Source organism: Eptesicus fuscus, chromosome 11, assembly GCF_027574615.1.
Source record: "Eptesicus fuscus isolate TK198812 chromosome 11, DD_ASM_mEF_20220401, whole genome shotgun sequence".
NCBI classification, from domain to species: Eukaryota; Metazoa; Chordata; class Mammalia; order Chiroptera; family Vespertilionidae; genus Eptesicus; species Eptesicus fuscus.
Genome location: NC_072483.1, coordinates 1,277,032 through 1,396,822, shown reverse-complemented (window position 1 = coordinate 1,396,822; position 119,791 = coordinate 1,277,032). Strand labels below are relative to the sequence as shown.

At 43.3% G+C, this 119,791-nt stretch overlaps 1 protein-coding gene and 2 non-coding genes across 3 annotated transcripts; 1 reads left to right on the top strand and 2 right to left on the bottom strand.

Moving 5' to 3' along the window:
• Positions 1 to 5,214: 5,214 nt before the first annotated feature.
• Positions 5,215 to 111,735, bottom strand: MAP3K2 (mitogen-activated protein kinase kinase kinase 2). Its single transcript, XM_054723174.1, has 18 exons — positions 111,263 to 111,735; positions 57,361 to 57,494; positions 51,951 to 52,018; positions 49,063 to 49,181; positions 47,912 to 47,952; positions 45,922 to 46,021; positions 32,587 to 32,700; positions 32,121 to 32,208; positions 22,696 to 22,826; positions 20,765 to 20,844; positions 19,508 to 19,575; positions 19,243 to 19,335; positions 18,287 to 18,493; positions 16,254 to 16,402; positions 15,760 to 15,891; positions 11,015 to 11,144; positions 7,029 to 7,206; positions 5,215 to 5,742 (listed from the first exon to the last, which is right to left on the bottom strand). The coding sequence occupies exons 3-18, from the start codon at positions 51,955 to 51,957 to the stop codon at positions 5,517 to 5,519; spliced, it is 1,863 nt and encodes a 620-aa protein (XP_054579149.1). The 5' UTR covers positions 51,958 to 52,018; positions 57,361 to 57,494; positions 111,263 to 111,735; the 3' UTR covers positions 5,215 to 5,516.
• Positions 21,395 to 21,499, bottom strand: LOC114228523 (U6 spliceosomal RNA). Its single transcript, XR_003614671.2, has one exon. It is a non-coding gene; the product is annotated as a U6 spliceosomal RNA (small nuclear RNA).
• On the top strand, positions 81,546 to 81,652 carry MIR9338-4 (microRNA mir-9338-4). Its single transcript, NR_130585.1, has one exon. It is a non-coding gene; the product is annotated as a microRNA mir-9338-4 (primary transcript).
• Positions 111,736 to 119,791: the final 8,056 nt, after the last annotated feature.

Sequence of the window (119,791 nt, the reverse complement as noted above, 5' to 3'; positions counted from 1 at the left end):
TGACACCTTCCCTTGCCTGCTACGGCATCCCGCTCAGATGGGCAAGGTCAAGCACAGCTGACGACCCCTGTGAAGCAGGACCGGTGGCTCCACAGCATGCGCTCCCTAGCCAATCAGGAAGAGTTGTAAGAAAATTTCCTTCTGAACGTTTCATAAACTAAGGAAGCTGGTTTTGATAATGTCTGGCAGAATTTCTATCCCAAAGAGTTCATGAAGAACTATGCAAAATCAATTACTTTCTATTTAAGGGTTATATATAAGCTATTATACACACATACAAATTTAATTTTAATCTACTTTTAGCAACCAAGAGCTTGGCAATTCACAATAAATACCTTTATTAAACAATCATTTGTACTAGTTACTGGTGGAGAATGCTGGTATTCCTACCCAAGGATGATTACTCATCCATCATCAGTAGGTCATACACATTTGAGTTGTTCCTCCAAGAACAGAAACTAATCTAACTGAACATTCATACCTTTCCTCTCTTCCCATCCCTGCTCCACTCCACACACACACACACACACACACACACACACTTCACAGAAATGTAAGTTAGAGTTTTCATTACAATATTAGATTAGAAATTTGCTATCCCTGGGTTTCTTGCTCATTGCCCTAAGTCTCATTGCCTGCACATTTGTAAACCATTTAAACACCTCTTTAGGGCAAAAACAACCATTCTACCTCTGCGATGATAATCAGAACTGAACCATGATATACAGAGAATTGGGACAGTGTCAATCTGATTGAAAATCAAGTAACCCACCCGGAAGACACTTTACCGTCTGTCTTTAGAATTAGAATACTCTCTCCTATCTGAGCAGTCCACGTCCAGTGGAGATGGGGTGTCTGTGGCAGATTAATGCTGATATTTGTCTTCTAACATTAAAAAAAGAGGTAGGAAAGGGTAGGAGGACGAAGCAGGCAGTAAGAAATATTGAAGGGCTAATACACAGTCTAAGGCCAAATCAATTCTTGAAACTCCTGATTTTGGGGGAAAAAAACCTTCATTTTGGTGGGTAACATGAATTATTCATATAAAATAAAATTAAGGCATAGAGAGAAAAAGGCACTACCAAAAATTAACAATTAAATTGCTTTTCATTAACATTTAACCGATCTTAAAATTCAAATAAATATCAACATTACATTCGTAACAAAGGGCAAACCTAATATAAAACAGGAAGGTTTCAAGAAATTGCCCGGATCTTAGTATAAATAACACTGTTGACAGAATTCAATTTCTATAACATTTTTAAAGGTATTTTGACAACTTAGACCAAAAGAAAGGTGTTTTTTTTTCTTTAAAAGAAACAGAATGAAAAAGTACTATTTATGGAATAAATGCCCTTCATCACCGGAACTGTTTGAGCAGAGGCTGGGTTTGTGGGAGGGAGTCCTGAGAGAGAGGCTGCCTGAACAATGGAGGTGCCTCTAATTTGGGGCTACTTTTAATTCATGTTGTTAATGACATTTTAGTTTATAACAGCCAATAATTACCCCAAATTGCTATTTCCTTACATCACAAAAAACCGTAAGATTTAACACATCATTGCTGAGCTTTCATGTTTCCGCCCATACTGTGATCGCCTGAAGTTAATTCAGTACTGACACAATAAGCCACAGTTACTGAATAAGCAAATAAAAAAGATTCATCTTATTTAAAAAAAACAAACTGATAGATTACTATACTCGACTGACACCAGATGATCTTATATCCAAGCTATTGGTCCCTAGACCCCAAATGAAACCCCTGGCTCGGAACTCTGCCATGGGCCAAGGCATTGGCATATGGCAAACATCTTGGCTTTTGAGCCCCTATAAACTATTTTGAGCCCTGGCTGGTGTGGCTCAGTGGATAGAGCGTCCGCCTGCGGACTGAAGGGTCCCAGGTTCGATTCCAGTCAGGGGCATGTACCTTGGTTGTGGACACATCCCCAGTAGGGGGTGTGCACGAGGCAGCTCATCGATGTTTCTCTCTCATCGATGTTTCTAGCTCTCTATCCCTCTCCCTTCCTCTGTAAAAAAATCAATAAAATATATTTAAAAAAAAAAACTATTTTGAGTCCCTATAAACTACTCAGATGTGATTTTCCTAATGACTTCACACATCCTTCCCAACTCCATCTCAGAAATCCTAGAGATCAGACCTGACACATGTAAGAGGTAAAGTAGCAGAAAGCTGCTCTAAGCAAACAATTTTTCTTTTTAACGTAGTTTCTAGAGAATAAGATAGACTCTCAAGTGAAAGCCAATTCAATTTACTCTAAAATAAGCTTTAATTTTTTTGTAGTTCATTCAACCTGTGCGTTTCAATCTCAGATAAATATGGAAGGTTGACGATGCCTCTGAAAACTGTCTAAGGCAACAGTCTTTAGCCATTTTTTCAAGTTAGACACATGTTTGTAAATGAGGAAAATGAAAAAATTTAAAGATACTCATACAGAAAATTTCAAATGCATTTGAAAGAATTACTAACCATTACTAAATTTCCATTAGTCATTCATTTTTCAACCCTTTTATTCAATGCATTTTGTTTGCAATGTAAAATCTACTTGGCCAAAACCTAGGGCCTGCCATTTTGATTCCTGCAGGGCCAAGTAGAGACACTTCCTGAAAAGCACGTCAGACTGCCGGGACCTCTCCAGCACCAAAGTCCGCCACAGTCAGAGCGCGGCATCGTCAAGGCACAAGTCAGCAGTCTGACCCCTTTCCAGCCTCAGCAAAGCACTACCGTACAGGAGAATGAGCTGTGCATCTAAAAAACGAAACACATTTAGAGTCATCTTAAAAAGTTCAAATTTCATTTGTTGATCCATACCATTATTAGAAGAAAAAAAAAGGGTGGAGTGTTATATCTAATTGCCCCTGATAAAGGTGTTTTATCTCAAAAATTTATTTTTAAAATTTACTTTTGGTCTTCCATATGTCATCCTACTTCAAGCTTTTTTGTTCTAGTAGCTTTTATATATATTAACTTTTCTTGTGGTTTTGGTACCTTTACAACTTATTTAAAATAAATTCACATCACATTTTATATAATAACTCTGTAAACTATTAGTCTATTTTTAAGTCTTTACATAAAGAACAGTACTTTCCCATAGCTAATAATACTTTTCCTATAAAACGAAGGTCTTCTGCAGCAGTGTTAAAGTAGCGATTTCTTTTCAATGCATTTAAAAGTCAAAGGGAGACCAAAAAAAGCAAACTATTTTGCTTTGGGTGTCACAGTCTCCCAAGATCTCTCTAAAGAGATCATTTGTCTCCGATTCTGCACCACCGGTGACCCCGACAGACCACCGGGTCAGCAGGAGCCACAGACAGAGAACAAAGGAAAAGCCCTCGGCCCAGACACTGGCTCGCTCCAGCAGAAGCGATGCCTTCCCTCATGAGAAGATGAGAAACGGGACAGCTCCTTGTCCTCGGGACTGTGCTCACGGCACAGGGGTGCCGCTGACTTCCCAGGGGAGACCACTGAGTCATATTCTTCCTGTGAACTGCTTCCGTTGATTAAGGGTATGAGAATCTTTGTGTTTTGACTTCTCCTCAGACTAGCTAGTAGAACTTCAAATTTCCTACAGGGAATGACAGATAGGGCCTGATACAGTAAATCTAACGAACTTCAGAAACAGCAAAGTCCCCAAAGACATACTTTTTAGCAGAAAATAAAATATCTGCATTCCCTATGAATCCCCTAAAAGGCCTCCAGGAAGACTACTGTTTTCTAGATCTTTAAACATAAAGAACTTTGCACTTGCTTTAATAAACTGGGAAATATTGCAAGTGGCCACATCACTGATATCATTCATATTTTTCAGTAGCTCCAGTCCGTCAGGGATCATGGCTTCTCCTAGCTGTCTCCTTCCATTCAAAGTCCCTGCTCTTAGTGGATACACACTAGAAATGCCTGGCAGCTTTAACTTTCCTATGAAGTAGTTAATACTTGTTTTGATATGCTTTGCTTTTCCCACGACTACAAGCTGAGTTGAGGAAAGAACATACGCAGACAGCAGAGTTAATGAGCCGTGTGGAAAGCCATTCTGTCTCCAGCACGGGAGTCCTGCGTTGGGTGCGACGAGCAGCTGGAAGGCATGGCTGCTACTCCTGGTGCTGATTACCCGACTGGAAGTAGTGGTATTTGCTCTTGTAACACACTCACTGTTTGCAAAGAGCCTGCTTTGAGAATGGCTGTCGCAGCCGGTAACTGGAGCTGGTCTTTACCACAGGCTCCTGAGCTTTGGCACTCGGACATGCTGAGCAGGATGGTTCTGTTGGGAGCAGGTGCGGTCCTTCACACTGTGGTCTGTTTAGCAGCGTCCCTGCCTCGACTCACTAGATGCCGTTGGCAGCCTCCTAAGCCGTGAAGCCCAAACTGTCTCCAGGCCTTGCAGGTTGGAGGGAAGCAGCCCGCCCGCCCCGAGGGCCGCGGTTGCACTATTTCTGAGTGGCCTAGTATTCTGTGATCCCAAGAACAAGGGTTTCTCTCATGACACTAGCTTCATGGAAACTCCAGGTTAAACTCTTAGTTCCTAAGAAATGTTACCCTGTGGGGAATCAGGAGCTAGAAACAGGAAGATATAATATACATTATGTTGATTATTTCTCCTTTCTCTTAATTTTGGGACTTTCTCTTTCAGGTAAAGATCACACTTTAAAATACACTAAACAACACATACTTCTGCTTCTCATTATTTCTCTTGATTGGCAAACGTGGACGCTTCTACTGTGCACACATTAATTAAAGCAACCTCCTTCTGTCTTTTAATTGGGATTTAATCATTGACTTTCATATCTGTTTTCAAATAAAATAGTATCTTTTTTTTTTTAAAAAAAAAACAGAAAGCTATCCCACAAGGTTTATAGATCCCAGTAGCATGGATCTTCTATAGTGTATTTGCTTATTGTACTGGTTAGGATTAACAAATAAACATAGCTCTTAGAGATTCATATTTTCTATCATGATTCCTACTGAGCAAGAAGCTTGGTATACAGAGGTTAGGATCTAAAGAATACAGATATAAGGAGGAACCTATATTCTTTAAGTTGAGTACCCACCCTAGACTCAAGTTTAGGGCTCAAACCCCCAAATGAGGATCTATTTTAAGTACTATCATTAAAAACTACAAAGTAGATATCATTTTCTTCTTGTTTTCCATGTCTCTCCATCACCACCGATTTGCCAGTAGCACAGAGAAAGATGCTCCAACCTTTAGGTGTTCCAAATGATTTGTTTGTACTAGAAAGAGTGACCATGTACTAAAGTGCTTTATATGTCTGAACCACATCAGTACACTATAAAAAATTTAAAAAAAGTTTCAAGTTCTTGTAAAGGAAAAAACGATTAAATATAAAAAATTTAGGTTACTATTATTAAACAAATTTAACCAAGAATCAAGAGAAACACTTTCCCTCTTGTCTTTTTTCTCCCCATCTCTCTTTTTTATAAAAAGAAAAGTGCCGTCAGAGAGAAGGTGCAGGGCCAGATGGGAGCCGGGGGCAGGGAGGGGCTGCTAGTGGCAGTGCACGAACATGTGCCTCAGCAGCTCCTCCGCCGACGGCCTCAGCTTGGCCTCTGTGAAGATGCGCTGGAGGAAATCTCGGGTGTAGTCTGAGACGTGAGGGGGCAGCTTGGGGTTTGTTGGCTGAGTGGCGATTTTAAAGATGGCAGCCATTGCTTCATATTCTGCCCACGGAGGCTTTTCAGTTAGCATTTCTACCACAGTACAGCCCACACTCCTGAAAAGGAATTTAAAAATTACATTACACAAACAATATCATCATAAAGAAAGTTACTACAAAATGAGAAACAGGAGTGAAGTGAATATACATTAAGTGTGACTTGATTTCAAGTTTAATTTCATTAAAAGGTTGTAACTATATATAACATCCTATGTAATAGAGGTAATATGCATCACTCCAACACACAAGATGGCCTCCCCATGTGGTCAGATAGCTGCCCCCATGTGGACACAAGATGGCTGCCACAAGATGGCCAGCAGGGGAGGGCAGTTGTGGGCAATCAGGCCTGCAGGGGAGGGCAGTTAGGGGTGACTGGGCCAGCAGGGGAGGACAGCTAGGGGCCACCAGGCCTGCAGGGGAGGGCAGTTAGGAGCAATCAGGCCTGCAGGGGAGGGCCGTTGGGGGTGACCAGGCTGGCAGGGGAGGGCAGTTAGGGGCAACCAGGCTGGCAAGGGAGGGGTTAGGGATGACTGAGCCAGCAGGGAAGGACAGTTGGGAGGGACCCAGGCCTGCAGGGGAGGGCAGTTGGGGGCGACCAGGCCGGTAGGGGAGGGCAGTTAGGGCTGACCAGGCCAGCAGGGGAAGGCAGTTAGGGGCAATCGGGCTGGCAGGGGAGCAGTTAGGTGTCAATCGGGCTGGCAGGGGAGCAGTTAGGTGTCAATCAGGCTGGCAGGGGAGTGGTTAGGGGGTGATCAGGCTGGCAGGCAGAAGCGGTTAGGGGCAATCAGGCAGGCAGGCAGGTGAGGGGTTGGGAGCCAGCAGTCCTGGATTGTGAGAGGGACCAGACCAGATCGGACCTAAACGGGCAGTCAGACATCCCTCGAAGAGTCCCATATTGAAGAGGGTGCAGGCTGAGCTGAGGGACAAGCCACCCCCCACCCCCGCACGAATTTCGTGCACTGGGCCTCTAGTAGTTTAAAGATAAAAATCAATAAAAATAAACCACAATTTAAGGACTGACTCAAATGGTTAAGCACAAAGAATTACTTTAAGAATAGCTGAATTATAAGAGACTAACAGTAAAAATTAATTACTTCTAAAGTTCTTAGGGAAATGAAAAGTAGTTTTCTAGTGCTGAAGTTGCTTAAAATAAAACCCTGCGTAAAGAATGGAAGACAGGCCCAGGAGCTCTCTGTATTTAGTCAATGATTAAGCTTCAATGAGGCAAATTAAAATATTCACCCTGTAACCCTGACATCCTATTTCAAAAGTGCGAAGGTTTCAGACTTGGCGCAGACACGGCCGCCCCGCGGAGAAGGCCGGCAGCCCCGCAGCAGACCTACCAGATGTCCGCCTTCCGGCCGTAGCCTTCCCCGCCGATCACCTCGGGGCTCATCCAGTAGGGCGTGCCCGTCACAGACTTCATTCCTGTCCCCGAAAGGCAGATCGTCTGAAGCCGCTTGCTGGCCCCAAAATCTCCCAGCTTAACGTTGCCTGTTGAATCTCGCAGAATATTTGCGCCTAAAAATACAAAACATCCTCATTTCATTCTTTCTATTGGCAGTTTGTAATGTATAAAAGGACAACAGCAGAGAATTAAATGCAGCAGACTCTTCAATCTGTCTCCAAACTGCCGCTCGCACTGCCAGTCACAGGCAGTGCCCAGAAGGGTTCACTCACACACTGAAGATTTAGCAGCAGGGTGGGCGTGACGGCCCAGAGGGTCTCCCACCGGAAAGGCAAAGCGGGTGCGGGGGGGGGGGGGGAGCAAAGGGAAGGGGAGGGCAGAGAGGGAGGGGCAGCACAGCAGCCTCTGGGCCAGTGTCTCTGTCCTAAAGCAAGAGGCTGCGGCTAAAGCTCATTTCCCCGAGGAGGAATGCCCATCATCAAAACTTCCAGCACTTTCCTCTCCTGCTATAACTTAATATTAGTTATCTTATATAGTTTCTCTAAATATTGGGTTTTGCTTTATATTAATGTTACTTCTCAATTTCTACATGTTAAATCTCTTCTAAGCAAGCTTCCAGCCTTCTGTTTTTAGGTTTCCTTTATTTTTATAATAAACTTATTATAAACTGGCTTGAGGTTGTGGAATTCTCTACGGTGAAGTGCCCCTTTCCCTCGCCACAGTGTCCCTGCGAGGGCGCGCACAGCCCACGAAGGAGTCGGCTGTGCGGCTGCAGGCGAGCGGAGACGGGAGTTACTGGGAATCATTCTGCACAGGAGCTTGCCTCCTCCCCCACTGGCTTCTTTGCCCATTTGTTCATATCAGTGTGAACACAAGGATATTTCTTTTCCTTTGGGTTATAAACTAATGTGACGTTTTCGTTGCTCACATTGTTCCAGCTTTGGCCAGTGGGAACTCTTTCTATTGGCTCCTGTGTCCCTTGGTCATAACCCATCGCAGCGTTCCTGTTTTTGGTTTGGGGTTGGTTTTTAGTATCTTCTTACTTTTGGGCACTGTTAGATGCTCAAGTCCTAGAATCAGCCCTCTCTCCAAAGAGCCCTAGTTACTTTCATTTTTTAAAATATATTTTTATTGATTTCAGAGAGGAAGGGAGAGGGAGAAAGAGAAACATTAATGAGAGAGAATCATCGATCAGATGCCTCCTGCACACCCCATACACTGGGGATCGAGCTCACAACCTGGGCATGTACCCTGACCAGGAATCAAACTGTGACTTCCTGGTTCATAGGTCGATGCTCAACCATTAAGCCACACCGGCTGGGCCCTAGTTACTTTTAATGGTATCAGATGTTTTTATTCTCTATTTCCCCCTTTATTTATCATTTTAAAACTCAATCTTTTCTTCTGGAATTACAAGTCTTGTTTCTGTCATATGTAAATTATTTCTATTCTCATTTTTAACTTTTCCTATAAACTACCAGTTTTTAAATAAGCAATTTATTTTAACCTATCTAATTTTGAAACTTTGTTATTTTTTAAAAATATTTTTATTGATTTTGAATGAGGAAGGGAGAGGGAGAAAGAGAAACATTGATATGAGAGCAGAACACGGATTGGCTGCCTCCTGCTTGCCCCCAGAACCTGCAACCCGGGCATGTGCCCTGATCAGGAATTGAACCAGCAACCCTTTGGTGCACTGGACAACAACCAACAGAGCCACAGTGGCCAGGGTGACTTTGTTATTTTAAGTCTCCTTTAACCATAACCACATATTTTTTTAAGTGGAGGGGAAATGATGAAAGGTCTTTTAAATATTTTCTTTTTATTGATTTGAGAGAGAGAAGAGAGAGGGAGAGAGAAACATCAATCAGTTGTCTCCTGTATATACCCCAACTGGTGATCAAACCCACAACTGGGTGTGTGCCCCAACTGGGAATCAAACTGGCAATCTTTTGGTGCATGGGACAACCGATGCTCACTGAACTGAACCACACTGGCCAAGGCTTAACCATCTATCTCTCTCTATAAAAGCCTAAGTGATCAGGAGACCAGCCGGTAGCTATGACACGCACTGACCACCAGGGGGCAGATGCTCACCACAGGAGCTGCCACCGGTGGTCAGTGTGCTCCCATAGCAGGAGCACCACTCAGCTGACAGATGGGCACCAGATGCCAGGCTCACAACTGGCAAGCGCAGCTGTGGCCGTGAGCCTCTCCTGCGGACACTCTCCCTGTACGACCGAGGGGCAGTGGCACAGGTACAGCAGGGCCAGGATGAGCAGGAGTGGTGCGGTGCCCAGCCCGCGCTCGGGCTCCTCCCCGACCCCCTGCTGCTTCCCGCACTACTTCGTGCTGTGTGAGACCTGCATGGACAGCAGGCTGGAGCCCAATGAGCTGGCAGGTAAGGCTGGGCTGCAGCAGTGTGGAGGCCCACTGATCCCCGCAGGCCAGGCCAAGGGACCCCACCAGTGCACCAATCCGTGCACCAGGCCTCTAGTATTTTATATTTTTAAAAATCCTTTTCTTCTTCTTCCTTTTTTTTTTTTTAATGGCCTCTAAGGAGAGTGAGTAGTGGAGAAAAGCTACACTATAGACGGGAGAGAATGCATACTGTCCATTCCCACTGTGAGCTTCCGTACTTGTCTCTGTTCTCCCAGAAACCCCCAGCCTGGTGGGGGTGGCTCTCCGCAGCTCTGCCGGTACCGGATGCCCTCCCAGCGAGCCGCAGGTCTGAGGGAGGCACACACCAGTTGTCCTGCGGAACAGCACTGTCCACCCTGTTCAACATCTCCCTGCTCACCATGCAGAGAGGACTCTGTCAAAAAAAGCCACTATCTCTAAAATATTTAACCAGGGAAGGACAACAAACAAGTCAGATTTTACTGGCTACAAGCAGGGAAGGAACAGTCCCAGGCAGATCACAGACAGGCAGAGCTAACTCTGGGGAGTAATCACCCATGTTGAATCAATGCCCATCCATACAAAGGGCTGAGTGAAAAATGTGTAAGCAGGTTCCCAATATAGACTCCTAAGTTTTCAAACTTATTTTGGACACCTTAAAAGAAAACTATGCAGGAGATTTTCACACACATACAAAAGCAGGCAGAATAGTGTATCTATCCACGCCCAGCCCCACCCATACCCCAGCCTCTCCCCGTCCCCCTTGAATATCATTTGAAACAAATGCAGACTTCCTGATCGACAGTTCATTAGCTTTCAAAGATAATGGCTCTTAGTACACTGAACAGGATGGACAGTAACTCCTTAACAATGTTAAATATATATTCAGTGGTTTTTACATTTTAAAAAAAATCAGAATCCAAATCAGGCCCATACATTGAGACTCAATGCCTCATATTTTAAGCCTCCCCTGATCTGAAAGTCCCTGTGATATTTTCCCTGCACGTTAGGAGGAACCTGAGTTGTCTGCCCGTGGCTTTTCTAGTTTCCAGACTCATCTGACTAGTGTGGTTCATCACTCCTGGCAAGCCCGTCTGGGGTAGCTCCCCTGTCCCTGTACCTCGTCTCATTATGAGTACTAAAGAGAAACGGGCTTGAATAGAGATCATTCCTAAAAGAATAACCCCCAGTGTGGCTCTTTAAGTTGTCAGCTGTCCTTGACACCTGAGGCCTGCCTACGCGGGCAGATCTTGAAATGAAAGCAAGCTCCTGTCTCTTCGGGTCATGAGCCACTTCCTTCTCTCGTACGCTTCCTTCTGGTGCGATGGTCTGGCTCAGCGTTCTGTAGCAGAGTCCACTCTACCACTAGACACTGGACATCAGAACTTCCGCAATATGACTGAGTCCTACATTATTTTAAAGGCAGATGTATTGGTTTAGATGTTGAATTTCTTAAGCACATTACTCTTTTCATTCACACACACAAACTGTGTATTCCAATGAGAAGGCCTCACTCCTTACCTTTGATGTCTCTATGAACGATCATATTGCTATGCAAATAGTGGATGCCTTCTAGAATCTGACGGGTGTACTTCCTGGTGACATTCTCAGTAAGAGCTCCGTATGCTTTTAGTTGGTCCTTAATTGAACCCTACGTGAAAACAGAAGAAGACTATGGTACGGTTTGAAATGAACCACTATATTACATCTGTATCTTTTAAAGGATCCTAGCTGAGTGGGAAAGCACGGGGATGCTCAGGAAGAGCGCATATGCCACCGCATTTACATACAACTCAATGACATGTCCCCTGACAAGAGCTGTGGAAGAGCATGAAAGGGAGCCTTTACGGCGGCTCTTGACCCTTGTCTGTATCACTATCTTGGTTCTAACTATCTCATATTCCTTGCAACTGTGTTTCTAAAAATTCTCTTGTACTTTCATATCGTTTTGCCCAGAATATATTTTTGCTTTTCCTACTTGTTCTTCTATATAGGTCCCACTTAATTATGTATTTCTTTCTTTCTGTTTTTAGAAGCATTTTATTATTATTATTATTTTATTTAGAAGCGTTTTATTGATATTTGCCAATTTATTTCTCAGGAGAAAGAATGGGTATGATCAGAAAATCAGAACACTTGAAATTTTTAAGTTTTTCCTTTATATACTCAACATGCTAATTCAAAACATGAGAAAATATACTAAAGAGGAATTTCAAATTTTCCTACGTGTTTTTAAGGCAGGACGAGGTGCCACCTCTGAGAATGCTCAGTGTGAGGTGAGACAGACACTGAAGTTGACCAAAGCTGCCTACTGGTTCCCATGTGCAAATCCGATGAATAACAAACACTTCAAAAGGTGGAAAGAAATGCTTCCTGAGGGGCAGATCTTCTCTCTTAAGATTTATCAGTGCCTACAGCACTAACGATCCATTGGGGTAGCTGTTTTACCTTCGCGCACCATAAAATGTCACTTTCTTCAGTAGGAACAATTGGAATGGGTTGGGAAGCACTGTGCTAGCTAAAAATTGCATGTGTGTATGTAAAATTAACAGAGATAAAAACGACTGCTAGTTCAGGTACTGAAAATAAAGGAAGTTATGGTTCTAGTCTGAAAGTAGTTCTAGATACACTAAGGAATGGGGTGCCGTGCTGACAATTTTGGCAAATCTTGAATCCAGCACACTTAATTTACTGAGAGAAATTATACAGCATCATTCACAAACTTGGAGATTCAGGAAAGTCTAGGAACATGGACCGTATGTCCAATCCACTGATGCCATGGGCTTATCATATTTACAATTCATTCAGATTGTCAATTAACTATAACTAATTTGGTAATGAGCTTTTCAAATTCAAGGAATTGAAATCTATACTTTGACGAGATAGCTGCTTTTACAAAACCAAGTGTAGGTAATAAGAAACGTGATCTAACACCTCTTCCTGAAGAGTCCTGGTTTATCCAAAGATTGCTAACTATATAAAGATTATCCATCTCCATTTGGAATATAAATCAGTTTTAACCAATTAATCATTTTAATTAATCTTATCTTCAACAATCTGAGTCTCTATTCACTGTTACTCATAATTATTTTCTAACTTAATTTAAATATTTATTGCACAAACAGTAATGAAAATAAAAGGACAAATCACAATCCCAATATAACAAATTTTTCATTTTTCTAAGTTTCTCTGTCCTTGTCCAAATACAGATACTTTTAAAATATCATAATCATTATTTAAAAGCACTTTATATTCTTTTTTCTTTCTTATGTAAGTACTTCCTTCAACTTTGCCACAATTTTAATTTTTAACATTATTTTCTTGGACAATGCCATCATAATTTACTTCCACCATGGGCAATGAATTTCCATTTTCCCCATCACAGATAATACTATATAATAAAATAAATATATGCAGCTTTTTCCTTCTTTTGGATTATTTCTGTAGAATAAATTTCTGTGAGATTACCAGGTCAAAAGGCTTCAACATTTTTATGGCCTTTAATACATCCCACCAATTTGTTTTCCAAATGGGTTTTTTAAAAACTAATTTACATTGCCAACAGAATATCTGAAAATTAAAAGTAGCAATAATGAGTAAAAGCAGAATCACTATAAACAACCCATAATGCAGGATAACAGAAACAAAGTAAGGTTTGCTGTTGCCCTGGTGAGACTGAGGATGGTGAGGACCATTACTATCAGATGCTGGTCCTTTTATGACCCATAACCTTACCCTGCAACCTTGTACATTCTACATATAATTCTAACAAACTATTCCCTTCAAGATCCATAAACCAATCCTTTTCTTCTATCACCTACGGCTTATTAAATTATAAGAATGCATGTATTTTTAAAATATAGATATATTTTTATTTCAGAGAGGAAGGGAGAGGGAGAGAGACAGAAACATCAATGAAGAGAATCATTGATTGGCTGCCTCTTGCATGCCCCCTACTGGGGATTGAGTCCCCAACCCAGGCATGTGCCCTGGCCAGGAATCAAACCATGACCTGCTAGTTGATAGGCTGATTGATGCTCAACCAATCACTGAGCGACACTGGCCAGATTGCATTTATTTTTAAAGATGGAATGTTAACATATCATCTTTAAAATCATTAGTATTAGAATGTATTCTATTAGTACATATTATAAACATAACACAGAGGGATGACAGAGTTTTGCAAATCACATTTTGCAGCTCCTAATGAAATTATTTACTGAGACGATTAATATCAAACTGTGTTATAAACATTAGGTGATGGCCGAAACCGGTTTGGCTCAGTGGATAGAGCATTGGCATGCGGACTCAAGGGTCCCAGGTTCGATTCCGGTCAAGGGCATGTACCTTGGTTGCGGGCACATCCCCAGTAGGCGGTGTGCAAGAGGCAGCTGATCGATGTTTCTCTCTCATCGATGTTTCTAACTCTCTATCCCTCTCTCTTCCTCTTTGTAAAAAAATCAATAAAATATATTTAAAAAAAAAACCACAAAACATTAGGTGATGGCTGAAAAGGAATTGTGTGTCACTGCTCTAGCTCATTACTTTCTGGTCTTCAGGAAAAAAACAAAACTTGACAATGGAAGAATCAGGGTATCAAGCACCCTAATCTAGCCATCAATCTTAGCATCACTAACGATGAAACAACCAAAAACTGTATCTCCTAATGGGATGCAACATAAAGTACACAGCATGATCTATGGCACATTCTAATAAAAAATGTTAAATTTGAATCTAACTTAGACTTTATTATTTTTTTAAAAATATATTTTATTGATTTTTTACAGAGAGGAATAGAGAGCTAGAAACATCGATGAGAGAGAAACATCGATCAGCTGCCTCCTGCACACCCCCTAATGGGGATGTGCCCGCAACCAAGGTACATGCCCTTGACCAGAATCGAACCTGGGACCTTTCAGTCCGCAGACCGACGCTCTATCCACTGAGCCAAACCGGTTTTGGCCTAACTTAGACTTTAGATCTAACCTGGAGTTTATAGAAAATAAGGGGGTAAAGGAACAAATTATACAATGCCATATGAGATGAGACTGTCAACAGAAAAACAGCCTATCAAATCTGTCACATAAAGACTGCTCTAGAGTAAAAGAGGAGGGCCCGGCGGCTGTGGCTCAGGGGCTGAGTGTCGACCTATGAACCAGGAGGTCTCGGTTTGATTCCTGGTCAGGGCACTTGCCCAGGTTGCAGGCTTGATCCCAGTGTGGGGTGTGCAGGAGGCAGCCAATCAATGATTCTCTCTCATCACTGATGTTTCTATCTCTCTCTCCCTCTCCCTTCCTCTCTGAAATCAATAATAACATATTAAAAAATAAAAATAAAAGAGGAGTAAGGCATATAGCAGCTAAATGTACTGTGTGGTCCTGAACTGGATCCTGGTTTGGACAAACCAGCTATTATGAATATTTTTAAGGTTCTTAGAGAAATCTCAGTATGGACTATGATGCTTGTAACCTACTTTAGTATATATCAGAATTTTAAAAAATGAGTTAAAAAATAAAAAGATAGATGAAGATATAAAATAAAATTGGAGAGCATTATGCTAAGCGAAATAAGCCAGTTGGAGAAAGATAAATACCACATGATCTCACTCATTTGTGGAATATAATGAACAATATAAAATGATGAACAAAAACAGTCATAGAAGCATCAAACAGACTGTCAAACCTCAGAGGGAAGGCAGGGGTGGTGGTGGGGGTAAGAGATCAACCAAAGGACGTGTATGCATGCATATGAGCATGACCAATGGGCACAGACAGTGGGGGGTTTAGGGCATGTGCGGGGGGGTGGGGGGGGTGGGAGCGGCTGGGGAGAGGTCAATGGAGGAAAAAGGAGACATATGTAATACTTTAAACAATAAAGAATTTAATTTAAAAAAATAAAGAAAAGAAAATTATATTACTAATTTAAAGTAATTCCAAAATTTCATTAACTAGGTATAACATTTTATAAATCAAAGTTTTATTATTTTTCGTTCCTCAACTAAATCTTTAAATAAAATGTCTATTTTTTTCATATGTTTTTATTGATTTCAAAAAGAGGAAGAGAGAGGGAGAGATAAAAACATCAATGATGAGAGAGAACCATTGATTAGCTGCCTCCTGCACGCCCCCTACTGGGGATCAAGCCCACAACCTGGACACATGCCCTGACCAGGAATCCAACCATGACATCCTGGTTCTGGGTCAATGCTCAGCCACTGAGCCATGCTGGCCGAAAGCATGTTACTTTTCAATGCTATGCTAACTTACCCCTGGCATATATTCCATAAATATGGAAAGTTTTTTTTCCTGGAGATCCCGCAAACAGCCATAGTATTGAACGACTCGTTCATGCAGTAAATTTTTCAACAACTGAATTTCACACTCAAGTGCATTTACTTCCTGAAAGACAGAACTCACTGTTAAATCTTTACAGCATTGTTAGTAAAAGCAAAAAATTAGAATTTCATTGATCATAAAGGTGATTTAATTCTGAAATTTTTACATCCTAAGGAATAAATATTTTAAAGTCTGTAAATAATAACTGTTATAACAGTCCTTGAAGGTATGCAAAAGCAACACTAAATCAGAACTGAGCATTAAAAGAGAAAAATCCACAGAACAATGTAGATAAACATATCTAATAATTGATTTATTTTGCAAATAATTTGTGTTAGGAAAAAATAAACATTCTATCATGTGTTATATTTATTTTATTAAAAACACTTGTTTTCTGTGTGCAGCGACTGTGCAGCGACTCTTACCTTGCTGGTCTCAGGTCTATCAGGGTCAAACTGAACTTGCTTAACAGCCAACTCTCTTCCTGTATCGACATCATAACAGAGGTAGACCCTGCCAAAGGCTCCCTGGCCAAGCAGTTTGCCCAATCTCCAGTTTATTGGAGCACGAGGTGCTAAAAAAGAACACTTTCTTAAAATGAAATATCTAGATTGCACAAAAATGGTTAAGGACTAAATGAGCATGTTGCATTTAGTAACATTCTTTTTTTTTTTTTAATTTTTTTCCCTTTTTATTTAATTTATTTGGGTGACACTGGTTAACAAAATTGTATAAGTTTTAGGTGTCCAGTTCTATAACACATCATCTGTATATTGTATTGTGTGGTCACCACCCCAAGTCAAGTCTCTGTCCATCACCATTGATCTCCCCTTTATCCTCCTCCACTTCCCTCCTAGTAACATTCTTAATTGAATATGCTTCGGTGTGAGGGAAAATCATGGTCATCCAAGTTCATAATGATCATCATGTTTTGGGTTTTTTAAACATTTTCTTTATTGATTTTTAGAGAGAGAGGATGGGAGAGAGAGAGAGAAATGTCGATCGGCCACCTCCTGCACACCGCTACCTGGGCATGTGTCTTGACTGGGAATTGAATCAACAACCTTTCAGTGCACAGAACAACACTCAACCACTGAGCCACACAGGCCAGTGCATGATCACCATCTTTGAAAAATTGCCTCTTCAGTCAATTTTCTAAGAATTCTAAACCCAAACAAGGTTCGTCATCCCATACTCATTTTTTTCCAATGCAATGGGATTATTTTCTTTCTTGGTTATAAATGTAATAGTATCTTTCACTCAATCTAAGATGTCACTGCTTATAAGACAGACTATCATCTTTGCTGCAGCAATATTTATAGTCAGTTTTCCATCTGCCTATGATGTAGAAAGATGGAAAAAGCACCACTCTAATTCTAACAAAAGAAAACCTTGAAAACAGCCAGAGGGGGGAAAAAGCAAACTACAGGCAAAGGAACAAAGACAAAAACTACAGAACACTTCTCCTCAGAAAGTATAAAAGCCAAAAAACTATGGAGAAATATCTTTAAAGTGCTGAAAGGAAAAAAACAAAACTGCCCAGAATTCCACATCCAGAAAATAAAATCTTTCAAAAAGAAAGGAGAAACAAAGACCTTTTTCAAAAAAACAAAACCTGAAAGAACTTATTACCAGCAGACTTGTATTAGAAGAAAGGTTAAAGTAGTTATTCAAGCAGAAGAAATTTAATACCTGACAGAATCTTAGATCTACATAAAGATCTACAGCAATAAACCGAAGGTATATATAAAAGGCTTTTTTTTCTCTTATTTTTTACTCCTTTAAAAGACAGCTGTCTAAGGCAAATGTAGTGCGAGGGCATAGATGTAAAAGTAAAATATGATGATGCTAGCACAAAAGGGAGGAATTCAGAGAATGCAAATATTGCTGCAATATTTGAGCGTGCATCTTTGTATGCTCAGATTACATGATAAAGTTCAAATACTTCATAATCTGACCTGAGTTACCATTCTAGTCCTATTTCTACTCTTCTAAGTAAGATAGCCTCCCCTTCAGCCAAAAATAAACTATTCCCCATCTTCAGAATATGCCATGGCCTCTGCACATGTCACCTCCTTACTGGTGAATTCTTATTCACATGTAAGATCTAGACTGAATGTTACACTATAATTACTGCTCCAGATATCATTCTGGAGACTGTATCTTCTTAGAGAGTGTATTTGAAACCTCAGTGCAGGGACTCAACACAGAAATGTAAAATGAATAAACGGATGACTAATTGATAACACTTCTCCCAATGAAAGAGGAAAGAATCATCTAAAGTAATTCAGCAGCATAGCATGCTTATACCTGCCATTCCAATCACCTTTAGAAATGCAACTTTGTTGAGAAGTTGGTCTCACTCTTGAGGAATGGCTTGATATTTATTCTTTTTAATACTATACAATTCTGCACAGGTTCTATTATACATTTCATGATGCCAATGGCTCTTACTTACAGCGGCTAGGTGGGCTGATGTCCATTACAGTCAAAGTAGGGTTATCTATGTCACTTCCCCTTCTTCTTATTCGACTATCATCATACTCTGGGGTAAAGATACTGCTTCCGCTACTAGTGCTTAAGGAGTGGTCAGTAGGACTGAAACTCACAGGAGAGCGGAAGCTGGTCCCCTGCGTCCTTCTAGCTCTTGGAAAAGTTTTACGACCTACAAAACAAAAATAGAATCACCTTAAAACTTTTATTAATATGCTGCAATTGAATGTTTTTAAAATTTGTAATGTAAGGAACAGAAATTTGTCCCATGACGAGGCTAAGAAATAAAACAGCAATGATTATTTAATTATATGTTTTAAACCTAAAATTAGTATTTTTTAAAGAGTTCAAGGAAAAATCCTTGTTAACAATAAATCATAAAGTCAATAACAAAAATACAAGGAAAAAAGGTGAACGCAGAAATGAAAAGTAGGAGAAAAACCAACATGATCTGAATACAAATTCAAATAATTCTTATGTTAACACATAGATACACACATTCATAAAAATCATAGACCTCTCACTTTGGGATAAAAAGTAGAAAAAATATAATTTAGTCTCATTTCTAATCACGATTTAAAATATTAAAAAAAAATTGGAAAGTTAAAGATAGCAATATTTTTTTCCCTTAAAAGGGCCATGCAAGTATGAATTTTATGAAGGAGTAACTTTCTGAATAATATTTTTAACTACTCCTTTCCTTCTAAGGGAAAGATAAATACTATGAGGTAAGTTGGCCATAAAGCTAAGATGTTATTATAATTTTAGTTATGACCCAATTTAAAAAATGTTAGGCAGGAAACTAAATGATTAAGAAACAAGTTTATTTCTAATAGTATTACTTAAATATGAAAATTTTATTTTTTATTATTTTTGAGAATTTTCACAAACTGTTCTGTGGTCTGAATGCCAGCAACTTACCATCATTATAGTCTTGATGGTGATATGAAACATGATACCTCCTTGGGTAGGTTCCTCCTTTTCCAAATTTCTCAAAGATAGGGTTGTCATAGTCTATTAAGACACATAAGAAACTTATGTTATTAAAAAAGCCAAGTACCTCTTTCAAATAATGAAAAACATATTTATGTTTTATTTGATTTTTAAAACAATTCCCCTCACCCTTCCCGCTAAACCATTATTTAATAGCATAAACATTAAACATTTAGAATGTGGATAATCTAACCTGAAAATTCCTGATGATTATCTGGGTAGCTCTGTGCCCTAGGCATTCGTGATTTTGGATAGCTGTCTCTAAAAGTAGAAAATGTCACATTAAATTGAGAGAATGTAAATAAAACATTAAAAAACTGTATGCAATATCAATATCTGTATCTATGTGTGGAGACCATATATACATATAAAGGAGCTCATTCTGAAATGTTAACATAACTCAAAAAAGAGGAACTTCTCCTTAAACTCTTGTTTGGTACATGCAGACACGAAGCGTGGCTTTAAAGATGAGCCCACGGAGTTCAGTGGTCAGATGATGTGCTTAGGAACACGTGCTCGGGAATGCCTGTGTTTGATCCTAGCTGTCACTGCACTAGCTGCTGTAACCTTGAAAGCACCTTTCTGAGACTGTTTCCACATCTATAAAAAGGAGGCAATTTCTGACTCATCAAGTATATATATTTTACATTACTATTTCCCTGAATTTCTTAAATGTTTTAAATGACTGTCTTGATGTAGATGCAGGCAAAGACAAAAGCTTCATGTACACAGGTAACAGAAAATTAAATGTCTATTCCCTTACAATATTAGTTATATTTTTATAATTTGCTTTCACAAAGCAATCCCAAAGGAGATTAAATAGATAAAGATTTTAATAAAGACACTGACTGTATGTCCTAATTAAGACCAGGAGAGAGGGAGCACTTATAACAAAAAATTCACTTGATCCGCCTTATATTTTTGAACAGCTATTTCACAAAACAATAGTATTTCCATTTTAAATCACAACCAACATACTGGGCCACAACTACCAAGACTGTTAAGTTATTTATAATTTGGTGCCAGAACAATCATAATTCTGAAAAGGTGAAACAACTCACAAAATCTCCAAAATAAAAAATCTGATAGCAGTTTTGCCAACACAGTTTTAAAAGTAAATGTACATAAATTCTAAGCTTGCATTTAACTTCAAAACACTATTATGGCAAGCAGGAATACTCAAAATATTAAAATAAAGTGTCAGTTTTAATTAATAATGATACTGAGTCCCATGAGGTTAAGGGATTTGTCTCCACTATACAAAAATTAATTTGCCATAAGTATGTATAAATAGTATCAATTATATTCCTCTGAATGTAGAACAAAAAGCACTGGTAACTCAACATACTGCATATGTATATGTATATGTATATGTATATGTATATGTATATGTATATGTATGCATATTTACCCACATATGTTAAAAAACAAAAAATACAATCAACATTACCCATCCAAAGGACTATCAAGTGATGGACAACTTCCTGAGCCAGAATTTTCAGGGCTGCTTAAAAATAACGGGTCCAGCATCTAGAAAAATAGAGAGTTCCACCATTTGATGTGATGTAACCAGAAGTTACTATTTTTTAAGAAAGAGCTTTATTGAGATATAGATCATTTAACATAAAATTCATTCATTTCAAGTGTACAATTTAATTGTTTTTAGCAAATATATTGAGAGCTGTGCGACCTCTTGACAATCTCAGAACACGGTCAGTACCTAAAAGAGAAACCCCAGACCCAATAGCAGTCACCCTCAGAGCTACTCATTTTTAAATGTTTAAAATGGACGTGTTCCTTATAGGCAGGCTACAAATTCAAAATATCCTGAGAGAAAAAGGTTGTTTCTCTATGGACTAAATCATGAAAAGCTAAAAGATTTCACATAATTTTTCTTACTGTAAACTGAACAAAGGCCCCACTCAAATGAGACTAAAGACGCGACGGCTACATTAGAAAATGAAAACTGCAATAGAAACAGCCAGTACAACGTTACGGAAACTGAAGTAACTCCGTGGAAATATTCCAATACTGCAAAACTTTTCATAACATTTTTTCTATTTTGTTCATTAGATTCCACAAAACTATGGAGCGCCCCATGAGTTCGTTGTCACCCTCGAGCAGGGGACATGCTCATCTTCTCTGTCTGGGTCACTTATCGGTACATACTGCCAGAGTGAGCACTTAGTAACTTTTTTACATGTGCCTTTTTAAACAATATATTTTTATTGATTTCAGAGAATAAGGGAAGGGAGAAAAACATCGATGATGAGAGAGAATCAGCAATTGGCTGCCTCCTACACACCCCTTTCCAGGGATCGAGACAGAAACCCAGGCTTGTACCCTGACCAGGAATCAAACTGACTTCCTGGTTCATAGGTTGATGCTCAGCTGAACTACAGCAGCCTGGCAGCATTTAGAAACATTTAAAAATGTTTTAGAAAGTTGATAAACCTCATCTTCACAAAGTTAAATGTTTGTTGTTTTGACTATATGTTTCAAATATTAATTTAAAAATCTGAATATTAACCCCAGGATTACAAATACATGCAGTCATTTATTTATGGACTAGAGGCCCGGTGCATGAAATTCATGCACAGGGGTGTGGGTCCCTCAGCCCAGCCTGTACCCTTTCCAATCTGGGACCCCTCGAGGGATGTCCGACTGCCCGTTTAGGCCCGATCCCACTGGTGGGATTGGGCCTAAACGGGCAGTCGGACCTCCCTCTCACAATCCAGGACTGCTGGCTCCCAACTGATTGCCTGCCTGCCTTCCTGACTGCCACTAACCACTTCTGCCTGCCAGCCTGATCATCCCCTAACCACTCCCCTGACAGCCTGATTGATGCCTAACTGCTCCCCTGCCAGCCTTTTTGCCCCTAACTGCCCTCCCCTGCTGGCCTGGTCACCCCTAACTGCCCTTCCCTGCAGGCCCGGTCGCCCCCAACTTCCCTCCTCTGCCGACCTGGTCACCCCTAACTGCCCTCCCCTGCAGGCTTGATAGCCCCCAACTGCCCTCCCTTGCAGGCCTGGTCCCTCCCAACTTACCCTCCCCTGCTGGCCATCTTGTGGTGACCATCTTGTGTCCACATGGGGGCAGCCATCTTGTGTGTTGGAATGATGGTCAATTTGCATATTACTCTTTTATTAGATAGGCTGGGCAATATAAAATAATCCACCTTACCCTAACTTCCTTTATGCACAAATGCACACAGGCAAACATAAATTAGTGTAGGAAATTAGGCATTTTCCTACACTTTTTATTATTTTGTTCACTTAAGGAAGATATGGGATTGAAGAAGAGGTGTAATACACACACACACACACTGACCTAGGCACATCCCTTTAATAAAATGAAAAACCACACCCAACTCCTGCTTACTTGGTCCATGCTCTCTGGAATGAACTCCCCTTCACTGTGGATGCTGGTGAAGGACCCGTTCCTGGCGACCTGATGTAATTCATCCGGAATGTATCCTGGGGGAGGGGAGCTTTGATCTCTACTAGTGGAACCTCAAAGAAGAAAATTATATGATTTTATAAAGATCAGCATGGAATCAATGTTTGTTTTAATTAAATATACATAGAACTTCTGGACTATATTACCAATAATATTAGCAACTGAAACCCAGTTTTTATTAAAGCGTATCAAAACTTTCATGTCTGTAAAACTTCAAATATTTTTATACCTTCGTAACTCCCACCTACTGTAATTATTGCCTTCTTCTGGCTGCTGACACGCACTGGGGGCTGACAATAAAAGGAAGCTCTCCAGATGAGTGCCACTGCTCTGAGCTCCCGGAGGCCACTGTGCCCAGTGCGACCTGTGTCATGCACGGAAGGCATCCCGATGTAGTGGAGAGAACATGGCTTCAGAGTCAGACCTAGTGTAAATCCCAGTTCTAGCTATTTGTCAGCTCTATGTCTTTGGGAAAGTGACCCAATCCCCAGAAACCTGTTTCCTCACCGGTAAACATGGGACTAAATCCCTTCTCTGCAAGAGTACTGTGACTATAAAATTATTTGTAATGAGCATATGCTGTGCACATCTGGCTCCACGATTTTCCTTCCATTCCCTCTTTTTAATCTTTTTTAAAAATATATATTTTATTGATTTTTTTATAGAAAGGAAGGGAGAGGGATAGAGAGTTAGAAACATCGATGAGAGAGAAACATCGCCCAGCTGCCTCCTGCACTCCCCCTACTGGGGATGTGTCCGCAACCAAGGTACATGCCCTTGACCGGAATCGAACCTGGGACCCTTCAGTCCGCAGGCCGACGCTCTATCCACTGAGCCAAACCGGTTAGGGCCCTCTCTTTAATCTGAAATGACTTTAAAGTGAGATGACTTCTCTCTTTAAAGTGAGATGACTTCTTAACCATTTAGGTTGTATTAGAGTGCTTTCAATTTGAAGTCCTGACTTTTATTATTGGATACTTAAAATTAGGCTGTTGTTTTTTGTGGCAAGCCATGTTCCTGAAATGTACATTTCATAATGTAGAAAATTGGAGAATCTAATATAGTTGGTCTAATTCATCACTTAATTTCTTATTAGACAATAATCCACTTTATTTTTACCTGGATGTACAGAAATAATGTCATGTTTATTAACACAGTTTCTCTCTGCTCCTAATTTTTTTAACTTAAACTTTAAAAAACATATGGGGAAGTTACATGAGCATTAAAAGCTCTGGTCAGATTGAAAAGAAAAGAGGTTTAACCTTATGTAAAGGGGTCATTGTGAATACACGCCAGTATCTGTTAGCGATGAGACCGGGAAGAGTATGAAATGAGTACCAAGAGATGTGCACAAAGAGATTCTTTTCCACACTGGACTCGGAAGTGAGTAGGGACTCAACTCTAAGCCAGAGGCTGACTCAGGCTTTGTCACAACTATGACCACATTGCCCGGATGTTTTTATGTCTTCCATATGCCCTTGATTATAGAAGAAGACCAATATACTCGTTACTAAAACGAGACAGGGAAGAAAAAAAGACTATAAAAGTGTCTTCATCTCCTTACTTAATAACCCATTTTTCTTAACTTTTGTTAGTAATGGGTGTGCCAATGCACTCGTGGTCAAGACCTCCGCACCAGTATAGAATCCCACCCCAAAAGAAGTTTTCCTCTTGCTAGCTTTTATGAAATAATTAAAGGGAATAACTGTTAGTAAATAAGGAAAGAAGATAATGATCGTATCTATCAAAGCCATTCCAAGTTTAAAGAAGTAGCAAATGGAAGACCAGTAATTTTTTAATTTGCAATTTACAATTTCTTATCTAGCAGTGACATCAAACAAGAATGTTTATAACAAGAATAAGAGTGAGCCATTCGGTATAATTGTAATTAAAAATGAATTGAAAATGTCAATTTAACTAATACATTTAGCTTGTTCTGTCTAATTCGACTAAAATAAATGGGCCATGTCTGCCCTGGCTGGATCAGCTCAGGTGGCTGGAACTTAGTCCTGTGCATCAGAAGACGGCAGGTTCAATCCTGGTCAGGGCCCAGGCCCAGGCTCTGGGTTTGATCCCGGTCAGGGCGCGTACGGGAGGCAATCGATCAATGCTTCTCCACATCGATATTTCTCTCTCCCCCTAAAATCAATTAAAAAATAATTATAAATAAAAATAAATTGAGAATATTTTACTTTAAAATGATAGGTACTAAAATGTGACAAGAAAAGGGAAGAAAGAAAGAAATGTATAATTACTAGTAGCCATGCTTCCTAGTTTGAAAAGCAAAATGTACTTTAAAGGTGCTCTCTCAATTTATTGCTACAACAATCCCATAATTTAAAGTGGACAAAGTTACAGATCTCAATCAGAGAGATGGAACTGAAATTCAGGTAACCCTAATGTTCTTTCTTTTTTTATATATATATTTTTTTATTGACGTATTATATGTATACATATCTTACCATTACCCCCCCACCCCACACCCACACATGCCCTCCCCCCCCCCAGAGTTTTGCGTCCATTGTTTATGCTTATATGCATGCATACAAGTCCTTCGTTTGATTTCATAACTCCCCCCCCCCTCCCTAACTTTCCCCCTGTAATTTGAAAGTCTGTTTGATGCTTTACTGTCTCTGTATCTATCTTTTTGTTCACCACTTTATAATGTTCTTTACTATCCCTAAATGAGTGAGATCATGTGGTATTTTTCTTTCATTGACTGGCTTATTTCACTTAGCATAATGTTCTCCAATTCCATCCAGGTTGCTGCAAATGATGAGAATCCCTTCTTTTTTATGGCAGCATAGTATTCCATTGTGTAGATGTACCACAGTTTTCCGATCCAGTCATCTGCTGATGGGCCCCTAGGCTGTTTCCAAATCTTAGCTATTGTAAATTGTGCTACTATGAACATAGTGGTACATATATCCTTTCTGATTGGTGTTTCTAGTTTCTTCGGATATATTCCCAGGAGTGGGATTACTGGGTCAAATGGGAGTTCCATTTTCAGTTTTTTGAGGAAACTCCATACTGTTCTCCACAGTGGCTGCACCAGTCTGCATTCCCACCAGCAGTGCACGAGGGTTCCTTTTTCTCCGCATCCTCGCCAACACTTGTCGTTTGTTGATTTGTTGATGACAGCCATTCTGACAGGTGTGAGATGGTACCTCATTGTTGTTTTGATTTGCATCTCTCGGATAATAAGTGACTTTGAACATGTTTTCATGTGTCTCTTGGCCTTCCTTCTGTCTTCTTTTGAAAATATTCTGTTTAGGTCTGTTGCCCATTTTTTTATTGGATCATTTATCTTCCTCTTATTAAGTTGCATAAGCTGCCTGTAGATGTTGGAGATTAAACCTTTATCAGTGATAGCATTTGCAAATATGTTTTCCCATGCAGTGGGCTTTCTTGTTGTTTTGTTGATGGTTTCTTTTGCTGTAAAAAAGCTTTTTATTTTGATGTAGTCCCATTTGTTAATTTTCTCTTTAGCTTCCATTGCCCCAGGGGCAGTGTCAGTGAAGAAGTTCTTTTGGCATATGTCTGAGATTTTGTTGCCTGTGGATTCCTCTAGTATTTTTATGGTTTCCCGTCTTATGTTTAAGTCCTGTATCCATTTTGAGTTTATTTTTGTGTATGGTGTAAGTTGGTAACCTAGTTTCATTTTTTTGCATGTATCTGTCCAGTTTTCCCAACACCATTTATTGAAGAGACTGTCTTGACTCCATTGTATGTTCTTGCCTCCTTTGTCAAATATTAATTGAACATAGTGGTTTGGGTCGATTTCTGGATTCTCTGTTCTATTCCATTGGTTTATATGTCTGTTCTTGTGCCAGTACCAGGCTGTTTTGAGAACAGTGGCTTTGTAATACAGCTTGAAATCTGGTATTGAGATCCCACCTACTTTATTCTTCTTTCTCAGGATTGCTGTGGCTATTCGGAGTCTTTTTTTATTCCAGATGAATTTTTGGAGAGTTCTTTCTAGGTCTGTGAAATATGCTGTTGGTATTTTGATGGGGAGTGCATTGAATCTGTAGATTGCTTTGGGTAGTATGGACATTTTAATGATGTTGATTCTACCAATCCATGAACATGGTATGTTCTTCCATCTGTTTACGTCTTCCTCTATCTCTTTTTTCAGTGTCCTGTAGTTTTCTGCGTATAGGTCTTTTACCTCCTTAGTTAAGTTTATTCCTAGGTATCTTAATTTTTTTGGTGCGATGGTAAATGGGATTGCTTTTTTAGTCTCTCTTTCTGTAAGTTCATTATTGGTGTATAGAAAAGCCATAGATTTCTTGGCGTTAATTTTGTATCCCGCTACATTGCCGAATTCATTTATTAAGTCTATTAGTTTTTTTATGGAATCTTTTGGGTTTTTTATGTACAATATCATGTCATCTGCAAATAAGGACAGCTTCACTTCTTCTTTTCCAATTTGGATGCCTCTTATTTCTTCTTCTTGCCTAATTGCGATAGCTAATACTTCCAGTACTATGTCAAATAGGAGTGGTGAGAGTGGGCATCCCTGTCTTGTTCCTGTTCTTAGGGGAAATGGTTTTAGTTTTTGCCCATTGAGTATGATGTTTGCTGTGGGTTTATCATATGTAGCTTTTATTATGTTGAGGTATGAGCCTTCTATTCCCACCTTGTTGAGAGTTTTTATCAAGAAAGGGTGTTGGATTTTGTCAAATGCTTTTTTCTGCATCAATTGATATGACTATGTGATTTTTATCTCTCAGTTTGTTTATGTGATGTATCACTTTTATTGATTTGCGGATATTGTACCATCCTTGCATTCCTGGGATAAATCCTACTTGGTCATGGTGTATGATCTTTCTGATGTACTGCTGGAGCCGATTTGCTAGAATTTTGTTGAGGATTTTGGCATCTATGTTTATGAGGGATATTGGCCTGTAATTCTCTTCCATTGAGTTGTCTTTATCTGGTTTTGGTATTAGGGTGATGCTGGCTTCATAGAAGGAGCCTGGAAGTGTTCCTTCCTCTTGAATTTTTTGGAATAGTCTGAGGAGGATAGGTTTTAGTTCTTCCTTGAAAGTTTGGTAAAACTCTCCTGTGAAGCCGTCTGGCCCCAGGCTTTTGTTTGCCGGAAGCTTTTTGATGACTGCTTCAATTTCTTCCATAGTTACTGGCATGTTGAGCTGTTCAGATTCTTCCTGATTGAGTTTTGGAAGGTTGTATTTTTCTAGGAATATGTCGATTTCCTCTAGGTTATCCAGTTTGTTGGAATAGAGTTGTTCATAGTATTTTGTAACAATCCTTTGTATTTCGTCGGGATCTGTTGTTATTTCACCTCTTTCATTTCTGATTTTGTTTATTTGGGTCCTCTCTCTTTGCTTCTTGGTGAGCCTGGCTAGAGGTTCATCAATCTTGTTTATCCTTTCAAAGAACCAGCTCTTGGTTTTGTTGATCTTTTGTATTGTTTCTTTGGTCTCTATGTCGTTTATCTCCGCTCTGATCTTTATTATTTCTTTCCTTCTGCTTACACTGGGCTTATCTTGTTGCTCTCTCTCTAACTCTTTGAGTTGTTGGGTTAGGTAATTTATTACCATTGTTTCTTGTTTTTTGCAGTAGGCTTGTAGAGCTATGAACTTCCCTCTCAGGACTGCTTTCGCTGTGTCCCATAGATTTTGGATTGTTGTGTTTTCATTGTCATTTGTTGCCATGATGTTTTTTATTTCTTCCTTGATGTCTTTGGTAACCCAGTCATGGTTTAATAGCATGCTGTTTAGTCTCCAAGTGTTTGATTTCTTTGGGTTGTTTTTACTGTAGTTGATTTCCAGTTTTATGCCACTGTGATCTGAGAAGATACTTGATATGATTTCTATCTTCTTGAATTTGGAGAGACTTTGCCTATGTCCTAACATATGGTCTATCTTTGAAAATGACCCATGTGCACTTGAGTAGAATGTATATTCTGTGGCTTTGGGGTGAAATGTTCTGAAGATGTCGATGAATTCCATCTGTTCTAGTGAGTCATTTAGGATTGATGTTTCTTTGCTGATTTTTTGTTTAGAGGATTTGTCCAATGGTGATAGTGGGGTATTGAAGTCTCCTACTATGATTGTATTGCTGTCAATCTCTCCTTTGATATCTTCCAGGAGTTTTTTAATGTATCTTGGTGCTCCTGTATTGGGTGCATATATGTTTACCAGAGTTATTTCTTCTTGTTGGATTTCTCCCTTTAGTATTATGAAGTGGCCTTCATTATCTCTTGTTATGTCCTTCACTTTGAGATCTAATTTGTCAGATATAAGTATTGCTACCCCAGCTTTTTTTTCATTTCCATTCGCCTGGAAAACCTTTTTCCATCCCTTTACTCTCAGTCTGTATGCATCCTTTTTTTTGAGGTGGGTTTCCTGTAGACAGCAGATATCTAGGTTTTGTTTTCTTATCCAGTCTGTTACCCTGTGTCTTTTGATTGGGGCATTCAATCCATTTACATTTAAAGTTATTATTGATAGGAACTTATTTGACGCCATTTTTATTCTATACCCCTGTGTTCCTTCTTTGCTTCCTATTTCTTTCTTTTTTTTTTTTTTTACAGCAGACCCTTTAGCATTTCTTTCATTGCTGGTTTGGTGGTGATAAACTCCCTTTGTCCTTTTTTGTCTGTGAAGCTCCTGATTTCACCTTCAATTTTGATTGATAGCCTTGCTGGGTACAGTATTCTTGGATTTAGACCCTTCCTTTGCATGATTTTGTATATTTCATTCCATTCCCTTCTGGCCTGATGAATTTCTGTTGAGAAATCAGTTGCTAGTCTGATGGGGGTTCCTTTGTATGTAACTGTCTGTCTCTCTCTAGCCGCTTTTAAGATCCTTATTTTGTCGTTGGTGTTTGCTAATTTAATTATAATGTGACTTGGCGTCAGTCTTTTGGGGTTCATTTTGCTTGGAACTCTGTGAGCTTCTTGGATTTGTGTGGGTTTTTTCTTCCCTATATCAGGGAAGTTTTCTGTTATTATTTCTTCAAACAGGTTTTCTATTCCTTGCTCAGTTTCCTTTCCTTCTGGCACCCCTATTATCCTGATGTTGTTTTGTTTTGTATTGTCCCGAAGTTCCCTTAGGCTCTCCTCAATCTTTCTAATTTTTGTTTCTAGAAGCTGTTGTAATTGGGTATTTTTTTCCATCTTGTCTTCTAGCTCACTTATGCGGTCCTCTGCTTCATCTAGTCTACTCTTGATGCTTTCTATTGAGTTCTTTACAGCAGCGATGTCATTTTTCATTTCTTCTTGGTTCTTCTTCATTTCTTCTTGGTTCTTACTCATATTGTCGAATTTGTCTTCCATCCTTTTCAGCCACTTTATGACCATTTCTCTGAATTCTTTCTCTGATAGGTTGTTTGCCTCTAAATCGTTTACTTCCTTTTCTGGTGATGCCTGCTTCTCTTTCCTGTGGGGGCTGTTTCTTTGTCTCCTCATGGTCTCTCTTCTCCGGATGTCTGGTTATATAGATTTCTCTCTCTTTCCGTGGTGCAGTGAAGAGTTCCTTTGAATCCGAATGTTTGCGCTGATAGGGGACCGATGGTCTGGTGATCGCAGCAGTTCAGTGTTTGCAGTTGTCGCAGAAAGTCAGGTTTCCAATAAAATCCTCCTTTCCTTGCAAGATGGCGAGGCGCCCGGTGAGCGCGCAGCTCCAGGAGGGGACCCAGCCCCTGTGGGTGCTGCACAGTCAGGGGAACACTGCCCAGCACTCCCCCGCCTTCTCCTGGAGTCCAGCTGTCCCTTGGCTTGCCCACATACACTCCCTCTGTGAGCCTCTGCCTCTCCTACACTCCGCCCCAGGAACAGACTCCAAACCCGACTCTATTCCGTCGCCATTTTTTTTCCTTCTCCCTAATGTTCTTTCAACAGACTTTTAAATTATATAAAAATATAGTCAAATGAAGACAAACAATTTTTATTTTACTTGTATATTTTCTTTGTTGCTCACATTTTCAGCATTTCTGAACAGTAGAATTTATGTAAGGACCAAACAGAAGATAAATAACCGATATTTTTTGGTGATTCACATGCTAATTTAATCTTTTCTCTCGTAATTAACAAATCTCTTCTGTTACCAGTCTTAGATTCCCAATCACATCTCTTATTTTGTCATACTTTCCTGCTTCCTCCCTATCCATCTGTTTGCCTCTTCTACTTCTTCCACTTTAAACCCTTCGCTCAAATATGTTTTCGTTCTATCTTTAATGACCATAATCACTGCCCAATCTGCTAAACACATTTACACCAGTGGTTTCTGAGCAATGTAATGCTCCTGCAATATAAAAACATGGCTTATCAGTGTTCCATACAAAGAGAAGACTGGGGAGCTCCGAGCACCTCGGCCCAACCCATGCCCCTCTAACAGGCCTCCTGTAAAACACGGCACACAACATCCATTTCTCTTTGCACCATAGCTTAACTGTAACAGTATATCATTACTGAGAAATAAAAACTGAATACTAATCCTATATAACAAAGAGCTAATATGCTAATTAGACAGAACAGCAGAAGGACCCTCCGGACGGAGCTGGGGCTGTGAGGGCCAAGCCCCTTGCACTAATTTCATGCATTGGGTCTCCAGTAAAGTAATAATGAAGCATAATCTGGAAACTCTATTTTGATAACATTCTTGACATTAACTAAAACACAGCGAAAGGCTTATGAACATAGTCCATCCATTAATTTTATTTTTTAATCCTCACACAAGGTCATGCTTTTAGAGAAGAAGGAGGGAGGGAGGGAAATAGAGAGGGAGGGAAGGAGGAAGAGAAAGAGAAAGAGGGGAGGGGAGGGGAGAGAGGGAGGGGAGGGGAGGGGAGGGGAGGAGGAGAAGAGAGGAGAGGAGAGGAAAGATCAATGTGAGAGAGAAACATTGATCAGCTGCCTCCGCATGCTGCCCAACTGGAGATCAAACCCGAAACCCAGGAATGTGCCCTGACGGGGAATTGAATGGCAACCTTTCAGTGCAGGGACGATCCTCAACCAAGCGAGCCCCTCTGGACAGGCCATCTATTAATTTTAATATATTAAAATACTTCTTTTAATTTTTTCCCTCCAGTTCATTTGTATAGTTAAAATTTCTATGAGTAATTTGAATTTGTTCAACATTAAAATACCCTGGGGGTATATAAAGAAAGAGAATGTGTAAATTGGAGATTGCTAATCCTGTAATACTTGACATAATTTTTCAAGAAATATCAGATACTAGAACATAGTTAACTTAGATAAATTATAGAGAGTTAGAGATAGCCTGCTATTTATCAGGGTTATGTTTAGGATGTATAAAAGGTTAGAGAAAAAAACTGAGAAATGATCCTTTTCACGATTCAGATACTAGCTCTCTTACCTATTACAGAATGCCGTTTTTTCCTCTCTGCTTCAAATACTGTGTTATCCAGATCATCTAGTGATGGCGATGGTTCTAAATTAGTAGCCTACAGAGGAAAAAGGATGATTAATGCGATTCTTCTCCTTTAAGGTTTTAAACAAAATCCTCTCCCCTACTATAAACATCCTAGATATTCTATATTGTTTGTGAGTGTTATCAAATCTACTCTTTAAAATTTTAACATTACTTCTTCCCAAGTTCTCAGTTTCTGCTAGTTTCATATGCACAATATATTACACTTGTAATATTGGCTATAGAGTTTTGAGGAGTAAGGATATTAAATGATAGCAGTTACAATGTGTAAGTTTTCATTTAATTATATTGAAAGTATATTAATAATTATAGACTGTAACTAGGTTTCATATATTAATTTTCACAGGCACAAACCCTATAGTCCTTGCTGACAAACAATCCTGATTCATACCTGTGTACTTCCATTTACTACAAGTAATATCTTGAGGCTCTTCATATGAACACTGCGATCCAGCAGCTCCACAGCTTTGTCCAAATCATCTTGAGTAGTTAATGGGATCACCAGCTACACAAAAAGGAACGTCAGGAATCATGCAGCCGTCAGGTCCTTCCAGGACCATCTCATTCCTATGGGATTATAACTTAGAGCCCTCAGAATACCTGCCTCTTTGATTTGTCAATATAATGGAATTCCGAAAGAATATATGTATCCAGACTGCTTTGCTCTTCCGATCCTACCACCACTAAAATCACAGAATAAATATAAACACCTTTTTTGCTTCATGAATCATTAAATTATTCCAGAAACACATTTAAAATTAATTATCTAGGATATTTCCATAATATTGCTAAACTTAAGTTATAGTACCTTCACTCCAAAACAGCATTAAAGAGTACACACAAAACTAGCCTAACCTATATAATAAAACCCTAATATGCAAATCAACCGAACAGTGGGGCACTGGCCGCTATGGCATGCACTGCCCCCCAAGAGGGAAGTGACTGGTGGCGGCGATCGGGGGCGGGGCTGGCCAGCGAGCGCCCTGCCGGTTGCCTCCCACAGAGGAAGGGGAGCGGGGCCGGCCAGTGGGGGGCCTCCCTGATCGCCCTGCCTGCAGGTCGCCACATAGATTGGCCCTGATCGCCGGCCAGGTGTAGGGACCATACCCTATATATTGGGAACAGTCTCTTAGATTTAAAAATTAAAACCTGGCAAGGCTACTGTAACACTGAAAAAACAGGATGATGCAGCGATGACATGCATGGACTCTGGCTTACACATTTTGTGGTCAGCCCTGATTCTGACACTTATAACTGTGTGGCAAAGCCAATTACTTAACTTCTCTCTGCTTCAGTTTTTCCACCCATAAGATGGGGGAAATGGTACTACTGCCTCAAAAGGATCATGTTATGTACTACTTTTTATAATCAGGGCAAAAAAATGTAACTGCCCATACAACAGCAAAATGCCTTTCACCTGTATGAAAAGTATGGTTGCTCTAACCAGTTTGGCTCAGTGGATAGAGCGTCGGCCTGCAGACTGAAGGGTCCCAGGTTTGATTCCGGTCAAGGGCATGTACTTTGGTTGCGGGCACATACCCAGTAGGGAGTGTGCAGGAGGCAGCTGATCGATGTTTCTCTCTCATCGATGTTTCTAACTCTCTATCCCTCTCCCTTGCTATCTATAAAAAAATTTAATAAAATATATATATAAAAAAAAAGTATGGTCACTGGTGCATGCAGCGTCCCGGATTGCGAGAGAGATGTCCAACTGCCAGTTTAGGCCCAACATCCCCCGAGAGATCCCGGATTGCGAGAGGATGCAGGCCGGGCTGAGGGACACCTCCTCTGTGCACGAATTTCATGCACCAGGCCTCTAGTCTACACTAATAAAAGAGAAACATGCAAACTGACCATCCATCTGCTACGCCCACCAGCCAATCAGGAGCGAGTATGCAAATTAACCCAACAAAGATAGTGGTGGCCATGGAGCTGGAGCGAGCAGGAGGAAAAAAAAAAAGGGGGGGCTGGGAGCCTGGGTCGCCGGGGAGCATGGCCAGCCTGAAAACGGCCCTCAGCCCCTTAACCAGGCTGGCCACGCCCCCACTGAGTAAGAGTCCTCGCTGGGGGCGTGGCCAGCCTGCAAACAGCCATTAGCCCCTCGCCCAGGCTGCCCCACACCCCAAGGGAAGCCCTAACCTGATCCGGGACACCATTCAGGGCAAATCAGCCAGCCACTACCCATCCATCAGGCCTCTATCTATACTAATAAAAGGGTAATATGCTAATTAAACTGGGAGACCTTCCGGACGTTCTTCTGGACAAAGCCATGGTGGCATGGCTGAGGTAGAGGCAGTTAGAGGCCAACAGGGGAGGGCAGTTGTGGGTGATCAGGCCAGGATGGGACAGCAGTTGTGGGTGATCAGGAAAACGGGGGGGGGGGGCGCGTTGGGGGTGATCAGGCCGGCGTGAGGGGGCAGTTAGGAGTGAGAAGATCAGCAGGGGAGCCAGTTGGGGGCGAGCAGGCCGACAGTGGGGGTCAGTTGGGGGAGATCAGGACAGCAGGGGGGGCAGTTTGGGGTAAGCAGGCCAGCAGGGGGACAGTTGGGGGCGAGCAGGCCAGTGGAGAGGGAAGATGGGGGTGAGCAGGCCAGCAGGGGGGCAGCTGGGGGCGAGCAGGACAGCAGGGGGGGCAGTTGGGGGCAAGCACACTGGCACGGGGGGTAGTTGGGGGTGATCAGGCTGGCGGGGGGGCATTTGGGGGTGAGCAGGCCAGCAGTGGGGGGCAGTTGAGGGCAAGCAGGCCAGCAGGCAGAGTGGTTAGGGGCAATCAGGCAGGCAGGAAGGTGAGTGGTTAGGAGCCAGCAGTCCCAGATTGCGAGAGGGATGTCCAACTGCTGGTTTAGGCCCGATCCCTGTAAAACGGCAGTAGGACATCCTTTGAGGAGTCCCAGATTGGAGAGGGTGCAGGCCGGGCTGAGGGACACCCCCTTCCGTGAACGAATTTCGTGCATCAGGCCACTAGTCCTATATAATAAAGAGCTAATATACTAATTAGACCAAACAGCCAAACGACCTTCCAGACAAAGCCGGACCTGCAAGGGACTGCGAGGGCCAGCCAAGGCTGTGAGGGCTGAAGCCCTTGCACGAATTTTGTGCATCGGGCCTCTAGTATAAAATAAAAGGTACTGTTATGTTTCACTGATGAAACTTTTAGTTGTTTTTTTAATAGGAATGATGAATTTGCATTCTCACTGGTTGTGCTTATCTACATCCCAACACAAAGAGTATCTGTGACAGCTGCAATGGAGGGGCTCATCTTCCTAAACCTGGTGACTTGACCACTACACTCTAAACAAATATAAGCTAAATAGTAAATCCTGAATGTGGAAATCTGCTTTCAAGTCTGGTCTCCTACTGGATCAGACATTATACAAGACTAAAGCACCTGGGGGATATATGAGAACAAGCATGATACAATTAAACAAAATCAAAATACCTTTTTCTTTTTAAAACACATTGCAAACTTAGCATAAGATGACTCTATCAATAACCTTCAAAGTATATCCCATTTCATTAAAAGAACAGAATAAAAACTGTGAACATATCCCACACTTAGCCTGCTCTAACTAGCACAGTACATAAGCCACTCAAATGTAAAGGCCTAGTTAGTTTGGAGTCCTATCCTTTATAATAAAATCCTAATATGAAAATCGACCAAATGGTGGAACAACCGGTCACTATGACATGCACTGACCACCAGGGGACAGACGCTCAATGCAGGAGCTGGCCCCAGCCCTCAGGCCCCAGGCCAGCCAAGGCAGGTGCCAGTGGGAGCCTGCCCCCATTTGCCCCACAGAGGGAGGTGACTGGTGGTGACAGGGCGATCGGGGGGTGGGGCCGGCCAGCAAGCAGGTTGGCGCCACCCCCTGATCTCCCTGCTGGTTGCCTCTAAGGCAGGTGCCAGCAGGGGCCCCCCGATCGCCCCGCCAGTCACCCCACAGATCGACCCTGATCGTTGGCCAGGCCTAGGGACCCTTCCCATGTACGAATGTCGTGCACTGGGCCTCTAGTACAGTGTAAATTCCTTGAAGACAAGGATGCTGCTCTGCACTCACCCCCCCAAACACACACACTGCCAGTTAACATGGAGCACACAGAAGAGAGCGAACACTTGCTAAATGTTGTTTAATAAGTATTATAGAGTGAAAGCTTCACCTACACCCAAACCCACTAGCTGATATGGTGTGCATTCCTTCTCTACTGATTTATGAAAAAAATTCCTTGTTTTAAGAAAGGCTGCCAGAAACCAAGATGGCGGCATAGGTAAATACCTGAACTGCTGCCTCGCACAACTATTTCAAAACTACAACTAAAAGACAAAATGGACATCATCCAGAACCACAGGAAGGCTGGCTGAGTGGAAATTCTACAACTAGAAGGAAAGAGAAAAGCTCACTGAGACTCAGAGGAGCTGCAGAATGCAGAGGTGCGGAAGGCAGAGGTACGGAGGCGCGTGCGCGCGGAGAGGGCTGGCAACTGAGGACGTCGCTGGCTTTTTCAATCTGGAGGGAGAAAAAAAGCTCCCGACTGCTCTGAACTCCAGTTCTGGGTGAGACTCTGGGGACCCAGATTCATACGGGGAGAAACTGGACTGTCTGGCTGTGGGTGAAACTCGAGGGAGGCTTTTTCTCAGAGGTGCTTGCAGCGATTACCGCAGGACACTGAGACCCAGGGGCCTCTTAGGGCAGGGCTGATGGGAAGCCATTGTGGTTTGCTCCGCCCTGAGATCCTGCCCCATGAAGCCATTGCTGCTTGCTCTGCCCTGAGATTCCGCCCCATCCAAGCCGAGCACAGAGGCTTTTGCATATGAATGGCCTGGTCCTTTGAATTCTAAACTTACCTAACAAGCTGCAGCTGAGTCAGTGAGATCCAGAACATCCAAAAGGACCAAGGCCCCATAGCAGCTGGCATTGCTTCACAGCTGGGCCTCATCTGGGCACCTCCAAAACCCAAACAAAGAAGAGGAATCTGCATATCTCTCCATAGCTCCTGCTGGGTGGCCTCAGGCAGAGGCTAAATTAGCACCTCCTTGGAGATCCAAGAGCCAGTGTACCCAGGGGTCAGAGTGGGGCCATCCAGATTACAACTCCTCAGACCCATAAGGGACACACTCAGGGGGCAGACTCAGTGAGCACCAAAGCCCCACTAAAGCAAGTCTTGTCTCATAAGGGTGTCTCCAGCACAGAAGTTCTCCCAGCATAGACATAGCTGATCCTCACAGCCAATTGGCCTGGAGGTCAATTCCTCCCAGTGATACCAACAACAATCAAGGCTTAACTACAACAAGACTGTGCACACAGCCCACAAAGGGCTGCACCAAGAGTGTCCACCTCAGGTAACTGGGGAGGCTGAGCCACTGGGCCGTATAGGACACCTAGCACACAAAGCCACTCTATCAACTCAGGGAAGCAGCCAAAATGCAGAGACAAAGAAACATGTCACAAATGAAAGAAATGGAGGAAAGTAAATGACTGGATATAGAGTTCAAAACCACGGTTATAAGGTTTTTCAAGAATTTTCTAGAAAAGGCCGATAAATTTAGTGAGACCCTCGAGGATATGAAAAAGGACCAACTAGAAATTAAGCATACACTGACTGAAACAAACAATAATATACAGCGATCCAACAGCAGACTAGAGGATCACAAGAATCAAAGATTTGAAATACAAAGAAGCAAAAAACACCCAACCGGAAAAGCAAAAAGAAAAAAGAATCCAAAAATATGAAGATAGTGTAAGGAGCCTCTGGGACAACTTCAAGTGTACAAATATCTGAATTATGGGGGTGCCAGAAAAAGAGAGAGAGCAAGATATTGAAAACCTATTTGAAGAAATAATAACAGAAAACTTCCCCCACCTGGTGAAAGAAATAGACTTACAAGTCCAGGAAGCACAGAGAACCCCAAACAAGAGGAATCCAAAGAGGACCACACCAAGACACATCATAATTAAAATGCCAAGAGCAAAAGACAAAGAGAGAATCTTAAAAGCAACAAGAGAAAAGCAGTTAGTTACCTACAAGGGAGCACCCATACGATTGTCAGCTGATTCCTCAACAGAAATTATGCAGGCCAGATGGGAGTGGCAAGAAATATTCAAAGTGATGAATAGCAAGAACCTACAACCAAGATTACTCTACCCAGCAAAGCTACCATTCAGAATTGAAGGTCAGATAAAGAGCTTTACAGATAAGAAAAAACTAAAGGAGTTCATCACTGCGAAACCAGTATTATATGATATGCTGAAAGGTATTCTTTAAGAAGAGGAAGAAGAAGAAAAAGGTAAAGATAAAAATTATGAACAATAAATACATATCTATCAACAAGTGAATCTAAAAATAAAGTGAATAAAAAATCTGATGAACAGAATAAACTGGTGAATATAATAGAATCAGGGGCATAGAAAGGGAGTGGACTGACAATTCTCGGGGGGGAAGGGGTGTGGGGGGTGCAGGAAGAGACTGGACAAAAATTGTGCACCTATGGATGAGAACAGTGGGGGTGGGGGGTAAGGGCAGAGGTTGCGGTGGGAACCGGGTGGAGGGGAGCTATGTGGGAAAAAAAGAGGAACAATTGTAATAATCTAAACAATAAAGATTAAACAAAACAAAACAACACATACACACACACACACACAAAAAAAAAAAAAAAAAGAAAGAAAGAAAGAAAGGCTACCAGACACAAATACACAGGTCCTGATGTGCAGGAACATAACTCTGTTTATTTCAATTAGCCTGTGGTAAAATTGGTTACATTATAAGTTGTTTTGCTTAAAGTCACAGAACCTGTCCATACTATTAACCTTTAGCACTCGGATGTCGAGTGTGACTCGACAAGGTTAGCATCGGTAGCAGCTCTTTTTATACTCTTTGAATGTATCAATAATTTGAAATATAAAAAAATCCAAATAAATAAATTTGTATGAAAAGAAACTCCAGTTTTTTATTCTACTGCCGCGCTTTGTAAAATCTGGGGTATTTAAAAAATTAAATCCCGAGTAGAATAAAGGAATCGAGAAAAAAGCAAGCGAGTGCAAAGGGTTAAGTGAGGACTCACCAGACTAATAAGAAAGAATTCACCCGGCCAGTGTTGCTAAGTGGTTGAGCATCGACCTATGAACCAGGAGGTCATGGTTCCATTCCCATTCAGGGCTCATGCCTGGCTTGTAGGCTCCATTCCCAGTGGGGGACTGTGCAGGAGGCAGCCAATCAATGATTCTGTCTCATCATTGATGTTTCTATCTCTCTCTCTCCCTCTCCCTTCCTCTCTGAAATCAATAAAAATATTTAAAAAAAAGAAAGAATTCCATCATACAATCTGTTTCTGTTAACTTACTCAGTGCTTGAAATTATATTCCCAATTTGTTTGAGTAGTTAATTTTATACATTACAACTTATCAACTAGCCAGACCCTTTGTTTCTCTATGAGAATTTTTTCTAATAATAAAAAAAAATTAACTGTTTGGTATTATAGAACAAGCCTAATCTCCTGAAATTATTTTCATTATCTATCAATTATGAACCATATTGGTACATCTTGTTCCTATCTTTAATATTCTTTTTTATTATATCTTAAGCACTAGAAAACATTTTAATGAAACGATGAAGATTGTTTTGCCAATTTTTCATTTGAGGGGAAAACCCGAATATTTACTTTTACTATACATTTAATTATAATTGGAATTATTTACTTCTCCACAATATTGTTGCTTGGAGGGAAAACGCTGGTTTAAATTACAGTATCAAAATATTACGGAGAGTGATTTTGCTCTTCTTCGTTTGCAAACATGAGATGTGGACATTCTGGAGCGGGTGCCTGGAGCAGAGCCTGGATTGCTGCCTGTAGTTCTGATGGGCTCCTTGTATGTTCTAAGGCCACCTGTTACAAATTTTACAAGTCCCTGCTTGTCTAAATTATATTAAATAAATCACCCAATATTTTCCTGCTTCATAAATTCAATTTAGGCTAATTTATGAAATCTATTTCCTTCTTGCTTATTATTGATAAACCAGTTATGTGTTAATATTAAGCCCTTCTGGAAAGGAAACTAAAAATTGAGTTTAAAAACCCACTAAACAGAAACTAAATTTGAAAGGAGTAAATTATTTTCCTGACTTTACATAGTGAAACATGAAAACAGGCCATAAAAAGGTTTTCCAAATGGAAATGATCTTAAAAATCCATTTACTTTCTTTTTTCCCCCCCTCTTTTAATCCTCACCTAAGGATATATTTTTATTGAATTTCAGAGAGAGAGGAAATGGGGAGAGAGAAACCTAGATGTGAGAGAGAAACACTGATCTGTTGCTTCCTGTACGTGTCCTGATCAGGGATCAAACCGGCAATTGAACCCCCAACCTTTTGGTGTACAGGACAGGACGACACTCCAACCAACTGAGCCAACCAGCCAGGGCAGAATATCCACTTACTTTATTTCAATGCACACCCCACATTTACCCCGCACAGTAAAGCACACAGACAGAGTCACGTGACACGTTTGACATAAACAGGAGCCCAACTAACAAATCCAATCATTGGCTTAAAGTTACTGGTTGTTTCAATTCTGGCAAGCTAGAAGTTTATAGAATAACTAGTAGCCCTGTGCACAAATACGTGCACCAGTAGCTCACTGCCCCCCTCCAGTAGCTCTCTGCCTGCTGCCCCACCCTCCTGTAGCTTTCCCCGCCCTCCCTCATAGCTTGCTGCCCTGCCCCTTCCTGCAGCTCTCCGCCGCCCACTTGTAGCTCACTGCCCCACCCGCCTGATGATCCATGATCCAGTCGTTACACATCAAGGCATAATGACTATTTGCATATTACATCTCTATTATATAAAACTAGAGGCCCAGTGCATGATTAAATCATGCACGTGTAGAGTCCCCTACATGCTTTCGCTTTCGATCACGTGGGAGCTGGGTGCCTGTATGCTGGTGCCGGAGCAGACAGGCTCCCAGCTCCCCCCATTGATGGTCCGCGGCGGGACGTGAGCTCGCTGCCCCAGAGGCCCCTTCTGTGCCGCAGCACAGCCATGGCGCAGACACTGAGCTCGCGCCGCCGCTGTCAACGTGAGCTCAGCGTCCCGCTGGCCCAATCGGCTACCCCGGCCACCCTGAGTCCCGCCCCCTGTGCCTCCCGCTGGCCCAATCGTGGGCGTAGCAGAGTGATGGTAATTTACATATTACCATTTTATTAGGTAGGATGGCCCTTTTGGAAAAAATATTATATTACACTAGAAAAAATATTTATAGACCTGGAATAACAACAGTATAAATGAGTTTTTGCTTATCCACAGGCCAAGAAAACTAACATTCCTTGTAAGTTCTTTCCTAGTGCACCCATGTCCAAGGAGGGGCACTGAGTTTGTCATGATGTAACTTATAACATGGCTAATTCACAGAATCACAGGTTCTCACAGAATCTGAGCTGCAAGAAAATTTTAAACAACGTAATCTCATCCTAATGCCTCCTCTATCACATCCCACCCAGAGATAATGGTGGAACCACTCCCAAAAATCCTTCAGAAGTATGGGGGTGGGAGGGAGGAACCAAGATGGCGGCATAGTTAAACAACTAATCTGCTGCCTCACACAACAATTTCAAAAATACAACTAAAAGACAAAAACGTCTACCACCCAGAACCACGGGAAAGCTGGCTGAGTGGAAGATTTACAACTAAGAAGAGAAAGAAGCACAATCGCTGAAAAGCTGAGGTACGGAGGCACGCGAATCGGGCCGGCGGCGGGCGGCTGGGTGCGCGGCTTTTCTTCAACCCGCAGGGAGACAAGCTCCCGATCACTCTGAAATCCAGTTTCTGGGGACACTCGGGGGACCCAGGCACCCACGGGGAGAAGCTGGACTCTCGGCCATCGGGTCGGAAAGTGAGAGTGACTTTTTTGCGGTGGTGCTCCCAGCAATCATTGTTTACTGCGCTGGAGCGCGGGGCGCAGGGACTTGGAAACGTGGAAAGGCAGAGACGGCTGACGGCAGCCATTGCCGTTGGCCACGCCCCAGCCTAGTGACGCCCTGAGACCCCGCCCAGCCCTGAGGCCCCGCCCTGAGGCCCCGCCCCGCACATTCTACAAACCCGCCCCGGCTCCACACAGCGGCTTTTGCATATAAATGGCCTGTTCTGGAGCAGCTTAACCAACTGCAGCTCCAGTCAGACTGCTCCAAAACCGCCCAAGCAAAGGAGGAGAAAACTAGCCCTTGCTGTAGCCCCTGCTGGGGGACACACAGTACACAAGGGTACACCAAGAGTGTCCACCTCAAGTAACTGGGAGGCTGACCCGTTGATCCAATAGGACACCTAGTACACAAAACTACCCTACCAACTTAGGGAAGCAGAGAATATGAGAAGGCAAGGAAACAGATCACAAACCAAAGAAATGGAGGAGAACAAGCGACTGGACATAGAGTTCAAAACCACGGTTATAAGGTTTTTCAAGAATTTCATGGAAAAGGCCGATAAATTCCATGAGGACCAACTAGAAATTAAACATACACTGACTGAGATAAAAAATATTATACAGAGACCCAAAAGCAGACTAGAGGAATGCGAGAATCAACTCAAAGATTTGGAATACAAAGAGGCCAAGGACACTCCTCCAGAGAAGCATGAAGAGAAGAGAATTCAGAAAGTTGAAGATAGTGTAAGAAGCCTCTGGGACAACTTCAAGCGAACCAACATCAGAATTATGGGGGTACCAGAAGAAGAGAGAGAGCAAGATATTGAAAACCTATTTGAAGAAATAATGAACGAAAACTTCCCCCACCTGATGAAAGAAATAGACTTACAAGTCCAGGAAGCGCACAGAACCCCAAACAAAAGGAATCCAAAGAGGACCACACCAAGACACATCATAATTAAAATGCCAAGAGCAAAAGACAAAGAGAGAATCTTACAAGCAGCAAGAGAAAAACAGTTAGTTACCTACAAGGGAGCTCCCATACGATTATCAGCTAATTTCTCAACAGAAACCATGCAGGCCAGACGGGAGTGGCAAGAAATATTCAAAGTGATGAATAGCAGGAACCTACAACCAAGACTACTCTACCCAGCAAAGTTATCATTCAGAATTGAAGGGCAGATAAAGAGCTTCACAGATAAGAAAAAGCTAAAGGAGTTCATCACCACCAAACCAGCATTATATGAAATGCTGAAAGGTATTCTTTAAAAAGAGGAAAAAGAAGAAGAAAGATAAAAATTATGAACAACAAATACATATCTATCAACAAGTGAATCTAAAAGTCAAGTGAATTAAAAATCTGAGGAACAGAATAAACTGGTGAACTTAATAGAATCAGGCATAGAATGGGAGTGGATTGATAATTCTCAGGGGGAAAGGGGTGTCTGTGTGGGGAGTATGGGAAGAGACTGGACAAAAATCATACACCTATGGATAAGGACAGCGAGGGGGGGGGAGGTAAGGGAAGAGGGGGGGGTAGGAACTGGGTGGTGGGGAGATATGTGGGGAAAAAGGAGAAACAATTGTAATCTGAACAATAAAGATTCATTAAAAAAAAAAAAAAAGAAGTATGGGGGTGGGGGGGTGGAGATACCTGTCAATGGGGAAGTTTTTCAATTTTTAGAACATGGAAGAGGGTTCCTAAAACAACAGATCAATTAGCTTGATGTCAGTCCTCAAGAAAACCCTACAAAAATGTATATATAAACAAATTTGGAGAACTCAGAAAAAAACACAGTAATTCTAGGAACAAGAACAGGTACAGTATGAAAAAGTAATGCCAACTAACATCATTTTTCTTGACGGACCTATTTGCCTGGTAGATCAAGACAATACTGTGGTTTTAATGTACTTGACATCTGAAAATTTTCTATGAAACAATTTTAGAACAAACAAAAACAAAGATGCATCTGGGTTCCCTTAGAATCATACCATGAGATAAAGATTCAAGTTAGGTAAGACTGTTTTGCTTTAAATCAATTCATTCATATTTTCAAATGTTTTTATTTGCAGAATGTTTCACGTTTTCTAAAATTAATTTTTACTAAGCTTCCTGTAGGAACCCTGTCTAGAGTACACCAGATGTTCAAAGCCACTCTGAGCGTGGGAATCCTAATCAGGGTGTTCAAAGCTAACTTACTATAAGCAGGTGCAAAAGCAAGGGTGCAGAAAGCTATACACTGTGCAGACATACCTGTCTGTAGCCCAAATACTGAGGTCACTATTTGGCATGAAGCCTCTTTTGTTTGAGCTTAAGCTGTATATAAGTTGCTTCTGACCAGCCCGTACGGGGCTCATTATAGGGAAGATGTATTACTGATCAGCGGTGTGTGGCTGCTTGGTCAGGCTACTTTGTTAGCAGTGGCTCCCGTGTTTGCTACTATATTAGCAAGAGCTACTGGGTCTTCAATAAAGTCTCTCTTATATGCCTATGACTGCTCACATCTTCTCCGTCTGATACCTGGCATCCAAGGAGGTCCAGTCCCTGGCACAGGGACTCGGACACAACACTTCCCCTGTCACTCCATTCCCACTAGGACTTCTGTCCCTGGAGCGCAGAAGTCTTTTCCAGGTTAGGGCCTCCCACTGCTCACAAGCTGCTTTCTCTACAAAGAATGTTCTTTCTCTCAAAGTCTTTGCAGGGTTGTCTTTTCCTACCTCAATTTTCAGTAATTAAACATTAGCACCTCAGTCAGTTCTTCCTTAGTACTATCTAAAAAGAATACCTACTGCCCTTGCCTTTATTCTTTATCACAATATTTTATGCATTCCCTTCAAAGAACTTAATATATTTAAACAGTTTGTTTATTAACTAACTGCTTCTACTACTAACCTATCTAATAAAGACAGAGTATGCAAATTGACCGTAACTTTGCAACAAAGATGGTGGCACCCACAGCCAATAAGGAGGGAATATGTAAATTGATGCAACTAGGAGAGAGGTGGAAGGCAGCTCTGGGCCGGAGTGAAGGTGGTGCCAGCAGCCAAGGGAAGGAAGGCCTATTCTTGCACGAATCTTTGTGCACTGGGCCTCTAGTAAGTCTATAAATTCCATAAGGGGCTGTAATTCCTAACTCATAGCATTATGCCTAGCAAATTCAACAGGTATTTTCTCAGTGGGTAAACAAACAAACAAACAAAAGTACAAATTAACCAGTTAACTACATTGTCCCTGAAAATTTTAAGGTCTCGAGATCTTGAGATCTCTTCATAGGATCTGAAAGAAACCTCAGAGATCATCAAATCTAATCCAGATTTTACAGAAGTTTCAAAAGGGGTTCCCCCAGAACACAGAGCTCCTCAGGGCCACAGCAAGCCCTTAAGATCATGTACCAACTCCCAAATATAAACATGATCTAATCATGTCTTAACCACCATGAAAATAATCCTGTAAGTTTTAACTAAACTCACTACCAAAGCTCTACTGTCTCTTTAGTAAGTATAGAGTATGAGAAAAGATAATTTATCAATAAAGCACACAGAGTAAAAATAAAATATAAATAAGCAGCAAATGTTTAAATAACACATATATATTTCCTCCTTTAATAGATTCTCAATTATCTTCACATTATTACCTTTTAATATTTTGACAATGGAAAAATCCATTTTAATTAAATTTACAAATTTGTGCTCTATCATTCCTCTAACATACCATATCTGCATCAATCCCTGAATAAAAACACAACAGTCCTAAAGCAGTCTCTGAAATGAATACACTACTTTCCAAAACAAGAACGACTTGAAGTTAAACTTCCCATTTACCTCGTTATTGGTGTAATGGAGCTCCATGGACTGTCCAAAGGCAGTTCTAGCTTTCGACCTCAGATGCTCCAGTCTAACTGGTCTGGGGAACTGAAGGATTCTGTGTGAACAAAATTTTAAAACATTTCATTTTCTTAGGAATAGCTGGCATGACTCAACAGTTATAGTTATCTTTTGGGTAAATTAAAATTAAGTAAAGATATAACACCCACTGTACCTGAGCACCACAATGGCTTGTTTTTGATCAAGTGCACTAATTCTCAACACAAAGTCCACAAATGCTGAGTCTGTTCTATTCGAATACAAATTATAAAAAGGGAATCCTTACAAAGCTCTGCAGTTTGTAATTTGCACTGAAACTGTTATATGAGTATTAAAGGGAAATGTAAAATTTTTGCTGAAGAAAATAATTAACTATGTCATATTCATGCCATGAAATGGACTAAAACTTTTAAAAAGAATAAAGTCATTCTTTGGGGGTTCAAATTTTGATTTCCCGTACCCTTATCAACTCAACATTTAAATATAAATATTTTTAAAGAATTTAAAAAAATTAACTATAGTATTTCTTTCTATGTTGCAACGGACTGGCCTGTGCTGCTCCCGGGAACATGCACCTAAGCCTGGAACTACCCTACTAGCCTGTAAACTCTGTAAAGGAGGGCCCACCTGCTCCACTGACTGTCCCCTCAGGGCCTAGCAGATAATAAACACTCAATAAATAGTACTCCGTGAATGAAAAAAACAAACTGAAAGATCCATGAAAGAATTGTAAATAGAAAAAGTAGAATGGACTAGACTTACATAGTATATCTAGCACACCGCATTTTTAAAAACCATGTATCTGACAGAGGCAGTAAAGCATCAAACAGTCTGTCAAATTACAGCAGGAAGGTTAGGGAGAGGTGGGGGAGATAAGAGATCAATCAAAGGACTTGTATGCATGCATATAAGCATAACCAATGGATGCAAAACTCTGGGGGGTGAGGGCATGTATGGGAGTGGGGTGAGGGGTGGCAATGGTAAGATATGTACACATATAATACCTTAATAAAAAAAATAGAAAAAAAATAAAAAAAAATAAAAACCATGTATCTGTGTAAAACATTTTACATCTCAGGTTGTATGATTTCTGAGCCTTTTTAAAGTCCTTATAATGGATAGATCTTTCATTATATTAATGAGACACAAAAAACAAACATGGAATCTGATATTCTCCAACTCCAAATAGTCTTGTTAATAATTCTGTTGTTGACCATCACCACCCACCTCTACTGCTGTATGGAGATACAGGCCCAGAAGAAGACTAGACTTCCCTCTCCTGGATAATTCACAGCCACCATTCCAACTCATTTCCCTCAATGTTACTAAGTAAGTACATGTTGTATGTTGAGAATAATCAAAATTGTGAATGTTGCCCTGTCAGTGTAGCTCAGTGGTTGAGTGTCAACCTATGAACCAAGAAGTCACGGTTTGATTCCCAGTCAGGGCACATGATCGGGTTGTGGGCTTGATCCCCAGTGTGAGGCGTGCAGGAGGCAGGTGATCATTGGTACTCTCTCATCATTGATGTTTCTCTCTCTCTCTGAAATCAATAAAAAATATATATTTTTTAAAAATTGTGAATGTTAAGTCCACATACATAATTCTGTAGAGTATAATATGTACGATAAGGAGATTTAAGGAGATAATATGATTACGATAAGTAAAAATAAAAGAAAATGGCAATATTCAAAGGCTGCATTATGTAATGATCTTATTTACTTCCGAATATTGCAAAGTAAAAACATTTATCTTTGTAATGTTTAGCCTGAATTTTGACAGTTTCTATCTTAAGTTTAAATACATGCTACACGTTACCAAGGACTATTCCATTCTCAATCTGTAAGCCAAGAGCCTTCATTAAAATATAGAAAGAACCTCTAATGGCTTTAACTAGAACATGCATTTAATTAAATTGATAATCTGAAATGTAATGTTCCTTCCTTACCTTTTTTCTCCTCTATGTTCAAATTTGACTCGGACATCATTCTGTAATGAAATGATAAATCATTTCAGAAATCAAATAAAATTTCTTTTTTTTTCTTAGTCAAGTATTTAAAACAGAGCAGAGGGGCCCTAGCCGGCTTGGCTCAGTGGATAGAGCGTCGGCCTGCAGACTAAAGGGCCCCAGGTTCGATTCTGGTCAAGGGCATGTACCTCATTTGCAGGCTCAATCCCCAGGAGGGGCCGTGCAGGAGGCAGTCCATCGATGATGTTCCTCTCTCATAAATGTTTCTATCTCTCTATCCCACTCCCTTCCTCTACTCTCTAAAAATCAATAATAATAATAATAATAATAATAATAATAATAATAAATCACAGAGCTGACGGGGAAGGTTTCATTTCAGTATCAACTCCAATAAATTGATAGGGTCTGCCAAAGAGCCAGATTGAGAATTATGTTGCTGAATTTGGGGTCAAGAGGGAAGATCAACAGGATCTGTTAATGATGGCATCATGGGCATGAGACATTTGCTAATCCTGTTAGAGGGAAATTTAGCATACTGTATTTCTACTTTTTAGGGCAACATCCCAAACAAATTTTATCTATAAGAATCAAAATGGCCCTGGCTGGTGTTGCTAAATGGGTAGAGCCTTGGCCCCAGCACTGAAGGTTTCAGATTCGATTCCTGGTCAAGGGCACACAGCTGCGTTGTGGGTTCGATCCCCACCCCCTGGTCAGGGCACATGCGAAAGGCAACCGGGGATGTGTCTCTCTCACATCGATCTCTCTCTCTCTCCCTCCCTCCTCTCTCCCTCCTTTACTCTCTGAAAGCAATGAAAAAAATATCCTCTGTTGAGGATTAACCAAGAATCGAAATGATCCTCATTTGTAAATATACAGAATAGATGACTTTAAATTAAAAAAAATTGCTAAGTGCTTTAAGAATGAATTAAACAACTTCAGAGAACAGTTACCAGATTAAATGTAATTCTACCATTTTTAAACACACACTTATAAAAAATGTTTAACAAAATATTTGATTCAAAAGTATAAAAGTTAAGTACTTTAAGCAAAACCTCTATAAGATCAAGATATTCAAGAAAAATAATTCGTAGAACAATATAAATTTATTAAAATATTATTGAAACAAATACCTGTTTTTTTGGTGATAAAGATTTTGTTTTTCTGGTTTCTTGTAAGGATAATGCTGGTCGACTGGCCTTATGAAGAACAGCCAAATCTTGCATGATTGAGTTCAAAGCTTGCTGATCATCTAGGTATTTTTAAAATAACACACTCAGATTTGTAATTTCAATATGTATTTACTATTGACACCAAACACAAAATTTATAATAAAATTTAATGCAAAAATCTAGAACATTTTCAATGCCTATGCTTGTTATTTTGGTGAAATAAAATTTTTATTTAAAAACTGAAGGCCAGTAATGTTAAAATTGCACTGGACACAAGCAATAGCATCATACTGGGTGTCCACACAGGAGACTTTTACAGGCAAAATAAAGTCATTCTGCTTCTTCCAATGATGTACCATCCTAGAATACAGGTCGGAACAGCCCTGTTATGACAAGTTCTTTTCTATGACACCTAAACAAAACAGTACATCTAAAATCTTAAATAAAACAAGTGTGTGTGTGGGGGATAACTTTCTATAAATACCATCTTTACTTAGCATTTATGTTCAAAGTACAGAATTCCTTTTAGAGTTTTTCTCTTTCATCAGACTTCAAGTCAGAAACAACAAAAGCTTTGCCTACTGATTTTATGAAGTGTTTTCTTGAACTTCTCCATAAGGTTCAATAAGACAACAAACATTTAAAGACTCTTTAATGATCTCAGCCAGGAACAATTCAAAAGGTAACAATACAAGAAAATCCATTCCCAAGGGAAAAAACACTAAACCCATAAAACTGAGTGAAAGAATCATGAACCATAAATTTTTAATTTTTTCCAGACAGAAAAGATTTATTCATATGACTATGAGCATGAGCCTCCTAGTAATGCCAATTATATACTCTCTGGAAAACTTCAGGGACAACGTAATTGATTTTCACTAGTAAATCAATTCCACTAATAATAAACAATTGGTTTAAAAAAAAAAAAAAGGAACTGAGAGACTTTACAGCTTACATTTTAAAATGTAATAATTTTGAACCAGCCAGTGTGGCTCAGTGGCTGAGTGTTGACCTGTGAACCAGGAGGTCACAGTTGGAGTCCCAGTCAGGGCACAGGCCTGGGTTTCGGGCTCAGTCCCTATTAGGGGGTGTGCAAGAGGCAGCCAATCTATGATTCTTTCTCATCATTGATGTTTCTACCTCTCCCTCCCTCTCCCTTTCTCTCTGGAATCAATACAAATATATTTTTTAAAAAGTAACAATTTTGGTGAGTAATAATTTATGTTCCAAAATAGTAATAATTAAAACATGCTTTATCTTTTAATGAAAATCATTTAAATGGATGTGGCAATTCAATGGCCTCATCGTCTTTCAAACACACAAATACCTGACTTCTCTAGTGTATTAATTTTTATAACACTCAACATATTCTGTTTTGTAGTGAAAATATTTGCAAATTAAAGTGAAAATTAATGGCTCCAAGGGTTTTATTAATAAATTCCAGGTTTAGAGAAAATTTTATAAGTAATCTTCGTAAAATAAAATCTCATCAAAATGTTAGCTTAGCCCAAGAGTAACTGAGTCCATGGGCATATTATAATCAGAACATGCGTACTGTCCATGGGTCCAAGCCAGACTATGTCATTTATTGATAAAAATAAATCTTTCCTTAGAAAAAAAATTAGCTGAGAATGATCTCAACTGAAATAAAATTATATGACATAACCTTCTTGAGAAAGGTAAGATCCGTAATTCTGTACTGGGTAAGGGGAATTCTAATACTTAAACATATTTATGTTTTAATTACTTTCTTCATTAGAAAAAACTTAAACACTTGAATTTAGGTATTTTTACATGTTTCATGTCATAATACCAAAATAAACAAGTGGCTTAAATTTCTTACCACATTTAGATACACTAATTTCCTTGTTTTGTTTTTTAAAAAGTACCGTTTTCTATCATACATGTACAAAAATAAATATAAGTAACTTCTTAGAGAGATGACATACTAATAGAGAGTAACTTAATTGAGTTCCTGCTTTTTCTGGCTTGAAGAAGAATCACCTGGTAGATACTAGTAAATACCCAATAGGCAACCTACTTTGAGGAAGCTGACAAGATGTAAGCTAACAAATCCACAAAAGATCAAGCAAAGTGTGAGCAGAAATACACCACGAGAACTTTTCTAACAATTCTTAGACTGTTTTTCTCAAGAACTTCTGTGGTGGTCATAGGTACTAGACCGATAAGACAGGCTGTAAATGCCATAAAGATCATGAGTTGATCAACAGGCAATAAGGATGCCCAGAGGGCCCACGGTCGGACCGACAGTTACACAGACGAAGCAGTGGGTTCTGACACATGCTGAAACGACATTTAGTTGAGCACAAAACCAGAATATATTTGGGAAATCATTTCAAGTAAAATATTTTATTAGGCATGTTTAATTAGATACCTTATATGCTTATTCATTATACTTAAAATAATTATAAGAGAATATCCTCAATAAAAAATTCAAATATCTGTGAATCATGCTTTAAAATATTCATGTTTTTCTATGACTACTTTGGTATATGTTCTTAATCAATGGCTGTTCTTTGTTTTGTTGTTTTATATAGTACAGTATTATTTGAGAAGGTAGAAATCAATTTGGTTAACACACAGCCCAGATTGCAAGTATGAGCAACCAAAATGAAAAGTAATAGGAGTTCAGTAAAAGGATATTCAATTTAAAGCTGACAAAACTGAAGAATTTGGACCACATGATGGCACTGCACTCATGGTTACAAAGAAAAAACTCCATGTTGTTTTCCATAGTGGCTACAAGTTTATCATGCATGCAGAAAAAAAATTTCTCCCCTATTTTAGCATTCAATTGTAGACAAAAAAAACTTTTAGTTTGAACTTACCCATCATGGCAACCAGCTCAACAATCTGAAAATTAGGGAAACGGCTCTCCCATCAGCATTCTTTATTGCTTTAGGAGGTAAAAACAAACATTAATAATAAGAAACAGAAGAGGCAGACATGCATACACAAAAATATCAGTATAAAAACCACTAATGAGAAACATACAATATTAATACTTTATACATTTTGCTGAGAACAAGATCCTTTATTTTTTCCCAGACACTCAATTATTGAGAATGAACAAAAATATCATTATTATTTTCAATTAAGTTTAACTCAGTGTTTTTCAGACTCCTGGCTTTTTAAGCTAAAAACAAAAACCAGAATTTTTGAGAGTCAAAAATTATCTTAAAGAGATAATCTAATAAACTCAAATTCCTACAGGGCAATGGCAGGTATGAAGATGAGTAAAAAGGGTCATGCTTAGACGAAAGAGAACCAAAAGCGAGGACATCAACACACACAGTAAAGACCTACAAAATTCTCTCTTGCATAAAAGAAAACATTGTCAGGATAAACTTTTTCAGAACTCTGAAATTAACCAAAGGCTTGCAGCAATCCAGAAGGCATTTAAGTATCTCAATAAAAAGAGAGAGACCCCGCTCGCTGGGTAGCTCAGTATGCTGGAGCATCGTTCCGATGCACCAAGGTTGAGGGTTTGGTCCCTGGTCAGGACACATACAAGAAACAACCAGTGAATACATAAATAAGTGGAACAACAAATCAATGTCTCTCGCTCTCTCTTCCTGAGAGCACGTGCGTGCAAGAGACCACCTTGTGGTGTTCTGACCCTCCCTATGCCTATCTCCCTGCCCTCTACTTGCAGCGCCAAAATAGCAATGTAAACCAACAGCCCGCAGGCAGCCCGTAAGCCACAGGAGAGGACAGAATGGGTTGGAATGCTTTCAAAGTCCGATTCCCCGACAATTGTCTGTCATTGTTTGACCTCTCTAGTGGTTGGCTGGTGAGCACCACTTGAAAGGCTGTCTTTATTTAACCTGACTCAGAGCTCTTCCAATGCAAAAGCTTAGGGTGTTTGTTAAAACCAATTAGGTAATTATCGCATTATTTTAACTGTCTGAGAAAGAGGAAAACAGTTGTGGGCAAACCAATAGATAAGAAAAAAAAGTTCTTTAAAAGAAAAGCCGAGGAACAAATTGTCAATTTTAGAAAGCTTTGAGAAGCTCCAAAAGGTTCCTGAGAGTCTAGAAGTCACACCAATGCCCAAAGCTGCTGCACACTGGAGAGGCCCCTGACCAAAGGGGAGTTGTAGAGAATGCTGAAGGCCAGCGTCACGCACACAACGGAACTTCTCAAAAAGGCTGTCAACTTACTGGTTCCAGGCATCTAAGGAACTAACCGAGCAGTCTTCAGTCACCACACACAACAAAGAATATGGACTTTAAAAAATTAGTTCTTGCCCAGCGGTGTGGCTCAGTGTTTGAGTGTCAACATATGAACCAAGAGGTCATGGTTCACTTCCCAGTCAGGGCACAGGCCCAGGTTGTGCGCTCGATCCCCAGTAGGGGGCGTGCAGGAGGCAGCCGATCAATAATTCTCTCTCATCTTTGATGTTTCTATCCTTTCTCTTCCTTTCCCTTCCTCTCTGAAATCAATACAAATATTTTTGTAAAAATTAGTTCTTAAAAGTCACTAAATGAATAAATAAGAATAAGCAAACAAACAAAAAAACTGAGAGGAAAGAGAATCTGATTTCCAGAGGTGGCACACTACAATATTTTAAATAATCAGTGTTCAAGAAAAAGTCATGAGACTGTGAACGAAAGAAGCCACCTGCTAACCTGACAAGCTCAGGGGAGGCCTGTGTGGCAGTCTTGAAAACTCAGAGACCTAAAGTAACCACAAAAGATGGTCTGAAAATTAAATATTTAACTACCAACAGGTTATAGTGGGCAGTCATGTCCTAGGCCGATATTTTCCCTGACAACGATCAACTTAGATCTTCTTTCCTGAGCCCATTTGCCTTTTTGCCTCTAAGATAACATATCTGTGAGATGTCTGGGTAACTTGTAACTTCCTTCTTTTTCTGGAGCCCCTGGGGCACAACCAAATGTGGTAGGCGCCAGGACAGATACTTCAAATTCCTTCATTATCATGTTAATTGTTCCTGTACCCACCTAAGTATATGTCCATCATTTTACTTTTTATCCAATCCCAGGCGTTTCCCACCGTTTGACTTTATCCCACCTCCTTAATCCGTCACCAATGAATTTCATGTAGCCCACCTATGTCCCTCCTTTGATGGCAATGTATAAACACAGATGTAACCCGCCATTCTTCGGAGCATTATCTCAATTCATTGAGGTTCTGCTTCCCGGCATATGTCGACAGTTTGGCTCAAATAAACTCACTAAAATTCTTTACAGGTTTCAATGTTTTTTTTTTTTCGTTAACAAGACATATAAGGACAGCGTGGTTCCGTATACAGAAAAAAAAAAAAAAATCAACAGAAAATGACCCTTTGGAAACCTAAGTTAGAGTCAGACTAATAAAACAAAGACATTAAATCAACTATTTTAAACATGTTCAAAGAACTAAGGAAGCCATGTCTAAGGAGCTAAGGATGTCTGAGATTGATTTCTCATCAAACAGAATATCAACAAAGAAACAAAAATTATACAAGAGGAACCAGACAGAAATTTTGGAGTTGGAAAGTACAATAACTGAAACCATCAAGCATGCCAACAAATGCATAACAGGAATCCCAGAGAGGAGAAAAAGAAGGGGGAAGAAATAATATTTTAAGAAATAATAGCCAAAACCCCCAAATTTCATGAAAAAACAATGTGTATATCCCAAAAACTCAACAAACTCCAAGTAGGAAAAAAATCAGTGATTCACATCTAGAAATGTCATAATCAAACTGTTGAAAGACAAAGAATCTTAAGAGCAGCAACAGAGAAGAAACTCAGCATGTACAAGAGATACTCAACTGATTTCTCACTGGTAACCTAGGAGACCAGAAGGCAAGAGAATGACATTTGAAGTGCTAAAGAAAAAGACTGTGAAACAAGAATTCTATATACAGCAAAACCATCCTGCAAAACTGAAGCCAATATTAAGACATTCCAAGATAAACAAGCACAGAGAATTCATTACAACCAGACTTGCCTTACAAGAAATATAAAAGAAGTCCTTCAGGCTGTAATGAAGGACACTAGGCAGCAAATCCAATCCACAGGCAAAAAGAACACCAGTAAGGATAATTATATAAATAAAGATAAAAGGCAAAATCAGCATACCTTTGTTTCTAACTCTTCATTTCTCCGGACTGTGGTAAGTACAAAACTGATCCACCCCAAGATTTCCAAGCACTAATTCCTAGAATCTCTGCATATAATCACTTTACATGACAAAAGGGACTTTAAAAATATGATAAATTAAGAAAGTTTAAATGGGAAGATTATCCTGGATTATTGGTTGGACTCCACACAGTCATAGTGGTCCTTGTAATGACAGAACATCAGGGAAGGAAAGTGTCAGAGGGATGCTGCACCAGAAAGGCGTGACTAGTCACTGTTAGCTTTGCACATGGAAGGGGGGGGGGAGTAATTCCATGGAGTGGATGAATGCAGGAAGCTTCTAGAAAGTGGAAAAGGCAAGAAAATGGGTTCTCCTCCTGAACCTTCAGAAGGAACACAGCAATGCTGACACTTTGATTGTAGCCCAGATAAACTAATTTCAGATTTCTTACTTCCAAAACTGTAAGATAATAAACTTAAGTTGTTTTAAGCTACCACATTTGTGGGATTCTGTTAGAGCAGTATGTAGGAACTATTTAAGACCACCCCAGTTTCCTACCATCAACAAATCAACAAAGGACAAGTGCTGGCTCGGATGTGGAGGAAAGGGAACCCTAGTGCACTGCTGGTGGGAATGCAGACTGGTGCAGCCACTGTGGAGAACAGTATGGAGTTTCCTTAAAAAATTAAATATGGAACTGCTAGTGATCCCACTTCTAGGATTATATCCTAAGAAACACAAAGCACCAATCAGAAAGAATGCATGCACCCCTATGTTCATAGCAGCACAACTTACAATAGCTAAGATCTGGAAACAGCCCAAGTACCCCTCAGTAGAAGAGTGAATAAAGCAGCTGTGGTACATTTACACCATGGAATACTATGTAGCAGTAAAAAAAAGGATCTCTTACCCTCTGAGACAGCATGGAGGGACCTGGAGAGTATCATGCTAAGTGAAGTCAGTCAGTCAGAGAAAGACAAGTATCACATGATCTCACTCATATGTGGAATCTAAGTAACAAAATAAACTGATGAAGGGAGTGGATCCAGAGACATAGAAGCATGGAACAGAGTGAGGAATCTCAGAGGAAATATCTAACCCAGCTGGCATGGCTCAGTGGTTGGGCATTGACCAGGAGATCATGGTTCAATTCTAGGTCGGAGCACATGATTCCAGTCAGGGCACATGCTGGGTTGTGGGCTCGAACCCCAGTAGGGGACGTGCAGGAGGCAGCCGATCAATGATTCTCTCTTATCATTGATGTTTCTATCTTTCTCTTCCTCTCTGAAATCAATAAAAATATATTTTAAAAGATCTAACACAAAAGATAGCAATAAAGAAATGAGGAACAAAAAGAGACATAATACACATAAAACACAAATATAAAATGGCAGGTGTAATCCTACCTTATGTGTAATTACATTGAATATACATGAATGAACAAACCAGTTAAAAGGCAGACATGAGCAGAACAGATTAAAAAAAAAACAGACTTCATCACAATTAAACAAAAACAGTAAAAAGACAACCTACAGAATGAGAAAAGTATCTGCAAATCATACATCTGACAAGGGTCTAGTATACAGAATACACAAAGAGCCCAACAAGGTAACTATGCCAATTACAAAGTGGGCCAAGCTTTCAATAGACATTGCCCCAAAGAAGATATACAAATGGCCAATTCAGCTGAGTTTGTAAAAGGACAGCATCTGGGGAGCAAAAAAAAGGACAATGATATAAAAAGGGGGAAGAAGAGGCTGTGGGGAAATGATAGGTGGGGAGGGGGAGTGGAGAATTACTAGAAACGGTTGGGCAAGGTGGTTTTGGAAAGTGTCCACTCTATGGTTTGGCAGCATTGCTTTATTTGACAAAGACTCAGCACTGGGGCTGGGGCGCCGTTAGGGACTGCAGGGAGAAGCCAGGCTAAGGGTTAGGAAGCCTCTTAGCACAAGGGTCAGGCAAGCCTTCTGCGCCGCATGGGAGTTCACAGTTCTCTGTAACCTGCCCAAGCAAGGCCGGCAGCTAGCGAAGTGGGGAAGCGCAAGGCGTGGCGGAGTTCAGAAACACAGTCCTGCGCTGTCTCTGCAGATGGTTTCTACTGTCCGCCCCTCCTTGTTTCAGAGCTTACCCTCCTGCCTTCCCTACCTGTCAAGGTCAGCTCAATCTGTGGTTCCCATCCTTCAGGGTCAGAAATCTGACCTAACAACAAGGGTTCCCACAGCTCTGGCCTCCTTCTTTTCTGTGATCACAGCCCTGCCAGGTCAGAAATGCTCTTGGTCCTGTAATAAAAATATAAAATAAAAATGGCCAATTAGCACTTGATAAGATGCTTAATACCATCAGTCATTAGGGGAATGCAAATTAAAACACAATGATATACCACTTCACATCCACTAGGATGGCTATAATCAAAATGACAGTGAGAAATGCTGGTGAAGATATGGAGAAACTGGTAGCATCTGAATCAGTATTTCCACTGCTAGGTAAATACCAAAGAGAACTGAAAATATATAAACACACAAAAAAAATGTGTGCACTAACACTGGATGTGGCATTATTTATAAGAACTAAAAAGTAAAAATTCACCTTAGCCGGTTTGGCTCAGTGGATAGAGCTTCGGTCCATAGATTGAAGGGTCATGGGTTTGATTCCAGTCAAGGACACATACCTCGGTTACAGGCTTGATCCCTGGCCTCAGTTGGGGTGCATGGGAAAGGTAACCAATCAATGTGTCGCTCTCACATCAATGTTTCTCTCTTTTCTTTCCCCCTCCCTTCCACTCTCCCTAAAAATCAATGAAAAATATCCTCTGGTGAGGATTATCAACAACAATAAAAGTAAAAACTTCAACATTACAACTGCTTGAATTTCTTTTTAATTGTAAAATTATTTTGAAACTAGAGACCCAGTGCATGGATTTGTGCACTGGTGGGGTCCTTCGGCCTGGCCTGTGGTGATCGGGCTAAAACCAGTTTTCTGACATCCTGATCCCAGATTGTGAGAGGGCACAGGCCAGGCTGAGGGACCCCACTGGTACACGATCTGGGCCAGGAGGGACCTCGAGAGGGCTCCAGGGCGTGTCTGGCCCCCCACGGCCAGACCCCAGCAGCAAGCTAACCTATGGGTCAGAGCGTCTGCCCCCTGGTGGTCAGTGCATATCATAGCAACTGGCCAAACGGTTGAATGAGTGGTCAGACACTTAGCATATTAGGCTTTTATTATATAGGATGTCAAATAACATTAAAGAGCCCTAGCCAGTTTGGCTCAGCGGACAGAGCACAGGCCTGTGGACTGAAAGGTCCCAGGTTTGATGCTGGTCAAGGGCACATGCCTGGGTTGTGGGCTCGATCCCCAGTAGGGGGTGTGCAGGAGGCAGCTGATCAATGATTCTCTCATCATTGATGCTTCTATCTCTCTCACCCTCTTCCTTCCTCTCTGAAATCAATAATATATTTTTTTTAATTGGCAAAACATGAAAAAGTTACAAAACTAAGTGTTAAACAAATTAATAGGGGGAAAAACTAAGCAAAGGTGAATCACATATGTACCTAAAAGGTCTTATCCACACAATATTTTAACTTTTTTGTCAACTGTCTGTGGGTAAACTAGTAACGGCTACGCATGTCGGTATATCATCCTTTGAAACTCACTACCAGTATTATTCTGTCAGCATTCCACTCACCTGAGAGCACAGAATCAACATCGTACTTTATCGATATCTGGCACTCTGCTATTTCCTTTATCCCTATGGGTGCAAGATTAGATAGCTTAAGATTTTTCTTGTTTCTTGAGGTAGGCTTCTATTGCTATGAATTTCCCTCCCAGGACTACTTTAGCTGTATCTCATAGATTTTGGGTCATTGTGTTCTCATTTTCATTTATATCAAAGTATCCTTTGATTTCTTCCTTGATCACACTGTCAACATTGTTTACTAACCTATTATTTTCCCTCCGTGTATTTGTGCATTTTCCCATTATTTTTTGTTATAGTGGTGGTGGCTGTAATTGATTTCTAGTTTTATACCATTGTGGTCAGAGAAGATGTTAGATATGATTTCAATCTTCTGAAATTTATTGAGACTTGTCTTGTGGCCTAATGTAGTCAATCCTGGAAAATGTTCCATGTGCACTTGAAAAAAAAAGTGTCTTTTGCTGCTTTGGGGTAAAAGGTTCTAAGCACTTCAATTAAAGCCACTATTTCCTTGCTAATTTTCTATCTGAAAAAAAGCTACCCATTGATGTCAATGCAGTGTTAAAGTCCCCTTCTATGAGGGGTAGGGGAGGTAGAAGAAGGTAATGGGAGGTTAAATGGTGATGAAAGGAGACTTGACTTGGGATGGTGAACACAATACAATATAAAGATAATGTATTAAAAACTATATATCTGCCCTAACCGGTTTGGCTCAGTGGATGGAGCGTCGGCCTGCGGACTCAAGGGTCCCAGGTTTGATTCTGGTCAGGGGCATGTGCCTTGGTTGCGGGCACATCCCCAGTAGGGGGTGTGCAGGAGGCAGCTAATTGATGTTTCTCCCTCATCGATGTTTCTAACTCTCTATCCTTCTCCCTTCCTCTCTGTGAAAAATCAATAAAATATATATTAAAACAAAAAACTATACATCTGAAACCTATATAATTTTATTAATTAATATCACACCAGTAAACTCAATTAAAAACAATAAAGTCCCCTTCTATGACTGTATTACTGTTGATCTTTTTCTTTATCTCCATCAATATTATATTTATTTATTTAGGTGCTCCTATATCGAATGCAATTGTTAACAATTATGCATTTGCTTGTTAAACTGATCCCTTTGTCATTATGTAATGACCTTCTTTGTCTCCCATTGTAGGCTCTGTTATAAAGTCTATTTTGTCTGATATAAGTATTCTTACCCAAGTTTTATGTTTATTTGCATTTGCATGAAATATCTTTTAACATCTCTTTACTTTCAATTTGTGTGCCTTTCATTCTGAGGTGGGTCTCTTGTAGACAACATATATATGGGTCTTGTTTTCTTATCCATTCAGCTACCCTACATATTTTTTAAAAAAATATTTTTATTGATTCCAGAGAGGAAAGGAGAGGGAGAGATAGAAACATCAATGATGAAAATCATTGATCAGCTGCTTCCTGCATGTCCCCTACTGGGGACCAAGCCTGCAACCAGGCATGTGCCCTGACCAGGAATTGAACCCTAACCTCCTGGTTTATAGGTTGAAGCTCAACCACTGAGCACACTGGCCTAACCTACATATTTTGACTACACTTAATCCATTTACATTTAAAGTGATATTGATAGGTATGTAGTTATTGCCATTTTATTATTCATAGTAGAGGCCCAGTGCATGAATTCGTGCACTGGTGGGGGCGTGGCCTGCGGGGATCGACCGCTGTGGGAGCGCCGCTCATCCCAGTCAACTGAGCGGATGCTGAATGAGGAAATTAGTCTGAGCTGATATTTTGGGGTAATGTCTTGGGTAAAGGCGTGTTCTGTGTCCTGGAGGAATCTGGCGGAGAGCTTTGCACCCCAAAGCCACTCGATGAATGTCCTTGATGTGTGATGCCAGGTCGGTGACACCATCGAGGATGTTCAGGGCAGGATCCTCAGCCATCAAGACAACCTCCCCGGGGGTCTACAGTCATGTCCTCTCTTGCCATCTGCCTATGCCAACTCCCCGTGCTCTTTCTAGAACACACCTTAGAGGGCCTGTATCAGCTGGTGGGGTTAGGCCAGAGTCTGGATCATCTCAGGTATTTGATAGGTGCAGAGACTCAGCCTCACCCTGGGCCTGCTAGTGGCCACTGTGCACTGACCACCAGGGGGCAGCTCCTGCATTGAGCGTCTGCTCCCTGGTGGTCAGTGCGTGTCATAGTGACTGGTTGATCTGGTCATTCTGCCATTCGGTCACTGGGCTTTTATATATATATAGATTTATGTTCCTTTCCTTTTATTTCTTCTTAATGAAGTCCCTTTAACATTTCTGTAATTTTGATTTGGTGGTTAGAACTTCTTTAGTCTTTTCTTGTCTGGAAGCTTTATTTCTCTTTCACTTTTACATGGCAGCCTCTATCGTTGAGTAGTTTTGGTTGTAGGACCTTGATTTTCATCACTTTTAACATTTTTTTCCAGTCTCTTCTGGCCTGAAATGTTTCTGTTGAGAAATCAGCTGACAGTCTTCTGGGAGCTTCCTTGTAGGTAACTATCTTACTCTTGCTACTTTTAAGGTTCTCACTTTGTCTTTAACCTTTGCTTTTTTAATTATGATATGTCTTTTTTTATTTTAATCCTCAACCAAGGATATTTTTCCATTGATTTTCAGAGAGAGAAGAGGGGAAAGAGGAGAGGGAGAGAGGGAGAGAGAAAGGGAAGGAGGGAGGGAGGGGGAGGGGGGGAGAGAGGGAGGGGGGAGAGAGAGAGAGGGAGAGGGAGAGAGAGAGAGAGAGAGAGAGAGAGAGAGAGAGAGAGCATCAATGTAAGAGAGACACAACTGGTTGCTGGGAATCAAGGCACATGCCCTTGACCAGAATCAAACCCATGATGACGCTTCAGTCCATAGGCCCATGCTCTAACCAGCCAGGGCAATTATGATGTGTCTTGGGGCCTTTGAGGTTCAACCTGTTTGAGACTCTCTGTGATTCCTGGACTTGCATGTGTTTTTCCTTAACCAGGTTAGGGAAGTTTTCAGTCATTATTTCTTCAAATAGGTTAACAACCATTTGCTCTATTCTCTTCTCCTTCTGTTACTCCTCTAATGTGAACGTTGTTATGCTTAATGTCCCAGAGGTCCCTAAAATTATCCTCATTTTAAAAAATTTTTGCTTTTTGCTCTCTGGTTGGGTGTTTTCTACCTTATCTTCCGAATCATTGATTTGATCCTCTGCTTCATCTAATGTAATGTTGATTCCCCCCAGAGTATTCATTTCAATTCTTTTATTCTTCATTTCTGACTGGTTCTCTTTTATGGTTTCTTATGCTTACTACCTTGAAGTTCTCACTGAGTTCATCTATTCTTCCCTTAAGTTCTTTGAGTACCCTTACTACCAGTATTTTGAACTCTGTCTCTGGTAGATTGCTTGCCATCATTTCATTTAGTTCTTTGTCTGGAAATTTCTCATTTGGGCATGTTTCTTTGTCTCCCTAGTTTGGCTGTCTTTCGGTGTTTGTTTCTATGTATTAGATCTGTTACATCTGCCAGTCTTGGAAGGATGGCATTATGTAGTAGGTGTCCTGTGGGGCCCAGCGATACAGTCTCCCTGATCACCTGATTTGGGTGCTCCAGAAGTGTCCTTTGTATGGACTGTGTGTGCACTCATGTTTTAGTTGAGCCCTGATTGCTGTTGGCATATCAGTGGGAGAGACTGACCCTACGGCTGGCTGGGTGTGACCACAAGCAGAGCACATGAGCTGCTCTGCAGGGGCTGACCCCATGACACAGGATTCATCCCAGTGAGGTCTGGTGTCTACTGAGAGCAACCCTTTAGGTGTGCCACTGGTGGAGCTAATCTGGAGGTGCTCTGTTGTCTGAAGCTGACCACTGGGTGTGTTGGTTCTCGGGAGAGTCTTTGTTGCAGGTCAGTGTTAAGATACTACCTGTGACTGGCCTGGGGCTACCTGTTATTAGCTACAAAGTGATCTGCGGTTGGTAGCTGACTGTGCTGGGCCTGGATGCTCATGGCAAGGGCCATACTACGAACTGAGGCTGGCTGCCACTATCACTGGGCCTTGGGAAGGTCAGCAGAAAGCCAAGGCACCTGAGTTCTGCTGCCACCTGTTGGCTGCCCATAGGCTCAGCGGCTGACAGAGCCTCAGGCAGTATGCAAGTTGGGTTAGGCAGGTCTTAGGGAGTCTAAAGAGTAAAATGAGTGGTATCACCAGGTTAATACAGATTCAGATTTGGCACCAGTGCTGGGCCTGAGGTCACTTCACAAAAGTCTCAGGGTACACCGAGGTTGACAACCATCCACCCATTGGGGAGCACATGAGACTTGGTTGGAAAGTTCAAGGAATAATTAGGGGTGCTGCCTTTAACACTCCCCGAAGTCGGAATTCCTATAAACAGGGCAGGCGGCCTTCACACACTTCCCTTTTCTCAGAATGTCCTCCTTACAAACTTTCCAACCAAGTCTGGTGTGCTCCCCAACATCAGCCTAGTGCCTGTGGAACTTTGCAATGGGGAGGGCTCTCAGGGAGTCATCAGGGTAAAGCTGGTAGAGTCCACCAAGATAATGCAGGTTCAGATTTGGTCTCTTTGGGGGAGGGCTCAACACAGGGAATATGGCAGTATTTTGAACTCTTTATCTGGTAGATCCCTCTACCCCTTGCCCTGAAGCCAAACAATTCAGTTTCTCCCTGTATGTCTCTGGCACTCCTGCCGCACCTGAGCTTGACAAAATCCATCGAGAGTTTTTAAAGAAACACTGTAACATGGGGCAAGGCTGGCTGACACCAAAAGAGCTTCAGGCTGAGTTGGATAGGGCTGGATATAAGGGAGTCACCAGGGGGGAGCTAGTAGAGGTCACTAGGCTAATGCAGATCCAGATTTGGCTGTGTGGGGGAGGCTCAACACAAAAAAGATGGTACCTGTCAGCCATGCAGGAAGAAAGCCAATGCTGGCCATCCCTCCAGCCCTTGCTCTGAAGCCACACAGAGCAATTTCTCCCTGTATGTCTCTGGTGACCCCGAATGGTTCTTTAAAAGGACACCTGAGCCTGGCTGGTATGGCTCAGTGGTTGAGCACTGACCTATGAACCAGGAGGTCAGGGTTCGATTCCTGGTCAGGGCACATGCCCAGGTTGCAGGCTCAATCCCCAGTGTGGGGGAGGCAGGCGATCAGTCTCTCCCTCTTTCCCTTCCTCTTTGAAATCAATAAAAAAATATATTTTTTTTTAAAAGGACACCTGGGTTTCCAGAAGTTTTTAGTCTTACCAGGACAAACAGAATCCCTACTAGTTTTCATAGCTAGATGTCATGTGGGCTCCTCTTCCCGGCACTGGTGTTCCGAGCTGGGAAGCCCAGTGTGGGGCTAAGACACTCTCACTCCTTAGGGCAGTGGTCGGCAAACTCATTAGCCAACAGAGCCAAATATCAACAGTACAACGACTGAAATTTCTTTTGAGAGCCAAATTTTTAAAACTTAAACTTCTTTTTTTTATATATATTTTTTATTGATTTTTTACAGAGAGGAAGAGAGAGGGATAGAGAGTTAGAAACATCGATGAGAGAGAAACATCAATCAGCTGCCTCCTGCACACCCCCCACTGAGGATGTGCCCGCAACCAAGGTACATGCCCTTGACCGGAATCGAACCTGGGACCCTTGAGTCCACAGGCCGATGCTCTATCCACTGAGCCAAACCGGTTTCGGCTTAAACTTCTTCTTTTATTTTTTTGAAATATATTTTATTGATTTTTTACAGAGAGGAAGGGAGAGGAATAGAGAGCTAGAAACATTGATGAGAGAGAAACATCGATCAGCTGCCTCCTGCACACTTCCCACTGGGGATGTGCCCGCAACCAAGGTACACGCCCCTGACCAGAACCGAACCTGGGACCCTTCAGTCCACAGGCCGACACTCTATCCACCGAGCCAAACCGGTTAGGGCAAAACTTAAACTTCCTCTAATGCCACTTCTTCAAAATAGACTCGCCCAGGCCGAAAACCGACTTTTGTGCATGGGCCACGAAGTTTCAATCGCACTGTAGGTGCACACCCGCACGTGGTATTTTGTGGAAGAGCCACACTCAAGGGGCCAAAGAGCTGCATGTGGCTCACGAGCCGCGGTTTGCCGACCACGGCCTTAGTGCAACCTCTGCAGCTGAAATATTCCCTCTAATTTCTCAACCGCCCCTATGGGTGTGGGACCGCCCATTTCACATCTCTGCTCCTCCTAGCAATCTCAACATGGCTTCTTTACATTTTTAGTGATAGGACTTCTGTTCAATTAGTCTTCAGATGATTATCTAGATTGATTGTTTTATAATTTAATTGGTCATATATTAAAAAAAATACAAAAAAAATCTATGAAACCAAGAGCTGGTTCTTTGAAAAGATAAACAAGATTGATAAACCATTAGCCAGACTCATCAAGAAACAAAGAGAGAAGACACAAGTAATTAAAATCAGAAACGAAAGAGGTGAGGTAACAACTTTCACCACAGAAATACAAAAGATCATAAAAAAATACTATGAACAAGTATATGCCAACAAGCTGGATAATGTGGATGAAATGGACAAATTCCTAGAAAAATACCATCTCCTGAAACTGAAACAGGAAGAATCAGAAAGGCTGAATAGGCTAATAAATAAGTGATGAAATTGAAGCAGTAATCAAAAAACTCCTATAAAACAAAAGCCCCCATCCAACACCCTTTTTTTTAAAATAAAAACTCTCAGTAAAGTGGGAATAGAGGGATCATATCTCAACATAAAAACCATATGTGACAAACTTACAGCTAACATCATACTCAATGGGCAAAAACTGAAACCATTTCCCCTAAGAACAGGAACAAGACACGCATACCCACTTTCACCACTCCTGTTCAACATAGTACTGGAAGTCCTACCCATAGCGATCAGACAAGAAAAAAATAAAAGGCATCCAAATTGGAAAGGAGGAAGTAAAACTCATTATTCACAGATGACAAGATACTGTACAAAGAAAACGCTAAAGACTCTATAAAAAATATACTACATTTAGTAAGTGAATTCAGGAACACAGCAGTATACAAAATTAACAGCCAGAAATCCATGGCATTTTTATACACCAATAATGAATTCTCAGAAAGAGAAACTAAACAAATAATCCCATTTGCCATTGCAACAAAAAAATTATGATACTTAGGAATAAACTTAACCAAGGAAGTAAAAGACCTGTACTCGAAAAACTATAGGATGTTGAAAAAAGAGATACAGGAAGATATAAATAAGTAGAAGAATTTACTGTGTTCATGGGTTGGTAGAATCAACATCATAAAATGTCCATACTACTCAAAGCAATCTATAGCTTTAATGCAATCACTATTAAAATACCAATGGCATATTTCAAAGATCTAGAACAAAAAGTCCAAAAATGTATATGAAACCAAAAAAGATCCCGAATAGCTGCAGCAATATTGAGAAAGAAGAACAAAGTTGGAGGGATTACAATACCAGATATCAAGTTATGCTACAAAACCACTAAACTCAAACAGCCTGGTGCTGGCACAAGAACAGGCATATAGATCAATGGAACAGAACAGGACAATAGAGCCCAATGCATGGGAGAACGTATTTGTCAATGATACATCCAATAAGGGGTTAATTTCCAAAATATATAAGGAACTCATACAACTTAACAAAAGACAATCTTGATTTAAAAATGGGCAAAGGACCTAAATAGACACTTCTCCAAAGTGGACATACAGAAGGCCAAGAGACATATGAAAAAATGCTCAAAGTCACTAATCATCTGAGAGATGCAAATCAAATAGTGAGGTATTACCTCACATCTGTCAGAATGGCTATCATCAACAAATAACAAATGACAAGTGCTGGCGAGGATGTGGAGAAAAAGGAACCCTTGTGCACTGCTGGTGGGAATGCAGACTGGTGCAGCCACTGTGCAAAATGGAACTCCCATTTGACCCAGTGATCACACTCCTAGGAATGTATCCTAAGAAACCTGAAACACCAATCAGAATGAATATATGCACCCTTATGTTCATAGCAGCACAATTCACCATAGCTAAGATTTGGAAACAGCCCAAGTGCCCATCAGCAAATGAGAGGATAAAACACCTGTGGCACATCTACACAATGGAATTCTATGCCGCTGTGAAAAAGAAGGAATTCTTACCATTTGCAACAACATGGATTTACCTGAAGAGCATTATGCTAAGTGAAATAACCCAATCAGAGCAAGATAAATATCACATGATCTCATTCATATGTGGAATCTAATGAAATAAATTGATGAAAAAAACAGATTCAGACATAGAAGCACAGAACAGATTGTATAAGTTCAGAGGGAAGAGATAAAAAAAAAAAAAAAAAAAAGGTGGCGGCATAGGTAAACAAGCACTCACACTCTCCATCAACCACATCAAAATTACAATTAAACCACAAAACCACCATCATTCAGAACCACCTGAAATCTGGCTGAACAGAAGTCCTACAACTAAAGAATTAGAGAAGCCATACTGAGGCCAGTAGGAGGGGTGGAGGCATGAAATGATACCCACATATGGTGTGTGTTTTTTAAATTGGAAGGGATATCTTGGTTGTGGAAGTCTATGTGAGCAGCAAGGCGTCCCAGCCCTACACCAGACCCCTCAACCCAGGGTTCCAGTGCCAAGAAGAAAGTCCCCGTAACTTTGGGTTGTAGAAGAGGCGGAGATTGTGGCTGAGTGACAGGGAGGCTGCTGGAGATCCAGGCAGTTCCTCTAAAAGGGCTGGCACATGGACTTACTCGGACTCATCCCTCTGGACTCCAGAGCTGGGGCTGAGGCTTGAAAGGATCCAGGGACATATGGGAGGAACTACATTGTCTGGCATCAGGGCAAGAACTGGGAATGGAAGGGGGATAGCTTTCTTCCAGACAAAAATGAAAGCGGAGGTCATTGTTCCTATCCTGAGACCTCTCCCACCACAGAGCTGACTGACAGGCGCCATATCTGAGTTTCCATCAGCCTGGCTGACACTGTTCACCTGGCCCTGGTGACTCCCCAAGACCCAGACCTACCCAATTTTTAACCCCACCCAAATTGTCTTTCCATATAGTCTAATGGGAATAGACTATCCCATTTAAAATCTTTCAAACAAGCAACAGCTGACCCCAGCATGCCCCATACCTCTCAATAAGACATCCCAGGCCTGGTACTAGCAGCTTGCCTTAGTTAACAGCTTGGCCTCTCCTGGGCACCTCCAATCCCAACACAAGTAGCAGCCATCTGCAGCTTTTGCCGGGTGGCCCCAGGGAGGGCACAAGCAGTAGCTGACTTTGCACCGCCCTGGAGGTCACCGAGCCAGTGCACCCAGTGGTCAGCTTCAGATCATGCTATATTACACACGTACCACATCCACAAGCAAAACACTCAAGGGGAAGAGTTGGAGAACACCAAAGCCCCACTAAAGCAAGTCCTGCTCCATAGTGGTGTCTCCTGCACAGCAGCTCTTCCCCTGTAGTCACAGCTGAACCACACAGCCAATTGATCTGGGGTCAATCCCTCCCAGTGATGCCAATATCAAGCAAGGCTCAAATACAACAGGACAGTGCACAGAGGCCACATATGGGTGCTCCTAGAGCAGTGGTGGGCAAACTCATTAGTCCACAGAGCCAAATATCAACAGTACCATGATTGAAATCTCTTTTGAGAGCCAATTTTTTAAAACTTAAACTTCTTCTAATGCCACTTCTTCAAAATAGACTCACCCAGGCCATGGTATTTTGTGGAAGAGCCACACTCAAGGGGCTAAAGAGCCGCATGTGGCTCGCGAGCCGCAGTTGCCGACCACGGACCTAGAATGCCCAGCACAGGTGACAGGGGAAGCTGAGCAACTGGACCCTACTGGACACCTACAACACAAGGCCACTCCACCAATTCCAGGAGCTATAGCAGCTCTACCTAATACACAGAACAACCAAAGGAAAGCAGCCAAAATGCAGACACAAAGAAACATGTCACAAATGAAAGAACGGAAGAAATCTCCAGAAAAAGAACTAAATGAAATGGAAGCAAGCAAACTACCAGATACAGACTTCAAAACAAGTGACCATCAATGATATAAAAAAGGACCAGATAGAAATGAAGGATACATTAATTTAAATGAAGAATAATTTACAGGGAATCAACAGTAGAGCAGAGGACACAGAGAATCAAACCAGTCATCTGAAATATGAGGAAGCAAAAAACACTCAATCAGAACAGCAAAAATAAATAATAAAAAATAATTCAAAAATATGAATATAGCCCTAGCTAATTTGGCACAGTGGATAGAGCATTGGCCTGCAGACTGAAGGGTCCCGGGTTCGATTCTGGTCAAGATCACATGCCCGCATTGCAGGCTTGATCCCCAGTGTGGGACATACAGGAGGCAGCCAATCAATGATTCTCTTTCATCATTGATGTTCCTATCTCTCTCTACCTCTCCCTTCCTCTCTGAAATCAATTTAAAAAAATATTAAAAAAAATAAACATAGTGTAAGGAGCTTCTGGGAGAACTTCAAATGTACCAACATTCGCATCATAAGGGTGCCATAAGAAGAAGAGAGTGAACAATAAACTGAAAACCTATTTGAAAATATAATGACAGTGAACTTTCCTACCTGGTGAAAGAAATAGACTTACAAGTCCAGGAAGCACAGAGACCCAAACAAGAGAACCTAAAGAGGCCCACACCAAGACATATCACATTTAAATTGCCAAAGGTTAAAGACAAAGAGAGAATCTTAAAAGCAACAAGAGAAAAGCCGTTAGCTGCCTACATGGGAGTGCCCATACGACTGTCAGCCAATTTTTCAACAGAAACTTTGCAGGCCAGAAGGGAGTGGCAAGAAATATTCATAGTGGTGGAGAGCAAGGACCTACAACCAAGATTACTCTACCCAGCAAAGCTATCATTTAGAATTGAGAGTCAGATAAAGAGCTTCACAGACCAGAAAAAGCTAAAGGAGTTCATCACCACCAAATCGGTATGACATGAAGTGTCAAAAGATCTTTTTTAAGAAGAAAAAATATGAACAATAAAATGGCAATAAATACATATCTATCAACAACTGAATCTAAAAATCAAAATAAACAAACAAGGAATCTAATGAAAAAAATAAACTGATTAATAAAATAGAACCAGAGGCATGGAAACATGGAACAGACTGATGAATCTCAGAGGGAAGAGGGGGAGGAAGAATGGGGAGAGATTATCCAAAGATCTTATATGCATACTACAGGTCCAATGCACGAAACTTGTGCAAGGGGCTGGGCCCTCGCAGCCCCGCCCTCCTTGGCCGGCCCTGCAGCCCCAGCTTCGTCCAGAAGGTCGTCCGGATGATTGTTCTGCTGTTCGGTCTAGTTAGCATATTAGCTCTTTATTACATAGGAAGGATAGGCATTACCTATGGGGCAGGGCAGGAACCAGATGGGGAGGGACAATGGGGGAAGATGGGGGACATCTGTAATACTCTCAACAATAAAGAAAAAAAATAACCACTGAAAGTAAACTAGGGATTGCCCAGGGCTGAAAAGATAGAAGGATAGGGGGTAGGTGGAGGAAGGGGAGAGATGGGAGAATTTGGGGCTGATGGCAAAGGGTTCGAGGCATCTTTTTGATATAATGAAAATGTTCTAAAATTGACTGCAATGATGGTTGCATAACTCTAGAAATATTACTAAAAACTACCGGAATTATACTGGTACACTGCAAATGGTAAAGTATCCTAATAATAAAAGGCCAAGAGGTATCACGACCGAAACGACCAAACGAACGGTCACCATGAGGGGACCCCCACCTGGATCGGGGGCGTGGCCAGCCTTCAAACGCCAGCAGCCCCTAGCCCAGGCTGGCCAGCATCCCACAGGGTACCCCCGCCATGACTGGGGGCGTGGCCGGCCTTCAAACCATGGGCGGCCACTAGTCCAGGCTGGCCCAGTGCCCTAGAGGGGACCCCCACTATGATCGGGGGCGTGGCCAGCCTTCAAACCATGGGTGGCCCCTAGCCCAGGCTGGCCTAGCACCCCAGAGGGGGACCCCTGCCATGACTGGGGGCATGGCCAGCCTTCAAATCACCAGTGGCCCCTAGCCAGGGGAGGCCTCCTAGCCAAAGACGCCCGAGTCTGTTCTGGACCTAGGGCCGCGCTCTCCCCACGAGCGACTTGGAAGCCACCAGTGTCTAACTCCCAGTCTCCAGGAGGTTGAAGTGCGTCCACCATCGAACCATTCACAGTCTCAGTGCAGGCACAGTCCGTGGCTGACGGGGTGGAGGCCAGACCAAAACAAAACAGCAGAAACACCCTGCCCACCTGGGCGGGTACTGCTGTAGTCCACGTGGCCTGGGCAGTGTAGAAAGCGCCACCTTCTCCCAGGTCCTGTGCTGGCACCGCCGCCTCGCTCACCCTCAAGCCCCCCTGAGTCCTGACAGCAAAGTGTGTGGGGCATTCTGCAGGAGTTGTGCCGTTCTGGGTGCTTTTGCCCAAAGACACACTTTGGGATGAATTCAGAGCCACATCTCACTTCCCACGAGACTGGAAGAACCATGTAAAAGGATTTCGAAAAAAGCTTTCCACATCTCTGTTTATTCTTTTGAATCCATAGAACGACCTAAAAAAAGCATTCGGGCCACCTAAGAGAGAATGCACTTTCTGGCCAGAGCACGCAGGATTCTTTTGCCCAACAGGTTAAAGGGAGCAGAGCTGGCACAGTGGGAATGGCCCTGGTGCCCTGAGGAGACCGGGGGAATGGGGCTGCCGAAATTCCATAAGCCTCTTGCCACCTTCTCCTTCATAAACCACACCATCTAGATCCACCAGGACTGGAGGCAACTGGGAGTCACAGACGTGGTTTGGGACATGGTAAGCAAATCCTGGGGGCCTCTGAAAACATCTGCAATTGATTATAAGACTGGTTTAAAAAGAAATAAAAGAACAGCTGTGTTTAGATATAAATCATATACTGTACATGTCACCTGGAGTGTACAATGAACTGGTTTTTTAAAGTAAATTCAGAGTGGTACAACCATCACTATGCTCAATTTTTAAATACCTTCACTACCCCATCCCCTCCAAAAAAAACTTCTACCCACTAGAAACACTTTCCTGATCATCTTCCCCAAAAGAGACTGCATTTTAAGGGTGGGTAAAGGAAAGTTGAGGGAAGTTAAAATACTGCACAAAGGATATTGTAAAATGACAAAGCCCAAAGTGAAGATCATGTGTTTTCTTTTTTAAAAAATATTTTTTTTATTGATTTCAGAGAGAAAGGGAGAGGGAGATAGAAACATCAATGATAAGAATCACTGATCAGCTGCCTCCTGCAGGCCTCCTATTGGGGATCGAGCCCACAACCCAGGCATGAGCCCCTGGCCAGAATCAAACCTGGGACCCTTCAGTCCACAGGCCGATGCTCTCTCCATTAAGCCAAACTGGCCTTTTCTTTAAGTTCTGCGTGGTTGTAATGGTCCCCAAATCTATACTAATAAAAGGGTAATATGCTAATTAGAGTGGACATCCTTCCAGACAAAGCTGCAGCGGCTGTGAGGGCCGAGGCTCAGGCAGCTGTGGGCGGCTGCGAAGGGCTGAGGCTCAGGCCGGCAGTGGCAGCAGCAGTTGGGTAATGGGGGTGGTGCCTTCCCCTGATCCACCAGGTCACCTCCCGCAGAGGGAGGTCAGACTGGGGCCCAAAGCAGAGGCAGTTAGCGTTGATCAGGCCGGCAGGGGGGCAAGGTAGGGGCGATCAGGCTGGCAGAGGGGCAAGGTAGGGGCGATCAGGCTGGCAGAGGGGCAAGGTAGGGGCGATCAGGCCGGCAGGGGGGCAAGGTAGGGGCGATCAGGCCAGCAGGCAGAGGGGCAAGGTAGGGGCGATCAGGCTGGCAGAGGGGCAAGGTAGGGGCGATCAGGCCGGCAGGGGGGCAAGGTAGGGGCGATCAGGCCAGCAGGCAGAGGGGCAAGGTAGGGGCAATCAGGCTGGCAGAGGGGCAAGGTAGGGGTGATCAGGCTGGCAGAGGGGCAAGGTAGGGGCGATCAGGCCAGCAGACAGAGGGGTTAGGAGCGATCAGGCAGGCAGGCAGGCAGAAGGTTTAGGGCAGTGGTTGGCAAACTCATTAGTTAACAGAGCCAAGTATCAACAGTACAACGATTGAAATTTCTTTTGAGAGCCCAACTTTTTAAACTTAAACTTCTTCTAACGCCACTTCCTCAAAATAGACTCGCCCAGGCCGTGGTATTTTGTGGAAGAGCCACACTCAAGGAGCCAAAGAGCAGCATGTGGCTCGCGAGCCGCAGTTTGCCGACCACGGGTTTAAGGCAATCAGGCAGGCAGTTTAGTGGTTAGGAGCCAGTGATCCCGGATTGCACAGGGATTGGGCCTAAACCAGCTATCGGACAACCCCCAAGGGGTCCCAGATAAAAGAGGGGGCAGGCCCGTCTAAAGAACTGCCCCCCCCCCGTGCACGAATTTCATGCACTGGGCCTCTAGTCTATATATAAAAGCCTAAGTGACCATTGTGAACATGATGACCAGACGACCGGACAACCAGATAATAGCTATAACAAGCACTGACCACCAGGGGGCAAATGCTCAACACAGGAGCTACCCCCTGGTGGTCAGTGCGCTCCCACAGCCAACCTCCTGTGGCTGGCCAACCTCCTGCAGTCCCTCCCCCTGGCCAGCCAGCCCCGATCAGGACTGGGTGAAACAGCACCAATAGGCCCCAATTGCTGGCCCAGGCTGAGGGACCCCACCTGTGCACGAATTTGTGCACCAGGCCTCTAGTCTATCCTAATAAAAGGATAATTTTAGACCAGATAGACTGAAAATTAGACCAGATAGACTGAACGTCTTCCAGATGTCATTCCGGACATCCTTCTTGACAAAGCAGGGGGCGTGGCCAGCCTGCAAACCTCCTGCAGCCCCTCATCGAGGCCAGCCCCGCCCCCAGTGGGGATCCCCACCCTGATTGGGGGTGGGACTGGCCTGCAATCCCCACGGCCCCTCACCCTGGCCAGCCCTGCCCCCGAGCGGGAACCCCCCAACCCTGATCCAGGGTCCCCTTCAGAGCAGGCCAGCCAGCCCCCACCCGTGCACCAGGACTCTATGCTATATAATAAAAGGGTAATATGCAAATTGACACTAACAGCAGAACCACCAGAATGACTGCTGGACCAGTCACTATGAGGCGCACTGACCACCTTTGGTCCCTTTCCCCGGCCGGCAGGCTCTAATCACCCGATGGCAAACGAGGAAACGGGGGTGGGTAGCAGGGGGGGGGTGGAGGGCTGGCTGAGGGCAGCTGGGAAAGATGGCCCTGATCGCAGACCAGGCCTAGGGACCATACCCGCGCACGAATTTCATGCACCAGGCCTCTAGTATGGTATAAAAATTGTAGGTCAATGACAAGGTGCTAGAGTTATGGGGAAAGACAAATATTTTCTATAAATGGTGGCAGAACAACTGGAAAACTCAGTCCTTACTTCATAACATACAAAAATTAATTCACATCACAGATATGAATATAAAAAACTAAAGTGATAAAACTACTGAAAAAAAAAACTTGGTGACTTTGAGTTTGGCAAAGATTTCATTTTCTTAGTGTCTTTTGAAGAGCAACAGTATAAATTTTAAAAGAAAATAAATTTTCAAAAGCCTCCTAATATTTAAATCAAAAAGCGAGGGGGGGGGGGTGATAGTAGAAGAATATCATGTAAGGAAAAATATCCTGTAAGTAAATTACATCTAGAAAATTTGTACTTTAGACAATTAATTGTAAGGCTAAAAGCAAGACACCCATGAAAAACACACATGGTATCAAAACAAGCCAGAGGAAAATCATTTGGGCAAAAAATGAAAAATATCCCAAGTCAAATTTATAGAAAATACTAGAGGCCCGGTGCATGAAATTCGTGCACGGAGAGGGGTTGTCCCTCAGCCCAGCCTGTACCCTCTCCAATATGGGACCCCTTGAGGGATGTCCGACTGCCCGTTTAGGCCCGATCCCACCGGGCAGTCGGACATCCCTCTCACAATCCAGGACTGCTGGCTCCCAACTGCTTGCCTGCCTGCCTTCCTGATTGCCCCTAACCGCTTCTGCCTGCCAGCCTGATCACCCCCTAACCACTCCAATGCCAGCCTGATTGATATCTAACTGCTTCCCTGCCAGCCTGTTTGCCCCCAACTTCCCTCCTCTGCCAGCCTGGTCACCCCTAACTGCCCTCCCCTGCAGGGTTGATCGCCTCCAACTGCCCTCCCTTGCAGGCCTGGTCCCTCCCAACTGCCCTCTCCTGCTGGCCATCTTGTGGTGGCCATCTTGTGTCCACATGGGGGCAGGATCTTTGACCACATGGGGGCAGCTATATTGTGTATTGCAGTGATAATCAATCTGCATATTACTCTTTTATTAGATAGGATAGAGGCCTGGTACAGGGGTGGGGGCCAGCTGGTTTGCCCTGAAGGGCGTCCCAGATCAGGTGGGGATTCCCTTGGGGTGTGGGGCAGCCTGAGCGAGGGGCCTGTGGTGGTTTGCAGGCCGGCCACGCCCCCTGGCAACCCAAGCAGAGGCCCTGGTATCTGGAATTTATTTTCTTTCTACAATTGAAACTTTGTAGCCTGGAGTGGAGCCAAGCCTGGGGCTCCCTCCAAGGCCAGCAGCCATTTGTGTTGGGGTTATAATTGAAACTTTGTTGCCTTAAGCGGGTGGGCCCAGCCAGGGTGTGCGGAAAGCTTTGCTTCCCCTGTTGCTGGCGGCAACCCTGGCCTGCTCTCTCAAGCTCCAATCTGCCGCCATTTGTTTGAATTTGTTTACCTTCTATAATTGAAACTTTGTAGCTTGAGTGGAGGCTTAGGCCTGGCTAGGGCAGGCGGAAAGCTTGGCTTCCTCTGTTACCTAGGAAACCTTGCTCTCTGTGGCTGTAGCCATCTTGGTTTGGGTTAATTTGCATACTTGCTCTGATTGGATGGTGGGCGTGGCTTGTGGGTGTGTCGGAGGTATGATCAATTTGCATATTTGTCTATTATTAGATAGGATTCCTTTATTAACTTTTGGTCGAGAATATGTTTGTATATTTTCAGAAAACAACTCCGAGACCATGTGGATTCCGGCAACAGAGAGGAATCAACAGAACTACTCCAACCATAAAGACAGAAGAGAAGCAGTCCAGAGATGGAAGACGCTGATGTCGCCTTGCCATACGAGCAGTCAGCAGCTGTGCATCACTGCAGGTTGCCCAGGACCAAACCAGAGAGGGTTGGACCTGCATTACCACCATTTGTCCACCATCCAGAACTGAAATATCAATGCTGACATGTACACATAAGGAACTGTTTGACATTGAAATTGGGTCTCAAAAGAACTGTTGGCCCAGAAAGAAATTCACTACAGAATGATTCATATGCCTTTCAGCATAACCATTATTGCTTGTCTCATTTTCGGTTCTTATAAGTGTATTTCTAGTAGCACATGATCTCACTCATCTAGGGGAAATGATGAACAACATAGACTGATGAACAAGAACGGACCCAGAAACAAGGAGGCATGGATCAGACTGTCGGGCCTCAGAGGGAGGGGAGGGTAGGGTGGGGATAAAGGGGAGAGATCAACCAAAGGACTTGTGTGCATGCATATGAGTCTAACCAGTGGTTAAGGACAACAAGGGGGTGGGGGCATGCATGGGGAGGGGTGTGGGATGGCAATGGGGGGATGAGGACAAATATATGATACCTTAATCAATAAAGAAATTTAAACAACAACAACAAAAACAAAAAAAAGAAAGGAAAGAAAAATGCATTCTACTTCATCAAAATTAGTAACTCAGCCCAGCCGAGTGGCTCAGTGGTTGAGCATTGACCTATGAATCAGGAGGTCAGGGTTTGATTCCCAGTCAGGGCACATGCCTGGGCCTGCAGGAAGCAGCTGATTAGTGATTCTCTTTTATCATTGATGTTTCTTTCTCTCTCTCTCTCTCTCTCTCTCTCTCTCTCTCTCTCTCTCTCTCTCTCTCCCTCTCCCTTACTCTCTGAAATCAATTTTTAAAAATTAGTAACTTATGTTCTTCAAAACACACTATGAAGAAAATAAAAATGCAAGCTACAGAGCAGGAGAAAATATGTATAAAACATATATTTTACAAGGAATTTGTATCTAAAATTTGTAAAATACTCTTATAATCCAATTTAAAAATACAAACAACCTAATAAAGAAAGGACAGAAGATTTGGATATACATTTCACACACACACACACACGATATATAGATGGCAAATAAACATATGAAAGATGCTCATCATCATTAGTCATTTTGGAAATGCAAATCAATACCACAATGCAATCCCAAAAGATTGGCTATCCAAAGTGTTGGCAAGGATGCTATGCAACTAAAATGCTCATACACTGCTGCTGAGAATGTCAAATGGCACAATCACTTTGGAAAACAGTCTGGCAGTTTTGTAAAAAACAAACAAACAAACAAACAGAAAGCTAAACATACAATCCAGCTATCATATTCCTTGGTTATTTACCCAAATATTATGTTATCATGATGTGAAAAGTTACGTTCATACAAAAACCTGCACACAGATGTTTAGTAGCTTTATTCATAACTAGAGGCCTGGTGCACGACATTCGTGCAGGGGGACCCCTCTCGCAGTCTGGGACTCCTTGGGGGATGTCTGCCTGCGAGGAGTTGGCCTAAGCCGGCAGGCGGACATCCCCCGAGGGGTCCTTAGCGCTGCCTCAAAGATGAGAGAGGCTCCCGCCACCGCCGCTGCACTCTGCCCACCGTGAGCCAGCTTCTGGCTGAGCGGCGCTCCCCCTGTGGGAGTGCACCGACCACCAGGGGGCAGCTCCTGTGCTGAGCGTCTGCCCCTGGTAGTCAGTGTGGGTCACAGCAACCAGTCATTCCCTCGTTCAGTTGATTTGCATATTAGGGTTTTATTATATAGGATTGCCAAAACTTGGAAGCAAGCAAGATGTCCTTCAATAGGGAAATGAGTAAAGAAACTGAGGGACATCCAGACAATGAAATATTATTCAGTGGGGGAAAATATTGAGCTATCAAGACACAAAAAGACATGGAGGAACCTTAAATGCATATTTCTAAGAGAAAGAATCCAATCTAAAAAAAAGCTATATACTGTATGATTCCAAGTATATGATATTTTTGTAAAAGGCAAAACTATGGGGGCAGTAAAAAGGTCACTGGCTGCCAGGGGTTCAGAGCAGGGAGGGATGAATAGGTAGGCCACAGGGGATCTTTAGGGCAATGAAACTGTTCTGTCTGATACTACATTAATGGTACATTTGTCAAGACACAAAAGATGTTCAACACTAAGAATGAACCCTAATGTAAACTGCAGATTTTACTTTAGTTAATAATGTGTCGATATAGGCTCATCAATTGTAATAAATGTATCACATTAATTCAAGATGCTAATAATAAAAGGAGCTTTGATGCAGTATGGGATATATGGGAAATCTGTGCTTTACACTCCATTTTCCTATAAAACTAAAACTGTTTTTGTTTTTTTAAAAAGTAAAATTACCTGCTCTTCACTGTGGGAAAGAAGCAGCAAAAAAGGAAAAACACACAATGAGATCCCAAAAGAATGGCTATCTGAAGTATTGGCAAGGATATTACACAACTAAAATATTCACACTGCTGGTAAGAATGTCAATGGGCCCAACCTGCGTGGCTCAGAGGTTGAGTGTCACCTATGAACCAGGAGGTCACGGTTCAATCCCGTTAGGGCATATGTCTGGGTTGCAGGCTCAATTCCCAGTAGGGGGTGTGCAGGAAGCAGCCGATCAATGATTCTCTCTCATCATTGATGTTTCTATCTTTCTCTCCCTCTCCCTTCCTCTCTGAAATCAATAAAAAAAATATTTTTTTAAAAACTTACCAAATTACAAACTTTAAATGAGCAGTTTATGTCAATTATTTCAATCAAGCTAAATAATTTTTTGTATATATTATATGTAGGGCAAACCATTCGTCCCAATTTGCACATGAACAACTAAAACTAGATTGTAAATTTCTTAAAGGCTTATTTTATTAATTCCCTTTGAATAAGATTTTCAATAACTGAATAGTTATTGAAACTGAATTTTAAAATTAAAATAGTAAGAAAAATAAAACCAATATAAATACTTCTATTCAAAAACCAATTACATAGTCTCTAACCATACAATAAAAATTATTATTAATAAAACATCCATAAAGCCTTTTATATATGGTTATATGGCAAAAAACAGAAATAAAGTAGTAGTTATAAAATAATAATAATCTAGATTTTCATACACAATAAGAACTAAAGATTTCCAAAAGAAATCACAATTTATCACCAACAGACACACTTGGTTGAGGAACTTCTGAAAAAATATACTTCAAAAATAAGGAAAGTGATTCCAGGAGAACAAAAACTAGCAGGAAACTGGTAAACATGGTAAAACCTAAACAAGTATTAATTGCATAAAACAAGAATAAGATGCTTAATTTGGGGAGCTGAAAGGAACAAGATAAAATTTTAGTACAGAACAACTCTAACAAAGTGAATGATTGAAGCAATTCACCCATAATCGTCTTCTTCTGGAAACTTGTCCCTCTACCACCCACCACCACCACCTTCAACCACCTACTTGATTACCAAGTGTCACCAAATTAGCAAAGTGTGTCCCAGACCCTAGGCCCTAACTTACTGATGGTCCAGAGGTGGGCAAGTGATCCAAGCAGGAGCAAACAAAGATAATCTCTAAAAATTACAAATAGATTACCAAAAGTAAAGAGTAGGAGTCAATAGGTATTGAGCTGTACCAATGAAGAGCTGCATGCCTTGCTGACCCACCTTTTACTTCTGCTCTCTGTCTGAAACACTTCCTCCCTTTTTTCTATGTGTCCAAACCACCTTTTATGGACCCAGCTTATGCCTTCCCTCTCCCCCTCACCTAGTCAGCTTCTCCTCTACAGATGACGTAAGTGGGAAGTAAGTGCCCTCTGCGGACAGTCAGTGTGCTGGGCACTTCATACCTCTCACCACCGAATCTTAGCCGCACTCTTCACGGCAGTCATCTTTCTCAAAGGACATTAACTCACACAACACTTCCTCACTAACTGTTCTATACGTTTACACGTTCTCTGCAGCCTGACGACAATATCCTCAGATATAGGAACTGTATCTTCCACTTTATCTTCTCTCCATCCATCTTCTCTCTCCCTCCACTTATCCCTCTCCCCTTTCAAAGCACACCCTTTCTATTTCTCAACCCCTTCTCATTATTATTACAATTACTACTATAATAAAAGCTAATATTTATAATAGTTTGTAAATTGCTGGCACTCTGCTAAATGCTTTACAAACATTTCATTTAATCCTCACAACAATCCCATAAGGTAGATATTATCTCCCCATTTCACACAGGAGGAAAAAGGTTTGGAGAATTGAAAGGACTTGCTTTCTCACAATAGGATGAACCTACCTCTATAAAATATCACTGTTGCCCAGCAGGATGTGGCTCAGTGGCTGAGCGTCGACCCAGAAACCAAGAGATCACCAATTTGATCCCAGGTCAGGGCTCAATCCCCAGTAGTGGTCACGCAGGAGGCATCCAATCAGTGATTCTCTCTCATCATTGATGTTTCTATCTCTCCCTCTCCTTCCTCTCTGAAATCAATAAAAATATATTAAGAATAAATAAATAAAACATCACTGTTGACTCCATAACCATCACATCTCCCACAGTGATTCCCCATCCCCACTTTTATTTGCTGTGGCAGTTTGTACTATACTCAACTTGGGTAAGTTCAAACTCCATTTCCCAGAATCCCATATGGTTCAAGGTTTGACTTGGGCAAAAAGGCAATTGCTCTCCAAAGATCATGGCTAGATAGACAGACGCAGAGTTATCAGCAGATTCCACTGTGTCTCTGCGCTCCCCTGCTCTACATATACTCTTCTGCCAATACTGCTGGTTAAACTGCAACCTCAGGTTCACCACTGAAACCCGGCTGAAGACCACAGAAGAGGAACTATGCAGAGGCCGTAGCTTCCGATGAGCTTTCCACCAGTCTACTGTGGGGTCCCAAACCCAACAGCTGGGCATACCTGGCTTCTCAGATTCACCTGCAAACTCTGACCACTGCACCACGACTTCGGGAAGGGTGACTAGTGACTTTGATCTGACAATTCCCCTTTACAGACTGCAATTTCTGGGTTTCTTTGTGAGGTCTTATTCCTTTCATAAATCCCTTACTTCATAATATCCTAGCAGTTCAGCTTCCCTGACTAAACCCTAACTAATACAACTACTCAAGCCTCCTCCAAATCTACTGACCAAGAAATCTCTGCAACTTGCCTTCTGAGATCTGTCTCCATAACCAAGTCTAGGCCACTGGGGCCTTTCACAGCTTCCATTTTGCCTTGACCAGTTCTACACTACCCATCTTTGATTCCAAACAGGCTGAAATAGGTCTCATTCTAAAGAAGTCATCTCTCAGTGTGGCGAACCTATGACACGCGTGTCAGCACTGACACGCGTAGCCATTTCTGATGACATGCGGCCGCTGAGGCAGCCACATGCTGAGGATGAAACATTTGCTGCTCCTGAGGATGAAACGTTTGCGACTAGAGTCTTGGAATTAGAGTCTAGACTCTAGTCGCAAATGTTTCATCCTCCCCTATTAGACACTCTGTGCCGGAGGTCTGTAGGCCAAAACAACAGAAGTCCGGCACAGAGCGTCTAGTTCTGGGACTTCCGGTTAAGCCGGGATCTTTGTCCTCACTTCCCCCAGCAGAGCAGGGAGCAGCGGAACGCAGCGGGGGCCGCATCTCTGGGGGCCCTGCCATTACCAGTAACCAAATAACAGTTAACCACAGCAACCATTATCTACTGTTCTGGGGTGTCATGGATTTCTAATCCATCATTACTGAGATAAGTAAGGGGGAGGCTGGGAGAGGCGAGGGTTTGTGGTGCGCTATGGGTGCCATTTCCTGCCATTAGAAATAGCGGCAGCCATTTTAATTTACATAAGGAACACCATCTTGCTCCATAGTGCAGACTCCATCTCACCACTATTACTGTTGTGCATCCTTATTAATCCCTATTTCTACTTATTAACCCTGCCCATTCCTAAAAGACAGTTATATGCACCATTTTGTGGTTAGTTAGGCTAGTTAACCCCTAATTGCCTGCAGGCCTAACAAGCTATCTATAATTCTATCTTCTGTCACTGCCCCCCTGATGGAGAACCCAAAAAATAAAAAACTAAGGTTAAGTAAAGGAAGTGGTAGTAGCAGTGGCTGACCCTTTCAAGAGACATGGACCGAGATGTATGGCTTTATAGAAAAAAAATGGCAGATCATTTTGCGTTCTATGTACTGAAACGGTAGTAAGCAGAACGTGAAATATAAATAGACATTTTGAAACTAATCATTCCCAGCTCTTGGAAAAAAAGTGAGGATGAAAGGAAGGAATACATTTCCAGGCAGCTACACCTTTATAAGAGCCAATCTAATTCCATCCTTAAATTTATGAAAGGCTCTACAAATTTAACATCTGCAAGTTTGAGCATTGCTCACTCTATAGCTCAGCATGGAAAAGCATTCAGTGAGGGAGAATTTATTAAAGAAACTCTCCTAAGATGTGCACCAGTTCTATTTCACGATATGCAGAATAAAGATGCAATTATTAAGAGAACATCTGAGTTACCACTCAGTAGAAATATAATAAAAGACCGAATAATGAGACTGAAAACAAACGTACAACATCAATTAAAGAGAGACATAAGGAAGTGTAAATATTTTTCGATCTCTCTTAATGAAACTACTGATGTCACATCACATGCCCAGTTGGCCATTATTGGTCGATATTCTGATGGTCTCACAATGAGAGAAGAGTTGATAAAGTTAGTATCAGTGTCAACAAGTAAATCAGGAAGCGAAATATGTAAGGTTGTTATACAAACATTTCGTGACCTAAGCATTGATATCTCTAAAGTTGTGTCAGTGACGACAGACGGGGCACCAAATATGGTGGGGGAAAAAGTCGGATTTGTCAAATTGTTTACAGAAGCTACTGGACATCCGATTGTGCCTTTTCATTGTATTACCAATCAGGAGGCTTTATATGCCAAGGCAGGACTCACCGACTTAAACGTCTTAATGTCAGTTGTTACAAAAATAGTTAATTTAATAGCTGCTCGCCCCCTTCACAAGCGAGAATTTTCAGCACTTTTACTGGAGATTGATTCCACCTACAGTGGACTGCTGATGTACAATAATGTAAGATGGCTGAGCCGAGGCAAAGTTCTTGAGTGCTTTGTGGAGTGCTTTGAAGAAATTAAGGTATTTCTTGACGATAAGGATCTGGGAAACTTTCCTCAGCTTAATGATGATAAGTGGGCCAACACCCTGATGTTTTTTACAGATCTCTCTGTTCATATTAATGAACTGAACTTAAAGTTACAAGGTTTTGGCAAAAGTATTGACGTTATGTTTGGATACATAAAAGCTTTTGAAAGTAAAGTTAAAATCTTCAAGCGAGATGTAGAAACTAAAACTTATAAGTATTTTCCTCGAGTAACAAAGTATGTTGAGAAGGCCAGTGCAGCTGTACAAAATGAAATGGAACTCTTGCATATGAAGTACCAGCATGTTTTAGACTCGTTACTTAACCAGTTTAGTGATAGATTTAGTCAATTTAGAAGTCTAGAACAGACCATGAAAATAATTAAGTATCCTGATGTAGTAGTCTACAGTAGTTTGGAATTAAATGGTTTCCAATGGATACAAATTGATGATTTGGAGATGCAACTTGCAGAATTTCAAGACAGTATCTGGGCTCAGGTGTTTGTCAACTTGAGGTCAAAGCTTGAGAATCTGGAAAGGTGCCGCTTGGAGAATCAAGAGGAGTGCCACTATGAACAGGAAATTTGGAGTGCCTGGAACCGACTACCAGACACTTTTAGCACCCTGAAAAATATAGCAATGGCTTTACTCACAATTTTTCCCTCTACATACTTTTGTGAGGCCTTATTCTCAGCGTTAAATAATATCAAAACCAACAAAAGAAACAGATTGACAGATGAAGTTAGTAGCGCTTGCTTGGGCCTGAAGTGTACAAAATACCAACCTTCAATTGAAGATTTAGCCAATGAAATTCAGCAACAAAAAAGTCACTAATAGGCAGGTTAGTTAAAGAATTCCTCCTCCCCCTCACTTATCTTAGTTCACGGCACCCCACACAAGCTAAATAATATCAAGACCAACAAAAGAAACCAACTGACGGATGAACAAAGAAGTCACTAAGCAGGTAAGTTAAATGTTTAGTTTTTGGTTTATTAAATACAATTATATATAACAATTATACATTTATGTTATTTAAACTATAAATATCGCGAAATAATGTTTTTTCCTCAAAGTGACACACTACCCGAGTTATGCTCAGTTTTTTGGCGAAGTCTGACACACCAAGCTCAAAAGGTTGCCCATCACTGTCATATCTCTCTACTTGATCCTCCCATCTGCACAAAAAAAACAAGATTCAAATTAAAAAACACACACACTAGAGTGGATATCAGATCAACCAATGGTAATACCAACTTATTAACTAAGAATGAAATAAGCTAAGAACACTAGGTTATGTTACTTCTATGCAATGGTTAGAGATGTAAAGATGGAGAAAAGAAGAACAAGGAACAGAAAAATTCAGAGAAGAAAAATGTGTTAATATGTGGTTTATCCCAAATGTGTTTTCATTGGGAAGCAGGGAAGCTTCTTTAATGTAATCATTGTGGGCTTATCCAAGAATATCCCTAGGTTATTTTTTTTTTTTTTTTTTTTTTTTTTTTTTTTAAATTTCTTTATTGATTAAGGTGTCACATATTTGTCCTCATCCCCCCATTCCCATCCCACCCCTCTCCCCACGCATGCCCCAATCCCCTGTTGAACTTAACCGTTGGATAGGCTTATATGCATGCATACAGGTCCTTTGGTTGAACTCTCCCCCTCCCCCCACCCTCTCCCTACCCTCCCCTATCCTCCCTCTGAGGCCCGATAGTCCGATCGATGCCTCCTTGATTCTGGTTCTGTTCTTGTTCCTCAGTCTATGTTGTTCATCATTTCCTCTAGATCAATGAGATCAAATGTCACTAGATATATACTAATAAGAACTGAATGTGAGACGAGCAATAATATTTATGCTGACAGGCAAATGAATCAATCTGTAGCGAGCTTCCCCCTGGACCAACAGTTCTTTTGAGACCCAATTTCGATGTCCAGTAGTTCCTTATGTGTACATGTCAGCACTGACCCCTCAGCTCTGGATGGTGGACAAATGGTGGTAATGGAGGTCCGACTCCCTCTGGTTTGGTCTCGGCCGAACCCAGGGGCACGGCGTCACCTGGACTAAGGGGCACGTGGCCTCACCCATACCCAAGGGGCGCGTGGTCTCACCCGGGCCTGGGACCCAGCCTCACCCGGATGGATCCAGGGGCGCACGGCCTCACCCGGACCCAGGATCTGGCTTCACCCGTACCCAGGGACGCTTGGCCTCTCCCAGACCCAGGGGCACGTGGCCTCACCCGGGCTTAGTTGCACAAGGCCTCACCTGGATCTAGGGATACATGGTCTCACCCAGACCCAGGAACGTTTGGCCACTCCCATACCCAGGGCCACTTGGGCTCACCCGGGCCTAGGTGCACGAGGCCTCATCCAGATCCAGGGACGCATGGTCTCACCCGGACCCAGGGACGCTTGGCCTCTCCCAGACCCAGGGCCACTTGGGCTCACCCGGGCCTAGGTGCACGAGGCCTCACCCGGATCCTGGGACACATGGTCTCACCCGGACCCAGGGAGGCTTGGCCTCCCCCAGACCCAGGGCCACTTGGGCTCACCCGGGCCTAGGTGCACGAGGCCTCACCCGGATCCAGGGACATATGGTCTCACCCGGAACCAGGGACGCTTGGCCTCTCCCAGACCCAGGGCCACTTGGGCTCACCCGGGCCTAGGTGCACGAGGCCTCACCCGGATCCAGGGACACATGGTCTCACCCGGACCCAGGGACGCTTGGCCTCTCCCCGACCCAGGGCCACTTGGGCTCACCCGGGCCTAGGTGCACGAGGCCTCACCCGGATCCAGGGACACATGGTCTCACCCGGACCCAGGGACGCTTGGCCTCTCCCAGACCCAGGGCCACTTGGGCTCACCCGGGCCTAGGTGCACGAGGCCTCACCCGGATCCTGTGACACATGGTCTCACCCGGACCCAGGGACGCTTGGCCTCTCCCAGACCCAGGGCCACTTGGGCTCACCCGGGCCTAGGTGCACGAGGCCTCACCCGGATCCAGGGACACATGGTCTCACCCGGACCCAGGGACGCTTGGCCTCTCCCAGACCCAGGGCCACTTGGGCTCACCCGGGCCTAGGTGCACGAGGCCTCACCCGGATCCAGGGACACATGGTCTCACCCGAACCCAGGGACGCTTGGCCTCTCCCCGACCCAGGGCCACTTGGGCTCACCCGGGCCTAGGTGCACGAGGCCTCACCCGGATCCAGGGACACATGGTCTCACCCGGACCCAGGGACGCTTGGCCTCTCCCCGACCCAGGGCCACTTGGGCTCACCCGGGCCTAGGTGCACGAGTCCTCACCCGGATCCAGGGACACATGGTCTCACCCGGACCCAGGGACGCTTGGCCTCTCCCCGACCCAGGGCCACTTGGGCTCACCCGGGCCTAGGTGCACGAGGCCTCACCCGGATCCAGGGACACATGGTCTCACCCGAACCCAGGGACGCTTGGCCTCTCCCCGACCCAGGGCCACTTGGGCTCACCCGGGCCTAGGTGCACGAGGCCTCACCCGGATCCAGGGACACATGGTCTCACCCGGACCCAGGGACGCTTGGCCTCTCCCAGACCCAGGGCCACTTGGGCTCACCCGGGCCTAGGTGCACGAGGCCTCACCCGGATCCAGGGACACATGGTCTCACCCGGACCCAGGGACGCTTGGCCTCTCCCAGACCCAGGGCCACTTGGGCTCACCCGGGCCTAGGTGCACGAGGCCTCACCCGGATCCAGGGACACATGGTCTCACCCGGACCCAGGGACGCTTGGCCTCTCCCCGACCCAGGGCCACTTGGGCTCACCCGGGCCTAGGTGCACGAGGCCTCACCCGGATCCAGGGACACATGGTCTCACCCGGACCCAGGGACGCTTGGCCTCTCCCCGACCCAGGGCCACTTGGGCTCACCCGGGCCTAGGTGCACGAGGCCTCACCCGGATCCAGGGACACATGGTCTCACCCGGACCCAGGGACGCTTGGCCTCTCCCAGACCCAGGGCCACTTGGGCTCACCCGGGCCTAGGTGCACGAGGCCTCACCCGGATCCAGGGACACATGGTCTCACCCGGACCCAGGGACGCTTGGCCTTTCCCCGACCCAGGGCCACTTGGGCTCACCCGGGCCTAGGTGCACGAGGCCTCACCCGGATCCAGGGACACATGGTCTCACCCGGACCCAGGGACGCTTGGCCTCTCCCAGACCCAGGGCCACTTGGGCTCACCCGGGCCTAGGTGCACGAGGCCTCACCCGGATCCAGGGACACATGGTCTCACCCGAACCCAGGGACGCTTGGCCTCTCCCCGACCCAGGGCCACTTGGGCTCACCCGGGCCTAGGTGCTCGAGGCCTCACCCGGATCCAGGGACACATGGTCTCACCCGGACCCAGGGACGCTTGGCCTCTCCCAGACCCAGGGCCACTTGGGCTCACCCGGGCCTAGGTGCACGAGGCCTCACCCGGATCCTGGGACACATGGTCTCACCCGGACCCAGGGACGCTTGGCCTCTCCCAGACCCAGGGCCACTTGGGCTCACCCGGGCCTAGGTGCACGAGGCCTCACCCGGATCCTGGGACACATGGTCTCACCCGGACCCAGGGACGCTTGGCCTCTCCCAGACCCAGGGCCACTTGGGCTCACCCGGGCCTAGGTGCACGAGGCCTCACCCGGATCCAGGGACACATGGTCTCACCCGGACCCAGGGACGCTTGGCCTCTCCCAGACCCAGGGCCACTTGGGCTCACCCGGGCCTAGGTGCACGAGGCCTCACCCGGATCCAGGGACACATGGTCTCACCCGGACCCAGGGACGCTTGGCCTCTCCCAGACCCAGGGCCACTTGGGCTCACCCGGGCCTAGGTGCACGAGGCCTCACCCGGATCCAGGGACACATGGTCTCACCCGGACCCAGGGACGCTTGGCCTCTCCCCGACCCAGGGCCACTTGGGCTCACCCGGGCCTAGGTGCACGAGGCCTCACCCGGATCCAGGGACACATGGTCTCACCCGGACCCAGGGACGCTTGGCCTCTCCCAGACCCAGGGCCACTTGGGCTCACCCGGGCCTAGGTGCACGAGGCCTCACCCGGATCCAGGGACACATGGTCTCACCCGGACCCAGGGACGCTTGGCCTCTCCCAGACCCAGGGCCACTTGGGCTCACCCGGGCCTAGGTGCACGAGGCCTCACCCGGATCCAGGGACACATGGTCTCACCCAGACCCAGGGACGCTTGGCCTCTCCCCGACCCAGGGCCACTTGGGCTCACCCGGGCCTAGGTGCACGAGGCCTCATCCGGATCCAGGGTCGCATGGTCTCGCCCGGACCCAGGGACGCTTGGCCTCTCCCAGACCCAGGGCCACTTGGGCTCACCCGGGCCTAGGTGCACGAGGCCTCACCCGGATCCAGGGACACATGGTCTCACCCGGACCCAGGGACGCTTGGCCTCTCCCAGACCCAGGGCCACTTGGGCTCACCCGGGCCTAGGTGCACGCGGCCTCACCCGGATCCAGGGACACATGGTCTGCCTGGACCCAGGGGTGTGTGGGCTCTCCCAGACCCAGGGGCGCTTGGCCTCGCCCGGGCACGGGATCCAGCGTCATCCGGGTCCAGGGGCACTTGGCCTCACCCGGACCCGGAGTCCGGCCTCACCTGGACCTTGGGGCATGTGGCCTCACCTAGACCCAGGGACGTGAGGCCTCACTTATACCCAGAGGCGTGTGACCACACCCGAGCCCAGAGGCGCGCAACCCCGCCCGCACCCGGGTCTCAGTGGGGCCCCGTCTTCCCGATCCCAATTCCTGCCGGTCAATCCCCCCTCAGCAATTCCCCTGGCCATCCTTCCGGAGCTCCAGTATGGCTGCTGCAGAACTCGTCGGGCGGCGGCTCGGCGAAGCTCCGGTGCACCCGGTGCATGGCGGTGGGCCAGTCTGGCGTCGCTGTGTCGGCCCTTGGGTCTGCATCGGTGGCCGGTCGCCGAGCATGCGCACCTGGCCGCTTCCGGGGCGTTGAGATTCTTGACGGACTCAGAGGTCAGCAAGCGCGGAGTCTCCCACCCCATGTCTCATAGGGGCTCGTCTGTCCGTGCTTGGCTGCCAGTGGAGCCGTCCCCTCAGCCGGAGACCGCCGGGGGAACTGCGCTGAGCACGTTCCAGGCCGCTGTTGTATCGCCTGAGCCATAGTTCTTTTGTGTCGCCTGAGCTGTAGTTCTTAAAGTGTGGTCTTTGGGTCACCGGCATCAGCATCATCCCACATCCCCCTCTTTTATTCTAGTTGTAGAGCATCTACTCAGCCAGCCCTATGGTGGTCTTGGATGGTGTCTGCTCTGCTCTCTTGTCGTAGTCTCAAAGTTGTTGTGGTAGGCAACAATCAGGCTTCCGTCCTATGCCTCCATCTTGGTCCTCCTTTGTATAGTTAAGTCTTGATTGGTGTTGGTGTCACTGGGGGGGCTCTCTTTGTCTATAAAGGAAGAGTTGCTGTGCAGGAGATACGTTTATGGGCCGGGTCTTGGTGCAGCAAAGCTTTGGCGCTCACTGAATATTCCCGTTGAATGTGTCCCTTATGCACGTGGTTGAAATCTGGTGTCATCTCCCACAGACCACTAGATGCCCTCGTTTCTGGGTCTCCAATGGGGTGTAGATCAGCTACTGCCTTAGGCACTCAGCAAGGATTACAGCAAAAACTGTAGTTTCTTCCTCCTGTCTGAGTGGCCCTGGAGCAGTCCGACTAGAACAGCAGATCATCTGGTCCGCTGCCAGAGGGCAGTCCACCCACATGCATAAGCCGTTGCTTGGGGCGCAGGTGTGCCTGCAAGCCTTGCGGGGCAGGTCTTCAAGACGTGCAGGGCGGGTCCCAGGGCGGGGCGGGGTCTCAGGGCGCCAACAGGCCATGGTGTGGCGAGCCTCGATGGCTGTGAGTCTGGTCCTTCTGCCTTCCATGTATCTAAGTCCCCTCGTTCCGCACTCCAGCGCAGCAAACACTGATTGCTGGGCGCACCTCTGCAAGAGTCCCGCCTCTCCCCGCAGGCATCTGGGTCTCCCGGGGTTCGCCAGAAGATGGGTTTCAGGGTGATGGAGAGCTAATCTCCCTTAGGTTTGGAACAAAAGCCCCTTTCCCCCGCCACCAGCCAGACCCACGCGCCTCCACACCTCATCCCCTCCGATTTCGCTGGGTGCGAGGCAACAGAACAGCCTTTAACCTCCGCCGCCATCTTTTTCAAACTTCTCAATTTGTGCTTCTTAATCCCTTCATTTCAGTCAACTCTACTGAAGTCTAGCGCCGCCGGGAGGTGCACGGAAAGGGCGCCCGGGCCTCCGTCCGGTGCGCGGTACGCGCGTCCCGCGGAACCAGGCGCGTGAGGGCCGCGTGGCTGGGACGGGCGCTGGGCGGCCGCCGAGCTCCAGGCACCGCCATCGCCGTGTTCCGGACGTCGCCGCCGCGGCGTCCCCCCAATTTATACTTCTTAATCCCTTGAATTAAGTCAACTCTACTGAAGTCTAGCGCCGCCGGGAGGTGCACGGAGAGGGCGCCCGGGCCTCCGTCTGGTGTGCGGGGCACGCGGCCCGCGGCACCAGGTGCGCGGGGGCTGCGCGGCGGGGACGGGTGCTGGGAGGCCGCCGGGCTCCGGGCGCCGCCGCTGCGGCGGCGTCCCCAGCGTCCAGGGCCGGGCAGCCTGTGGGGGCGGCGGAGTTGCGAAAGTGAGTGAGTTTCCCAGGGTTTCGCCCGGAATGGGGTTCAGTGCAATCGGAGCCGGTGCTCAGCGCACTCCGGAGCCTTTATCTCCTTCCTGCCAGTGAACTCCGGCCAGGTCATCAGCCGCCCCCTCCTCTCCGGTTCCATCCTCCCCGCAGGCGCGTGTGCTCGTGTCTCCGCCCGTTTCTCCATACCTCAGGCTTTTACGGCTTCCCCGACTGTCCCCGTGGCCTTCTCCTTCCCCCCAGCTGTGGGCATTTCAGTCCGCCAGCTCTCCTGTGGTTCTGGACGATGTCCGTTCTGACCTCTAGTTGTATTTTTGGAATTGTTGTGCCCGGCTGCAGGTTAGGTGTTTAACCTATGCCGCCATCTTGGTTTCTATCCCTAGGTTATTTTAAAATTTTCTAGTGGGCATAAAAGACTGCAGGTACAATTTTTCCAGTAATTTCTTTTCCAGAAAGATCTTCCTTCCTTTTTAGCTAAAGTATTTCAAACCACATATTTCACTAGTCTTGGGTCCCCTTTCATACCCTGAGAATAATTCAGTTCTCTGTACTTTCTAAAGCTCAATGCTTATTATCCTGGATTTTATCCTTAAACTGTCCCACTGGTGATTCTGATTTCCTTCACATCAGTCCTGACGTTATTCATTCACTCTTTGAACAAGTATTTACCGACAGCCTACTATTTGTCAAACACAGTTCAGTACAAGGTATCTGGTTGTAAAATACCTTTAATAAGTCAGAGATCTCATCCTGACAACGTAATCACCTTTAAACAGAGCTATTTATCTTTCAAATGCTCCCCTATTACAAATCTTCCCTGGACTGCTGTCATTTTAACAACGTCCCAAGCAAGAAAACTTAAATCTCTCTTGACTCTATTATTTTCTATTATGTGGTAGGTCTCACAGAATCACAGGCTAGACAGTTCTTTAAGAAATCACCTACTGCAACTTTTCAAATTCAGAAATGTTGAAGTCACTCTGTCACGGTGTATGTATTCCTCTGTCTCTGTCTCTCTCGTTTTGTTAGTTAATCCTCATACGAGGATATTTTTCCCATTGATTTTTTTAGAGAGAGTGGAATGAAGGGAGGGGGTAGAGAGAGAGAGAGAAACATTGATGTGAGAAAGACACATGGATTGGTTGCCTCCCACACATGCCCTGACTGGAGCTGGGGAAGAACCTGGACTGGAATCGAAACTGGGACCGTTCCGTCGTCCACAGGCAGATGCTCTAAACACTGAGCCACGCCAGCCCGGCCATGTCACAGTCTATTTCTAATGAACGGCAGGTTTCAGACTGAACTCGGGCTTTCTACTTACCACCAGTGTTCCAAACAGAATGGAATACAGTTGTAGTCCTCTCTTCAGGACTCTAGGGAAGAATCCCTCAGGCACATCCCTGAGTAAGCCTTCCAACCCTAAGGCTGTAACAGTCCGTAACCATGGGCATAACTTTCTGACACTGATTGATATACGTTACATGATCTCAGAACACATAACCAATCTACCCTTTCTCAAGCCATGGGCAAGGCTGATATCCGCAGGGATATGCGGTTTGTGGGCGGTCAGTAGACTGTCGCCATGTACTGCTCACAGGCTAGGTGGTTAATGGTGCACTCTCTCTCAAAGTAGATTTGTATCAATACTAGGGCTACCTCCTACTTCTTTTGTTTCCTTATAGTGTCTGAGCAATATAGATATTTTGTAAACATTGTCTGGCACACTGTTCTTATACATTATGTCATATTACATAATAAAATTACTAATTTTAAAAAGCAGTCAATAGGCTACTTAAAATACCTAAACTGATTTAAAAATACATTAAAAAGCCACCATATAAATCTCTCCTTAAATTAAATCAGAGGACACTGTCTCATTTCCTTATATTAAAACAAACAAAATATTTTGAATGAAAACTCCACAATACCATTAAAATGTAGTCAAGTCTGCCAAAGTTAAGAGTAATCACAAACTTATCAAATAATGATAATGAAACAGCTTTAAGTCACAAATCTAAAATAAAATACAATTTGGGAACATTTTATAACAGCACAGAAACTATTAAAAACTGACTTTATCTTGGACTGCAGATCTGTTCTCCAAGGCTTGTTAAATAAGCACTATCAACTCACATTTTCACCACTGGCTCCTATTAGTTTTCAAGAATAATTTTGAAAAACTTTTCTACAGCACAGCCTCTGTGCTAGGGCTGTCACAAATACAGCTGGCCCTTGAACAACATGGATTTGAATTGTGCAGGTCCACTAACGGGGTTTGTTTGGGAGTCAATTGTACTTCCCTTTCTCCTTCTGAGCACATGGAAATACTGACCTTCCCCACCTGTTCAACTCAGAGAGAGCCCATAGACTCCCAATACATGAGGGTGAATACAGTGAATGTTTCTTCCAGGTAAAAGCTTTAAGAGCCACAGTGTGCTTTGACACATTTTACTCTCTCCCTCTGACCTGGTGTGACACTGATTTATAAGAAATATGTAGCCCAGCCGGTGTGGCTCAGTGGTTGAGCATCGCCTGTGAACCAGGAGATCATGGTTCCATTCCCAGACAGAGCACATGCCCAGGTTGTGGGCTTGATCCCTAGTATGGGGCGTGCGGGAGGCAGTAGATCAATGATTCTCATATTGATGTTTCTATTTCTCTCTCCCTCTCCCTTCCTCTTTCTAAAATCAATAAAAATATATTTTTTTAAAAGAAATATATATTTGGTCTTTGTCCCCATTTCTGGCCCAAGAGCTCCTAAAACACTTAAAAGTTCCTAAGCTGTGACAATATAGATGTCTTTTAAAAGGCTGCCTCCTGCACGCCCCACACTGGGGATCGAGCCCGCAACCTGGGCATGTGCCCTTGACTGGAATAGAAACTGGGACCCTTCAGACCTCAGGCCGATCAATAAATGCTCTATGCACTGAACCAAACCAGCTAGGGCAATATAGGTGTCTTCCGATATTCAAAACATATCCCTTTAGACCACACCTGAGTTTATAATAATGACATGACGGTTGACAAGCACTAGAGAAGGAGGCTGGTAGCTAGGGGGAACCGACCAGATGATTAGATGGCTAGAACCCCACTTCCTAGCCTCTGGAAAGGAGAGACTGGAAATTAAGTTCAAGTGCCAAAGGCTAATGATTTAATCCATCATGCCTAGGTAATGAAGCCTCTATTTCAATGCAGATTTTTTTTTCTTTTTTTCAGAGAGAGAGAGAAAGAGAGGAACATCGATTGGTTGCCGCCCATACACACCCCAAGGAGGGGTTGAACCCGAAACCTTTTGGTGTATGGGACAACGCTCCAACCAACTGAGCCACGCTGGCCAGGACTCAAGGGGGCTTTTTAACCCAAAAGGATGGGTTTAGAAAGCTTCCGGGTTGGCAGACACCTGGAGGTGCTGAAAGAGGGGCACACTCAAAGAAGGCAAGAAAGCTCCACTCCCGCTTCCCTGCATCCTGCCATTTGGTGTTCCTCAGTCATATCCAAGTGTTTCCTGAGTTCTGCGAGCAATTCTAGCAAATTAATTGAACCCGAGACGGGAGGGATAGGAGCTTCCAATTAACTGGCCTTACAACTGGGTCAGAAAAGAAATGGAACTCTTGTAAGACTTAACCTGTATGCTCTGACACTGTCTCCAGGTGGCCCGTGTAAGAATTGAGTTAAACTCTGTCACACCTCGCTGGTGTCGCAGAATTTCTTGTGTGTGGAAAACCCACATTCGGTGACCCAAGGTATGAGAAGAACTCAGTGCAATATTAAAAAATGTATTTTTCTTTACACCTGGCAATCAGTTGTTCCAGATAGTGGCTGCTCCCAAGGGAGGTCCCAAAGTGAAGATCCTAAGTGGGACCCAAAGTAAAAAAGACAATACCAAGTGGAAACCCTCAAAGTGACCCGTAATGAACACACAGAATGAACAAAACAGAACAAAAATCAACCTTTCTGGTTTTAAGCCACTGAGATTTGGGGAGTATTGTTCAAAGCCTATTCAGAATGCTATAGTTTGAAACTTAATTTAAAATCACACTGAAAATTCCTAATGCTCATTCTGTTCATTTCAAAACATGTCAATTCTCTAAAGTACATTAAATTCTCCCATACTACTTTTTCTAGATATCAGAAAAAAAGACACTGCCCATACCATTTTTTAAAATATATTTTTATTGATTTCAGAGAGAAAGGGAGAAGGAGAGAGAGAGAGAGAGAGAGAGAGAGAGAGAGAGAGAGACATCAATAATGAGAGAGAATCATTGATTGACTGCCTTCTGCACGCCCCCTACTGGGGATTGAGCCCACAACCCGGGCATGTGCCCTTGTTCGGAATTGAACCTAGGACCCTTCAGACCCCAGGCTGACGCTCTATCCACTGAGCCAAACCGGCTAGGCCCATATCTTTTATTTTAAATGTATTCTCAGTTTTACCCCACTGAAAAGTGTACATAATACAAGTAAAGAAATCATTCAGGTTTACCCAAGTATTTCTCAGAACTCTTTGACTTAGAGATTAGATGTGACTTGGAGTGTGTTTTTAAGTCATGTTGGCCCCATTCCCAGAAGATTCCACGGCACATACTCCCATGGAGAAGGCTACATGGAATGAGAGCATAGAGGGAACCCTTGCTTTAACTAGAAGAGCCATACAAAATCCCCAACTCTACTATATGACTTTGAGCAAGAGTCTTTAAAAAAAAAAAGATTTTATTTATTTTAGAGACAGAGGAAGGGAGAGGGAGAGAGAGAGGCATCGATGTGAGAAACACTGATCAGCTTCCTCCTGCACACCCCCTTCCTGGGCATGTGCCCTAAATGGGGACTGAACTGGTGACCTTTTGGTGCATGGGATGACACTCAACCAACTGAGCCACACCGGCCAGGGCTTGAGCAAAAGTCTTCATACCTCTGAGCCTCAGTTTCCTCATTTGTAAAATTGGGATAATATATATGACCTATCATAGTTACTGTGAAGTTGATGTGTAAAGTTTCTGGCGCCTCTTCCTTCCAAGATAGTCTGAAGTTCATAGATTATTGTGTGACATCCTCAATGCAGAAGACATGCCTTTATGAAACAAAAATGGAAAGCTAAAAGAGACACTAACCTAAGATGCAAAACAAGGTGAGAGGAAAAAGGAAATGGGTTAGATCAAGGATTGCCAAGATAATAAAGATTCAACCACAGAATTAAATACGCATGAGATGAAAAATTTTGTAATGCATATTGGAGGATATAGAGAACAGAGCTGTCAATGTGGCTATGAAGATCAAACCCAAGAAGCTCGCCTAGGATGCAAAGTAAAAAGAGATCGAAATATTAAGAGACAATGACAGTATGAAGGACGGAGAATGGAGACCTAATGTACTAGTAAAAACAGCACACACTGCCAACTAACCAGAATACAAAGAAAAAAACTAAGGCACACACTCCAAAAAAACTGAAGGAGCTGAAGTAAAATTAAAATATTATCACCATGTTACTCTGACTCCCTCATTTAAATACTTGTTTAATACACACATCCACATATCAAAGACACCATACACAAAAATAAACTCAAAATGGATAACAGACTTAAATGGAAACCATAAAAATCCTAGAAAAAACCATAAGCAGCAAAATCTTAGACATTTCTCATAGCAATATGTTTATAGATACATCTCCTAAGGCAAAGGAAACTAAGGAGAAAATAAACAAATGGGACTACATCAAAATAAAAAGCTTCTGCACAGCAAAGAAACCACCAACAAAACAATAAGAAAGCCCCCTGTATGGGAGAACATATTTGGCAATGATACGTCTGATAAGGGGTTAATATCCAAAAAATATAAGGAACTCACACAACTTAACAAAACAAAGACAAACAATCCAATTAAAAAATAGGCAAAGGACCTAAATAGACACTTCTCCAAAGGGGACATACAGATGGCCAAGAGACATACAAAAAAATGCTCAAAGTCACTGATCATCTGAGACATGCAAATTAAAACAACAAGGTATCACCTCATACCACCTGTCAGAATGGCTACCATCAAAAATTCAAGGAATGACAAGTGCTAGGGAGGATGTGGAGAAAAGGGAACCCTAGTGCACTACTGGTAGGAATGCAGACTGGTGCAGCCATTATGGAAAAAAGTATGGAGTTTCCTTAAAGTGATCCCACTTCTAGGAGTATATCCTAAGAATTCCAAAGCACCAAATCAGAAAGAATGTATGCACCCCTATGTTCATAGCAGCACAATACACAATACCCAAGATCTGGAAACAGCCCAAGTGCCCATCAGTAGATGAGTGGATAAAAAGGGTGTGGTACATTTACACCATGGAATACTATATATAGCAATAAAAAAGAAGAATCTCTTACCCTTTGAGACTGCATGGAGGGACCTGGAGAGTATCATGCTGAGTGAAATAAGTCAGTCAGAGAAAGACAAGTATCACATGTGGAATCTAATTAACAAAATAAACTGATGAATGGAGTTGATCCAGAGACATGTAACAGAGTGCGGAATCTCAGAAGGCAGGCGGGTGGGTGGGAATAATCTACCAGCTCCTCCAACAGTCCCAGCTATCGGTAGTAAGTCCTCCTGAATCCAAACTACCTTCCTTGGTCCAGATCTGGCCTTTATTTGAACATTTTCTTTTTTCTCTTTCTGTGGGCCAGATTCCCTTCATCTGAGTGGGAGATTCGGATTCATGATTCCATCTCTTGTCTTTAAGCAGGAGATTCAGGTTTGGGTTTTTCCATCACTACTTGTCTACATGAAGCACCTCAGGGAACCTGGACCCTTGATCCAGGTTAGGACTTAGTCCATAAGGTCTTTCTGACCAAGAAAGGGAAACTTCATCTAATTTTGGGCTTGGTCCACAGTGGCAGACTGTAGGAGGCGGCTATGGGGTTAAGCCTCGGACTGACCTGTGGCAGGGCCACAAACAAGTCCCAGTTTGCAGGGCAGAGCCCTCTTAGCATAATTAAGCTTAACCTTATAGCCCTCCCTAGTTCCTTCCTAGGTAGCTAATGGGCTGTGGGAGGTGCAGCAAGTGCTGCCAAAACAAGGTAAAACTCACAAGAACATTGCAAACATGTTGACCACTACCCTTGTTTTGATCTGACTATAAAATAAAGCCTTGGTTGCCCTGACCGGTTTGGCTCAGTGGATAGAGCGTCGGCCTGCGGACTGAAGGGTCCCAGGTTCGGTTCCGGTCAAGGGCATGTACCTTGGTTGTGGGCACATCCCCAGTAGGAGGTGTGCAGAAGGCAGCTGATCGATGTTTCTCTCTCATCGATGTTTCTAACTCTCTATCCCTGTCTGTAAAAAATCAATAAAATATATTTAAATAAATAAATAAAGCCTTGGTTTACAGGCTGGGTCTTTCTGTGTCCCCATCCAGGCACAGAAGATCCACCCAGCCCCAGCTGTATTCTCTTGTCTGTCTTTTCTTTAATCCTTCACCACCCCTCCTCAGGCTCACCGAACCCTTGGCAGTGCTGGCGTGGCCCAGCAGACCTCATCCATAAGGCTCAGACTCGGCCCAGTGCATAGGTTTGTGAGGACACACATGCTACTTAAGGTGCACTCAAGGGGATGCCTTCATCAGGAGAGTGCAAATGGGTAACCCAAGTTAAACTGTAACTAGCTAGGTCTTTGGACAAAAATTACCAGGATTTATTGCTAAATTGGCCCTTATGGGAAACTTTATACCTCTCCTGCAGCTATAAAACAAAACTAAATGGTATACCTATTTTAAGTTATACCTTTTTTGAGGCTTCCAAATGTATTGAGGACTCTAACCAAGGCGCATGAACAATCAAAAGAAGTAAAGAAAAAATAAGGCATCTGAGGCTTCCTCTCCTCCTTCCCCTCCACCTTCTTTGCTTCCAGACATGTGGCAGCAGCCACCTTGTGCTCAGGCACAGCCCAGCTCCGACTTCCTCCAGGAAATCTGCTCCTTTACAACCAGGCCTTCTGTGGACAGTTTCCTTGCATTCTGAGCTTTCTAACTTTAATGTACACATTTCTGTTTGTGTTTATCAGTAGATCCACCTCAAGGGGCACCCTTAAAAGAGAGGACCTCATATCTCTCACAGACAATAAAATGCATTCTATGATCGATTATAAAGTGATTTTTAAAACAGCTTTAAAGAAATTCTTACAGCATGCAAAGCTTCGGTCATCTGAGAAAAACATTAACTTACTCCATCTGTGAAAAACATAAGTTGGATCAGTTGTCATAATTAGCTAGTATATCCTATCTAATAAAGAGGGAATATGCTAATTGACCCTCATGCCATCGCAAAGATGGCAGTGCCCACAGCCAATAAGGAGGGAATATGCTAAATGACTGCCCCGCCCTCAAATATGGCGGCACCCACAGCCAATAAGGAGGGAATATGCTAATTGACTGCCACGCCCTCAAAGATGGTGGCACCCACAGCCACAAGATGGTGGCGCCCAGTCCCCTCAGCCCCGTCGGGGCGGCAGGCATGCGGCAAGGCCAGGCCTGCTCCCTGGCGGGCCCGGCCTTGCCGCGTGCCTGCCTCCGGAGTCCCCCAGTTCCCTCAGCCCCCCAGTCACCCATGGCCGGCCTGAGGCGCAGGCAAGTCTCAGATGGCGGCTGCCCAGCCACCCAGGGCCAGCCCGAGGCACAGGCAAACCTCGGATGGCGGCTGCCCGGCCGCCCAGGGCCGGCCTGAGGCTCAGGTAACCAGGGCCGGCCGAGGCTTGCACTGCTGGCAGTGGCAGCAGCAGAGGTGTGATGGGGTGTTGCCTTCCCCTGATCGCCGTGTCGCCTCCTGCCCCTGAGGGCTCCCGGACTGTGAGAGGGGGCAGGCCAGGCTGAGGGACCCCCCTCCAGTGCATAAATGTTCATGCACCGGGCCTCTAGTATATTATAAAAAAAGAAGAGACAAAGTAAAAGAGACAAGAAAAGTTGTAAGGTTTGTGGGGGAAAATCTTTTCTTTATTCCTTTTTTTTTAGAAATCGGAGTAGGGCCCGGAAGAGGGGAGAAAGGGAGGAAGAGAGAGAGAGAGAGAAAGAGAAGAGAGAGAGAGAGAGAGAGAGAGAGAGAGAGAGAGAGATTTGTTGTTCTGCTTATTTATGCATTCATTGCTTAATTTTTTTATGTGCCCTTACTAGAGATCAAACCTGCAACCTTGGTGTATTAACCAAAGGAGCTACTGGCCAAGGCAGGAAAAGAAATCTGGAGAAAAAAGTTTATGTGCTGTGAGAATAAATGAGTAATATTTTCTGCCAAAGAAGGGAGTTTAGGCAACCACCATTTTGAAACTGCAGAGGTCAACCCCTCCCTTTTTCCTTTAAATTAGCCAATCACACAAGAATGTGAGCCTAAACTCTGGCCAATCAAGAGTGTCAGAAATAAAACCTCGAGCAGACCGCCCACTCAGTGTGTGTGCACGCTGCCCAGACCCTGTGTAGGCTGTGCACCCTCTGCAGAAGTAAAGACATTTGTCTTGCTGTCTGGCTCCCGAGTTTCCTTTGCATTCTATCAGGACCGCTGGTTTGGGGGTTTGTCTTCTTTCTAACATGTGCAGTCAGCAAAATATGATTAAAATGAATTTAATTAAAATATCAAAAGCTGATGCAAACTTCCGAGTTTGGTTCTTCCTCTCTGTGTTAAAATGACAGTTTTCCTGTACTATTAGTATGCGCTTAATAAGAAATTATTAAAAAGAGGTGTTACATTGTACTAAAATTATTTCCTTTGCTCGGCATCAGCAGGTCTTTTATTGCTTAGGTAAACCTTAATTTTAAGAGTTAAATTTTGCTTCTAACCATTTAAATTTATGTAACAAAGGGATAACTAAAGTAAGGAAATCTCTTTACAAAAGGGGAATAGTAAACTAATGGCTTGTGATTTGGAAAGCGGGTTTTAATCCAAGTGCCCCCTTTTCAAAGAGAACAATGGACTAGTGATGGTTTGCCTGTATTCTCACTGGGTAGAGCATCCCCATGGTGAAGGGCCACAGCTGCAGCAGTTACCGAAATACCTCAAGAAAGCATTTTCCTGCTGGAAAAATCCCGTCACAGCCTCACAGCAATTGGGGAGCCCACTTTATAAGACAAATTCTACACCAGATATGAAAATGGTGGCCGATATTGCAGCATTTCCCTTGGCTGATCATTCCCAGTCCTGTGGTTTTGTAGAACCAACCAACGAGGTAGTCAAAACTCAACTTGTTGAAGCCTTTAACCTGTCTTGGCCAAAAGCCCTTCCCCTGATATTGCTTAACCGGAGATCTATGCCCTTTGGTAAACATAGATTGTCCCCTTTTAAAACCACCATCAGAAAGCTTGTAAGACTAGACTAGGGATTGTACGAACCTGCCTTAATTGAGACCCTGTGACTTATTTAAAAGAACTTATCCTTGCATTTCCCTTGTACAAGAGCTGTTTTGGATCCATATGCATTTTCCTTTGTTTCTGATGAGTCAAAGAAACCAAATTTGTATGTCCTAGTAAAATAAAGTTTATGAAAGGTACATCATTTTTAATGTGAATCATTTATTTTATCTTGCTAGAAAAAATTTAAGTCTATATTGATATATGATCAGTTATTCAAGTGGAAAATACCTGTATTTCAACGAGGTCATTTAGAGCAACATGGTAAAATAAAATTGATGGCTAAGAAAAACTGTTTGTATATAATCTTCATGAAAATTTTAGAATGTGTACTGTCTTTTTTCCAATACTTTAAACTGAAAAATAATTTCAAATAGAAGAAAAAAATTTTTTCAGATAGAATAATTTCAATAGCAGTCAGTCTGCCAGCTTTAAGAATATAACTTTTCTTACTTCAGTTTCAGGGCTAATTGTATTGAAGAACTCAGTATATTGAAGATTACTTCCCTTTTGAGTTCCTTGTCTTCTACCTCATACCAATATTTAAAACTGAAATGCATTTTAAGTAATGTCAGAGAGAATAAACCCAACATGTTTTTAAAAACCCACCAGAGTGTCCACCCATGAACCAGGAGGCCACGGTTTGATTCCCGGTCAGGGCACCGGCCCAGGTTGCAGGCTCAATCCCCAACAGGGGAGGTGTAGGAGGCAACTGATCAATGATTCTCTCTCATCATTGATGTTTCTATTTCTCTTTCTCTCTCTGAAATCAATAAAAAATATATATATATTAAAAACTTATCAGGATGAATAACATTTAATGTAATTTTTAAAATTAATGAGCCTATAAATTGTGTTATCGTACTTAAAGTGGCATCTGATTAATCAGTGCTTTTTGTTTTTTGTGGGATTTATGGGGTCTTTTGAAACACAAAGGGGAAAATAAACATTTTTTTGGTATCATCTATCACACAGTACTCATGTCCACAACACTTAGGAGGTGGTATAGAGGATATAGGAAAGAAATGAGACCTGGTCCTATTTACTAAGAAACTTTAATTTGATAGAAAAGATCAAACTATTATCTGACAATTATGAAAGAGTCTGTCTTCATTGGCCATTGGCGTTAACTTCTCAATTGTTGATCCAGAAAATGTTTCAACAAGAGACATGGCTTTCTGGACAGAATTCCTGAACAAACCAGCAATATTCTGGAACCTAAAAAATTCAATTCATTGGATCTGATGGCCTACCTTAGCCTGAACATCACAATGAAACTAATACTAGATTTATGAGAATGGGTGAAAATGATAGAGAAATCGAATTGTTCCCATTCTGCCTCTGAAAGTATGGGCTTTTACTCTTATACATTTGAACTGTTTGCACAATTGGTACAATCTGATAACATTATTACTATGTTTATAAGGTTTTGTTCTATTTACCATTACAAACTTAACAAACCATTAGTTATATAAAACAAATTATTATGTCTGTAAATTTGAGTATGATTCTAGTGCTTCTGTGGATGTTAGTACTTTTTTAATTCCAACACTGGTTTATGTGTATAGCAAATAAACCCAGTTATAAAATTTTAAATGCAATAAGTAGAAAGCACATAAAACAAGGTTTTAAAAAAATTAGGAAAGTTTTCTTTAGCTCCTGATTTCCATCAGCCCCATTTCTTTTAACTCTTCTCAGATGTAGCTGAATCTTGATCATTCCAAGATGATGGCAGGTAGAATTCTGAGATTAATATGGGAGCAATCACTTCCTTACCACTGTAGGCGCATGAACCGGCCTTGGCACTACCCAATTAGATATAAGGTGAAACCTAGCCAGCACAGTAACAGAACCGCTGGCTCAGCAGCTACAGCCATCTGAGCTCAAAGACCTCCAGACCTCCTGGCCTAGGAATCCTCCACAACTGAGGGCCGTGGACTCTTTGCTTGCAGCCCCACGAGGAGTTCTGTGCCTGAGCTAATATCGCTGCTGTAACTGGTTAAATCTCTCTTTCCAGGTAGAAGTTAAAACAACTAAACTTCTTAAACTCAAAAAATCTCTTAAGGGACATTCCACTTTTGCATCGAGTTAGGAGTTAGGGCTTATTTCTGATATTTTTCATCTGGCTCCCAACTGGCTCGGGCTATATGAAAGTCTGGATTGCAAAGTGACTACTCACCACTGTCCCGATTTGTTCAATGTACCTCATTGTCAAGCTGTTGTTGTGTATAACCAGGTGAATAAAACCCCTATAAAGACTCAAGCTGATGGTTGCACTAAGAATAAAAATGATATACCAAGTCACTACCTCCTTTAATTTAGAATGGTTTGAACTCTTTTCCTGCTATAAATAAGCTGCTTGAATATATATCTGGATCAAGAAGATACAGGCTAGCCCCGACCAGGTAGCTCAGTTGGTTGGAGTGTCATCCTGTGTACCAAAAAGGTAGTGGGTTTGATTCCAGGTCAAGGCACATACCTAGATTGCAGGTTCAATCCCCAGTCAGTAGCGTAAAAGAGGCACAGACTGATGTTTTTCTCTCACCTTTCATCTCTCTCTCTCTCACTCTTTCTCTCTTTTTCTCTCTCAAAACAATAAACATAGCCTTGGGTGATGGGGGGAAAAAGAAAGATACAGGCTAACTAGACTCATAAATATAACTGTCTTTTGCCAACCGATTTACCCAATGTTTGCAGAATTAATGCCTGTATCTATTTTCCAACTCCTTTTATGCTATTCATTCCAGAGGTTAGAGGACAGTGTTGAAAGGTCTTGCTAAAGCCTCACCAATTCAATGCCTCATGGCAAAATCTGCCTCAAAAACCTTCCAGGTTTAACAGGTACCAGATGAACCTCTTAAAGGTAGGTGGCTCTAGTTGCTCAATTGGCTATAGCCCAACCTCGGGAGTATCACCAGGGGACTAGATAAACCAACAGCAGGTAGCCAAACCACTCCAGTACCCAAATGGCACAACACACACCTAAGACAAACAAACATGATAGACTCTCAATCTGCCAACGGGTTTCTATAGAAAGGGGGAAATAGGGATCCCAAGAAGATTCATCTGATGTGGACCTCAAGAAGGAATTTATCTGCTGAGATGAGCTCTCCATGGTCAACGTAGGACCCACATTTTATAAGAGCCATTTGCTGACAGGGGCTTCTCACATACTCTGTATCTGGGAGAACCTCAGAATGAACCCTCAGCTTCCCTCAAAATGCTCCATTTGTTTATATCACAGAGTCAACAGCCACTGCAGGGAAACTCTGGTTTCATCTTTCTACCAATGGACTGAGACTTGCCCCATCCAATCAGAACTGCACCATTTGTTGCCTCATTTACATAAAATAGACCTAACTGGGAACCATGGCAGGAACTTTCACTATAAGAGCTGGTCTCCCCTTTGTCTCGGTGGAACACAATTCAGGTTGCTACCTCAATCTGTACCCCAGGCTGCAGATCCTTCTGTTCAAATAAATGCTTCTTATTTTCCTTATAGTCTAAAATTAATTTTGGTTTACATCTGTGTGGACAGACTACAGAAGATTTCTACAATAACTAATAATGGTTTTTGAACACTTATTATACCCTAGCAGCCCATCGAGTGACAGCGCGTGCAGTAGGCTGCGGGCCACTTCTGCGGGAGCAGTGGGAACTGCAGCGCACCGCCGGGAGCCGCGCTGCTTCCACGGGGCCGTGCGGCTTCCGCAGGAGTCAGAAGTGAGCGGGATGTGCCCACGGGAGCCGGGAGGGAGGCGGGAGGGAGGCGGGAGGAAGGCGGGCCCGCCGTCTCCTCTCCGGGCCTGCACTTGGCCGCGGAGGCTGCGGGCCGGCCCCCTGTCCCTGCCCGTGTCCACTCCGACTCCGGGGGGCTGGCCCGAGCCGGGCGCAGCGACGAAGCAAGCATTCCGCCAGGCCGCTCATGCAGCCTGCTCTCAGAGCCGCCCCCCGGGACTGGGGAACTCTGGTGGGGCTGAGAGGACTGGGCGCCACCATCTTGTGGCTCTGGGTGCCGCCATCTTTGTGACAGAGTGATGGTTAATTTGCATATTACCCTTTTATTAGATAGGACTAGGCACATATTAAACATATTATCTCATTTTTTCCCTTTTTTTAAAAAAAATCCTCACTTGAGGAGTTGAGGTATTTTTTCCATTGGTTCTAAAGAGAGTGGAAAGGAGGGAGGGAGAGAGAGAAACATCAATGTGACAGACACATCAATTGGTTGCCTCCCAACATGTGCCCAATGGGGGGGGGGGGGGCAGGAATCTGAGCTGCAGCCCAGGAATGTGCCCTTCACCTGGAATGGAATCCTCACCCTCCTGTGAGCAGGCTGATGCTCTAACCGCTGAGCTGCTGGCCACAGCATTACTATCTCATTTAACCCTCACAGAAGTCTATGAGTTAGGTACTATTATCTCTATTTTACAGATAAGGAAAGTGAGGCTTAGAGAGGTTAAACAGTAGAGCTGGGACACACATTCAGATCTGACTCCCAAGTTCATACTCTTAACTGCTTATTACTTTTATTTTCTTCCCTATCTTTTCTCTATTTAAGATGTGCTTTTTCAATAAACATTATAATCACAATCATTTAACATGTTTGCTAATTTAGTTCAACTCTTGTTTCATCTTCAAAGCCTTCTGAAAGTGTTCTTTCCACTCGCGTACACAGTAGGTACTCTGTGCATATTATTCCTTTGGTAAAGCAAATCCAGTTTTTGGTTGCCCTGATACAGCATGGTACAGCTTTTCAGAGCCTACATTCTGCAGCCAGACTGCCTGCATTCAAGTCGCAGCTCCATCACACACAAGCAGAGTGAGCATGGGCAAGTGACTTCCTGCCTCAGTGTCTTAGTTCCCTCTTCTGTTATACGAGTACAGTAACAGCAGCACTGAAGCAAGCAATAATTCACTGGGTTGCTAATAAGGATTAAATGAATATCTTTAAAGGAGTACTTAAAGCAGTGTCTAGAATGTAGAAATTGTTTTACATTTGCTAAATAAAATGAATACTACCGAGAGAGAACAAAGAAAACCAGTAAATTAAAAAAACAAACAAAAAACTTTTGTAAATCATCAGTTGATTTGGTAGGCATCACCTTTTTTAAAAAAATTATCTTTATTGTTGAAAGTATTACAGATGTCCCCCTTTTCCCCCCAAAGGCCCCCACCCCACACCCACCCCTCCCAGGCCTTCACTACACTATTGTCTGTGTCCATAGGCTATGCATATCTATCTCTGTATATAACAAGCCGGCTACGGTAACGGCCATAACAACCTAAAGACCGGTCGCTATGACTCCCACCGTGGCCAGCGAACTGGCCCGATCAGGGGGTGGGGCTGGCCGGCCAACCTCAAGGCCCCACCCCCCTGACGGCCTGCCCCTGATCAGAGTGGACTCTCCCACCCTGATCAAGAGCTGGCCGGCCAAACACCCCCTCCCTGCCTCGCCCCCCCCCCCACCCGCCCTCAATCAGCTGGCCCCACCATGATAGGCCCGCAGCCACTCCCCCTGGCCAGCCCATCCCTGATCGCCTCCCCACCCCAATAAGGGGCGGGGCCAGCTGGCCAACCTCCTGCAGCCCCTGCCCCAAGCCACTGGCCCCCAATTGGCACCCCCCACCCCTTTTGGGGGCAGGGCCAGCCAGCCCACCACCCACAGCCCCTCCCCATGGCTGGCACCACCCCCAATCAGCCCCCCAACCCCAATCAGGGGCGGGGCCAGCCAGCCAATCACCCACAGCCCCTTCCCCCAGCCGGCCAGGCCCTGATCAGGCCCCCATCGGGAAGGGCCGGCCAGCCAACCTCCCGCCATCTCCTCCTCCCAACAGGCCCAGCCCCGATCCGCCCCGATTGGGCTGGGCCAGCTGACTGGACCCCACCTGTGCAGAAATTCGTGCACTGGGCCTCTAGTATGCATCTAAATTCCCCTGATCAATCTCCCCCACCCCCACCTTCCCTCTAAGATTCGTCAGGCTCTTCCATTCTTCTATGTCTCTAGGTCTCTTTTGTTCATTAGATACCTTTTAGGAATCTTGGAACACTGTAAAGGATGGTCTCCTCTGTTTGCCAATACTCCATTTAATAAACATTTGGCTCCAAGCACTGTTCTAGGTGTTGGGGAACCAAACTTAACCAAACACTGCCTCTGTCCTTGAAGAGCTAACTTCTTCGTGGAGGACACAAAGATGATAGAGAGTGCAATGTGGTGAAAACAATCAGGAGGCAGATGCAGAGTGCTCCAGGAGCATCTGGCCTGAGGTAATGGCCATCAGGGGTCCTAACTTGGGAAATATCAAAAGAACACTGACAAAAATCACGCCTTAAACTATTTTTTGATTTGTCATTATTAAAGTCCACGCTAAGTGATTACCTGCATAAGTGGGAGAAAAAAAATACCTTTAGAAAAAACTTCTAAAGTTTACAAACCACACAGTGATTTTTAAATTTATGGCACTATGAATCTCAAACAAAACACTCTTGAGCACGTTTAAGAAAGGCAATGTGCTAGTCACAGGAGGGACTCCAAAGATTCTATTCCTATCCTCCTGTCAACTGGGAAGGCAAAATATAACCAAAAAATTAAGAAACAATCTAAGAGTTAAGTAACAATAAAGGCAACAATTCAAGATGTTATAAAGGAATCATGTAACATTAACCACCATGAGAAAGGAAAGTCAACCAAAATTCCCAACAAATCTCAGGGATATCCAAGACAAAAGATAGTTATACAGACACATTTCTTATAACTGTGTGGGTGTATATAGAGATATACCTCACACAACACTTCAGGATAAGAAAAAAGGTTTTATATCTCCACATATAAAGTTCATCCTGATTTACAAAAGGTGTGTGAAAAACTTCACGTGAACTGTTTCATTAACTAAATCACATTATTAATGAGAGAACATGTTAGTTACGTAAACCCTATTATAAACCCTTCTTTAAAGTCAGTTAATTAGATAGGAAATAAATTCAACGTTATAGTACACGTATTTGATTTACTTCTATCTGGCTTAATTAAAATGAGGTTCACCTCTAAGTGTAATCAACACATTTCATTATCAGAAATTCTGATAATAATTCTGAAAATGTTTACTAATTTAACCATTATGAAATGAGAACAGAGTGAAGTTAAAAAAAAACTTATAAATCTTTTTCTTCACATAGTGGTAGAATTAGGACAATTTAGATCTTCTAACTCTTAATCTAGTGCTCCTTCCATTACACCAGAAAAATGGACCATTTTCTCAAAAGTTTTTTTAGTAAATCCACTCTTCCTTTATTATTTTTTGGCTATTCCTGTGCAATAAATATTGCCGAAGAAAACTTAAACACGCTCCTTGAGTAAAATACAGAAAAACAACTACATTTAATTTTTCCCATTTTTCTCAAGCCAGTTTTTTTTAAATTTATGTATAACAGGAAACACCTTAAATTCATAATTTAAAATCCACAAAATCAGAATGTGCTTAATACTTACAGCTGCACTGGATATTTTGAGAAATCCTGTCGTTTTGTTTCTATCTACAGACCAACAAATGATTGTTAACACTGAAATTCAAAAGCTAGCTTTACAAAGATCAGCAATAAATGCTACAACTATTAGGTGAAAGATTAATGGAGAAGAGACTACAGTGCTAATTTATTATGCCACAGATTACATGCTAATTGCAATAAAGAAAAAACACCTTACCCCAAGAGCCATGTGATCAAACTCAGCATTACAAATAGGACTTGATAGTTTATGTCTCCTGATGGGAAGCAATATGAACTACACAGCATCACTTAGTAGTTATTCTTGCCCCAAAATACTTAATTTGAAAATAATCAACCCTTTAAACCTAGCTTACAGTTAGCTAATAAAGGAGGAAATAGAGGAACACCCTAAGTGATACCATGAAGGGGGAAAAAAACCAGACAAATCAAGAGTGTGATTCATTCTAGATTAGAAGAGATCAGAGATTTAACAAATCCTGGTTTGGTGGTGTTGGGTGTAAAAAGCTATATAGACCTTTCAGTACAAATGGGGAGACTTAAATATGGATGAATATTAGATTATATTAAGGAATTAGCGATAAGAGACTATTAACTATCAATAATATTAACTAAGAAAATTAACATAATGGTATTTTGTGTATGTAAGAAATGGAGATGCATGTTGACATACTTAGGCATAAAGTATCATGATGTCTACAGCTTAGTTTCAAATGATTCAGCCAAAAATAGTATTTATAGATGCAGCAAATATGGCAAGATGTCAACAAATACTGAATCTAGAGGGTCATCATATATGGATGTTCACTATAGCAAGTTTTCTGCATGCCTGAAATTGTTTCGTAATAAAAGGGGGAGGCTAAAGAGTGCCAATTTTACAAAGGGAAGAAGGAAGGACAAAAACCTGAAACCAGAGCTGTTTTGATGGTGAAGAACCAAACATGACTTCATTTTTAGCATCTGTTAAATATAGCTTATCCCTTTGGTAGCAATAAGGTTAACAAGGAATGAAAGCTCGACCTAAAACATTGCTTAAAACATTGAGTCTACAATGTGATCCAGTCTTTGAGATAACCCTTTAACTGCTAGTTCTCTCAAAAGACACATGGAGCGCAAGACCAGAAAACCATTCTTTAATGGCATCATAGTCAACAGAATTTAACAAGGCTCAACATGGTTATATTTTAACCAAACAACAAGTTAATCTGTGAGCCATCCACTTGTTAACTTTATAATTTGCTATTCCATTCAACTACAAATTTTCTCAAACCTGGTAATATACCAGAGAAAATTATACAGTACTATAATTGTGCATTAATAGATTAAACATTTGCAACTATGCATAAAGCTTCAAAAAGAAAAGGCTCTTTACTTTTTCACTAACCATAATCAAAGAAGTACTGCAGGCCGATGCTAAAATGAGAATCGGTAGTCCATAAACACTGATTGGTGGCCACACACAATGAAAGAAAAATCACGCCATTAAAACGTACCTTTCTTCAATATTCTTTACTGTAAATTTCTGACACTCAGAAATATTGCTTAAGACTACACAGATGACAAGTGTGCTGCCATTGCCACATAACCCAGCAACAAGTTTTGCAATAAGGAAATAACAAGCAAATAGCCCATCTGCAAGTGCCCTGTGTGCATCGAGAATAAACTGCACAAGCACAACTGTAACTTTTCTTTTTGTTAATCCTCATATGGGATCTTTTTTTCCATTGCTCTTCAGAGAGAGTGAAACAGGGGGCCGGGGGGCGGCGGGTAGATATCGACGTGAGAGAGACACATCCACTGGTTGGCTCCTGCATGGAGAGCGAACCGCAGCCCAGGTACAGGCCCAGGACTGAAATCGAACCCGCGACCCTCACGGTGCACGGGGTGGCGCTCCAATGAACCTGAGCCACACCGGCCAGGGCATCGTAGTTGTTGTTTTTCCAAGCCAAGAAAATGATTTGTCTAGGCTGCAGCAAAACACATCAAACAGTCTGTGATGGGGCAAATAAGCTACCTCTACCTATACATAAAGAATTTACTCCCAGGAAGAAACTCTCCAGCTATTCTCATTTTCCTTAAATATTTGTTTTTGCAAGATGCAGAAATACAGTTCTGCAGAAAAGTCATCGTAATCTGGCTTCCCAGATGACCAGCTCGGTCCAATTCCGGGTCTAAGCCTCACGCTGATGATCTGTGACATGGAAACGCGTGCCCACTGCCCGGGCTCAGAAGACTGGGAGACAATGCACGACGGCTCCCCGCGCACAGGAGGCGCCGGCGCCGGCTGACCGCTCCGCAGAGAAGGCGGACTCACCCTGCCCACAGGTGACCGCGAAGCGGGGACGTTCCTGCTTCTCCCGGGACCCGGCACAGCACAGCCCAGCAGTCCGCTCCCCGCGGGCGCGCGCGCACACGTACACACACACACACGTACACACACACACACACACACACACACACACGTACACACACACAGGCACGTACCGGCCGCTCCGCGGGACGTGGGGAGCCGCAGGCCCAAAGAGTGGCCTCCGCCGGCCTGTTAACCCGCCCCTCCGCCCCGTGCGGCCTGTCACCGCGCCCCCGGCGAGGGAGGCCGCGGGTCCTGGGGGCAGGAGGGGCGCGCGAGGAGGCGGTGCGGGCCGGGGGGCCGGGGGGCCGGGCCGTCTCTCCTTCACATGGAGTCCGGGCTGAGCCGGGCCGCGGGCGCGCGGGAGGTCGGGGCCCCTCGGCGCCCCTCGGCCCGCGGAAGCTGGGCAGGAAAGAAGGAAGCCGCGGGCCGGGCGCCGCCAGATGCCGGAGAAGGGGCGAGTGTCCAGTCCTCGGCTGTGGGCGCCGGCCCTCCGGATCCCCGTCCGCGCGAGCCGGGCGACCCCCGAACGCCGCACTCAGCGGCCACACCGCCCTAGCCAGGCGCCGCCGCGGAGGGCAGCCGGGCCGCCACCACACACGGACCCGTGACGTCGGGCGTAGAGCGGCCCACGTCACGACCGGCTCGCTCGTGCGCGCGCAGCCCTGCTCCGGACCGGGCCGCGGGGAGCGCGCCCGCGCCTGCGCACGCCCGCCGCTCCCGGCAGCCTTTTCCGGGCCTGAGCGCGCGCGCGTCGTCGCGCCGTCCTCCGCTCCCTGTCCGCTCGGGCCCACGGAGTTGCCCGGCGCCCACACGTCCAGCAAATCCCGGGAAGCATCCGCGTGGGTCGCAGGCGTGAGTCGCGGAGTCGGAGGTCCTGCGACACTCGCCGTGCCCGGCCAGCCGCGTGCCGGCGGAAGTGGTAGACCGGAGGCCTCGGCCCAGAGGGGCGCGCCCCCGAGCTAGTGGCGGAGTTGAACCCGAGCCCTTCCTGGGTCCTGCTCGCCCGTCGTCCACGGGAGGTCCTCAGTGACGGACCCACTGCATTCCGTGTTTTCACCCCATCTCCTCCGATCCCTAAAGCACCCTTCCCTCCGCCGGCCTGTCCTCGCCCCTGGCATCTTCCCGTGGCCGCCTTTCCCGTTCAGCGCGCCTTTGGGTTCTCCACGTTGGACCCCACCCCCATCCTGCCCATCCGCGGCAGCCCCCATTTCCGCTCCCGCAGTCCGGGTGGGAGGTGGAAGCGCCCACCGCCCGCAAGCGGAGCTGGAGCGGCATCTGCGAGGCCAGGACTGGGGGAGAGGGCGACGTCAAAATATCTGGGTCTCCTTCCTGGGATTTTTATTGCTGACCCATCAGCAGAGGTGTCAGAGGCGCGGGGTCAAAGGTGCTTGTCACAGTGAAAGCCTGAGCACAACCAAGTGACTGTCAGACCCAGCTGGTGGCTTGTATGCTTCGCAGAGAAACGGGCGACCTGCACAGAGAGGGGCTGATGCCAATACCGGAGGGCCTCGAAAAGACAGAGCTGAATAGGAAATCCCACTTGTTTAAAAAGTGGAGGAATTTTAAGGGTCTGTACATATAAAACCAAGGTCTTTAAGATTCCTTTGGGTCCTAACATTCTAAGCCTGAAATGGCTGGGGTTTCAGTTAAATTTCTACCTTGTTTTCCACAGCCCTTCCTGACGCACGGAGTGGGCATTTGATAATTACTTGTGTGTTAGGTAATCTAGACATGGATTTTTCCTCATGCCTCTGCTCACTAGCTTCTCTTACCTACCACACCAGGGGACTTCATTCGCTCTACTTCATTCGCTCTGGTTCCTTAGAAACAACTCTTTTTTTTTTTTAATATATTTTATTGATTTTTTACAGAGAGGAAGGGAGAGGGATAGAGAGCTAGAAACATCGATGAGAGAGAAACATCGACCAGCTGCCTCCTGCACACCCCCAACCGGGGATGTGCCCGCAACCAAGGTACATGCCCTTGACCGGAATCGAACCTGGGACCTTTCAGTCCGCAGGCCGATGCTCTATCCACTGAGCCAAACCGGTTTGGCTAGAAACAACTCTTATGTATATTTGAAAATATTCTCTCTTTTTTTCATTCTCTTTTTACATTGGTGATTTTTCCTCTTCGTTAGACATTAAATCCCCAGCATCCTTGGCTATTTTAGTATATATGACTACAAGTTAATGATCTTGGGGTGTTTTCTTCTTGATGAAACTTTCATTCAATATTTTTTTTTACCTTCCTGCTCTGTGCCTGGTATTGCAGTGATAACATGGTAGTCCCTGCTCCCGCCCAGGAACTCAGAACTTGTGAGGACAGTAGACTGGTAAATGGATCGATGCAATGCCTAGTGTATGAGGTACCATAGAAGCAGTAAGGAAGATGTCACAGGTGTGCCTGGGAAAAGAGGGAAGACTTCAGAGAGGCCACTGTATTTGTTTTCTATTGCTGCATAACAAACTGCCTCAGACTTGGTGCTTAAACAACACCTATTTGTTAGCTCATAGTTCTGTAGGTCAGAAGTCTGCTCAGCATCATGGCTGAATTCTCCATTTGGTATCACAAGGCTGAAGTCAAGATGTCAGCTGGCTGAGTTCTCACCTGGGGGCCCGAGGAAAGATCTGCTTCCAGCCTCGTTTTTGGCAGAATCCAGTTTCTTGTAGTTGTAGGGTTGAGATCCCCATTTTCTTGTGGGCAGTCAGCTGTCGACTTCGAGACCCACCATCTTCAAAGCCAGCAACAGATAATGTCTTATACTCAAATCCCCCCACACACTGACTCTCTGACTTCCTCTTTTACTGCCAGTTGGAGAATACTCTGCTTTTACTTTCATTATTTTTTGTTGTTGTTAATCCTCACCTGAGGATATTTTTTCCATTGATTTTTAGAGAGAGTGAAAGGCAGGGAGGGAGAGAGAAACACTGATGTCAGAGAGACACATTGATTGGTTACCTCCTGCATGAGCCTTGACTGGAGCTGGGGATCAAACCTGTAACCCAGGTCTGTGCCCTTAACCAGTAACTGAACCCAAGACCCTTGGTTGCACAGGCCGGAACTCTAACCACTGAGAACACCAGCCAGGGCTACCCCCTGCCTTTAAAGAGTTCGTATGATTAAATCAGGCCCACACAGATAATCTGTTCTTAAAGTCAACTGTGTTGTGCTACATAATGTAATTATTGAGTACCATCCTATACAACAAAAGCCCAGCAACTAAATGGCAGAAAAACCTTCCTACCAGTCGCTATGACATGCACTGACCACCAGGGGGCAGACACTCAACTCAGGAGCTGCTAGCCCTGCTCTCCCACAGTGGGCTGATCCCTGCAGGCCTCACCCCCCACCAGTGCATGAATCCGTCTGTGCATAGGGCTTCTAGTTTACATTACCTACAGTTATGCAGGCTATGTTCAACAGTGGGCAGGGATCACAGGGAAATGAGAATCCTGCATACCACACATGGTAAGCTGAAACTTGAATCAGAGCTAGTTATTTGCTGGGAGAAATAAGGATGGAGGAGTAGACATCCAGGAAGAGGGAATCAAGTGTGCACAAGCTTGGAAGTGTGAGAGAACATGCCCTGTCCTGAAGTGATAAGAGTTGCTGGCCTCCGGGCATCGGGAGAAATGCAGGCCGTGGGTAAAGCCAGAGGAGGAAGACAGAGCCAGATGAGGAAGAAGGGAGTGTTGGAGTAGGCTAAAGAGCATGGTTAAGGAATGAAGGTCTACACAACCATGCTGGCCAGGAAAGTGATATATATAAAGAGTGCTGGTTGGGATGCATTCAGCTGCAAGGAATAAGACACCTGGCCCCAAACAGCTTAAACTGAACTTTATTTTCAAAAATAACAAAAATCCAACACATGAATTTAAAATTGGTAAGGGTTGTGAATTGTCATCTCTGCAGTCAGAAGACGGCTACCTCAGCTCCGAACATGATGACCTTCCACACAGGAAAGGGGAAGGATTCATTAATTTTCATTCTACCTCTCCCTCTTCCAAACTTTTAATTTTAGATCAGTTTTAGGTTTATTAAAAAATTGAGAAGTTAGTACAGAAAGTTCGTATATACCTCATACCTAGTTTCTCCTATTATTAACACTTTACATTAGCATGGTACATTTGTCATAATTAGGAAACCAATTCTGATTCATAATCATTAACTAAAGTCCATACCTTATTCAAATTTTCTTAGTTTTAACCTAAAGTCCTTTTTCTGGTTCAGAATCCCATCCATGATATCACATTATATTTAGTCATCATGTCTCCTTAGGCTTCTCTTGACTTTGAATTCCCTTGTTTATTATTGTTGTTCTGTTTTATTTACTGATTTTTAGAGAGAAAAACATAGATTTGTTGTTCCACTTATTTATGAATTCATTGGTTGCTTCTTGTATGTGCCCTGACCAGATATTGAACCCACAACCATGGCATATTAGGACAATACTCTAATCAACTGAGCAACCCATCCAGAGCAGACTTCCCTTGTTTTTGATGACCTTGACAGTTCTTTTTCAGAATATTTTTATTTTTAAATTGGAGTTGACATACAATATTATATTAGTTTCAGGTGTACAACCTCATTATTAGACATTTATATACTTACAAAGTTATTACCATGATAAATCTAGTAACCATCTGACACCATATATTTATTACAATATTATTGACTATATATTCCCTGTGCTGTACTTTATATCCCCATGACTATTTTGTAACTACCAATTTGTACTTCTTAATCCCTTCAATTTTTTCATCCATTCCCCCCTCAACACCTCTTCAATTTGGCAACTGTCAAAATGTTCTCTGTATCTATGAGCTTGTTTCTGTTCTGCTTGTTCATGTATTTTGTTTTTATAGATTCCACATATAAGTGAAATCATCTGTCATTTGTCTTTCTCTGTCTGACTTCTTTCACTCAGCACAATACCCTCTAGGTCTACCCATGCTGTTGCAGATGCAAGATTTCATTCTTTTTTATGTCTGAGTCATATTCCACTGTATATATGTACCACTTTTTCTTTAAACATTCACTTATTGATGGACACTTAGGTTGTTTCCATTCTTGGCTATTGCAAATAATGCTGTAATAAACATTTGGACGTATGTTTTTCTATTTAATGTTTTGGGTTTTTGGATAAATACCCAGAAGTGGAGTTACTGGGTCCTTCTTCATTGTTATAGTCTTTGTTTTAAAGTCTCTTTTGTCTGGTAGAGGTATTACTATCTCAGCCTTTTTTTTTTTTTTTTTTCTGTTTCCATTTTTTAAAAATTGATTTCAGAGAGGAAGAGAGAGGGAGAGGTAAGAAACATCAATGATGAGAGAGAATCATTGATCGGCTGCCTCCTGCATGCCCCCTACCAGGGAACAAGCCCACAACCCAGGTATGTGCCCTGACCGGGAATTGAACAGTGACCTCCTGGTTCATAGGTTGATGTTCAATCACTGAGCCATGCCCCACCAGGCTCCATTTTTTAAAAAATAGATTTTTATTTATTTCAGAGAGAAAGGGAAAGGGGGAGAGATATTAGTCAACCCCTGAGCCACACCAGTAGGGCTTCTGTTTCCATTTTTTCCATTTTCATTAAATATATTTTTCCATTCCTTTACTTTCAGTCTGTATGTGTCTTTCAATCTGAAGTGGGTCTCTTATAGACAACATATATAAGGATATTGTTTTGTTAGCCCTTCATCCACCCTATGTCCTTGATTGAACCATGTAATCCATTTGCATTTAAAGTAATTGTTGATAGATATGTATTTATTGCCATTTTTAATTCATAGTTTTGGTCTTTTTCTATGTCTTCTAAAAGAAGATCCTTTAACATTTCTCATAATACTGATTTGGTGGTAATGAACTTATTTACCTTTTTCTTGTCTGGAAAGCTCTTTATCTGTCCTTTGAGTCTAAATGATACCTTCACTGGGTAAAAAAATCTTGGTTGTAGGTCCTTGTTTTTCATTACTTTGAATATTTTGTTTCAATCCCTTCTGGCCTGCAAAGTTTCTATTGAGAAATCAGCTGATAGTCTTATGGGAGCTCCCTTGTAGGTAAATGACTGCTTTTCTCTTGCTGCTTTTAAGATTCTCTCTTTGTCTTTAACCTTTGGTATTTTAATTAGGATGTGTCTTGGTGTGGGCCTCTTTGGGTTGGTTGTATTTGAGACTCTAAGCTTCCTGGACTTGTATGTCTATTTACTTCACCATGTTAGATAAGATTTTGGTCATTTTTTCACATTGGTTTCCAATTTCTTGCTCTCTTTCTTCTCCTTCAGGTACCCCCATGATGTGAATGTTGGTACACTTAAAGTTATACCAGAGACTCCTTATAGTATCTTCATTTGGGAGGGGATGTTCTTTGTGCTGTTCTGATTAGGTGTATTCTATTTCCTTATCTTCCAAAATGCTCATTTGATTCTCTGCTTTATCTACTCTACTATTGATTCTGTGTAATGTATGCTTCATTTCAGATATTGTATTCTTCATTTATGACTGGTTCTTTTTATGTTTTCTATCTCCATTTTTGTTTCCTACCTCTTTGTTGAAATTCTCACTGTTTCTATATTCTTCCCCTAAGTTCATTGAGCATCCTTATAAGCAATGTTTTGAAGTCTGCATATGGTAGATTGATTGTCTCCATTTAGTGTAGTTCTTTTTCTGGAGTTTTGTTCTGTTCTTTTATCTGGGACTTGTTTTTTTTTTTTTTTGTCTCCTCATTTTGGCTGCTTCCCTGGTGTTTGTTTCTCTGTATTACATAGAACTGCTATATCTCCTGGATGTAGTAGAGTGGGCTAAAGTAGTAGTGTCCTGTACAGCCTCCTGATCACCTCCTGGTACAGCTGGGAACTCCAGGTGCACCCCCTATGTGGACTTTGTGCACCCTCCTGTTCTAGTTGAGCCTTGGTTGATGCTGGCACATTAATGGGAGGGATTTACTTCCAGGCCAATCAACTGTGAGTACTAGCCATGATGACAGTGGAGGATCTGCTATCAGGAGCTGACCCCATGAAGCAGGACTCACTTCAGCATGGCTCATGTACCTGACAAGTCCACACCTTGAGTGTGTCGCTTGTGGAGGTGGTTGGGAGGTGTTTCAGTGTGGTATGTAGCTTTCCAAAGAGTACGCTGTCTCTGAGGCCTCCTGGGAAGTATAGACCAAGGTCAACTGCTGCCTGTGCTTTGCCCAGGATCACCCAGCATGAGCTACAGAGTAATCTTCAGATGGCTGCTACTTCTGCTGGGCTTGGAAATGCCTGGGAGAGGCCAAGCTTAGAGCCAAGGCCAGATGCCACTAGTGCTGGCCCATGGCCATTTAGCAAGAGGTAGGGGTATGCAGATGCCAGATGCTGCTTATTTTAAAGATTTTAGAACACTGCAAAGCATGAGCCAAGATGGGCAATTTATATGAAAACAAAACAAAACAAAAACAAAAAAAAAAACCCTGGAAATGGCTTACATGGGCCTGAAAGTTGGGTGGGCCATGGTCTCAGGGAATTACCAGGATGGGGCCAACAGTGTAAGCCAGATGATATGGCACCTGCCTGCCGGTTCTGTGGATGGAGAGCTCAGAAAAGGAACAATGGTTTCCACCAGCACTTCTGTCTGTGAGAAAGCTGCCCCTCCAGCTCTTGCCCTGTTCCCAAACAATTCATTTCCTCCCCATATGTCCCTGGTGATTAAGTCCAAGTAAATCCGTGCACTGGCCCTTTAAGAGGAAAGTCTGGGTCCCCAGCAGCCTCCATGTCACTCAGCCACAATCCCCCTGGTTTTTACTGCTAGAAGTTACGGGGACTTCTTTTCCAGGCACTGGAACCTTGGGTTGGGGTTGCTAGTGTGGGGCTGGGATTCTTTGCTCCTCAGGAGGGACCTCTGCAGCCAAGATATTTCTCCCGATTTCTATCTGCCACTCGGGTGTGGGGCCAGCCCGGTTCACATCTCAACCTCTGCTATCAGTCTCAGTGTGGCTTCTTCAGTAGAGTCTTAACTATAGGACTTGTGTTCAGCTAGATTTCAGGGCATTCTGAATGATGGTTGTTCTGTAGTTTGCTGTGATTTTGATGTGTTTGTTGGAGGTTCTGAGTAACAAATTTATGCTGCCATCTTGATTGGAGACCTGACAGTTCTGAGGAGTACTAGGTAGAATAGTCCTCTATTGTTGCTTATCTGATGTTGTTCTCATGATTAGACTAGAGTTATGGGTTTGGAGGATGAAGAGCACAGCGGTAAAGTGCCATTCAAGGGTACATTCTATCAACATGGCTTAGGACTGTTGAGGTTGACCTTCATTGCCTGTTTGAGGTATTATTTCCAAAAACACTCCCTGTGCTCACACCTAAGGAGTGGGGAGTTATAACTTCACTTTCTTGAATAAAAAATGTCCACATAAATTTCTAAGAATTCTACATGGGAGACTTGCCTCTTCTTCCTCATTTAAGTATTTTTATATGTTTTTTTACTTGCTTTCAGAGAGAGGAAGGGAAAGGGAGAGAGAGATAGAAACATCAATGATGAGAGAGAATCATTGATCAGCTGCCTCCTGCATGCCCCCTACTGGGGATCAAGCCTGAAACCTGGGCATATGCCCTGACTGGGAATGAAACCGTAACCTCCTGGTTCATGGATTGTTGTTCAACCACTGAACCACAGCAGCT

What these genes read in the sequence shown, in the direction of transcription:
- MAP3K2 (XM_054723174.1), bottom strand. An exon ending in TAATCATCAGGAATTTTCAG is followed by an intron (nt 19,336 to 19,507) that starts GTTAGATTATCC and finishes GTGTCTTAATAG; the next exon opens with ACTATGACAACCCTATCTTT. An exon ending in TTATGGAATATATGCCAGGG is followed by an intron (nt 11,145 to 15,759) that starts GTAAGTTAGCAT and finishes GTTTTCACGTAG; the next exon opens with GGTTCAATTAAGGACCAACT.